The sequence below is a fragment of the Acipenser ruthenus genome, chromosome 20, assembly GCF_902713425.1.
Source record: "Acipenser ruthenus chromosome 20, fAciRut3.2 maternal haplotype, whole genome shotgun sequence".
NCBI lineage: Eukaryota > Metazoa > Chordata > Actinopteri > Acipenseriformes > Acipenseridae > Acipenser > Acipenser ruthenus.
The window spans coordinates 13,383,302-13,492,552 of NC_081208.1; the positions used below are offsets into that span (position 1 = coordinate 13,383,302).

General features: G+C 44.8%; 2 protein-coding genes and 1 non-coding gene across 4 annotated transcripts; 1 reads left to right on the plus strand and 2 right to left on the minus strand.

Moving 5' to 3' along the window:
• Nucleotides 1–8,811: 8,811 nt before the first annotated feature.
• Nucleotides 8,812–8,869, minus strand: LOC131698983 (U7 small nuclear RNA). Its single transcript, XR_009307978.1, has one exon. It is a non-coding gene; the product is annotated as a U7 small nuclear RNA (small nuclear RNA).
• A 9,723-nt stretch (nt 8,870–18,592) lies between these two features.
• On the plus strand, nt 18,593–61,271 carry ptpn6 (protein tyrosine phosphatase non-receptor type 6). Of its 2 annotated transcripts, none has more exons than XM_058993520.1 (16): nt 18,593–19,030; nt 44,603–44,725; nt 45,438–45,632; nt 51,224–51,416; nt 51,585–51,701; nt 52,839–52,958; nt 53,637–53,733; nt 54,454–54,533; nt 55,268–55,414; nt 55,532–55,663; nt 55,909–56,063; nt 56,504–56,571; nt 57,744–57,895; nt 58,044–58,117; nt 58,962–59,092; nt 60,409–61,271. In XM_058993520.1, the coding sequence occupies exons 1-15, from the start codon at nt 19,017–19,019 to the stop codon at nt 59,089–59,091; spliced, it is 1,797 nt and encodes a 598-aa protein (XP_058849503.1). In that variant the 5' UTR covers nt 18,593–19,016; the 3' UTR covers nt 59,092; nt 60,409–61,271. The 2 variants fall into 2 exon arrangements, with proteins under 2 accessions (XP_058849503.1, XP_058849504.1); XM_058993521.1 differs by lacking the exon at nt 18,593–19,030 and adding an exon at nt 33,271–33,688.
• A 2,625-nt stretch (nt 61,272–63,896) lies between these two features.
• Nucleotides 63,897–94,591, minus strand: lpcat3 (lysophosphatidylcholine acyltransferase 3). The gene is made up of 13 exons (XM_058993522.1): nt 94,421–94,591; nt 90,897–91,004; nt 88,963–89,069; nt 88,047–88,140; nt 85,181–85,218; nt 84,442–84,620; nt 84,104–84,212; nt 81,106–81,192; nt 80,656–80,822; nt 75,987–76,134; nt 72,193–72,351; nt 70,882–71,012; nt 63,897–66,051 (listed from the first exon to the last, which is right to left on the minus strand). The coding sequence occupies exons 1-12, from the start codon at nt 94,503–94,505 to the stop codon at nt 70,893–70,895; spliced, it is 1,401 nt and encodes a 466-aa protein (XP_058849505.1). The 5' UTR covers nt 94,506–94,591; the 3' UTR covers nt 63,897–66,051; nt 70,882–70,892.
• Between the last annotated feature and the right edge of the window lie 14,660 nt (nt 94,592–109,251).

The window sequence follows — 109,251 nt, forward strand, 5'->3', positions numbered from 1 at the left end:
GAGGGTCCGGATGTCCAGAATTACAAAGTCCTTGATAAGAGTTTGTGCCCTTCTGGTCGTGGTGATAGTGTCTAGCTCCTGCTTGTGATAGACACAGACGTTACGGCCTTCCCACAGGATCTGCTTGACAACATTGATGACACGCCAAACGCACTTAGCTGTGCTGGTAGTGATTCCTCCCGCAGGCCCATAGAGCACAGTCTCAGCAGTCATCTTGGCCGTGTCAGCAAACCTGTTTAGGAAGACAGAGACAGAGAGCCAGACACTGCCAGCCACATCACACTCCCAGAAGATATGGGCTGGTGTTTCTCTCTTGCGGCACTTTGCATAGGGGCATGTTTCTACTTGGGCTAGTCCCCTCCTGAACATGAACGCTCGAGTGGGGAGTGCACTGTGGACGGTGTTCCATGCTATATCCTTCTGGACATTACTGAGGCAGCTGTGAGACACATTCTCCCAGATTTTTTGGCTTTGGGTGAGGGAGAAAGTAGCTACTTTTTCAATTTCCTGGGAACCGGCAAGATATTTAGTTACAGCCTTGTATTCCCAGGAGGCCAATTTTGCTTTATCTAAGCCCAATTTATATATAGTGTCCCTTAAGGTTCTATAATACAATGGGGGGTCCCAGGAGTACGGCACGGTGTTATCAATAGTGCAGAGGCCCAAGGCCCTGAGACAGGTGGCAAAATAGAAACGATTCATGTAACATACCTTCCTGTCCAGGGCCTGGATGTTCTTGATAGTTTGCGTGAGCCCCTGCACTCGGGTGAGCTGCACAACGTCCGGGACCCCCTTACCTCCCTTCTTGTCGGCTTTACTCAGGGTGGCTCGCTTTACCCTCTCCATCTTGCTGCCCCAGATAAAGCGGTGGATAATGCGGTCCACCACTTTTTTGGTGGTCCTGTCTGGGGGAAAGATTTTTCCTACATAAGAGAGGATGGGGAACAGTATAGACTTGGTTATTAATACTCTACCCGTCATTGTTAAGGATCTTGTGCTCCATCCGCCAATCTTTTTACGGACCTGGTTAATGGCCGCCGTCCAGCTCTGGGCCCCCGAGCTATTGTTCTCGAAAATGAGGCCCAGAATCTTGATTTTGTCCTTTTTGACAGGGTACATGTCCGACAGTTCCCTATCTACCTGCCAATTTTTAGACACGTAGACTTCGCTCTTGGACTTATTAATCACTGCCCCGGTCGCCGTGCAGTACTTCTCAAGGATATTACTAATCCGAGGTACCGACGATGTGTTGGTGCAAATGAGTGACACATCGTCCATATATGCTGTTGTTTTGACCTGGACCCCGTTGGATCCAGGCAGCTGGAAACCAGTTATATTGGTATCCCTACGAATTGCCTGCAGGAGGGGTTCAATGCACACGACATATAGCAGTGGGGATAGTGGGCAACCCTGTCTGACCCCTGACTGGATAGATATTTTACCAGTCAGGTGCCTGTTCACCAAGACTCGGGTACTAATGTTTGTATATATGGTTTTAACCCACTCCCTAAGTCCAGGAGCAAATTTCATCTGGTCCATCACTTTGTACATATATTCATGGCTTACCCTATCGAACGCCTTCTCCTGGTCAAGGTTGAACAGGCAGAGGGGATGGTTCCGTTCTCTAGAATAAGCCAGAATGTCCCTTGTTAACATTAAAATATCCGTGATGGACCTCCCTGGGACGCCACAAGCCTGGTCGGGGCCAATGACCAAAGGGAGGTGTACTTGTAGCCGGAGCATCAGAGCTTTGGCTAGTATCTTGTAATCCACGCAAAGGAGGCTGATTGGGCGCCAATTCCGTAGATCTTTAACTTCCCCTTTCTTATGAAGGAGAGTAATTACACTCTCCCGCATAGAAGGGCCCAACCGCTTCTCCCTGTAGACCGCTCTGTAGACCTCCGCTAAATGGACTTTTAGCGTGTCCCAAAAAAGATGGTAATACTCACCCGGGATGCCATCTGGACCTGGCGTCTTACCGGTGTTCATGGTCTTAACCGCCTGGGTGAGCTCCTCCAGCGTGAGTTCTGGGTCCTTCTCCTCCTCCTCGTCGTCCCGCACTGAGTCAGGCTCCAACTGGCTCAGGAACCACTCTATCAGGGTGTCATCTGTAGCTTTGATGTTATACAGGTCCCTATAGAAGTTCTCTACCACTTTTTTCACTCCCTCACTATCCTCTACTATCCTCCCCCTGCTGTCGAGCATGGAGGACATCAAGTGCCGCTTCTCCCTCGTTTTCTGGAAGAAGAAGCGAGTACACTTTTCGTCTTCCTCCATTTTTTGCACTTTTGCATTGTGCATGACCTTTCGTTGTTCCTCCCTACAAAGCACTGAAAGATCTAGCTTGGTCTGGGCTATCTCGTCGCTTACAGGGAACCCCCGAAGCTGAAGCAGGCTCAGACGCTGGAGGGCAGCATTCAGGTGTTTATATTTGGCCCTCCTTTCTTTTGCTTTCCTCTTGCCTGCTGCTATGAAATAACCCTTAGTTCTCATTTTGACCATCTCCCACCACTCTATAGGGGAGTTGAATAGGTCACGCAAAGTGGTCCACTCAACAAGCCTGCTCTTATAGGCTGCAGCTATGGAGGGGTCATCGAGTAAGGAAGTGTTTAATTTCCAAACCCCTGACCCCATCTGGGAGGTCTGAGGGACCTGCAATGTTACCTGCAGGAGCCTATGGTCAGAGAAGAAGACGGCCTGGGTGTCTACTGCCGTCTTCGTAAGGGAGCTGGTATGCAGGACGAGATCTATACGGGAGAAGGAGGTCCCAGATGAGCTCACCCAGGTAAAGGGAGGCACCAGGTCCTTACCTGCATCACACAGGGAGAAATCAAATATTACGGAGGACAAAACTCTACTAGAGCGGTCGTTGCGTGGCCTGCTCCGGTCTACGTCCCTCAGAGCACAATTGAAGTCACCTGACACGATGACGGGTACGTTCCCCAGCAGGAGTGGACGCAGCTGTGGAAAAAATTGAACTCTTTCGTTTTGGTTAGTGGGTGCGTAGACATTGACCAGTCTGAGGGGAGTGTTGTTGTATGTCACATCCACGCTCAGAATTCTACCAGGTTCTACCTCCCTGCTGCTGCGGGAGGTAATAAATGGGTTTTTAAACAGGATACCTACTCCGTCGGCTCTGGCTATGTTGGAGCCCGACCAGAAGGAGTCCCCCAGGGTCCAACTCTCCTTCAGGTCCCTATAATCAGGGCTCGACGAAATACCACACTCCTGCAGAAAGATGAGATCTGCTTTCAAGTTAGCTAGATAGTTTAGTACATCAAATCTTTTTTGTGTCTCCCTGATGCTCCTGACATTAACAGACACACATATCAGGGCCATCAGGGTAGCTAACAAGAAAAGGAGTCGCTGCGTCCACCCCATAGCGACTATGATTGGGAGGTCGGGACACTCTTCCTACTCTTAGCTCTACGCTTGCTTCGAGGGGGCTTGGGCTTATTTGCAACTCCCATCACCCCTGAGAAGGTACTCACTGCTGCCTCGTCCAAGAAGGCACCGTCTTTATATGCACAGTACGTGGAGTTGTTGGGGCTATTCAACTCCCCACAAGGTAAGTCTGGTGGAACTTGCTCAGGGCCCCTCGGAACGTGTGGGTCAGCTTTGTCCTGGGGGGGGGTTATGACAGACAGCATTCTTTGGCTGTTACCGTCTGTTGAGTTGGAGCTGTTAGCAGACTTCTGGCTTACTGCGTCCAGGGGTATTCCCATGTCCTCCAGTGCTGTATCTAGGAGGACCTCTAGGGGGCCCCTGGTTTTGCCCATACAAGGGAGGGGGTCAAGGATGCTTTGAAGGGAGGCCCTTCGCTTGAAGAGGGTCATTGCTACCGAGGTACTGCTGGTCAGGGAAGGTGTTGACCCCGACCTCTCCCTCGGTGCATTAGTGAACACCTCTTCTGCGAGGTGTGCTAGGGTTTGTGCCAACGACTGGGAAGGCTGGCTGGGGATGCCCTGGCTGGCTGCTACCTGCCCACTAGGCGGCAGTGTAGCCGTCCCACTCGCCTCCGTCTCTGCCTGCGAGGGCAAGACTGGGGACTTTGTGTGGACATTAGCTGGTTTTGGATCTATGGGGGCCACCTGCAACTTGCTGTCTTTGATCCTGATCTTCTTTCTTTTCCCCCCCTCGTCTCTACCCTTTCTTTTCCCCACCCTCTGCTGGTTCTTCACTCCCTTCCCCTCCTTCTCACTCTCACTTTCACTGTCGCTTTCGCTTTCCTCCCCCACGGACTCAATCCTTATGGCGTCATAACGAGAGCCGAGGGGGAGTGCTGGCGCTGAGAGGGCCCTACTCAGGGGGGGGCCGCTGCTGGGTCCGGGCTCCCTCCCTGCCTTGTGTTCTGCATCAGAGGAGCTACTGGAGGAGCTAGTGGAGTAGCTGTTGTACTCTCTCTCTGGGCTGGGGGAAGGGGTCCTCGTAAAACGGGACATGTCTCGGGGGCGGGGGGGTGAGGGGGGTGCTGGTGATGATGGTGGTGCTGGAGTCTGGGTCTTGGATACTGTTGGTGGTGATGTGGACTGATCTTTGTTACTTGCTCCCTCTTCCTGCTCAGGCCTAGGCTTGTTCATGTTTGCCTTGCTGGCTCTGGCCATGTTGGCATAGGAAGAGGGGCAGTCCTTAAACAGGTGCCCCTTCTTTCCACACAAATTGCACTGCCTCTCTTCTCTGCAGTGGCTGGTCTCGTGGGGGGCGCCGCAGTTCCTGCACTTAACTACAGTACATGCGGCCGCCAGGTGTCCTAATTCCCCACATTTCCTGCAGAGTTTTGGCATCCCATTATAGAATACCAGCCCTCTGTTGGGCCCTAACACTATGGAGTTTGGAATGTGGCGGACGCCTCCAATGCCCGATGGATCAACATTAAGGCGTACCAGCCACTTTCTGGCTCCTGTCCAAACCCCATCTTCGTCTGTAATTTTCCTCCCTTCTGATGACACCCTCCCATAGCGGTTAAGCCATGTTGTAATATCATAGTCGCTAACAGCCTCATTGAAAAATTGGACAGTAACAACTTTCATTTCTCTGTCTGTCAGTGCATCCACACAAAATTCTTTGTATGGAGCGAGATATTTATTCTCCCCCCAAAAGAACCACATTTCTTGTAACTTTTGGGGGTTCCTAAAACTGACCTCAAACACTTCCTTAAGCCCTGGCAATTTCACCAAACAATTCAAGTCAGAAGGGGAAAAACCCATACCCCTCTGAAGAATGGTCCGGCTGAACTCCAGTCTCGTCAGTCCTGGTTCCGTTTCATCTTGCTTGTTTCTTGTGAAGCGCACCGCATTGTGCCTCCTGGTCTCCTGGGTTGGCCGGAACGCCATCCTTCAGCTGGCTCCTCCGATTGGGGTGGGAGAAGCCTCTGGACGTCCGGGTTGTCTCTCTCTGCGGAAAAGAGACAACGTAAGCAGCAAATCTTGGGCAGTTGAAGGAACTATTACTTTAGTCCCTGAGGAGATGGTCGCCTCGCAAGAGGGACCCCCTCCCCAGGTGAACGGTGTCCTTCCCTGGCGGAGTAGGGGGCGCTGCTTGGCACCGAGACCACGTAGGAAGAATCGTGGCTGTGACGCCTCCTCGGGGTCCGGGGCCGCCCTCTGCTCCTCCCAGATGGCGCCCTCTGCTGGGCGCCTGCTGCTCTCTCGTTCTGGATCTCGATTACAATCAAGGGCTGGGGATGAGGTCGTCTAGGTCATCAAAGGGTCCTCAAAGGTCGTCTGGATGGTAGGTCCTCCTTCTCTCTAACTCCAGGAACGTCTGGAAAAGCCGGAACCGCCTGAAAAAGAAAAAAACTGGAACCGCCTGAAAAAGAAAACACTGCTCTCAACAGTCAACAAAATCTTGAAAGACCCTCGGCCTGGATTGGGCAAGCCAAAACCAGACTGAGCATTAGTCTTCCAAAAAGTTGCCGAGCTGAAGAAAGCCAGTCAAAAATAAAAAAAATTCTGTTCCTCCTCACCCGAACAAACCTCTCACAGACCCTCGGAGGGAGCGGGCAATGCCACTACCCTCTAAGCCTTAGTCTTAGAAAGATTTATTCGAACTGAAGAGAAACCAGAGTGTATTGACTGACTTCATAAGAAGTACTGATCAATGCGAGGCCCTTGTCCCTTCTCCCTCAAGCATTTCATTCTCCCTTGATGAATCTTCAAACCCCTGACCGTTGTCGCCTTGCTCCAGCCGCAGACACAAACCTGGAGTTCCACGTCTTTGTTAACTGCAGATCTTGAAGTAGTCTTTTGTGAAGTACTCTCCATACTCATATCCGTTTCCGTTCCTAAGTCGTTAACCGTGTTGTCCAACGTTGAGTCATCTTCCGCCCCCGCTCTCGCAGACTCTAGGGATATTTTTCTCTTTAATTTCTTAGAAGCCTTGGGTGGGTGTCTCCAGCATCCTGTAAATACAGAGCTGGATGCTGGAAAAAGTATTTGCCCCCCGTCTGATTTTCTGCATTTTTGCACATTTTTCACATTGTATTTGGTCAGATTTTTTTGTGGGTTGTAGTAGTATATAGAGGGAGTCTGAGAGAAAAAATGACACCAAATTTTGGCGCTTCTTTCATTTGTTTGGTGTGCAAGGTAATCAAACATGCAATCTTCAGGTGTGAAAAAGTTATTGCCCCCCCCCCTTAGTTAACTCAACCCAATTAAAGGGATAATTAGGGTCAGCTGTTTGAGTACTTTGGTTAACAACCAGGCCTGATTTGGGCCAGCCCTGCCCAATATAAATCCGGCTAAATTTGGCCCTTACCATCAGAGTGAAGTTGTCAGCACAAAGGTTCTAGAGGCACATCATACCACGAACAAAAGAAATTCCTGAAGACCTCCGGAAAAAAGTTGTTGATGCCTATCAGTCTGGAAAGGGTTACAAAGCCATTTCTAAGGCTCTGGGGCTCCACCGAACCACAGTCAGAGCCATATTGTCCAAATGGAGAAAGTTTGGGACAGTAGTGAATCTTCCCAGGAGTGGCCGTCCTGCCAAAATCTCTCCAAGAGCAAGGCGTAAAATCGTCCTGGAAGTCACAAAGAACCCTAGAACAACATCCAGGGATATGCAGGCCTCTCTCGCCTCAGCTAAGGTCAGTGTTCATGACTCCACCATCAGAAAGACACTGGGCAAAAATGGGATTCATGGCAGAGTAGCAAGGTGGAAAACATTGCTCACTAAGAAGAACATGAATGTTTGTCTCAAGTTTGCCAAAAAGCACCTGGATGATCCTCAAGAGTTCTGGAACAATGTTCTATGGACAGATGAGTCAAAAGTGGAACTTTGTGGCCGACATGGGCCCCGTTATGTCTGGCGAAAACCAAACACTGCATTCCACAGTAAGAACCTCCTACCAACGGTTAAGCATGGTGGTGGTAGTGTCATGGTTTGGGGATACTTTGCTGCATCAGGACCTGGACGCCTTGCCACCATTGAAGGAACCATGAATTCTGCTCTGTATCAGAGAATTCTACAGGAGAATGTCAGGCCATCCGTCCGTGAGCTGAAGCTGAAGCTGAAGCGCAGCAAGTCTACATCAGAATGCTTGAAGAACAAGAAATTTAAAGTTTTGGAATGGCCTAGTCAAAAACCAGACATAAACCCCATTGAGATGTTGTGGCAGGACCTGAAACGAGCAGTTCATGCTCGAAAACCCACAAATGTCACTGAGTTGAAGCAGTTCTGCATGGAGGAGTGGGCCAAAATTTCTCCACGGTGCTGTGAGAGACTAATCAATACCTACAGGAAGCGTTTGGTTGCAGTTATTGCTGCTAAAGGTGGCGTAACCAGTTATTGAGTCTAAGGGGGCGATTACTTTTTCACACGGGGGCATTGGGTGTTGCATAACTTTCTTTAATAAATAAATGAAATATGTATCAATTTTTTGTGTTATTTGTTCACTCAAGGTCCCTTTTATCTAATATTAGGTTTTGGTAGAAGATCTGATAACATTCAGTGTCAAAAATATGCAAAAATGCAGAAGATCAGACAGGGGGCAAATGCTTTTTCACGACCCTATTTATATATATATATAAAGGTAGGGCGCTCACCTCTCCATTTAGATGGCATGTGCCAACAACCCCTAAGAAGAAGAAAGACAGAGATGCCTCTACAATCCCCAGACTCTGACACCCTCAATAACTTGTGCTAAAGAATGTCTGTACCAAGTTCCGGGACAGACGAGCATTTCTCCAGGTCTATGCTGACTGTGCATATGGACTCTAAGACCCCATTTCCACTGCCATACCCGACCCGTGAAAGACCCGTTTCCACTGTGCATTTTGGGGTGCAGATACTGAACCGAGCTGTAAACTACGACCCGGCAAGATATCCGAGCGTGGGCCCGGTCCGAAGCAGGCTGTGCGCGGGGCACCAGAGTCAAGCCGTGCCGTATAATCAGGCCGTGTTCAGAATGTCTACATGGAGTGTTTGAAGGATTTATTATTATTCTATTAGGTGCTGTATGGAAGGTATTTGATAAGGTTTTGTGTGCTTAGTTTTGCACGCTAAGTTTATGAATTGATATTATCTTGTATCCTGAGTTTTTCTATGTATTATCGTGATGCGTGTGCTATTTGAAATGTATTTGAGCGTGATTGATTATTTTGTTTGATTTGTTTAGCGAGATGGTGAGCTCCCATCAGCCCAGCCCTTTTCTCTCACTTGAGTTCTATCGTTTCTGTTCTACATGGAAGCGTCATTCCAATCAGCAAGATTCATGGACTGTGACTATTAACAACTAAGCATGTTATGATCTCAGTGTTTATTTGTCCAGTAAAAACCCAAAAAAAGTTTGATATCTCTTTTTCCCACAAATTAATGGGCTTCCTCCGAAGAGAAAACCTGCTGGACAAATACTAAAAGAGCTAAAAATCCATTTAGCAAAGAAGCCGAGGTCCCGTCCACCCTTCTAAACTTGAGCCATATTGAAGTTCTGGTGACCAAATAATAAATCAATACCGCGCGCACACCCGCATTCTACACACGAGAACAAACCGGTTAATGCGCGCGCTCGTGTTCTGCGAAGAGTAACTGATTAATAAAATAAGAGACCCGTTTACCATGAAGTCTGATATGCAAATTTATTACCCATTTCAGCCAATCGCGTCGCTTTGTTGTTCGTCACTAAAAATGCTCACAATTAACCATTTTTATGCGATTTAAGTTTTGATTCAGGGGCGATTTTAAAAGGAATTAATGCAATTTTCAAAATAACTTTACAATGACATAAAACTGTGGATAAATACATCAATTAAACTGTCAGTCAAAATAAAAGCGAAACTGCTGATAAGACACGAATACAGTTGTCACAAAAGTAGCCTTTTTCGTGCCTTCTTGGTATAAATATGCATACGGTGTATATATATATATATATATATATATATATATATATATATATATATATATATAAAGAAAGAAACACACGGACTAATACACTGTGGTATCGAAAAGTTAATATTAAATTAGACTGGGTCTGTAAATAAATAACTGAAACAGAGCAGCGAGTTCTTCGATACGATTTGCCTCTGCAATTCCACTTGTAAGCAGCAGGCGACGCTGCGCGGTTCTCTGTTGAAATCCCCATAGGAAACCGGGATAGCAAATGATATGAGCTTAACTAGAATGTTCCTTTCATACAGAAGTGAACACGATGGAGATACAGCTCTAGTTCTGAATACAGGAAAACCACGCGGGACAACAATGCAACATTTCACCGACAACATAGAAAAAAACATGTCATTCATTTAAGAGGCGCAGTTCTCATCTCAACCAACAGACGCGAAATACTGTTTCCCTGTTGTACTCGGTTTGATTAAATGCTGGCGTTATTTAAATACAGCACAGTTGCACAGCTGTGTTTATATCATATATTTATTGGAAGATTAAAATGAAACAATCTCTCAAGACTGGCCAGGTCCCAAACTAAATCAGAAAAGAGACACAGACAGCTCCAGACACACAGACAAGGCTCAAGCACACAGGAAAGCACAGGAACACACACACACACACACACACACACAGCCCCAGACACACACACACACACACACACACACACACACACACACACACACACACACACACACACACATCCTCAGAAACACACAGGGGACCACACACAACCCCAAACAGACACACACTCACACACACACACACTCACACACACACACACACACACACACACACGGGACCACACACAGCCCAAAACACATACACACACACACACACACACATCCTCAGAAACACACAGGGGACCACACACAACCCCAAACAGACACACACTCACACACACACACACACACACACACACAGCCCAAAACACACACACACACACACACACACACACAATCCTCAGAAACACACACGGGACCACACACAGCCCCAAATACACACACACACACAGCCCAAAACACACACACACACACACACACACACACAGCCCAAAACACATACACACACACACACACAGACACACACACACACAGCCCAAAACACTTACACACAACACACACACTCACACGCAGCCCCAGACACACACACAACCCCAGACACACAGACACACACAGCCCCAAACACAGACACAGCCCCAGACACACAGACAGACACACACAGCCCCAAACACACACACAGCCCCAGACACACACAAAGACACACAGACATACAGACAGACACACATACAGCCCCAGACACACGGACAGACACACAGACACAGCCCCAATCACACACACAGGCCAGGACACACACACAGACACACAGACAGACACACACACAGCCCCAGACACATACAGATAGGCACACACACAGCCCCAAAGACACTATTGAGGCACACACACAGCCCCAAACACTCTATTAGTGGGTATACACTATATAGGACAGACAGGCAGGACAGAAGAGGCAGAGGGGTAGCATGATACATAAGAAATAGACTTGAAGCCCAGGTGTTAAATCAGGACAAAGAAAACAATGCAGAATCAATATGGGTCAGAATAATGGACACAAATTCAAAGGGCATAATAATAGGAGCATGCTATAGACTGCCAAATTCAGACGCTGAGCAAAATAATCTGTTATACAATGACATTCGAAATGCGTGTAGAAAAGGAGAAGCCATACTAATGGGGGATTTCAACTTCCCCGTATAAAATGGGAGAACCCGGTGGGGAGCACGACGGACGAAATTGAAATGGTGGAAATGACAAATGACTGCTTCCTAACACAATTTGTTAAGGCACTGACTAGAGGGGAGGCATGCCTTGATTTAGTCTTTTCAAACAACGAAGACAGAAACTCTAAAACAGAGGTCAGAGAGCCATTGGCAAACTCAGACCACAACATAGTCTCATTTGAAGTATTTTTTAAAACCCCAAAAGTAACGACTAAAGCTAAGGTTTACAATTTTAGAAAAGCAAACTATGAAGGTATGAAACAGAGACTAACAGAAGTAGATTGGAGTAAAATAGAGAAAACATCCACAGAAAAAGGATGGCTGTTTTTAAAAATGTAGTACTAGAGACGCAAAACAATTACATCCCAAAAGTAGACAAATCTACATCTAAAACAAAATGGCCCAAATGGTTTAATAGATCAATTAAAAAAAAATTCAGCAAAAAAGGCACTTTACAGAGCGTTTAAAAGGGACCAAAAACAAAGTACACAGAAAGAGTACTTGGAACTGCAAACACAAGTCAAAAAGGAAGTTAGAAAGGCCAAGAGAGAGATAGAAATCAATATTGCTAAGGGGGCTAAAACCAATTCCAAAATGTTTTTCCAATATTATAACAGCAAGGGAACATTCAAAGAGGAGGTTAAATGTCTGAGACACAAATGGCAAAATCATAGATGAACACACACACATCCTCAGAAACACACACGGGACCACACACAGCCCCAAATACACACACACACACAGCCCAAAACACACACACACACAGACACACACACACACACACACAGCCCAAAACACACACACACACACACACACACACACACACACACACTCACACGCAGCCCCAGACACACACACAACCCCAGACACACAGACACACAGACACACACACCCCAAACACAGACACAGCCCCAGACACACAGACAGACACACACAGCCCCAAACACACACACAGCCCCAGACACACACAAAGACACACAGACATACAGACAGACACACACACAGCCCCAGACACACGGACAGACACACAGACACAGACACAGCCCCAATCACACACACATATAAAATAGCAAATATATTAAATGATTACTTTTCACAGGTTTTTACAAAGGAGGACACGGACAACATGCCCCACATGTCGACCTGTTCCTATCCAATTTTAAATAACTTTAGCATAACAGAGGCAGAAGTGTTAAAGGGACTAGGAGCTCTTAAAATAAACAGATCCCCTGGGCCGGATGAGATCCTCCCAATAGTACTCAAAGAAATGAAAGAAGTTATTTACAAACCGCTAACCAAGATCATGCAACAGTCTCATGACACAGGGGTTGTACCGACAGACTGGAAAATAGCAAACATAATACCGATCCACAAAAAGGGAGACAAAACCGAACCAGGTAACTACAGACCAGTAAGCCTGACTTCTATTATATGTAAACTTATGGAAACTATAATAAGTTCCAAAATGGAAAATTACCTATATGGTAACAATATCCTGGGAGACAGTCAGCATGGTTTTAGGAAAGGGAGATCGTGTCTAACTAACCTGCTTGACTTTTTTGAGGATGCAACATTGAAAATGGATAACTGCAAAGCATACGACATGGTTTATTTAGATTTCCGGAAAGCTTTTGAGAAAGTCCCGCATAAAAGATTAATTCTCAAACTGAACGCAGTAGGGATTCAAGGAAATGCATGCACATGGATTAGGGAGTGGTTAACATGTAGAAAACAGAAAGTACTGATTAGAGGAGAAACCTCAAAATGGAGTGAGGTAACCAGTGGTGTACCACAGGGATCAGTTTTAGGTCCTCTGCTATTCCTAATCTACATTAATGATTTAGATTCTGGTATAGTAAGCAAACTCGTTAAATTTGCAGACGACACAAAAATAGGAGGAGTGGCAAACACTGTTGCAGCAGCAAAGGTCATTCAAAATGATCTAGACAGCATTCAGAACTGGGCAGACACATGGCAAATGAAATTTAATAGAGAAAAGTGTAAAGTATTGCACGCAGGCAATAAAAATGTGCATTATAAATATCATATGGGAGATACTGAAATTGAAGAAGGGAACTATGAAAGAAACCCAGGAGTTTATGTTGACTCAGAAATGTCTTCATCTAGACAATGTGGGGAAGCTATAAAAAAGGCCAACAAGATGCTCGGATATATTGTGAGAAGTGTTGAATTTAAATCAAGGGAAGTAATGTTAAAACTTTACAATGCATGAGTAAGACCTCACCTAGAATATTGTGTTCAGTTCTGGTCACCTCGTTACAAAAAGGATATTGCTGCTCTAGAAAGAAGAGCAATCAGAATTATCCCAGGTTTAAAAGGCATGTCGTATGCAGACAGGCTAAAAGAATTGAATCTATTCAGTCTTGAACAAAGAAGACAACGCAGTGATCTGATTCAAAGATTCAAAATCCTAAAAGGTATAGACAATGTCGACCCAGGGGACTTCTTTGACCTGAAAAAAGAAACAAGGACCAGGGGTCACAAATGGAGATTAGATAAAGGGGCATTCAGAACAGAAAATAGGAGGCACTTTTTTACACAGAGAATTGTGAGGGTTTGGAACCAACTCCCCAGTAATGTTGTTGAAGCCGACACCCTGGGATCCTTCAAGAAGCTGCTTGATAAGATTCTGGGATCAATAAGCTACTAACAACCAAACGAGCAAGATGGGCTGAATGGCCTCCTCTTGTTTGTAAACTTTCTTATGTTCTTATGTTCACACAGCCCCAGACACACAGACACACAGACAGACACTGTGAAGGGTTTTAGTCCTTCGGGTTCTTTTTCAGCACTTTAAATGACCCAGCCACACACAAAACTTGATTTTTAAAAGCGCTGTTGCGCTATTTTTTTAATAGTCACAAAAACCAAAATAAACAAAACATTTAGCTCTTTACGAGCACTAACTAGACAGGCAGGTCCCTGACTCACTCGCAGGACGGCTAAACCGTTTACCTGCCAAACACCTTAACAAAAACCACACAGGTTTAATGCAGCATACTTTGTTACCTCACGACTGCCAGGAAGCAGAGCACTCCTTTCTGCCTCCTTCTCCTTAGCAGCCTAGAGCAGACTGACTGCTCTCCTTATAAACCCTGCACCTGGCTCTAATTTACAATCCTAGCCAGGTGCAGGTGATAATTAACAATAAAACAATTAACAGAAAAACAATTAAACAATAAGCAAATTAACAAAATGTGCATATGCACATGTTTTCTGCAAGGAGGAGATTAACCCCCTCCCTGCTGTGTTACAACACACACACAGCGGCACACACACAGCCCCAAATACACACACAGTCCCAAACACACACACACAGCCCCATACAAACACACATACCCAGACATACAGACAGACACACAGGCACACAGGAATAGCCACGATTGAGAGGGAAACAGTTCCTGCATCGCTGTCAAGGCCTGGGTCTGTACATAGTCAACGGCAGGACCAGGGTGGGACTCTGTCTGGGGAGATTCACCTACAGCTCAGCTCTAGATAGCAGTGCGTTAGATTATGCCATAACTGACACAGACACAAAAAATATGAATGCATTTATAGTAAACAGACTGCCTTCTCTGACCACAGTCACCTAACCTTATCCTTAAAAAGGTCAGAGCAGCCCACCACAGACCTGAACCCTCCCGAAAAACTGGTCCCCCTGCGACCCGATTGCAAATGGACCCAGTCAAGCACTGCAGACTAGCAGAGAGCACAAACCAGTGACGAGGTTGGAAGTATGCTAAACAGCTTCCAACAAAACGTTACCAAAATAACAAAAAAGAGGCACATTTAGCTGCTGAAAATGTAAATAGTATTTTTGAGAAATTGGCAAAAAAAATCTAATCTATGCAAAATATCAAAGAAAAAAAAAATATCAAAAAACCCTCCCAAAGAGAAATGGTTTGACAGTGAATGGAGCTCAGCTAGGAAACACCTGAGACGGCTGTCAAACCAAAAACACACCAGGAGTCACGCCTCAACTACTGCACTGCACTAAAGCAGTACAAACACCTCCTGAGCAAGAAAAAACAAGACAGCATGTCCAAAAAACAGACCCAAACTGAGGAACCAATTGATCAAAACTCCTTGTGGGAATTATGGAAAAAATGAACACTAAAAAACTTAAAAGATTTGGCAATCCAAAATGGCAATATATAGAAAAACTATTTTGAAAACCTTTAAACAAAAATCTAAATTCTGAACAAATTTCAACCCTAAAAAAATTAAAAGCACAAACAATAAAATACAAGCAGAACCCGTTCGACTCACCAGTAACAATGCAGGAACTAAAGGAGAAACTTCAGGCCCTCGAACCTAGGAAAGCCTGTGGCACAGATAACATCAGCAATGAGATGCTGAAACAGAGCAACCCTGCAATGCAGGAGGCCCTGCTTCAGCTTCTTAATTTAGTCCTGGGTGCTGGGTGTGTTCCTGAGATCTGGAATCAAGGACTGATTACCCCTATCTATAAAAGTGGAGACAAATTCAACCCCAGTAACTACCGAGGCATCTGTGTGAGCAGTAAGCTGGTGTAGGGGGTAAAGTATATGAAATAATAAATTCAATGTATTCAGAAAATAAATGTGGTATGAAAATTGAAAACAAAAGGACAGAATTCTTCTCACAGGGGCGTGGGGTGTGACAGGGCTGCAGCTTGAGTCCAACACTGTTCAATATTTATATCAATGAGCTAGCTACAGTGCTGGAGCAGTCTGCTGTCCCTGGCCTCACTCTCCACGATACAGAAATTAAATTCCTGCTCTACAGAGATGACCTGGTCCTGCTGTTTACCACATAGCAGGGGCTGCAGCAGAGCCTGGCACTGCTAGAGCAGTACTGTCAGAAATAGGCACGGACGGTCAATCTGGACCAGAGTTATGGTCTTCCAGAAGAAATCCAGATCTCAGGCAAACAGGTACTGCTTCACTGGGCAACACCGTATGAGATCACAGCACCAACTACAATTACCTGGGTCTGATCATCAGTGCTTCAGGGAGTTTCAGCCTGGCTAGAAATGCATTCAAAGAAAAAGCACGTCAGGCTTTCTATCTATAAAGACTCGATTTGGCAAGACCAAGATACCAATACAAATTTTGCTCAAAACTCCGTCATACAACCAATCCTGCTATACAGTAGTGAAGTGTGGGGACCCCTCATAAACCACAAAAACAAAAACTGGGACTAAAGCCCAACAGAAATCCTACAATTGGAATTTTGCAAAAATATCCTGCAGGTTCACAGAAATGCCCTCAATAACACCTGCGGGGCTGAGCTGGGACTGTTCCCCCTTCTAATCCCTATTCAGAAGAGAGAAGCCAAGTTCTGGTTCCACTTAAAACATGCAGACCAGGACTCCTATAAATATGAGGCCCTACTGAGCAACCAGCTCTCCTAGACAAGGACCCCCTGGTCCAACTGGTTTTGAGGCTCACAGAACCAAGCCACACTCAAACCAGTGAGCCTCAGATACAAGCCACTCACAAAAAAAAATCCAAGAACAATAATTCAAAAAAATTGACCTTAATTTGAAGAACAAATTCACTGAAAATGTGCTGTTCTCTTCTGCTCAGAGATGGGTCATGTTTAGTAATGTTTATTTGTTATATTATAAAAACAATGACATCGTGCAGAATACAATAAACACATTCTTTAAACAAATTGACAAATCTCTAAAAAGTAAATACATTGAATATTAGAAAAATGATATTATATCCAAAAACAAACTAGAATGTTATCGGGCCCTAAACTGAGAAATTCAATTGGCAGATTACCTAATCATAGTTAAAAACACTAAGGAAAGACAAACGTTAATTCAATACAGACTCGGCGACCACAGCCTGGCCATCGAAACCGGCTGGCACAGAGAGCACAGGCTGTGCCTCCACTGTGAATCAGGAGAGATAGAAGCAGAGATGCATTTCCTGCTGTCCTGCTCTAAATACAAAGAAACAAGGGAAAAATATCTAGTGCCAAATGTTATACTCCTTCCTGACACTGAAAGATTACCAATCCTTCTAGGAGAGGAGAAGCAGACGCCTGAACTGGTGTGTCACACCCTGAGGGACAGCAGATAGAACAGGGAGGGAGGGGTGATCATATCCATGAACAAAGAATGGAAAAAGGAGAATCGCTGTGTTTGTAAATATGAGAGGGGGGGTAATGTTGGGTTTCTGAATGTGGGAGGGGGGATTGAGTTGTTGTGTTTTTTTAATGCACTTTTTCTCCTCTTTCACTGAGGCATTCATTTTCTATATTGTAACACACTACGCTTTAGCAATTCTCATGTCATGCCAATGCTGAGAGAGAGAGAGAAAGAGCGAGAGAAAGAGAGGAGAGAGAGAGGGGGGGAGAGGAGAGAGAGAGAAAGAGAGGAGAGAGAGAGAAAGAGAGAGAAAGAGAGAGAGAAAAAGAGAGAGAAAGAGAGGAGAGAGAGAGGAGAGAGAGAGAAAGAGAGAGAGAGGAGAGAGAGAAAGAGAGAGAGAGAAAGAGAAGAGAGAACACAGAGAGAGAGAGCAGGGGGGGGTGGAGGGAGCGAGGGGGCAGTGTGATTGGTTGTCTGGTTACCTGTGGTGGGTGGCGGCTTGTTGTCTCGGAAACGGTGCTGTGTAACAGGCAGACAAAAGGGGAAGTCTGAAGTTCAAAGCCCAAATTGAGTAAGGAGAGAGAGAGGGAGTGGCTATGTTATATATTACAGATACAGGCTGTGAGAGAATGGCTATGTTATATATTACAGATACAGGCTGTGAGAGAATGGCTATGTTATATATTACAGATACAGGCTGTGAGAGAATGGCTATGTTATATATTACAGATACAGGCTGTGAGAGAGTGGCTATGTTATATATTACAGATACAGGCTGTAGGAGAGATAATCCATAAGATTTTAGTTTTGAATGGCTCTAACACAATTTAATAAATACCATGCTGAAATAAAAATATGTGAATACAATAGTAAAAGCTGGTGGACGATTTAACAAAAGTATTGTTTTAGACCTGGATACAAATTAGGGCTGAAAACTGGAAAAATCCGAGGCAGCTTCCCACAGACTTCTGTTAACCCTGATCCTAACCAAATCCACTATTCTGAATGGGCATGCCATTAAGAGCATTGAAATGAATTGAACTAAATTCAGTTAAGAGAGGGGGAGAGAGGGAGAGAGGAAGAGAGGGGGAGAGAGGGAGAGAGAGGGGTAGAATTGTACAAAGTGTCAAACCACATATCGGTCAAGTACAAATATCTGAGGAGAAATGAAGAATGAGGAGAGAGAGAGAGAGAGAGAGAGAGAGAGAGAGAGAGAGAGAGAGAGAGAGAGAGAGAGATATGAGAGAGAGAGAGAGAGAGAGAGAGAGAGAGAGAGAGAGAGGAAGTTGATTATTTTAAATTACAGGACATAGGAAAGGGAGAGATAAAACACAGGGAATAAGGCACGCACAGAGGGAGAGAGAGGGAGAGGCTGTTTAAAATTAGAAAGAGTGAAAGGAATCATTTTTAACTTTACAAAAGGGCTCGTGTCTTATAGGGGCCGGGGCAGAGAAATCCATCCAAACATATTCGCTTAGTCTGAGTGGAGTTACCTTTCCACACCTGGGAGAGACGGAGAAGGGACAGTGAGACAGTGAGACAGAAGGGAGAGAGTGAGAGTGTGAGAGAAACTTTCTGCCGCTACCGCTGGTGTAAACTGAAACAGCCCCAGGTTACGGGATTGAATGTGTTATCAGCGCGGCCGATATCAGCTAAAGATTAGTACAGTACACGCATTGTCCTGACGAGATCTGCATTGCATTGCACCGGTCACTCAGCAACTGCGCGTCTCACGCACTTCCAGTCCGGACCAACAACATGCCGTCCTGTGGGTAAGTCAGAGAAATAATTCGGTTCTCTAATTATTATTGTTTATAAAATTTAAAAATAAACACTAAGGGAGACTGCATACTGGTCACGCAACTTCGAAAACGGAAACTGGCAATTAAAAAAAAAATAAACATTTGTATCTTTAAACGGTGGGTGTGTAGTGAAATGACATTGAAAATGCAATTTAATATTACTAGACTAGACTGTACTGGAATGACATTGTAACTGCAGTTTAATATCACTAGACTAAACTGTATTAAAATGACATTGTAACTGCAGTTTAATATCACTAGACTAGACTGTATTAAGAACATAAGAAAGTTTACAAACGAGAGGTGGCGGTTCAGCCCTTCTTGCTCGTTTGGTTGTTAGTAGCTTATTGACCCCAGAATCTCATCAAGCAGCTTCTTGAAGGATCCCAGGGTGTCAGCTTCAACAACATTACTGGGGAGTTGGTTCCAGACCCTCACAATTCTCTGTGTAAAAAAGTGCCTCCTATTTTCTGTTCTGAATGCCCCTTTATCTAATCTCCATTTGTGACCCCTGGTCCTTGTTTCTTTTTTTCAGGTCAAAAAAGTCCCCTGGTTTGACATTGTCAATAACTTTTAGAATTTTGAATGCTTGAATCAGATCGCCGCGTAGTCTTCTTTGTTCAAGACTGAATAGATTCAATTCTTTTAGCCTGTCTGCATACAACATGCCTTTTAAACCCGGAATAATTCTGGTCACTCTTCTTTGCACTCTTTCTAGAGCAGCAATATCCTTTTTGTAATAAGGTGACCAGAACTGAACACAATATCCTAGATGTCTTAGTAATGCATTGTAAAGTTTTAACATTACTTCTCTTGATTTAAATTCAACACTCTTCACTATATATCCGAGCATCTTGTTGGCCTTTTTTATAGCTTCCTCACATTGTCTAGGTCTTTTTCATAGATTCCTTCTTCAATTTCAGTATCTTCCATATGATATTTATAAGTAGTGTAGCATAGTGGTTAGGGCTCTGCACTCTTGACCAGAGGGTCGTGGGTTCATTCCCAGGTGGGGGTCACTGCTGCTGTACCCTTAAGCAAGGTATTTTACCTAGATTGCTCCAGTAAAACCCCAACTGTATAAATGGGTAATTGTATGTAAAAAATAATGTGATATCTTGTAACAAATGTTAGCCTTTAGGCGTAATTCGGGGGATGCCGTAGAGGGCGCTCTCCCGCTTTGCGCTCCTTTTTCTTCTTATCCTATTTCCTTTTCTTTAGCCTGTCTTACCTTCCCTCCGTGGCATCCTGCCCGGTAGCGTCCGCGATCTCTTCCGGGTGGAAGCTGATCCCAGTTCAGCCTCATTTAGTATTTCCAGCCAATCACACAATGCAGCGCTCGCCTCGTCAATTATTAGGGCATGGCCAGCGCTGCTCCACGTATGTGTTATTGGCTGCCCCTCCTGTCTATCTCGCTCTCTTTTTCTACTTTAACCCAGCACTATTTCCGCTTCCTTGTCTGTGTTTGTTTTTTGTTGTTCGTTTCTTTCACTGCAAGCCGTTTCTCTGCTCTGCGCTCGCAAGATAGTATCAGCTATTTTCCTACCTGCTCAGTCTGCGCCGTTCAAAGCACAGTGACATTCTCAACTTGGTCTGCGTTTTCATCAGAAAGACTGTTTCAATGTCACCGCTGCACTGCAACTGTTTTACACCGGCGCCTCACAGACCATGGTTACCACGGCAACGCCTCAGCGAGTGACTACTGGGAGTGGTAAGTTGCTACCGGGACCAGGCAGCTTTAACAGGCAATGCGAGCCTGTGCCTCACGACTGCAATCTTCTGGCTCCTGCTGCTGCGCTTTTGCAACATGAGAGCTTCAACTCGCCGAATTGTGACATCTAAATACTACAGGCTCCTCTTCTAGACCTACGTTAACTTACTTATATCATCACTAACTGTTCTAAAGCAAATGCTTAATACATAGACAAGGATTGTAATCGCAATAACCAAATATATGCTACCCTGCTTCACTGAAGCCAATAGTTTCAATTCCAATCGTAACCTCTAGATGGCAGCATAACACCACAAGCTCTACATAATTTAAGATGATTTGCTATCGCTGCGAATCTGGCACTCTCCAAACTTTCTATCAATTCCTGCAGTTTGTTGTCTTTCTGAGGGATTCTCAGTACCCTCCTGCCTCAACCTCTTTTGCTACATATATTAACTTGAATTTTTCAAATCCAAACCCCTCCCCTTGAGGACCTTGTCACGAAGCCATGCTTATCAGCTTTCTGAGATGTTAAGAATCCACCGTCACATTAATTTACGGCTTCCCTGCATCAGGCCATTCCTGCAACCTTCTTGTTCCTGGATTTGCACTTCCTCATTTGCCCCCAACTTCATCAAGGCACTTAATATAACTTTCAAAGTCCATTTCATTCAATTTGAGCTACCAGTCACATTTGGAAACTATGTGCTACGATTATCAACATTTCAGTCAAGCGTCCTCCTGTCCCGCAATGGACAATACACTCTTAGACTGCTCCTGATCAAATCAATAGGTTTTGCAGCAGCCTCTGAGCAACGCATTCCCATCCTCTCAGGTTCTGCAGCGGCCTCAGATCTATGCATTCTTCATTTCTGCCCAAAGGCAGCCCCATCGCCGACATCATCTAAAAACGCCTTAACTCTCAAATACCAATTTCCACCGCATTCAGCAGCTCTCTGCTCTCTACAGCAGGCCACTGCAGACTACTGACAGCATTCCATCGTTTACCCCTAAGATCTCTGCCCGTTCAGCAGATCTTTCCTCTACTGTTAATATCTCCTCATTACAGCAAATCTCGGCTCCCTCTTCAGATCTGCTTCTATTGCAGCATACAAAAGTGGCTTTAGTTTACTGTTTAAATCTGCAACTGCTCTCCTCCAGAGCTTCCAACGCTCCAGCTTTCCTCCAATACCTGGATCTAAAATATATATATACACGGAGAGCTTGACTTCCTCAGCAATTTAGTCATATGTCCGCCCATCCTCTCAGATACTACAAGCTTTAATATATGGTACGAGACTGGAAATCTGTTTGATTTATGAATTAAGGAGTTCCACTATTTGGAGAATGATTAGAGTTGTGAAACCCAAATCTCTGATTTATGAGTTCACCTTTTCCATTCCAAACAGACAAGATGGTAGCAAACCGCTGATCAATCCCGTATTAACTAACACAGGATGGTTGGCATCTCATCTCTCTGCCTTCGTTTTTAAAAAACATCTCGGCAGTCGATTTCATATATTTGTTCAGGTCCAGCTGCCACCTTAGCCCTCATCAAACTCTGCAACACCAACATCTGCCGTTCAACTAAATACAACACTCTCCAACCTTCTGCAATCTGCTCATCACTACATGGCCACAGTCTTAGTCCCAGCGACCAAATCTTCATTTACCTCTGGATGGAAAACATTTACAACTTTCTGCACTCAAAATACATCCCATTCTGATTTAATGAGCAACGGATTCTAGCCTCCATCGCCCATGCAAGGGATTCTCTTCACTTAGCCCCCACTACCGTTAAAGCCTACATCTCCGGAATTCAGTATTTCTGCCGCCTCATCTCCGTCCCTTCTTCAACACTCCTATCCATCCCATCAGTTTGCTTGACACTCAGAGAGATCCTCAAGAGCCCCCCGCCCACCCCTGCTGCTCCCTCCTGGCTCCCTATATCAATAGACATCCTTCACTCTTTAATCTCTACCCTCAAAAAAAGCTTCTCTGTCTATGCAATGACCTTACCTTGGAAGTACTATGTCTAACTGCTCTTGTGAAGCACTTCCTTTGCAGGATTCCTGAAGGAACAGAGTGCACCCTGTGAACTTACCGTGACAACACCTGTGATTTACCGTTTAAAAAAAAAAAAAAAAAAAAAAGCAAGAGTACCAGGACATCAAGGGGAATACAAGGATAGACTCTGAGCGTTAAGCCATTTAAACCATGAGGTCTTGTGAACCATTCCGCGCACCCAGATACTGGGCTTTGGCCATCTGTAGTAATTTTACTACAGAATACTACACCTTGCAGTAAAAAAAAAAAAGGAAAGTTAACCATGCCCAGTGTTAAACATGGTGGAGGTTGTGTGATGGTCCGCAAGTTTTACAGCCCGGTCCCAGAAGCAGACCCCAACCCGCGACAAGTTCCTTCTTTCAATCAGCTGGTGTTCCACTAAACTCCACACTCTTCAGCCTCCCCAAGTCGGCCTGCAGCTTCAGGGAGAATTGCCTTTGCCCTTTCCACTCGCTCTTCTTATTCTACTGCCTGGTCTTCCTTCACCGCATTCTGTGCCCAGATTAGTATCTCTCTCACCACCTATAACCTTCAGCACCTCCTTGCCTTTATGCCAGACCTCAGGCTATCCCTTAACCTGGCCCCTTCCTCCATCAGGAATTATCTCTCAGGTATACAGCACCAGTTCCTCCTCCGTTCCCCACCCCCCCTTTCAATCCCGGAGGTCCCGGAGGTCCGCCTGAGAGTCTCGCATCCTCCTCTCCATCAAGACAACCAATCTCATCGGAATCTCCAGTTTCCCAGCCATCAGCCTGCGGCACTTTGACCTCATTCAAGTCCCCGGAAATAACTTCCTCCTATTCATCAGGACTTCAAAACAGACAGTTACATCAAGATCCAGAAGTTCTGCAACCTGGTCCCAGGAGCAGACCCCAACCCTCGTCTCGTACTACCCTTCAGCAAACAATATTCAACTGAATAACTCTCTCTCCGGCCTCCTTCAATCAGCACGTGGATTCATGGAGAACGCTCTCGCCCCATCTACCCGTTCCTCCTACTCGACTGCCTGGTCTTCATTTACTCACTTTTTTGCGAGTAAAAAAAATAAATAAAAAAAAAAAATTAATAAAAAATAAATAAATAAATAAATAATAATAATAATAATAATAAAAAAAAAACTGATCTCTCATACCTCTTTCAACCTACAGCACCTCCTCGCCTTCATCACTCACCTCAGGCTGTCTCTACGTTTAGCCCCCTCCTCTATTTAGATGCTACCTAGTGGGCATTCAGTATCAATTTCGCCTCCAATCTTCTCCTCTCGTCCGTTCTAGAGATGGCGGATCTCTAGAGAGAACGCTCAGAGGTATGGAGAAAAGCCTGCTCCCCTCCTCTCCATCAAGTTAATCAATCTCTATTGACCTTCTCCTTTGTCTCATCACTGCTCTCCGGCAAGGATGCTTCAACCTATTCAACGACATCGTCATGGAAACCCTGTGCCTGACCGCCGCCTTTGGATTTCTCCGCTGTGCAGAATTCTCAACTCCATCAACTTCCAGCTTCCCAGCTCTAGGCCTCAAGTGCTCAGATCTCTCTCAAATCCCCAGAAACCACTTTATCCTCCACATCAGATCTTCAAAAACGGTCCAATTAAGCCAAGGATTCAGTATCTTCCGTCAGATCCCCTCTTCATCGACAGCTCCAGATCTATACTTACGAGACACTGGTTCTCATCCCGTTTATGCACCCTCTTGTCACGGATCGGACTTTCTTCTAACTATTTTTCCCCCCATTCATTCTGGATTGGAGCAGCTGCCTCCGCGGCCAGGGCAGGAATCAACACTTGATTAAGTCTATGGGGCGCTGGATCTCTTCAGCTGCAAACTTTATATTAGATCATCCTCTGCAGACATCGCCACAGCTCACCAAGCACTCGTTAGCTTGCCCGGAGTGGGGGGCGCCCTCTCCGCCAGGCCCACCAGAGGTTTCCTCCCTGCAGGGGGGTTTTTCCTCTCCACAGTACGGACGGCTTATAGGCATAGGTTGTCTACTAACATCTCTTGTCTTTTCTCTTTTCTTCTAGCTTTTGTTTATGTGTGCGGCTCTGCGATCTCTTTTCTATCCCACGGTGTGGTTCTTGCGGGGAGCCGGGGGTCCTCTTTTGGGGGGAAGTGAGTCTCACTCCCCCGGCTGTCCGGGTCGGCCTCTCGTCTCAACCACTGCCGCCCGGCTGTTCCTCGCCGGCCTGAGGGGACCCCCGGCCACATCCTATTCTTCTGCTGCTTATGCGCTAAGCCTTCCAGGCCTCAACCTTGCTGTCCCATCTCCTCTCTTCTATTTCAGGTCCAGGACCATTTCAGCCCCCTCATGCAGTAGGCCGTGCCTCCACCTGCCGAGCGGGCCCCGGCCAAGGGGGGAGGGGGGGTTTCTCTGTTTTCGTCTCTCCTAAACGGACCCGAGACACTTTTTCCTAAGCTCTCCACGCCGCCCAGCTGCCAGCTTAGCTGCCTGAGGATGCTGCACTGAGTTGCGAAGGATCTGTCCTTTTGTCCTGTTCGTCTCCTTCCTGTCTCTTGCTCCACTAAACGCCCAGCAGCCAGAGGATGCTGCCTGACCCGTCGGGAGCGAGAGTCAGTTTGTTGTATGTTATATGTCTAAACTTTGCTCTCTCTCTCACTTTTATGTCACCCAGCAGTCGGAGGATGCTGTCTGACCCGGCGGAAAGTGTTTATATCTAATCCTTTGCTCTTCTCATGTCTCCCTCTCTACATCGCCCAGCAGCCAGAGGATGCTGCCTGACCCGACGAGAAGGGAAAACTCTTCGCCCCCCTATCTCGTTCTGCTATCAGTATCTAACCTCAATGTTACTAAGCACCATTCCCAAACTCCAGCCCTCAATCTCGCCATCCCTCAAACTCGTCTCACTCTTAAACTCTCAAATGTCTCACCCCTCTCAAGCCTCCTAAGCAACCGGAGAAATCCTCTCATCTTGTCTCATTCTTAATATCTCACTCCCAATTTCGCCTCCTCTCAAGCCCTCGTAGGCAACCAGTGAATTGTAAGTCGCCTTGGATAAGGGCGTCTGCAACAGTGTTTGCCACTCCTCCTATTTTTGTGTTGTCTGCAAATTTAACAAGTTGATACAGGGGTTGTACCGACAAACTGGAGAATTGTAGAATGACATTGTAACTGCAGTTTAATATCACTAGACTAAACTGTACTGGAATTACATTGTAACTGCAGTTTAATATCACTAGACTAGATTGTATTAGAATCACATTGTAACTGCAGTTTAATATCACTAAACTAGATTGTATTAGAATTACATTGTAACTGCAGTTTAATATCACTGGACTAGACTGGACTGGAATTACATTGTAACTGCAGTTTAATATCACTAGATTAGATTGTATTAGAATCACATTGTAACTGCAGTTTAATATCACTAAACTAGATTGTATTAGAATTACATTGTAACTGCAGTTTAATATCACTGGACTAGACTGGACTGGAATTACATTGTAACTGCAGTTTAATATCACTAGACTAGATTGTATTAGAATCACATTGTAACTGCAGTTTAATATCACTAGACTAGATTGTATTAGAATTACATTGTAACTGCAGTTTAATATCACTGGACTAGACTGGACTGGAATTACATTGTAACTGCAGTTTAATATCACTAGATTAGATTGTATTAGAATCACATTGTAACTGCAGTTTAATATCACTAGACTAGATTGTATTAGAATCACATTGTAACTGCAGTTTAATATCACTAGACTAGACTGGACTGGAATTACATTGTAACTGCAGTTTAATATCACTGGACTAGATTGGACTGGAATTACATTGTAACTGCAGTTTAATATCACTAGATTAGATTGCATTTGAATCACATTGTAACTGCAGTTTAATATCACTAGACTAGACTGAAGTTCATGGTGGTTGTTTAAACAAAAGCTTTTAAAGTTAACATGTGTAGCTTCACAACAGGAACAAGATATATTAAGAGATATTTTGCAATGGGATAGGATAGGACAGGATAGACATGCTCTGCTTGTACTATATAGGAGGTCTTGTTACAGCTCTGGAAGAAAAAACTAAAAACAAAAACTAGAACATGGTTGATCACCATTTTCTTTCTTTCTTTCTTTCTTTCTTTCTTTCTTTCTTTCTTTCTTTCTTTCTCTCTTCTTGAACTGGAATGTTTGTATTCTGAGTACTTCCTGCTGCCTCCCCACCATGTGATTTCTATGGGATCATGGAAGTACTCGGAAGGAGCCGGTCACTAGGATTCTACCAGCTCAGATTATAATGCAGGAACATCACAAAGATGTGCAGGGAGGGGTGGAAAATGAAGAAAATCAACTGCCCCCTAGAGGCGAGACTGTGGCTTCACAAGCAGGGGAGCGGTGCAGCTGAGGGACGTTGGACTGGAGAGAGATCCTGGAAAGGAGAATTTAAATAATAATGAGATGTAAATAATCCAGCTCCGAATTTGAATATATTTGTTTTTACAGCAGAGAAGCCCAGCTGCTGCCACACACAACTCTGAACAAAATCAATAATCAAAAAGTGTAATAATAGCAATACCTTCAGGTATCATCTCACCCCCTGCCTCACCCCTTTCCACACCCTCCCCTGCTTCACCCCCTTCCACAAGCTCCCCTGCTTCACCCCTTTCCACACGCTCACCCTGCCTCAACCCCTTCCACACCCTCCCCCTGCCTCACCCCCTTCCACACGCTCCCCCTGCCTCAACCCCTTCCACACGCTCCCCCTGCCTCACCCCCTTCCACACCCTCCCCCTGCCTCAACCCCTTCCACACGCTCCCCCTGCCTCACCCCCTTCCACACGCTCCCCCTGCCTTAACCCCTTCCACACGCTCCCCCTGCCTTAACCCCTTCCACACCCTCCCCTGCCTCACCCCCTTCCACACCCTACCCTTCCTCAACCCCTTCCACACGCTCCCCCTGCCTTAACCCCTTACACACCCTCTCCCTGCCTAACCCCCTTCCACACCCTACCCTTCCTCAACCCCTTCCACACCCTCCCCCGTCCTCACCCCCTTCCACATGCTCCCCCTGCCTTAACCCCTTCCACACCCTCCCCTGCTTCACCCCCTTCCACACGCTCCCCCTGCCTCAACCCCTTCCACACCCTCCCATGCCTCACCCCCTCAGGTCACTGTACACCAGTTTTTAAATATTCATTTTAACCACAAGGTGGGGCTGCTGCTTCTGGTAAGACCACTTTGGGTCCAGCTTGAAGATGTCATTTCTATTCCATCTCCTATACACTGCTGCAAGTCAAGCAGGAGCAAGCCCTCTGTATTCTACCCTATCCTGTTCTATTATATTCTGTGTTCTGTTCTATTTTTTTATTCTGTTATATTCTGTTCTGTTCTGTTCTGTTCTGTTCTGTTCTGTTCTGTTCTGTTCTATTCTATTCTATTCTATTCTATTCTATGCTGTTTTGTTCTGTTCTTTTCTCTTCTCTTCTATTCTGTTAGGCTCACACAGTGACTCACATGTAGTTGACAAGCAGGTGTCAAGGGGGGATGAAGGTTGTGTCTCTACAGCTGAAACTCATCCCTCTGAGGGGAAGAAACCAGACTGCCAACCAGGGTTGGAGTCAGAGAGGGGGTCCCCAGTGGTTAGAGCTGAGGAGGGAGGAGGCTGGCTTTAGTGGTTATTAATAGAGCCACATAGTTCTAGTGGAAACCAGTTGGCGTGGTGTCCAGTTTTCAGGGATTTGGGCCACGGTAGCAATCTTTTAACAATACAATGCAGTTACAATGTAATTCCAGTACAGTCTAGTGAATATTAAACTGCAGTTACAATGTAATTCCAGTCCAGTCCAGTCTAGTCTAGTGATATTAAACTGCAGTTACAATGTAGTTCCAGTCCAGTCTAGTCTAGTGATATTAAACTGCAGTTACAATGTAATTCTAGTCTAGCCTAGTGATATTAAACTGCAGTTACAATGTAATTCCAGTACAGTCTAGTCTAGTGATATTAAACTGCAGTTACAATGTAGTTCCAGTCCAGTCTAGTCTAGTGATATTAAACTGCAGTTACAATGTAATTCCAGTACAGTCTAGTGAATATTAAACTGCAGTTACAATGTAATTCCAGTACAGTCTAGTCTAGTGATATTAAACTGCAGTTACAATGTAATTCTAGTCTAGCCTAGTGATATTAAACTGCAGTTACAATGTAATTCCAGTACAGTCTAGTCTAGTGATATTAAATTGCAGTTACAATGTAATTCCATTCCAGTCTAGTCTAGTGATATTAAATTGCAGTTACAAAGTAATTATTTCAACACTGATTACAGCCTAGTATCAACACCAGAACACATATTGTCTGGCGTCCGTTTGCTAAATTTAAAGTCAACTTCCTTATTTTAATGCTGCTGACCTTTGGAAATGCAGCAGTTCCACTTATTAAGCTGTGGAATTCGGAAGCTGAACATTGCAAAAAAAAACTTATCTGTACTGAAAAACAAACAGATGTAGTTTCCAGCTTGTCATGCAAAAGCACTGTCTGCAGAGTCCTGACCAAAAGCACTGTGTGCAGAGTCCTAACCAAAAGCACTGTCTGCACAGCGCTGACCAAAAGCACTGTGTGCAGAGTCCTGACCAAAAGCACTGTCTGCAGAGTCCTGACCAAAAGCACTGTCTGCAGAGTCCTGACCAAAAGCACTGTCTGCAGAGTCCTGACCAAAAGCACTGTCTGCACAGCGCTGACCAAAAGCACTGTGTGCAGAGTCCTGACCAAAAGCACTGTCTGCACAGCGCTGACCAAAAGCACTGTCTGCAGAGTCCTGACCAAAAGCACTGTCTGCAGAGTCCTGACCAAAAGCACTGTCTGCACAGCGCTGACCAAAAGGACTGTCTGCACAGCGCTGACCAAAAGCACTGTCTGCACAGCGCTGACCAAAAGCACTGTCTGCAGAGTCCTGACCAAAAGCACTGTCTGCACAGCGCTGACCAAAAGCACTGTCTGCAGAGTCCTGACCAAAAGCACTGTCTGCAGAGTCCTGACCAAAAGCACTGTCTGCAGAGTCCTGACCAAAAGCACTGTCTGCACAGCGCTGACCAAAAGCACTGTCTGCACAGCGCTGACCAAAAGCACTGTCTGCACAGCGCTGACCAAAAGCACTGTGTGCAGAGTCCTGACCAAAAGCACTGTCTGCAGAGTCCTGACCAAAAGCACTGTCTGCAGAGTCCTGACCAAAAGCACTGTCTGCAGAGTCCTGACCAAAAGCACTGTCTGCAGAGTCCTAACCAAAAGCACTGTCTGCACAGCGCTGACCAAAAGCACTGTCTGCAGAGTCCTAACCAAAAGCACTGCATCACCTTGTAGAATGAACTCATTGTGCTTCATAAAGTCCAATGAAACCTGTTGAATAATGTTATGGTAACATATTGAATTACACACCACTTTGTAGTTTTCCATGTACATGTACTTAATGAAAAGCTGACAAAAATTGAAAAAATGTGAGTCTAACGTGAAATGCTGTGCTACTATTATGGCTTCCGGTTTGATTACATGATATTAAGTAAATGGTCAAAATGATGTTCATATAGTTTTTGTGTTAATTATGTCTCAATCCTAAAATTGTAGGTGATGCAAGACTTTTGTCCCAAGCTGTATATTTGCCTGTGTGTGATTCAGGGTCTGTGAGCTCTAGATCACTGTTATGAAATGCTGCAGGGGGCAGGCCTTGTGAAAATGATGAGACAGCAGGGTGGCTTTAAGACTTCTTAACCAGAGTCTGCACAGAGCAGGAAACACACAGTGTAGGTCTTAATGAACACACTCAACAGCATGTGAATGTGAGTGCAGCATTGCAGTGCAGTGTAGTGCTGAATACACACAGGCACACCTAGCATGCAAATACAACACAGAACCATTGCATTGTCTGTGTGTGTGTGTCTGCACTGCCATTGAAGATCATTTGAGTAGGGTACAGTTACATACTGAAGACCTGTTCTATCAATGGCAGGCTCACCGCACTGTAGCTGTCCTGTACTCATGCTACCATCGCCCCTCAGTATACAGTAATACAGAGCCACTGCATTGCTGTGCCACTGTGTGACAATGCCAGCTAGGATCATAGCCAGTCCTTTGTGAAGTTAACATTGCTGGTGATGCTGTGGCCTGCTAATAATTCTTCTAGCTCAGGTTTCTACTGGGATTAGAATGGGAGTATTGTGATGGTATTGTGCTGGTATTGTGATGGTATTGTACTGGTATTGTACTGGTATTGTGATGGTATTGTACTGATATTGTACTGGTATTGTGATGGTATTGTACTGGTATTGTACTGGTATTGTGATGATATTGTGCTGGTATTGTGATGGCATTGTGCTGGTATTGTGATGGTATTGTACTGGTATTGTGCTGGTATTGTGATGGTATTGTGATGGTATTGTGCTGGTATTGTGATGGTATTGTACTGGTGTTGTACTGGTATTGTAATGGTATTGTACTGGTATTGTGATGGTATTGTGATGGTATTGTGCTGGTATTGTGATGGTATTGTGTGGCATTGTGCTGGTATTGTGATGGTATTGTACTGGTATTGTGATGGTATTGTACTGGTATTGTAATGGTATTGTGATGGTATTGTGCTGGCATTGTGCTGGTATTGTACTGGTATTGTGATGGTATTGTGCTGGTATTGTGATGGTATTGTGATGGTATTGTGCTGGTATTGTAATGGTTTTGTACTGGTATTATGATGGTATTGTGCTGATATTGTGATGGTATTGTACTGGTATTGTACTGGTATTATGATGGTATTGTGCTGGCATTGTGCTGGTATTGTGCTGGTATTGTACTGGTATTGTGATGGTATTGTGCTGGTATTGTGATGGTATTGTGATGGTATTGTGCTGGTATTGTAATGGTTTTGTACTGGTATTGTGATGGTATTGTGCTGATATTGTGATGGTATTGTACTGGTATTATGATGGTATTGTGATGGTATTGTGATGGTATTGTACTGGTATTGTAATGGTATTGTGATGGTATTGTGCTGGCATTGTGCTGGTATTGTACTGGTATTGTGATGGTATAGTGCTGGTATTGTGATGGTATTGTGATGGTATTGTGCTGGTATTGTAATGGTTTTGTACTGGTATTGTGATGGTATTGTGCTGATATTGTGATGGTATTGTGATGGTATTGTACTGGTATTGTGATGGTATTGTGATGGTATTGTACTGGTATTGTGATGGTATTGTACTGGTATTGTGCTGATATTGTGATGGTATTGTGATGGTATTGTGATGGTATTGTACTGGTATTGCGATGGTATTGTGATGATATTGTGCTGGTATTGTGCTGGTATTGTGATGGTATTGTGCTGGTATTGTGCTGATATTGTGATGGTATTGTGATGGTATTGTGATGGTATTGTGATGGTATTGTACTGGTATTGCGATGGTATTGTGATGATATTGTGCTGGTATTGTGCTGGTATTGTGCTGGTATTGTGATGGTATTGTGCTGGTATTGTAATGGTTTTGTGCTGGTATTGTGATGGTATTGTGATGGTATTGTACTAGTATTGTGATGGTATTCTACTGGGAATACACTGGGATTAGAAGTTGTTCTTTTCTGCTCTGTACAGGGTGTAACATGTAGTGTAAATGCACAGTTTATTTACATATTGTAACTGTAGATGTTTTTCAACTGCACACTTCCTTTTTGCAATGCTTGTGGCTTGTGTACCCCCCCCCCCCCCCCCCGTCTCTCTCTGTGTCTGTGTCTCTGTCTCTGTCTCACACACACACACATACTTCCTGTCTCTCTGCTGTAGTTTCCAAGTTGAATTTGTTCACTTTTTTCAGCTTAATAATAGTAAAGAAATACGCAGAGCTGGGTGGAATCCTACACAGCTGAATTATTAGCAGTCTCTTAAGCTCCCCTATGAAGAGAGCAGCAATAGCAGGGCTGTCACACAGCACTGTGAGTACTCTACAGGAAAAGTGAACATATTACCCCTGTTTTGGCCTCTTTACACTGGCTCCCTGTGCAGTATAGAATTGATTTTAAGATTTTGCTGTTAACTTACAAGGCCCTGAATGGATTAGCACCCAGTTATTTGCAGGAGTTACTGACCCCGTTTCTTCCAAACCGCACTCTGAGATCACAGGATGTGGGGCGCATGGTAGCCTGTAGTATAACTACGTGAAAACAAAAAGTGCAAAAATACTGTGGCAGTACTGAGAGAGAGAGAGAGAGAGAGAGAGAGAGAGAGAGAGAGAGAGAGAGAGAGAGAGAGAGAGAGAGAGAGTGGGGAGAGAGAGAGAGAGAGAGGAGAGAGAGGAGAGAGAGAGAGAGAGTGGGGAGAGAGAGAGAGAGGAGAGAGAGAGAGAGTGAGGAGAGAGAGAGTGGGGAGAGAGAGAGAGAGAGAGAGAGAGTGGGGAGAGAGAGAGAGTGAGGAGAGAGAGAGAGAGAGAGAGAGAGAGAGAGAGAGAGAGAGAGAGAATAAGCAGAAGCGCAGTCTTCGTTGTGACAGAGGCAGGCGTGACTCGCTCACAGAAACCACCTTATTTTGAACCTTTTAACAGACAGGAAGGCAGAGAGTCAGTTTGCAAAGAAACACAGGGAAACTTCACTCATTTGTAAAAAAAAACAAGCCAGTGCACTGTTAAAATCTAGTTTTGAATATTTCACTGGCTTCTAAAGAAGAATTACTTCTGCAAACGACGAGAGAGCGAGAGTGAGGATTGCAACAGAAATATTTCTGTATGTAGCGGTGTTTGAACTACAGAAACGCACACACGCACACACAGACACACTCACACGCACATACACAAAATCTTGTTTCAGCTACAAAGATTCTTCAAGCTTCGTGACCACAACAATTGATTGACCATGGTTAGGTAAGTACGAAATATTATATTGTTATATTTGTGGATTCTCTTGAAAATTTGCTGTAGATGTAGTGTAGTCACTAGCGAAGGGAATGGGTCCTAAGCCCTGAGCCCTGGGGGTTCTGAGCCCTGAGGGTCCTGAGCTCTGAGCCCTGAGCCTGGGGGGTCCTGAGCCCTGAGGGTCCTGAGCTCTGAGCCCTGAGCCTGGGGGGTCCTGAGCCTAGGGAGTTCTGATTTTTGCGAAAGTGCTGTTGTTGTTTTCTAAAGAGTATTTAACCCTGAAAAGACTGTGGCGGCTCGGGCATTGAGCTCACAGTCTAATTGGGGTCCATTTCCTCCCGTTCAGTCTGAGCTCCTTCAGAACAGACCGATCCTCTTCTCATCCTGCTCATCTTTCTCACAGCTTACACACTTTCATTCTTAGGCATTCTGAGCAAACACACCAAAGAGACAAGGCACCATTTAGGGCAAAACGAGAAGTACTGGAAAGTTGTGAAATCTAGCGTTTTGATTGGCTGAAACAGGCTTCATGACTTATCATTTTTTAAATGTGTAAACATGCCATTTATGAGCGATGTCATCTTTAATACCCTAGTGTGTGTGTTCTGTTTGATTATTACTTTGGAAAATAAATGGTGAGAAAGTTAGGTGGGGAAACATAATAGTGTTGCACAGGGTTCAGGCTTTTGCTGTGGACTTCTGCAGACTGCGCAACACTAAAAAGCTTCCCCACCTCACTTCACAAATATCAGCTTGGAGGAGTTTTTTTTCAGCATTTTTTTTTTGTGTGTAAAAAGTTAGCACACCCAGTGAATAAAAATGTGAACAGAAACAGCAGTCGATAATCACACACCAGGGACACGGGCAGGGCACACCTGGTCGTGTACGTTTTAGCGTTAAGCACTATATGGATACTCATTTCAGTTTAACAGTAAATCATATACAGCTCTGCCAAAAGTTTTGCATCGCCTAGAATTTTACGATTGCGACATCATTAAAAAAAAAACCAAAAAAAAAAAAAAAAAAACCATGTGAACATAATTTAGATATTTTATTTAACATCACGTATTCAAAGAAACTACAAAATGATTTCGCAAAAGTGTCCCGGAAGCTATAATACAGAAGTACAGTACTTCATGTTACATTACGAAATGTCAGATTTTTTAATTTTTGTTAAGTATATGGGAAACTACAAAGCGGCATGTAATCCAATATGGCAACGTAACATGATTCAGCAGGTTTCGTTTGAAGCAAAATAAGGTGATGCTAAAGTTTGAAATGAAAGCTATCTTACTTTTCTAAAGGAGCGTACTGTATTTCATATGTTCATCCACTTCTTTAATGTACTCAATTATACATCTTATATAAAACTATAAAAACAACAACACTACAATTCTAGCCACAGATCATTGGCGTCCATCCTTCCATGTTAAAGCGATAAATAAATACAAAACATAAATAAATAAATAAATAAATAAATAAATAAATAAAACAAAACATAAATGCAGTACTAATAAACCCATTGCATCATTTTAAAGAAAATCATCAAACCATCGCATTTATTTATTTATTTATTTATTTATTTATTTATGTTTCAAAAGTACAAAAGCTGATCTTCTTCAGATCGCCTTCATGTAAAGTGAATTCTCTGCGTCGCGATGGGGTCACTAGTCACACAACCTCAACACGATTTCGGGGTTAAAAATGTCAATTAATGTCACAGGTGCACTCCACTGATCCGGCTGGAACTGATGGAGGAGGCTGTCCCTGGTACAACATGGGCTTTAATGGAGAATTAATCGGGTTGAATTAGGACTCGTTTATAAGGTATAAACTGTTTACTGTTCCATAGGGGTGTCTTTTGCGTTTGGTGCGTGCAGTTTAATACACACAGTACCGTTGTATTAGCTACCGTTTTCCTGTTCGTAAGGTGGATGTTTTGCGCAAATAAGGTATATCCGGTACAGTAAATGACAGTCCGGCGGTGTTTGTGACATCGGGCAGGAAAAACATCTGCTGTTTACTTTGATTCTGTTTTTGTTGGCACAGTTTAAACGTCTAACGTATACAATTTGAATTACTTATTCTTAAAATGGTACTACTTATTCCATTGCACGGCCCACAGGGGCGTGTTTTGTATAAACTCGTGTTCTTGTTAAGCTTCTTGTATTGTTTATATTTAAGGTACTTGTGTTCGCAGTTACATACAGCATTGTGAATTGTGTTACTGCGTACCTACATTTATAAAGGACTGATTTCCTGTGTCCCGCGGAGTCTATTATAAGCACCTGTGTGTGTGTGTATAATATATATATATATATATATATATATATATATATATATATATATATATATATATATATATATATATATATATATATATATATATGTGTGTGTGTGTGTGCGTATATATGTGTGTGTGTGTGTGTGTGTGTGCGTATATATATATATGTGTGTGTGTGTGTGTGTGTAAGTATATACACACGCTTGTAATAAAGTGTTGATGACTGTATTTTGATTAATAGAAACAGACTTTGGAAGAAAAGTAACAGCATTGTTTAAATGAGGTAGCGGTGAGGCCACACATTAAAATGCACTGAGGGCTCTGAGTGCATCAATACACTGATACATTAATACACTGATTAATACAATGATGCATTAATACACTGATTAATACAATGATGCATCAATACACTGATATATTAATGCAATGATTAATACACTGATACATTAATACACTGATTAATACACTGATACATTTATACACTGATTAATACAATGATGCATTAATACACTGATTAATACAATGATGCATCAATACACTGATATATTAATGCAATGATTAATACACTGATACATTAATACACTGATTAATACAATGATGCATCAATACACTGATATATTAATACACTGATTAATACACTGATATATTAATACACTGATTAATACACTGATATATTAATACACTGATTAATACACTGATATATTAATACACTGATTAATACACTGATATATTAATACACTGATATATTAATACACTGATTAATACACTGATATATTAATACACTGATTAATACACTGATATATTAATACACTGATTAATACACTGATATATTAATACACTGATTAATACACTGATATATTAATACACTGATACATTAATGCAATGATTAATACACTGATTAATACACTGATGCATCAATACACTGATTAATACACTGATTAATACACTGATGCATTAATACACTGATTAATACACCGATTAATACACTGATGCATTAATACACTGATTAATACACCGATTAATACACTGATGCATTAATACACTTACATATTTCTTTGAGTGTTTTTTTTTTTTTCTGTGCAGACTGTACTAATTTACTGTTTTACTTGTAATGGTTATTTTTATGCAAAGTTGCGTCCAAGTTTTCAGAGGGTTGGCAGTTTCCCTTACAGAAGTTTACCGTGCTATTTTTGCAGTTTTTCCCAATGCTTTTCAATGGATAAACAACGACAAGTGTTGAATCGGTAAAATAATTCACTGTGTTAGGCATGAGGTACTGCAGATTATATTCTTACCGATTGAACCCTTTAAATGGTTTAATCCACTTCAAACAGTTGTTCCTAATTGATACTTGTTCGGTACTGAGAGTGAATTGATTGTTCCTTTGGGGGATGGGGTTTAAGCTTAAATGTAATTTATCATTAATCAATGCAATTGCATCAAAAAGCAGCGTAGAAAGTTACATACACGTGAGGAGAATATTTGACCAATCAGAACCGATTAATAACGCGCTGTCATTAACCTGTTCCCGTCCAGAACCCGCTTTTTATCGCCAAAAAGATCCCGGAACAGACGGTTCTGACGGCGCAAAAGACTACGAAAATGATACATAATCCAAGTGAAAACATCATAACACTGCTGAAAACAAACACCGAACCCACCTTTAACTGCCCATCCCAGCAGTAAACACCTGTATAAATATACAGGTATAGGGAAATGCCATATACAAACAAAACAAATACACCATTTTATTACCTGGAATGGGCAACTAAAGGTGGATTCGGTGGGTTTTTTCAGCAGTGTTATGTTGTTCTCACTTAGTTGTATTGTGTGTATCGTTTTCATACTCTGTGCAGCTTCGGAACCCCGTGTCCGGAATCTTTTTGGTGACAATAAACCAGATCTTTTTGGCCCGGAACGGGTTAATGACAGCGCGTTATTAATCAGTTCTGATTGCTAAAATATTCTCCTCACGTGTGTGTAATTTTCTATGCGGCTTTTTAATGCAATTAAATTAATTAAAGTGCCGCTTTTACTCCATCCCTTAATTTGGTAATAATTTCGTTTTTGCTCTTTTGTTACAGTTAGTTCAAAAAGTTAAAATGTTTGTCTCTCACGCTGTGGGAATGTTGTCACGAGTCTGAGTTTGAAATCCTTCTTAGAGACACAAGTGTCTGTAAATGAAGATAGCAGTGAGGACTGTGTTTTAGATGTAAAACATGAAAGTGGCTTCAGAAAAATTAAAATGCAAAAAACAAAGGAATGTGAACCGGGAATGGCGATGTCAATCTGACACCCGTGTAATTGATGGAGTGGTGATGAAGTTGCTGTTGTTCCTGAAGCTGTCCAGAAGAGATGTGAAATAAATATGATTAAAGGGAGACGTTATGTGGAAATGAATGTGCAATTATGTTAATGTCAAATTGTATTACCTTTAGCAAACAATGTGAAATGCTAAACTGAAATCGCAGTCACGTCTGAAATATGTAATAATGTAATGTTGAAATGATTGTTGCATAATCAGATAATATTCATTTTCTGTTGAATTGTTCTGACTGGAACCACAAACCGTGTTAATCTATATTTATATATAGTGTGTGTGTGTGTGTGTGTGTGTGTGTGTGTGTGCTCCGCACTCCCCTTCTCTCAGAGCCACAGACACTTTAGTTAGAACAGCGGTGGCCAATACGTGGATCGCAAAAGATTTTCACTGGATCTCGGGACAAACCAGAACAAGCACTAACTAGCATATAAGCATGCAGTTTTTGTCTCGGCGACGGGCAGAGCCTTCTGTGTCGTCCAGTAGCACAGATGAAAATATCCCAACAGTTTCTGCATATGAGACGAACAAAATGCTTGTGCGCACTTATGGGACTAGAAATTCCTAAAGGTTTACTATAAACAACAAACGTGATTTATTTTTTTCAGCTGAAAAGTATAAAACAAAAGAAAAACCTGCCAGTCGGATCTAAACTCATAACTCAATCGTATTGTACTGTGGGAATGTAGTTTATTGGTGTCCACTGCCCACTGTTAATCACACATTAAAAACGATAAATCCCTTACGCCGCCAGTCTCACTGCTTTATCAGTGCGATGGCTACTAGTTTCCAGACAGTTTGTCAAACCAAGATGAGGAAAATAACAAATTCATATATGTCGGCGTCTTTACAAGAAATGAGCAGTGCAGGTGTGTCAGAAGATGAACGCGAACAGGGAGCTTCGAGTTAGTTACAGCGTGTTCACAGTAAAATACAAGTTCAACCAACAGTGGCTAAAAGATTTCCCCTGGCTTAAGTTTGAGAATGTTAAAAAAAATCCATGTATTGCACTTTTTATCAGGATACGGGGAACTGATGGCAGGCAAGACTGCATTTTTAACAGGGAGCCAGAAGTTCAAACATGAAAATATATTAAACACAGTGCTTCAAAACGGCACGCAGTGTGCAGAGAGGCAGCTCAGCCCGCTACCATAAACAGCGAGCAGCACATTGAGGAACATGCGACCAGGCAGTTAAAATAAAAAGGTCCCTTTTTAATTTAGTTGATGCAGAAGTATTGAACTGCAGAAGTGATATTTAAGAAAGGAAGGAAAAAAAGATCTATAGATATTCAACAATACATTTGAGCAAAAATTGTATTATTATTATAATTATTTTTTGTGTGCGCGTCTTTTTTTTAAAACGTCTACGCACATGCGCCATATAAAGTCAGCGTAGAGCGTTTGTCACGGTTTTGTTGTGGTGGTTGTTTTGTTTTATTATTGCTATTACGTATCGGACACCATTATATGAAATCCCGCTAATAATTGCTGGTCATAGCTTACTGGTGGATCGCTCACAGCTTACTGGTGGATCGTTCATAGCTTACTGGTGGATCGCTCACAGCTTACTGGTGGATCGCTCATAGCTTACTAGTGGATCGCTCACAGCTTACTGGTGGATCGCTCATAGCTTACTGGTGGATCGCTCACAGCTTACTGGTGGATCGCTCATAGCTTACTGGTGGATCGCTCACAGCTTACTGATGGATCGCTCACAGCTTACTGGTGGATCGCTCACAGTTTACTGGTGGATCGCTCATAGCTTACTGGTGGATCGCTCACAGCTTACTGGTGGATTGCTCATAGCTTACTGGTGGATCGCTCATAGCTTACTGGTGGATCACTCACAGCTTACTGGTGGATTGCTCATAGCTTACTGGTGGATCGCTCATAGCTTACTGGTGGATCGCGGGGCCCGCTGAGATCGCAGTGTTTGGTGTATTGGCCATCACTGAGTTAGAAGATTAGTAGAATTGTTCAAATCTCAACATCGAAGGGGGCTGATGGCACAGGGGTTTTAACCATGGTTATTCTGTGCATTTACCGTAGTTTACCCTGGCTTGCCATGTTTTTCAATATGCTTTACCATTCCTCTCCATGTTTTACAATGCTTACATGTGCTTTACCAGGCTTTCACTGTGCTTCATTACACGTTGCTGTGCTTTTACTATGAGGACTTTTATATGGGTTACATCATGTTTTTTTTTTAAAGAGATAATCTAACGGACTGATGGTTAATACTGAATACAGGGCAGTGGTCTTAATACTGAATACAGGAGTTCCTAACATTGCAGGCATCACATTGCTGCCAATAGGACTGTGAAAAGTGTTCCTAATTGTGAGGTGGCCTTTACACAGAGAAGCTGTTTCACTGTCTTACAACACAGATCAGCACTGAGGGAGCCAGGCAGTCCTCAGTGGATTGTTACTCCCTGCTCTGTGTCTCTCAGTCCTCAGTGGATTGTTACTCCCTGCTCTGTGTCTCTCAGTCCTCAGTGGATTGTTACTCCCTGCTCTGTGTCACTCAGTCCTCAGTGGATTGTTACTCGCTGCTCTGTCTCTCTCAGTCCTCAGTGGATTGTTACTCCCTGCTCTGTGTCTCTCAGTCCTCGGTGGATTGTTACTCCCTGCTCTGTGTCTCTCTCAGTCCTCAGTGGATTGTTACTCCCTGCTCTGTGTCTCTCAGTCCTCGGTGGATTGTTACTCCCTGCTCTGTGTCTCTCAGTCCTCAGTGGATTGTTACTCCCTGCTCTGTGTCTCTCAGTCCTCGGTGGATTGTTACTCCCTGCTCTGTGTCTCTCAGTCCTCAGTGGATTGTTACTCCCTGCTCTGTGTCTCTCAGTCCTCAGTGGATTGTTACTCGCTGCTCTGTGTCTCTCAGTCCTCAGTGGATTGTTACTCCCTGCTCTGTGTCTCTCAGTCCTCGTGGATTCTTACTCCCTGCTCTGTGTCTCTCAGTCCTCAGTAGATTGTTACTCGCTGCTCTGTGTCTCTCTCAGTCCTCAGTGGATTGTTACTCCCTGCTCTGTGTCTCTCAGTCCTCAGTGGATTGTTACTCGCTGCTCTGTGTCTCTCAGTCCTCAGTGGATTGTTACTCCCTGCTCTGTGTCTCTCAGTCCTCAGTGGATTGTTACTCCCTGCTCTGTGTCTCTCAGTCCTCAGTGGATTGTTACTCCCTGCTCTGTGTCTCTCAGTCCTCAGTGTCTCACTCAGTCCTCAGAGTCCAGGGCACAGCGAAGGCAGAGCTTTCATTGCAGAAACGGACATGCAAAACACACACTCGAAATGGCACTTATAACAATGTCCTGCAGTTAAAACACAGCAAAGTATAATACAGCATGGTGCAAACATAGTGAAGCATAGGCAAGCAATGGTAAAATATATGAATAAACAAACCACGGTAAACTAACCCTTATTAAAGTTTCCCACAATGCCGATCTGTTAATAAATATCGAGAGTTGAGTGAATCTCTCACCCGCCTCTGCTTATTAACATGCAGCTCCTCAGTTTTATCAGCTCACATCTCAGAAACACAGAGACAGCAAACAGAATCACCTTCAAGGGCACATAAAGAAAGACAGACAGACAGATAGACACACACACAGACAGCCAGACAGCCAGACAGACAGATAGACACACACACAGACAGCCAGCCAGACAGACAGGTACACAGACAGACAGGCAGACAGCCGGGCAGATAGACAGACAGACAGACAGACAGACAGGCACACAGACAGGGGCGCTCAGGGCCGGCCTTAGGCCTATGCAGCCTATGCGACCGCAGGGGACCCCGCGCCTCAAAGGGCCCTGCAGATTGTTTTGTATTTACAGTAGGCTACTGTCGCTTTAAATAATTCTTTCTGAAGTATTCTTGTGTGTGTATATTATAATTAGGCCTGTATTTTTTTCACAGTAACAAATGATTTATTTCACTGCATTGATGGTATAAAAATAAGCATTTCAAGATATTTCACAATAAACAATATTTATTAAAGCAGAAAAAATAGCTTTGTCATTCAAAATGGATCATTTTCTCTAGAGTTATTATACAACAAATGTTTCTAAATATTTAAATGCTGACCTGAAAAACAGCGAATACTAAATTGTAGAATATTTCTATTTTCACCATCAGTGAATTATCAAACAAAATACAAACATAAATACATGTAAAAATAACATTAGACATGTGAAATGTCCCCTTCTTGTACTGGGCAGAGCGATCTTTAGCAGAGATATTTCTGATCTTTGATGACGCTGGTGTGTTTAACAGAGATATTTCTGATCTTTGATGACGCTGGTGTGTTTAACAGAGTTATTTCTGATCTTTGATGACGCTGGTGTGTTTAACAGAGTTATTTCTGATCTTTGATGACGCTGGTGTCTTTATTAGCTGGTGTGATTTTGTTGAAGACATTTGAAAGAAATGGTGCAGCTCTGTGCAGTGTGTGTTCAATCGTTTACCGGAAGCAAACAAAACCGACTGCCAGGTTCCTAATGCAGTGTACAGGCAGTGTGTCAATAAGGCAAGAGTTTGCTGTATTTATTTTCAGTGATAAAATCTACATATTTACACTATTCTTTTGGAAATGTTAATTTTCAGGGGGATCTACATATTATTATTATTATTTATTTCTTAGCAGACGCCCTTATCCAGGGCGACTTACAATTGTTACAAGATATCACATTATACATTATTTCACATTATACAGATATCACATTATTTTTACATACAATTACCCATTTATACAGTTGGGTTTTTACTGGAGCAATCTAGGTAAAGTACCTTGCTCAAGGGTACAACAGCACCCACAACCCTCCAGTCAAGAGTCCAGAGCCCTAACCACTACTCCACACTGCTGACCTGAAACAAATACAACCTTAATTATACTTTCAAATAGGTAAGCGACGTAGCATCTGTGTTCTACAGATGTATATAATATAATGGTGTCTATTTGTGTGGTTGTGTTTATGATTGATACTGGTTCCGTTTTCTCGATTATTTGAGCAGCGCGGAGAAGTTGTTCAGAGCAGCAATCAGCATGTTTATTTTTTGCTTGTACTGCTTGGTTTCAATAAGAGTTTTTCTGCATTTACTTTATTAGTAAAGCAAGCAGGAATACATCAATCACTTTCATTTTGAACCCTTCAAAATGTCATAGTGATTGAGGAAGGCGGAGAAACCAGAGTGATGAACAGGTCGCTCACTCCAAGAGCAAATGAAATGAATACAAGTAAATAGAAAACAGCAGACAAGGGCAGAAACCACAGAGGACATGCACATCAACATGATATTGGTGGAAGATATCAGAAAAATACATTGTAACTAAAAAACAATCTACAATAACTGTGAGTTCAAGCAGTGGCAGAAAGAGGGAGAGAAGGGTGTAAATACCTCTGTGGAGCTCGAGAGAACAAGGAGAGCAGAGACAGAAAGAGACCAGAGAGGGTTCAGATCTCCAACTGCAGAAACAAAACCCATCTCTGATCATGAGGGCTGTGACTACATTCTACTGTCAGGGAGAATTATTTGCTAGACAGCAGCTTCACAACCTAGATTGTAGACTGCAGTGTGATCCTGGGACCTGGCTGGGATTGGTCTGTACACACTGGTGTCATTGTGCAGCTGGCCATGGGCTTGCTGGCACACTGAGCTGATTCTGACAGTATGACAAGCATGCGTGGAGGTAGAAGCGAACCCATTCTGACACATCGCTGGCCCCTCAGTGTGCTGAGGGAGTTCATCTTGATCATCTTGAACAGCATCTAGCTCATAAACTGTCTGAGATGCCCATATTTTCAGTAATTACAGGCAATATCTAACAGTATTGTTCTCACTCTCCTCTCACTCCTCTCTCTCTCCTATCACTCCTCTCCTCTCACTCTCCTCTCACTCCTCTCTCTCCTGTCACTCTTCTCACCCCTCTCACTCCTCTCTCTCCTGTCACTCTTCTCACTCCTCTCACTCCTCTCTCCTCTCACTCTTCTCTCCTGTCACTTCTCACTCCTCTCTCAACTCTCACTCCTCTCTCTCCTCTCTCTCCTCTCTCTCCTCTCACTTCTCACTCCTCTCCTCTCACTCCTCTCTCCTCTCACTCTCCTCTCTCTCCTCTCACTCCTCTCTCGCCTCTCACTCCTCTCACTTCTCTCTTGCCTGTCACTCCTCTCACTCCTCTCACTCCTCTCTCATCTCACTCCTCTCTCTCTCTTCTCACTCCTCTCCTCTCATTCCTCTCTCCTCACTCCTCTCTCTCTTCTCACTCCTCTATCTCCTCTCTCTCCTCTCACTCCTCTCACTCTTCTCACTCCTCCCCTGGCAGGTGGTTCCATCGTGATCTCAGTGGGGTTGATGCTGAGGCACTGCTGAAATCCCGCGGAATTCACGGCAGCTTCCTGTGCCGCCCAAGCCGCAAGAACCAGGGAGACTTCTCCCTGTCTGTCAGGTAACCCTAACCAGCCAGCTCCCTGTATGTCTGTGTGCAAGAACCACAGCCAGCTCCCTGTGTGTCTGTGTGCCAGAACCACAGCCAGCTCCTTGTGTGAGTCCGTGTGCCAGAACCACAGCCAGCTCTGTGTGTGTCCATGTGCCAGAACCACAGCCAGCTCCCTGTGTGTGTCCGTGGTGCCAGAACCACAGCCAGCTCCCTGTGTGTCTGTGTGCCAGGACCACAGCCAGCTCCCTGTGTGTCCGTGTGCCAGAACCACAGCCAGCTCCCTGTGTGTCTGTGTGCCAGAACCACAGCCAGCTCCCTGTGTGTCTGTGTGCCAGGACCACAGCCAGCTCCCTGTGTGTCTGTGTGCCAGAACCACAGCCAGCTCCCTGTGTGTGTCTGTGTGCCAGAACCACATCCAGCTCCCTGTGTGTCTGTGTGCCAGAACCACAGCCAGCTCCCTGTGTGTCTGTGTGCAAGAACCACAGCCAGCTCCCTGTGTGTCTGTGTGCCAGAACCACAGCCAGCTCCCTGTGTGTCTGTGTGACAGAACCACAGCCAGCTCCCTGTGTGTGTCTGTGTGCCAGAACCACAGCCAGCTCCCTGTGTGTGTCTGTGTGCCAGAACCACAGCCAGCTCCCTGTGTGTGTCTCTGTGCCTCTCAGTTTCATTCATAGCAGTAAGGAGCTGACCCCCCCCCCCCCCCCCCCTTCCCCTCTCTCAGGGTGGGTGAGCTGGTGACTCACATTCGGATCCAGAACACAGGGGATTTCTATGACCTGTATGGAGGGGAGAAGTTTGCCACTCTGTCGGAGCTCGTGGAGTATTACACCACGGAGCATGGGACCCTGCAGGACCGGGACGGGACCCTCATTGAGCTGCGCTACCCCTTGAACTGCTCCGAGCCCACCTCCGAGAGGTGAGACTGGGGGGGGCTGGTGCAGTACGTAGGCTTGCAAACATCTAGACAACATTTAGTGATGAAACTTTAACATAATTTACTGAGAGTATCTTTCCACTCCTCTCTCAATCTCTCTCTATCTCCCTTCCCCTCTCCCTCTCTTTCTCTCTCCACTCTCCTTCCCTCTCTCCCTCTTTCTGTCTCCCTATTTCTCTCCCCCTCTCTCTCCCTCTCGCTCTCCCTCTTTGTATCCTCTCTCTCTCTCTCTCTCTCTCTGTCTCTCTCTCTCTCTTTCAGTTTTTGACACTTCCTGTTTTATTTTTTTGTGGTTGGAAAATGCAGCTTCAATATTTCTCAACTCTCGAGTGTTCTGACCATAAGACAGCACCCCCTGCTCCCTCTCACCCCCCCTCCCTCTCCCTCTTCTCTGTCTCATTCTCTAATATACTATTAGCTGGGTGTGTCTCATTCTCTAATATACTATTAGCTGTGTGTGTCTCATTCTCTAATATACTATTAGCTGGGTGTGTCTCATTCTCTAATATACTATTAGCTGGGTGTCTCATTCTCTGTTGCTCTTTCTGCTCTGATCACTATTCACCGAGCCTCAGTGCACAGCACCACACTGACAAGCTCACTTCCCCACCGTCAGCCTCGAGGAGTCTTTTCAGAAGCTCTTCTCTTTAGAATAGTCAGTGGGTGTGGTGAATAATAATCTGAGCAGAAACAGCAATAGAGAACGAGAGAGACACACACAGACGATTAAACAGAGAGAGCCGGTACTGGGTGCATGTAAGCTGTATTAAACAGAGAGAGCAGGTACTGGGTGCATGTAAGCTGTATTAAACAGAGAGAGCAGGTACTGGGTGCATGTAAGCTGTATTATCACTGCCCTTGTTTAAAGGAGTGCTTACCAGGGCTCTTTAAAACCCATTCTCTTACACCTGCTATAATCAACAATACCAGATGCTGTGTTCTTTCTAGTTTAGTTGCCATTTTAATATATATATATATATATATATATATATATACACACACACACAGACACACATAATTAAGTTCTAGTGTAAAAAAATAAAGTTCTTTTTTCAGAGTTCGGGTTGCGATTCGCTTCCTTTTTTGCGGTTGGAAAGTTTGGTTGGTGTGTGTGCTTTGCTTTGACATGAGAGGTATTTTTAGCTTCCTTCTCCTCCCCTCTCTCACTTGCTCGTGCAGATACATTATCACTTCTCACTTTCAAACCCCCCCCCCCCCCCCCCGATTTCATTCTGACCAATATTTTCCATCATGTGACCATTTCAAAATACCACTCATTTCAAAATAAACTGCTGTTTCACCAGATTGAAACTGATGTTAGTCTACATGACTGAATATCATTCTAGACAGAAAGGGGTCGGCTGGACAGATTCACTTCTTTTAGTTTATATTAGTGAGGAGACAGACAGTAGTCTTATATAAGAGACATGGAAAGGGCAGTAGCACTATATTGAAAGCTACTGTGTGTGAATATAGAGCTGTTATATCATCACTGTTGTGTATTTATATGATTCCGGTTTCTCTTCTGGGCTAGACGCCCTGGTGCTCAGACACAGCCTGGTCCTGAGTTAACTCTTCATTCACTGAAACAACACAAACACCTCTCTCTGAACTCTGAGAAGCTGTGTCTCTGTGGCGGGTTGGTATTTAATCTGCAGGCCAATCGAGCCTCTTGCATCAACTCCAAAAACAATACCACTGAACTGCACCAGCACTGTGACTCTGCACTGCTCTGCATCCAGCACTGTGACTCTGCACTGCTCTGCATCCAGCACTGTGACTCTGCACTGCTCTGCATCCAGCACTGTGACTCTGCACTGCTCTGCATCCAGCACTGTGACTCTGCACTGCTCTGCATCCAGCACTGTGACTCTGCACTGCGCTGCATCCAGCACTGTGACTCTGCACTGCTCTGCATCCAGCACTGTGACTCTGCACTGCTCTGCATCCAGCACTGTGACTCTGCACTGCTCTGCATCCAGCACTGTGACTCTCCACTGCTCTGCATCCAGCACTGTGACTCTGCACTGCTCTGCATCCAGCACTGTGACTCTGCACTGCTCTGCATCCAGCACTGTGACTCTCCACTGCTCTGCATCCAGCACTGTGACTCTCCACTGCTCTGCATCCAGCACTGTGACTCTGCACTGCTCTGCATCCAGCACTGTGACTCTGCACTGCTCTGCATCCAGCACTGTGACTCTGCACTGCTCTGCATCCAACACTGTGACTCTGCACTGCGCTGCATCCAGCACTGTGACTCTGCACTGCTCTGCATCCAGCACTGTGACTCTGCACTGCTCTGCATCCAACACTGTGACTCTGCACTGCTCTGCATCCAGCACTGTGACTCTGCACTGCTCTGCATCCAACACTGTGACTCTGCACTGCTCTGCATCCAGCACTGTGACTCTGCACTGCTCTGCATCCAGCACTGTGACTCTGCACTGCTCTGCATCCAGCAGTGTGACTCTGCACTGCTCTGCATCCAGCAGTGTGACTCTGCACTGCTCTGCATCCAGCACTGTGACTCTGCACTGCTCTGCATCCAGCACTGTGACTTTCCATGTGTGCTCTAATTGTGCTCGAGCGTCACATTCTAGATTCTGAGTACAGGGGGGTGGGTACTGGATGCTGCAGGGCTGCCTCTCTGTGCTGTTACTGAATGATGCCTCCCCCTGCTGGTGTGTAACTGTACTGCTTGAACTGAGTTTATCACTGGGTGTGTAATGAGTTTGTCTCTCTCTGCCCCCCCCCCTGCTGGTGTGTAACTGTACTGCTTGAACTGAGTTTATGACTGGGTGTGTAATGAGTTTCTTTCTCTCTACCTCCCCCTGCTGGTGTGTAGCAGTACCCATGGCGTTTTCAGGCTGTATGAAAGTCACCTGTCCAATAGGATTGCAGTGCTGTATCACTGTGTGTACTGAGTCTCTCTGTCTGTATCACTGTGTAGAGTATTTCTGTTTGTATCACTGTGTGTGTTGAGTTTCTCTGTCTGTATCACTGTGTGTGTTGAGTCTCTCTGTCTGTATCACTGTGTACTGAGTCTCTCTGTCTGTATCACTGTGTGTGTTGAGTCTCTCTGTCTGTATCACTGGTGTGTTGAGTCTCTCTGTATCACTGTGTACTGAGTCTCTCTGTCTGTATCACTGGTGTGTTGAGTCTCTCTGTCTGTATCACTGTGTGTGTTGAGTTTCTCTGTCTGTAGCACTGTGTACTGAGTCTCTCTGTCTGTATCACTATTTACTGAGTCTCTGTCTGTATCACTGTGTACTGAGTCTCTGTATCACTCTGTATTGAGTCTCTGTCTGTATCACTGTGTGTACTGAGTCTCTCTGCCTGTAGCACTGTGTACTGAGTCTGTCTGTATCACTGTGTACTGAGTCTCTCTGTCTGTATCACTGGTGTGTTGAGTCTCTCTGTCTGTATCACTGTGTATTGAGTCTCTCTGTCTGTATCACTGTGTATTGAGTCTCTCTGTATCACTCTGTATTGAGTCTCTGTCTGTATCACTATGTATTGAGTCTCTCTGTCTGTATCACTGTGTACTGAGTCTGTCTGTATCACTGTGTACTGAGTCTCTCTGTCTGTATCACTGGTGTGTTGAGTCTCTCTGTCTGTATCACTGTGTATTGAGTCTCTCTGTCTGTATCACTGTGTATTGAGTCTCTCTGTATCACTCTGTATTGAGTCTCTGTCTGTATCACTATGTATTGAGTCTCTCTGTCTGTATCACTGTGTACTGAGTCTCTCTGTCTGTATCACTGGTGTGTTGAGTCTCTGTCTGTATCACTGTGTACTGAGTCTCTCTGTCTGTATCACTGTGTGTGTTGAGTCTCTCTGTCTGTAGCACTGTGTGTGTTGAGTCTCTGTCTGTATCACTGTGTGTGTTGAGTCTCTCTGTCTGTATCACTATGTATTGAGTCTCTCTGTATCACTCTGTATTGAGTCTCTCTGTATCACTATGTACTGAGTCTCTCTGTATCACTCTGAATTGAGTCTATGTCTGTATCACTGTGTACTGAGTCTCTGTCTGTGTCACTGTGTACTGAGTCTCTCTGTCTGTAGCACTGTGTGTGTTGAGTCTCTGTCTGTATCACTGTGTGTGTTGAGTCTCTCTGTCTTTATCACTATGTATTGAGTCTCTCTGTATCACTATGTACTGGGTCTCTCTGTATCACTGTGTACTGAGTCTCTCTGTATCACTCTGAATTGAGTCTCTGTCTGTATCACTGTGTACTGAGTCTCTGTCTGTATCACTGTGTACTGAGTCTCTCTGTATCACTCTGAATTGAGTCTCTGTCTGTATCACTGTGTACTGAGTCTCTGTCTGTATCACTGTGTACTGAGTCTCTCTGCCTGTAGCACTGTGTACTGAGTCTCTCTGCCTGTAGCACTGTGTACTGAGTCTCTGTCTGTATCACTGTGTACTGAGTCTCTCTGTATCACTCTGAATTGAGTCTCTGTCTGTATCACTGTGTACTGAGTCTCTGTCTGTATCACTGTGTACTGAGTCTCTCTGCCTGTAGCACTGTGTACTGAGTCTCTGTCTGTATCACTGTGTACTGAGTCTCTCTGTATTACTCTGAATTGAGTCTCTGTCTGTATCACTGTATACTGAGTCTCTCTGCCTGTAGCACTGTGTACTGAGTCTCTCTGCCTGTAGCACTGTGTACTGAGTCTCTCTGTATCACTCTGTATTGAGTCTCTGTCTGTATCACTGTGTACTGAGTCTCTGTCTGTATCACTGTGTGTGTTGAGTCTCTCTGTCTGTAGCACTGTGTGCTGAGTCTCTCTGTCTGTATCACTGTGTACTGAGTCTCTCTGTCTGTATCACTGTGTGTGTTGAGTTTCTCTGTCTGTATCACTGTGTACTGAGTCTCTCTGTATCACTCTGTATTGAGTCTCTGTCTGTATCACTGTGTACTGAGTCTCTCTGCCTGTAGCACTGTGTACTGAGTCTCTCTGTATCACTCTGTATTGAGCCTCTGTCTGTATCACTGTGTGTACTGAGTCTCTCTGCCTGTAGCACTGTGTACTGAGTCTCTCTGTCTGTATCACTATTTACTGAGTCTCTGTCTGTATCACTGTGTACTGAGTCTCTCTGTATCACTCTGTATTGAGTCTCTGTCTGTATCACTGTGTGTACTGAGTCTCTCTGCCTGTAGCACTGTGTACTGAGTCTCTCTGCCTGTAGCACTGTGTGCTGAGTCTCTCTGTCTGTATCACTGTGTACTGAGTCTCTCTGTCTGTATCACTGGTGTGTTGAGTCTCTCTGTCTGTATCACTGTGTACTGAGTCTCTCTGTATCACTCTGTATTGAGTCTCTGTCTGTATTACTGTGTACTGAGTCTTTCTGCCTGTAGCACTGTGTACTGAGTCATCTCTCTGTCTCCCCCTGGTGTTTTAGGTGGTATAATATTCTTTGTCAGTGGTATCACTGTGTGTACTGAGTCTCTTTTTCTGTATTGAGTCGATCTCTCTCTGTATCACTGTGTGTATGGAGAATGTGCCTGTCTGTATCACTGAGTGTGTATTGAATTCCTCTCTCTATATCCCTCTGGTGTTTTCAGGTGGTACCATGGGCACCTGTCTGGCCAGGCTGCTGAGAAGCTGCTGTGGCAGAAGGGGGAGGAGGGCACCTTCCTGGTGAGGGAGAGTCTGAGCAAGCCTGGGGACTTTGTGCTGTCAATCCTGACCGGAGAGAGCAAGGAGGTGAATGGAGAGCAGAGGAACAGAGTCTCACACGTCAAAATCATGTGCCAGGTGAGGGGGGAGGGGGGAGAGGAGTGAGGTGAGGGGGGGAGAGGAGTGAGGGGAGGGGAGGGGAGGAGGGGAGGGGAGGGGAGGAGGGGAGGGGAGGGGAGGGGAGGAGGGGAGGGAGGGGAGGGAGGGGGGATGGGCAGGCAGTATTAACCCTTTGTTTTCCCTCAGGACGGTCGCTACACTGTCGGAGGTGCTGAGCAGTTTGAGAACCTCACTGACCTGGTGGAGCACTTCAAGCAGAGTGGGATCGAGGAGGTGTCTGGAACCAGGGTCTACCTGAAACAGGTATCGCATTGCTGATCCCTGATCCCTGAACCAGAGTCTACCTGAAACAGATATCGCATTGCTGATCCCTGATCCCTGAATCAGGGTCTACCTGAAACAGGTATCGCATTGCTGATCCCTGATCCTGACCTGGGGTCTACTTGAAACAGGTATCGCATTGCTGATCCCTGAACCAGGGTCTACTTGAAACAGGTATCGCATTGCTGATCCCTGATCCTGACCTGGGGTCTACTTGAAACAGGTATCGCATTGCTGATCCCTGAACCAGGGTCTACTTGAAACAGGTATCGCATTGCTGATCCCTGATCCTGACCTGGGGTCTACCTGAAACAGGTATCGCATTGCTGATCCCTGATCCTGACCTGGGGTCTGCTTGAAACAGGTATCGCATTGCTGATCCCTGATCCCTGAACCAGAGTCTACCTGAAACAGGTATCGCATTGCTGATCCCTGATCCTGACCTGGGGTCTACTTGAAACAGGTATCGCATTGCTGATCCCTGATCCCTGAATCAGGGTCTATCTGAAACAGGTATCGCATTGCTGATCCCTGATCCCTGAACCAGAGTCTACCTGAAACAGGTATCGCATTGCTGATCCCTGATCCCTGAACCAGAGTCTACCTGAAACAGGTATCGCATTGCTGATCCCTGATCCCTGAACCAGAGTCTACTTGAAACAGGTATCGCATTGCTGATCCCTGATCCCTGAACCAGGGTCTACCTGAAACAGGTGTCGCATTGCTGATCCCTGATCCCTGAACCAGGGTCTACCTGAAACAGGTATTGCATTGCTGATCCCTGATCCCTGAACCAGGGTCTACCTGAAACAGGTATCGCATTGCTGATCCCTGATCCTGACCTGGGGTCTACTTGAAACAGGTATCGCATTGCTGATCCCTGAACCAGGGTCTACTTGAAACAGGTATCGCATTGCTGATCCCTGATCCCTGAACCAGGGTCTACCTGAAACAGGTATCGCATTGCTGATCCCTGATCCCTGAACCAGGGTCTACCTGAAACAGGTATCGCATTGCTGATTCCAGACTGATTCAGGTATTGATCGCTGGGTTTGGGTGCACCCCTGTATTGATGATTTGATTTATTGCTGTGTGGATTATTGATCTTGTGTCTCTCAGCCCTACTACTCAACTCGTATCAACGCTGCGGACATCGACAGCCGCGTTCAGGTCCTGACGAAAACGAATGATACCAATGAGGCGAGCAAGAGCAAGGCGGGATTCTGGGAGGAGTTTGACGTGAGTGACAGGAACCAGTGACACCAGTGCAATAAACTAGAGCAAGAAACCCATGCAATAAATCAGTAGAGTAAACCAGTAACGTAAACCAGAGCAACAAACCAGTGCAGTAAACCATTAGAGTAAACCAGTGCAATACACCAGTGGAATAAACCAGTGGAGTAAACCAGTGCAATAAACTAGTAGAGTAAACCAGTGCAATAAACCTGTATAGTAAACCAGTGCAATAAACCAGTAGAGTAAACCAGTGCATTAAGCCATAGAGTAAACCAGTGCAATAAACCAGTGCAGTAAACCATTAGAGTAAACCAGTGCAGTAAACCAGTGCAATAAACCAGTGCAGTAAACCAGTATAGTAAACCAGTAGAGTAAACCAGTGCAATACACCATTGCAGTAACCTTTGTCGGGTTACATTTGTTGGTCCAGTTATTTTTCCTTCGTGACCTGTCTGGTTGCATTGCACGCATGCATGAGTGATTGCAGACGTCCGGCTGAAAGTGGGGTGTTGGGTTGACTAGCCTGTTGGTGTTTGTAACTCTGTGGCTCTACTGTAGTACAACAAACCTGTACATTACCAGTGCAACACCAGTATAGAGATCTCAATGCAATCCCAGTACAATACTATTAAACTCCCAGAACCTATCCCAGTATGTCTGCTTTGTGTGTTTGACTCTCAGGCTCTTCAGAAGCAAGAAGCCAAACTGAAGAAGAGCCGCAACGAGGGGATGAGACCAGAGAATAAGAGCAAAAACCGCTACAAGAACATCCTGCCCTGTGAGAGCGTGTGTGTGTGTGTGTGTGCGTATGTGTGTGTATGTGTGTGTGCGTGTGAGAGAGGGAGCCTGCGTGTGTGCGTGTGTGTGTGTGTGTGTGTGTGTGAGAGAGAGCCTGCCTCTGTGTGTGTGTGTGTGTGTGTGAGAGAGAGAGCCTGCCTGTGTGTCTGTGTGTGTGAGAGAGAGAGAGCCTGCCTCTGTGTGTGTGTGTGTGTGTGTGTGTGTGTGTGTGTGTGTATGTATGTGTGTGTGCGTGTGAGAGAGGGAGCCTGCCTGTGTGTGTGTGTGTGTGTGTGTGTGAGAGAGAGATAGAGCCTGCCTGTGTGTGTGTGTGTGTGTGTGTGTGTGTGTGTGTGTGAGAGAGAGAGCCTGCCTGTGTGTGTGTGTGTGTGTGTGTGAGAGAGAGAGAGAGACTGCCTCTGTGTGTGTGTGTGTGTGTGAGAGTGAGAGCCTGCCTGCCTGTGTGTGTGTGCGTGTATGTGTGTGTGTGTGTGTGTGCGTGTTAGAGAGAGCCTGTCTGCCTCTGTGTGTGTGTGTCTATCTGTGTGTCTGTTTGTCTTCCTGCCTGTCTGTCTGTCGATCTATCTGCTTGTCTGTGTGTCTGTCTCTCTGTCTGTGTATTTGTGTCTCTATCTGGATCTGTCTGTCAGTGTCTCTTTCTCCTGCTCTCCTCTTCTCCCTCTCTCTCATTAATCACACTGTTCTCTTTTCGGTTCCTCAGTTGATGAGACCCGAGTTATCTTGCAGTCAGGTGATCCCAATGTCGTCGGCTCTGATTACATCAATGCAAACTACATCTCGGTAAGGAGCTGGAAAAAACAACATTTCCCAGGGGAGTTTTCACCAGAAGGACCATCTAACACCACTAAATCATGGGAGATGCAGTTCCTGTCTATGCCCTCAAACACTCAGAAAGTCTGCACAGGAAAAAGCTAAAAGAATCGGAGTCAAGCAGACCAGCGTTTGGGCTCTAGTGCCTTCATCAGTGTTATTGAAACTAGAAGAGACCGAGTCAAGCAGACCAGCGTTTGGGCTCTAGTGCCTTCATCAGTGTTACTGAAACTAGAAGAGACCGAGTCAAGCAGACCAGCATTTGGGCTCTAGTGCCTTCATCAGTGTTATTGAAACTAGAAGAGACCGAGTCAAGCAGACCAGCATTTGGGCTCTAGTGCCTTCATCAGTGTTAATGAAACTAGAAGAGACCGAGTCAAGCAGACCAGCATTTGGGCTCTAGTGCCTTCATCAGTGTTATTGAAACTAGAAGAGACCGAGTCAAGCAGACCAGCGTTTGGGCTCTAGTGCCTTCATCAGTGTTATTGAAACTAGAAGAGACCGAGTCAAGCAGACCAGCGTTTGGGCTCTAGTGCCTTCATCAGTGTTATTGAAACTAGAAGAGACCGAGTCAAGCAGGCCAGTGTTTGGGCTCCAGTGCCTTCACTTTTGTATAATACTGATTTAAGGGTTCACTGGCACAGTGCTGTCTCTATAACTAGAAATGGTTCTCATCTGGTGTCTCTGTTCTGATTGGTTCTCAGAATATGCTGATGGAGTCATGTGACAGGAAGAAGTTCATTGCCTCACAGGGCTGCCTTGCCACCACGGTCAACGACTTCTGGGAGATGGTGTGGCAGGAGAGGTCATGTGTCATCGTCATGACTACCAGAGAGGTGGAGAAGGGAAGGGTGAGTGCGGAAAAAAAAGAAAAGCAGCTGTCGTGACATGATCAGTTTTTATGATTTTAACGATTGATAGCTGACAGTAACTAATCCCCCTCCCCTCTCTCCTCCTCCACTCTCTAGAATAAGTGTGTTCGTTACTGGCCGGAGCCGGAGGAGATGAAGGAGTTCGGGTCGTACCAAGTGAGACACGTGAGCGAGCACGATGCAGTGGACTACACCCTGAGAGTGCTGGAGATCAGTCCACTGAACCAGGTGAGAACCCCCCCCCACCCCGCTCTAAACAACACCACCCTGAGAGTGCTGGAGATCAGTCCACTGAACCAGGTGAGTACCCCCCCCCCCCACCCTGCTCTGAACAACACCACCCTGAGAGTGCTGGAGATCAGTCCACTGAACCAGGTGAGTACCCCCACCCTGCGCGCTCTGAACGACGCAGCGGAGTACACCCTGAGAGTGCTGGAGATTACTCTCTAACCCCTCTCACACTCTCACTCCAGAGTGATGACCTGCGTGAGATCTGGCACTACCAGTACCTGAGCTGGCCGGATCACGGGGTCCCTGCAGAGCCCGGGGGGGTGCTCAGCTTCCTGGAGCAGGTGAACAGCAAGCAGAGTGAGCTGAGGAGTGCCGGGCCCATCGTAGTGCACTGCAGGTAAACAACAACACAACACACAGCTACACAACACACAACTACACAACACACAACAACACAACACACAGCTACACAACACACAGCTACACAACACAACAACACACAGCTACACAACACAACTACACAACACACAGCTAAACAACACATGTACATAACACACAGGTACACAACACTACAACACACAGCTAAACAACACATGTACACAACACACAGGTACACAACACAGCTACAACACACAGCTAAACAACACATGTACACAACACACAGGTACACAACACAACTACGACACACAGCACACAGCTAGCGAGGGAATAAAACAGATCTAAACAGATCTACTCAATCAGAAATAAATTAACAAACAATTATTGATGAACCAATTGATATATTGGTTAATTAACAATGACATGTATTTAACACATCTCACTTCTCTCCCCCTCCAGTGCTGGAATAGGACGAACCGGAACCATTATAGTGATTGACATGGTGATCAATACCATCAATACAAAAGGTAGGTCCCAAAAACACTGAACAAAACCAAAAATACTGCTTTATGTGTGCAATGAGTCATAGAGGTGTTGTTAACAACAGTAACAGCAAGGGCAGTAACAGCAGTATTATGGGATTGTAATGGGACACACATAGCAGTTGTAAGGTAGTGGCAGGAATAGCAGAACAGCAGATGCAGGAGTTTTAGTATTCACAATGAAATAAAATTAAACAAACCAACAAATGCAAAACAAAGCAATGCTCAAGACAAGGCCCTCCTGGTGCGCTGGCCCTCAGCAGTGCAGACTAGAGCCCTGACTGAGTGTCTTCAGCGGTGTAGACTGGAGCCCTGAGTGTCTTCAGCGGTGTAGACTGGAGCACTGACTGAGTGTCCTCAGCGGTGTAGACTGGAGCCCTGAGTGTCCTCAGCGGTGTAGACTGGAGCCCTGACTGAGTGTCCTCAGCGGTGTAGACTGGAGCCCTGAGTGTCCTCAGCGGTGTAGACTGGAGCCCTGACTGAGTGTCCTCAGCAGTGCAGACTGGGGCCCTGACTGAGTGTCCTCAGCGGTGTAGACTGGAGCCCTGACTGAGTGTCCTCAGCAGTGCAGACTGGGGCCCTGACTGAGTGTCCTCAGCAGTGCAGACTGGAGCCCAGACTGAGTGTCCTCAGCGGTGCAGACTAGAGCCCTGACTGAGTGTCCTCAGCGGTGCAGACTGGGGCCCTGAGTGTCCTCAGCGGTGTAGACTGGGGCCCTGAGTGTCCTCAGCGGTGTAGACTGGGGCCCTGAGTGTCCTCAGCGGTGTAGACTGGGGCCCTGCCTGAGTGTCCTCAGTGGTGCAGACTGGGGCCCTGACTGAGTGTCCTCAGCGGTGTAGACTGGGGCCCTGCCTGAGTGTCCTCAGCGGTGCAGACTAGAACCCTGACTGAGTGTCCTCAGCGGTGCAGACTGGGGCCCTGAGTGTCCTCAGTGGTGCAGACTGGGGCCCTGACTGAGTGTCCTCAGCGGTGTAGACTGGGGCCCTGCCTGAGTGTCCTCAGCGGTGCAGACTGGGGCCCTGACTGAGTGTCCTCAGCGGTACAGACTGGGGCCCTGACTGAGTGTCCTCAGCGCTATAGACTGGGGCCTTGACTGAGTGTCCTCAGCGGTGCAGACTGGGGCCCTGACTGAGTGTCCCATGTTTCCGTTGCTCCAGGGCTGGACTGCGACATCGATATTCAGAAGTCCATCCAGATGGTGCGTGAGCAGCGCTCGGGGCTGGTGCAGACGGAGGCGCAGTACAAGTTCATCTACATGGCCGTCTCCCAGTACATCGAGACCACCAAGAGGAAGCTGGACGAGATGAAGGTGCGACTCCAATCATAATGGCTGTTTAGAGCCAATATGACTTCTGTTTCATGGCCTTGCGATTATAAAAACAAATTCTCTGTAGAAGGATGGACAGCTGTGTGTGCGTGTGTTTCTAATGATGGCGCTGCTCTCTCTTGTTTTTCAGAAAACAGAGACGGAGTATGGAAACCTGCACTTCCCCATGGCCCAGCACAGCAAAGCCAGCCGCAAATTATCCAAGTGAGACTCACACACACTGACACAGCGTGATACACACACTGACACAGTGATAGAAACACACACTGACACACCGTGATACACACACTGACACAGCATGATACACACACTGACACAGCATGATACACACACGCTACCACATCATGATACACATACACTGACACAACCTGATACACACACTACACAGCGTGATACACGCTAACACCGCGTGGGAAACACACACTAACACAGTGTGATACAAACACTAACACAGAGTGATACACACACACACTACCACAGCGTGATACACACATAACACAGCGTGATACACATACTAACACAGCGTGATACACACACACTAACACAGCGTGATATACACAAGCTAACTCAGCGTGATACACACACACTACACAGAGTGATACACAGACTAACTCAGTGTGATACACACACACTAACACAGAGTGATAGACACTACACAGCATGATACACACTAACACAGCGTGGTAAACACACACTAACACAGTGTGGTAAACACACACTAACACGGAGTGATACACAAACACACTACACAGCGTGATACAAACAATAACACAGTGTGATACACACACTAACACAGAGTGATACACTAACACCATGACATGTGGTAGAGGTATCAGTAATAATACTTGCAGTGATAGTAATATTAGTAGTAGGAGCAGTAGCTAAGGGACTCTCCCTGTCACAAGCAGTGAAACTAATTGCAGTGATACTGGTCGGAAAAGCAGTAGTATTAATAGTAATAGTACTGGAAATAGGAATATTGTCAGCAATAATAACAGTAGTGACGAGGACTATCAGTATAATACTGGTACGTGTGTGTTTCTTGCAGGAATAAGGAGGAGGTGTATGAGAACCTGGGATCGAAGGGAGGGAAGAAGGAGGACAAGGTGAAGAAACAAAAATCTGAGGAGAAAGACAAAGCCAAGTCTGGGAAGAGTGGCTCTGTGCGCAAGAGATAAGGTCAGTGGTGCAGCTGCAGGCCAGGGAAGTCATCTTGGCTCAATCTGTGCTCAGTTAAGAACATAAGAAATTTTACAAACGAGAGGAGGCCATTCAGCCCATCTTGCTCGTTTGGTTGTTAGTAGCTTATTAATCCCAGAATCTCATCAAGCAGCTTCTTGAAGGATCCCAGGGTGTCAGCTTCATTATTATTAAAAAGCACATCCCCTGACAGAGAACTGTGTGAAATACTTTATAAACACTGCCGACTGCTAACAAATACCTAATTTTCATGAACCTGCAGCACCGTGCTGGCATTGTTCTGTCACTGTTATGAAAGCGTGACGCATTGTTTCCATGATTTTTGTAAAAACCTGTACCACGCCCTGGCATGTCAGCACCATGCCAGCATCCTTTCATACCTGATACTGGCACGGTGCTGCCCAGAGGCAGGGGGGTGTGCGGGAATGTGTAACGAAACGGAAAACATTTCGGTAAACAATCAAAGAACTCCGTGGGAGGATTTTAAAATTAAAATGTTGATAAAAACATGTTGAGAATCTAACATCCAAAAGCAACTGAATACTGCTGTTAGGAACATAAAAGTGTCACTTTATCTCATGAGCCGACCGGAATAGAAAGAAATGTTTCCGTGCCGTGAAGCATTTCGGCCCTTCACAAGGCTTATTGAAATGGAAGAGAGAGAGAGGGAAAGTTACACATTTGCAGCAGCTGAAAACCAGCTATTATTTGTAAATGTGCTTGTTTTAATAATAGCAAAAGAGTATTTTTACAATCTATAAGTGTTTTTAATATAAAAAAATGTAAAACCATCACTTAAAAACAAAACAAAACAAAAAAAACGATTCAACATATCTATCTTGATGCGTCTTCGATACCATGTGTTACCATGGTTACCACTATACGTATTGCATCATTTCTGTTATCTACACAGATTTATCTATTTCGTGGGGACAGCTTGGCATGCTACTGTGCTGTTTAAGTACCGTGCTGACACGATATGGAAATACTAATCATGGAAACGAGGTATAAGACAAAGACAGTGGGCGTCCATACAGTTCATTCCAGTATTGTCTGTTTACAAAAAAAAAAAAATGATATTCAGTAAAAAATGCCACCAGTGCCCTAGCCAGGTCCAGCAGGGAGTGCCCTAGCCAGGTCCAGCAGGGAGTGCCCTAGCCAGGTCCAGCAGGGAGTGCCCTTGCCAGGTCCAGCAGGGAGTTTTTGCTCACTGACACTGACTGCTCTTATTGCTGTTACATATCATCACAGAGCAGGCACTGGAGCTCATCACATCCTGTATTCTGTTATTTCAGGTGCTGCTGAATTGATGTGATCGCTTTGCCATCGTGAAATGGAAGAGAGGGGAGAGGGTGTACAAGCCAGATACACACAGACAAACAGGCACACACACACAGACACACCCACACACACAGGCACTCACAGACAGAGACACAGACACACACTTCCACACTCACACACACAGACACACACACACACACATACACACACACAGACACACACACTTACACACACACTCACGCACACACAGGCGCTCACGCACACACAGACACACACACACACACACTCACACACACACACACACACTAAAGCACACACAGGCACACACACACTAAAGCACACACAGGCACACACAGACACACACACACACTCACACACACACAGACACACACACACACTCACACACACACAGACTCAGAGACGCAGATGGAGCATTTACACATTGATTATGCACATTAACTTCCCACTATCCTCTCTGTTTAAAGGTGCACAGTCCCAAACCGTTTTTCTTTCTATTTCCAAGGGCTGTGTTAAATGGCTGCTTCTGTAAGATGAGTGCACAGCGAAGACTCTGAGAAAGACTTCCTGTCAAAACGCTTGCCCATGAATTTGTTACATTTCTTTTATTTTTGCTGAGTATAAAAACATCAAACATGTAAACAAAGAAAAATATCTATTTGAAAGGGGTGCAAAGATGATGTTGCGAGTGATGTGCAAGATCAGGGATGTAGAGAAGCTGGCCCTGCTTAAAAATACTGTGTGTACATTTTTCAATGGATTTTCCATACAATTCATTAAAAGCAATGTTGGAGTGTATTTCTGAAGTAATCAAAACAAATCTTTTTGTAATTTATAATTAAAACATTTTCACATCAAATGTTTTTCTTTTTGTCATTATTTTGTATGTAAATTTGGAGGTGGCGGGGTAGACACACACACACACAGACAGTGCAGTTGTAGATCTCTACATTCGTAGTATCAGTATATCACATGCTCTGCTTATCTCATCCTGCAGGGAAATTCTTGCTAATTCCTCTCCAGTACAATAGTGTCTGTGTTAAGAGGCAAATTTGACAGTGTGCTTACAGTGTGTTTTTATTTATTTTTGTAGTCTTTTCCTTCTGTTTTTGACATTCAGATTTGAGTTTCTTTTTATTTGGAGGTTCCAGAGGTTTGTCAGGTTTCATTTTTGCTGGTTTAAAATCGTATCATTCTAATAGGCGTTCAGACGTTATGATAGTGAGGCTCCATGTCTGTGTGAAAAACTAACAGGTGCTTCCATGCACTTCCTGTAAAGCTGCAGTACCTGCTAAAAAACAAAGGTCATTTTATACAGTGTGGGTGTGTGTGTTTTTGTTTGAGTTGGAATTAAGAATCATAATTTATAATACAATGGGAGTCAATGTAAAATGGTAAAGTGAAAATTTGTGTGTGTCAGCACGTTGTTTTCAGTCTGTCTGTCTCTGTCTGTGTCAAATTCAAATTCAAAATTAGCTTTATTGGCATGACAAAGTTATGCAAGTATTACCAAAGCATTTACAGAACAGAACATTTACAAAAAAAAAAACAATACATATAGGGAAATAGAACATAGATATTTTTTTAAGTTGGCCAGTCCCGTAGTTAATATAATGTAGTTTCTGGGTGTGTTTTGCCCCGGCTGGTGTGACGCTCTGTGATAGCAGTATGGCCCTGTTCAGAGTTTCAGGGCCAGCTGGATGGTGGGTCTCTCTCTGGGCACTGCTCTTGGTGTTTTAGGGATTTGTGATGTTGGGAGTCAGGTTCACTCTGCTTTAAATGCACCCAGTAGCAGAAGGCTCGTTTCTGGATTTTAAGGAATAGTAGGAATCGCCCACGCTCTGCTCAACAGCTGTTGGTTGAGGCATTTCTGTGGAGGTTCAGGATGTTTTTATAAAATTCTAGGTGGAGGTTTTCAGCTGGACCCTTTTCCCAAATTTAGAATGGGCCCCAGACTTCACTCCCATACAGCAGGATGGGAATGATAATGCTGTCAAACAGATTTGTCCAAAATTTTTACTGATGGTTTTAGGCAATATATTTTTTTCTTTCTAGAATAGTATGCTCTGCATGCTTTTTCTGCCAGTCTTTATGGCTAATTTGAAGCTCCCACATGAGCTAGCAAACAGGCCCAGATGTGTCTTGGTCTGTCTGTGTCTATCAGTGTGTCTCTGTCAGTGTGTCTGTGTCTGTCAGTGTCAGTCTGTCTATGTCTCTCTTATTCCCAGCACATCTCCACTCTGGCACGCACTTGCAGATTCTTCCTGAGCAACATCCGAAGAATCCTATGTCTCTCTTATTCCCAGCACATCTCCACTCTGGCACGCACTTGCAGATTCTTCCTGAGCAACATCCGAAGAATCCGACCCTTCCTCACCAACTATGCTACCCAGCTCCTGGTCCAGGCCCTGGTACTCTCCCGCCTAGACTACTGCAACTCCCTCCTGGCTGGCCTCCCTGCGTCCGCCACCCGTCCGCTCCAGCTCATCCAGAACTCTGCTGCTCGCCTGGTGTTCTCTCTACCTCGCTTCGCCCACGCTACTCCACTACTCCGCTCGCTCCACTGGCTCCCGATCACCGCTCGCATCCAGTTCAAGACTCTTGTACTAGCCTACAGATGCCTTGATCAGACTGCACCCAGCTACCTCCAGACCCTCATCTCTCCCTACACCCCCACTCGACCTCTCCGCTCCGCCTGCACTAGAAGACTGGCTCTACCTCCGCTACGCTCCCCTGCCTCCTGAGCCCGCTCCTTCTCCACCCTTGCTCCGCAGTGGTGGAACGACCTTCCTACAGATGTCAGGACTGCCCAGTCCCTGACCACATTCCGGCGCCTCCTTAAGACTCACCTCTTCAAACAGCACCTGTAGAACTCCTCTGTTGTATCCTGGGACACTATCACCCTTCATTTAAATATGCTTTATTTTGCTCTTATCTGCCCCCTATTTTACTGCATTTAATCCTGTACCTCTGAATATTGTAATCTGCCAATTGTTTAATCTGTAGTATTTTGTACTTAATCATATCCTGATGTAACTATCACTATTTAATCATATCCTGATGTAACTTTCACTATTATCTGCTGTATTATTGAATTGTGGTTTGTCACACTTAAGAATTATTGTATTTCTTGTTCTTATTGTATGACTTATATTGTAACACTTGAATGTATTTGTATTTGCTTGCGATTGTAAGTCGCCCTGGATAAGGGCGTCTGCTAAGAAATAAATAATAATAATAATAATAATAATAATATGTCTCTATCAGTGTGTCTGTCTGTCAGTGTGTCTGTGTCTCGGTTTAAAGTGTCCGTGGTAGTAAAGCGTGCTGCAGTCCCCCTCTGAGGGGATAAAGTGAGCCTTCTCCCCTAGTGCCTCTGAATGGAGAATATTTCAAGGTACCAACAATGCACACTGGGTATTGCCCCAGGAAGTGGAGACAGACATATCAAGATAATAGAAAATAAAACCCCCAAAACCACAAATATATTAATCAAGTAATTTATTATAAAAACACATGTTTTTATTTTCATTTTGGTACTAAGGCAAAATAGAATTAATGTTATTGTTATTAAGAATTATTCATTTTCTTCAGTTCACTTTATCTAATGATGTAAAGACAGTAGGGAATGGTGGCAATAGCGCTGGAGAGCCGGTGTTTGTGGCTGCTGAAACAGCTCCCTGACACTGCAGGCAAGTGACATGGGCAGAGACATGACGAGGGGAAGCTGCTGGCAGAGACACGACGAGGGGAAGCTGCTGGCAGAGACACGACGAGGGGAAGCTGCTGGCAGAGACACGACGAGGAGAAGCTGCTGGCAGAGACAAGACGAGGGGAAGCTGCTGGCAGAGACACGACGAGGGGAAGCTGCTGGCAGAGACACGACGAGGGGAAGCTGCTGGCAGAGACACGACGAGGGGAAGCTGCTGGCAGAGACACGACGAGGGGAAGCTGCTGGCAGAGACACGACGAGGGGAAGCTGCTGGCAGAGACACGACGAGGGGAAGCTGCTGGCAGAGACACGACGAGGGGAAGCTGCTGGCAGAGACACGACAAGGGGAAGCTGCTGGCAGGGCAGAGACACGACGAGGGGAAGCTGCTGGCAGAGACATGACAAGGGGAAGCTGCTGGCAGAGACACGACGAGGGGAAGCTGCTGGCAGGGCAGAGACACGACGAGGGGAAGCTGCTGGCAGAGACATGACGAGGGGAAGCTGCTGGCAGGGCAGAGACACGACGACGGGAAGCTGCTGGCAGGGCAGAGGCAGGTGTAAAATTACCTAGGAAGAGCAGGTATAACAGTACCTGCAGTTAGGCTACAGCCTGATTACTTTTCTTACCCTGAGGTGTGATAGCAGAGGTTTTAAAATTAAGATACAGGTTTGCTTCTTTCAAAACTGCACATAATCCTGTGAGCCCCACTAGGGAGTGGGAGGAAGTGCAGCACTGCAGAGATTCAGGGAGCTCATCTGTCAGCCACAACCATTTCAAAAAAGTATTTAAAAACAGACTATTGAAGTGATCTTTGCAGAGAGTGAGAGAGAGAGAGAGAGAGAGAGAGAGAAAGCGTTTTTTGTAACTTTAAAAATGCAAAAACCAAAATAGTTTAACATTGTCCCCCCCATCACTAAGGTCACCGTGATCTACAGCCAGCGTATAGACATGTGACAGACAGACAGATTGTGAAACGCTCACTAAGTGCTGTGTCAGCAGAACTGAACAAACGGTGATCTCTCTCATATATGTGTGTGTGTGTGTGTGCGTAGCAGAGGGGTGGTATTCTGCAGTATGTAGAGTTTGGGGGAGAGGGGCAAGTACAAATAAATAGTTTTTAATTTGTTTGCACTTTTGAAGAAGTTACAAATATAAAGAAAGACTATAGCATCTCTGTCCCTCCCTCCCTATGTTTTAAATATGTTTATCAATAAGCATCAATAGGCCTTGGTTCTTTGGCCCTGCAAAACATTACAATATTTTCCAGAAATTAATTTTTTCAAGTTTGCAAAGCAGGGCCAAGGGCAGACTTGAGTCACACTGCCCTCCTTCCCTCTCTCCCTCCATGAAAAAAAAAAAAAAAAAAAATATCGCATCTTCACTGTTAGTAACGACACACAACAAAAAACACATTAAAAAAATTAAATAAACAATTAAATAAAACATGTTTTCCCTCTAAAAACAAAACAATAACAAATTAATCTTTCTATTTTACTTTACTTTTTTTTTTTTTTAATTAAAACCAAAACAAAATGAACAAGGAAAGAAAACTGAGGAGAGAGAGAGAGAGAGGGAGGATACTGTACACCAATATTTAGTTAAACAAGCTGCTGCCTTTCCAATTGCATCTGATCTGTGGTGCTATTTTAAAAAGGCATTTTTTTTGCGTGTGAGAAACGTCCTCTTATGAAAGTCGTTGAAAACCCTCCCCAGCAGAGTCGCTGAAGCAGCTTGGAGTCGTTTCAATAAAAAAGGCAGTTATTTGATTGTTGGAGAAAAATCTGTCCGTCTTTCTCATTTTCTAGCTGCGTTTGGAAAAAACTAAAAAAAAACTAAATAAGTTTGAACTTGGAGCAGGTTTGCAGCGTCTTCAGACATTTCTTCTGCGCAGTGCCGGCACTCGAGCGGAGAAAGGGTTAAATCCGCCTGAGAAGACAGGAGATCAGGGACATATAAACTTTACAACGAAAGGGACATCCATAAACTTTACAAGCACCACAGGGTCAGCCGTAAACTTTACAAGCACCACAGGGGCAGCCGTAAACTTTACAACCACCACTGGGACAGTCGTAACCTTTACAAGCCCCACTGGGACAGCCGTAAACTTTACAACCACCACTGGGACAGCCGTAACCTTTACAACCACCACTGGGACTGCCGTAACCTTTACAACCACCACTGGGACTGCCGTAACCTTTACAACCACCACTGGGACTGCCGTAACCTTTACAACCACCACTGGGACAGCCGTAACCTTTACAAGCCCCACTGGGACAGCCGTAACCTTTACAAGCCCCACTGGGACAGCCGTAACCTTTACAAGCCCCACTGGGACAGCCGTAACCTTTACAAGCCCCACTGGGACAGCCGTAACCTTTACAAGCCCCACTGGGACAGCCGTAACCTTTACAAGCCCCACTGGGACAGCCGTAACCTTTACAACCACCACTGGGACAGCCGTAACCTTTACAACCACCACTGGGACAGCCGTAACCTTTACAACCACCACTGGGACAGCCGTAACCTTTACAACCACCACTGGGACAGCCGTAACCTTTACAACCACCACTGGGACAGCCGTAACCTTTACAACCACCACTGGGACAGCCGTAACCTTTACAACCACCACTGGGACTGCCGTAACCTTTACAATCACTGGGACATCTGTTAACTTGGGGCAAAGTAAAACCTACACAACCTATTTGGGAATATTACAGTTCTAAATATCATTTTACAATACTACAGCATTGCAAACCGTTACACCACTGTTAGATTTAGCGTGCAGCATGTGACTGAAGAGGAAAGCGAAAGCAGTTTTTGTATTTCTTCAGTATGTTAGTAATTTCCACACCTGATTAACCTGTTAATTTTGACCTGGTGTTTGAATTAAAAAACACAATAGAAGCAAAACAGCAGATGTTTGTCTCCAGTTTATCATTAGAAGGGCCATGGAATTAAGATCCAGTACAGAGTTGAGAGGGGCTGCTGTCATTTCTAAATGAGAAATACCAAAAAAATGAGTGGATATTATCGGTCGATAGTGAGATACCTGGAGAAGGCTTTGCAATGGCTTTTTGCTCTACTGTGAACTTAGCAGTGCCCGAGTTGGCTCACTCAGAGATACGTTGTGAGCAACGCCCCCAGTGTCAGTGTCACTCAGCTGTCTCCATGGGAACAGGAGGCGTGAGCTGACGTGACAGGACAGGAGGTAGCGATCAGAGGCGGCAGTGAGAATCTTTTTCTGTTCTGAATGCCCCTTTATCTAATCTCCATTTGTGACCCCTGGTCCTTGTTTCTTTTTTCAGGTAAAAAAAGTAACCTTGGTCGACATTGTCTATACCTTTTAGGATTTTGAATGCTTGAATCAGATCGCCGTATAGTCTTCTTTGTTCAAGACTGAATAGATTCAATTCTTTTAGCCTGTCTGCATACGATATGCCTTTTAAACCCGGGATAATTCTGGTTGCTCTTCTTTGCATTCTTTCTAGAGCAGCAATATCCTTTTTGTAACGAGGTGACCAGAACTGAACACAATATTCTAGGTAAGGTCTTACTAATGCATTGTAAAGTTTTAACATTACTTCCCTTGATTTAAATTCAACACTTCTCACAATATGAGCATCTTGTTGGCCTTTTTTATTGCTTCCCCACATTGTCTAGATGAAGACATTTCTGAGTCTTGCCACTCTTCCTATTTTTGTGTCGTCTGCAAATTTAACAAGCTTGCTTACTATACCAGAATCTAAAATCATTAATATAGATTAGGAATAGCAGAGGACCTAATACTGATCCCTGTGGTACACCACTGGTTACCTCGCTCCATTTTGAGGTTTCTCCTCTAATCAGTACTTTCTGTTTTCTACATGTTATCCACTCCCTAATCCATGTGCATGCATTTCCTCGAATCCCTACTGCGTTCAATTTGAGAATTAATCTTTTATGCGGGACTTTGTCAAAAGCTTTCTGGAAATCTAAATAAACCAATTTGCAATTATCCATTGTCAATGTTGCATCCTCAAAAAAGTCAAGCAGGTTAGTTAGACACGATCTCCCTTTCCGAAAACCATGCTGACTGTCTCCCAGGATATTGTTACCATATAGGTAATTTTCCATTTTGGAACTTATTATAGTTTCCATAAGTTTACATATAATAGAAGTCAGGCTTATTGGTCTGTAGTTACCTGGTTCGGTTTTGTCTCCCTTTTTGTGGATCGGTATTACGTTTGCTATTTTCCAGTCTGTCGGTACAACCCGTGTCAAGAGACTGTTGCATGATCTTGGTTAGCGGTTTGTAAATAACCTTTCATTTCTTTGAGTACTATTGGGAGGATCTCATCCGGCCCAGGGGATTGGTTTATTTTAAGAGCTCCTAGTCCCTTTAACACTTCTGCCTCTGTTATTTTATTTTATTTATTTCTTTCTTAGCAGACGCCCTTATCCAAGGCTACTTACATTTGTTACAAGACATCACATTATTTTTACATACAATTACCCATTTATACAGTTGGGTTTTAACTGGAGCAATCTAGGTAAAGTACCTTGCTCAAGGGTACAGCAGCAGTGTCCCCCACCTGGGTAGGAACAGGTCGACATGTGGGGCATGTTGTCCATGTCCTCCTTTGTAAAGACCTTTGAAAAGTAATCATTTAATATATTTGCTATTTTTTTTTTCTTCATCTATGATTTTGCCATTTGTGTCTTTTAGACATTTAACCTCCTCTTTGAATGTTCCCTTGCTGTTATAATATTGGAAAAACATTTTGGAATTGGTTTTAGCCCCCTTAGCAATATTGATTTCTATCTCTCTCTTGGCCTTTCTAACTTCCTTTTTGAGTTGTGTTTGCAGTTCCAAGTATTCTTTCTGTGTGCTTTGTTTTTGGTCCTTCTTAAATGCTCTGAAAAGTGCCTTTTTTCGCTGAATATTTTTTTTTAATTGATCTATTAAACCATTTTGGCCATTTTGTTTTAGATTTAGATTTGTCTACTTTTGGGATGTAATTGTTTTGCGCCTCTAGTACTACATTTTTAAAAAACAGCCATCCTTTTTCTGTGGATGTTTTCTCTATTTTACTCCAATCTACTTCAGTTAGTCTCTGTTTCATACCTTCATAGTTTGCTTTTCTAAAATTGTAAACCTTAGCTTTAGTCATTACTTTTGGGGTTTTAAAGAAAACTTCAAATGAAACCATGGTGTGGTCTGAGTTTGCCAATGGCTCTTTGACCTCTGTTTTAGTTATTCTGTCTTTGTTATTTGAAGAGACTAAATCAAGGCATGCCTCCCTTCTAGTCGGTGCCTTGACAAATTGCGTTAGGAAGCAGTCATTTGTCATTTCCACCATTTCAATTTCGTCCGTCGTGCTCCCCACTTGGTTCTCCCATTGTATAGTTCATATTTGCGGTGCCACGTATTCGTTAGTTCATATATGCAGTGCTATGTATTCGTTTCATGCTGTATTACCCTCAATGTTTATTAAAATGCGTCCTGCATACTTCAATAACAATACATGAGACGCTTGTTAAGATAAAAAGAAATCTGACACTTATCATATCCACACTCACTGCAGTTTCTCACACCGATACCCACATATTGTGTCAAACTTTGGATTTTTTATTTTACTGTTGCCCAGTTATTTTACCCCCGATTTTCTCCCCAATTTAGAATGTCCAATTATTTTCCTCTCACCGCAGCAATTCCCCACACAGCTGCTCAGAAGAACTGAAGGTTCAGTGGGCGTCCTCCGATCCCACGACTGAGCCAGCTTCCTCTTCTACACCCAGGAACTCGAGAGCGGTTGTCAGCGAGCTACCGGCCTCTGGAGGACAAAGGCCAGCCCTGCAGGTGTCTGCTCTGAGCTCACTTTTAGTGAGGTTCTCTGTAGCGTGATGAGGAGAAACAGTACCTGCCATTTTTGCCTCCCTAACCCACAGGAGCGGCAGAGCAAACGTGACGCTCCCTTTGGGATTCCCTACGAAGACCAGCGACTTCGCAGAGCGCAGGACGTGAAGCTGCGTCGCCCGACTCTCCCTACGCACCACAGCGACTTCGCAGAGCGCAGGACGTGAAGCTGCGCCCCACGACTCTCCCTGCACACCGCAGCGACTTCGCAGAGAGCAGGACGTGAAACTGCGCCCCCCGACTCTCCCTGCGCACCACAGCGACTTCGCACAGCGCAGGACGTGAAGCTGTGCCGCCCGACTCTCCCTGCGCACCACAGCGACTTCGCAGAGCGCAGGACGTGAAGCTGCGCCCCACGACTCTCCCTGCGCACCGCAGCGACTTCGCAGAGCGCAGGACGTGAAGCTGCGCCCCCCGACTCTCCCTGCGCACCGCAGCGACTTCGCAGAGCGCAGGACGTGAAGCTGCGCCCCCCGACTCTCCCTGCGCACCACAGCGACTTCGCAGAGCGCAGGACGTGAAGCTGCGCCCCCGACTCTCCCTGCGCACCACAGCGACTTCGCAGAGCGCAGGACGTGAAGCTGCGCCCCCGACTCTCCCTGCGCACCACATGGCTGTGCTTCTACCGGACGAGCCTCTCGGAGACCCCACTGTGGGCTCAGAGCCGGCTGAGAGAGCTGCTCACGCGCACGCGGGCTGAGAGCCGGCTGAGGGAGCTGCTCACGCGCACACAGGGGCTCCAATGAGAAGAATCGTAAATCAAGGTGTAAAAGCACTAATAGAGAGATAGACGGACAGACAGAGATATTTAGATTGGTAATAGTTGAGGGTTTGATGAGTCATCTCTATCTGTTCAGTACCTGTCCTCTCTTCACTCCTCCTTTTTCTCCTTCTCTTTCTTCCTGGGCACTAGTGCCCTGCGCAGGTAAGGCATGATCAGCATGGCAGTGAAAAAGAACACATGACCGCAGAAATACACCGAGGAGTACACCTGAGAGAGGGGGAGAGGAGGATCATTAATATGAGAGAGAGAACACGTGAGGTAACACACTGAGGAGTACACCTGAGAGAGGGGGAGAGGAGGATCATTAATATGAGAGAGAGGAGAATAAAATAGGAAATGCCCATCCACTTTTTCCAAACATGGCAGACCCAGAAAAACTGGCTGTACTCCTGAGGGAGGGACACACAGCCCCCCTGGCTGTACTCCTGGGGGAGGGACACACAGCCCCCCTGGCTGTACTCCTGGGGGAGGGACACACAGCCCCCCTGGCTGTACTCCTGGGGGAGGGACACACAGCCCCCCTGGCTGTACTCCTTGGGGGAGGGACACACAGCCCCCCTGGCTGTACTCCTTGGGGGAGGGACACACAGCCCCCCTGGCTGTACTCCTTGGGGGAGGGACACACAGCCCCCCTGGCTGTACTCCTTGGGGGAGGGACACACAGCCCCCCTGGCTGTACTCCTGGGGGAGGGACACACAGCCCCCCTGGCTGTACTCCTGGGGGAGGGACACACAGCTCCCCTGGCTGTACTCCTGGGGGAGGGACACACAGCCCCCCTGGCTGTACCCCTGGGGGAGGGACACACAGACCGCCTGGCTGTACCCCTGGGGGAGGGACACACAGACCGCCTGGCTGTACTCCTGGGGGAGGGACACACAGACCGCCTGGCTGTACTCCTGGGGGAGGGACACACAGCCCGTCTGGCTGCCCAATACGGAGTCGTCTGCCACAACCAAAGGGGCGCGCAGCGACACTCTGCATGAGGAGCACAACTTGGGAGGAGAGGAAATGTATTACTTGTAGCCACTGTATTATTTATTTTGTTATTATATTTATTATTTTATTTATATATTGCCTAACACTGCCTCTAGAATTCTGAATACAAGTTCTAGTTCAAACCTATGAGATCCAGAAACAAATACATGCTAGAACTAGGAAGAGAACTCAGAGAGCAGCTCTCACGTCAACCCTCCTCTCCCAGAGACACAGGCAGACAGACACAGGATCAGAGAGACAGACTGAGACACACACACAGACAAACAGACAGAGTCACACACACGTACACACACACACACACACGTACACACACACACAGACACACACACGTACACACACACACACAGACACACACACACACAGAGACACACACACACACCACTCTCTTACCTTGAACCACTTGTCCCAGGTGAAGAGGCAGAATGGTATGAGTGGGTATCCCATGAACAGCCAGTGAATGAGCTGCTGCAGCAGGTACAGGGGGAGCCACAGGACCGGGCTCTGGCTGATCTGGGTCAGAACCGGGCTGTCCCTGACCAGAGACATGGCCTACACAGCACAGGAAACAAAAGAGATCGTTCAGCACTGTGAGACTGTGCTCCTCCCTATACCACTCACATTCACAAGAGAGGAGATCGTTCAGCTCTGTGAGACTGTGCTCCTCCCTATACCACTCACATTCACAAGAGAGGTCGTTCAGCACTGTGAGACTGTGCTCCTCCCCGTACCACTCGCATTCACAAGAGAGATCGTTCAGCACTGTGAGACTGTGCTCCTCCCTATACCACTCACATGCACAAGAGAGATCGTTCAGCACTGTGAGACTGTGCTCCTCCTTATACCACTCACATGCACAAGAGAGGTCGTTCAGCACTGTGAGACTGTGCTCCTCCCTATACCACTCACATTCACAAGAGAGGAGATCGTTCAGCACTGTGAGACTGTGCTCCTCCCTATACCACTCACATGCACAAGAGAGATCGTTCAGCACTGTGAGACCGTGCTCCTCCCTATACCACTCACATGCACAAGAGAGATCGTTCAGCACTGTGAGACTGTGCTCCTCCCTATACCACTCACATGCACAAGAGAGGAGGTCGTTCAGCACTGTGAGACTGTGCTCCTCCCTATACCACTCACATGCACAAGAGAGGAGGTCGTTCAGCACTGTGAGACTGTGCTCCTCCCTATACCACTCACATGCACAAGAGAGATCGTTCAGCACTGTGAGACTGTGCTCCTCCCTATACCACTCACATGCACAAGAGAGGTCGTTCAGCACTGTGAGACTGTGCTCCTCCCTGTACCACTCACATGCACAAGAGAGATTGTTCAGCACTGTGAGACTGTGCTCCTCCCTATACCACTCACATGCACAAGAGAGGAGGTCGTTCAGCACTGTGAGACTGTGCTCCTCCCTATACCACTCACATGCACAAGAGAGGAGGTCGTTCAGCACTGTGAGACTGTGCTCCTCCCTATACCACTCACATGCACAAGAGAGATCGTTCAGCACTGTGAGACTGTGCTCTTCCCTATACCACTCACATGCACAAGAGAGGAGGTCGTTCAGCACTGTGAGACTGTGCTCCTCCCTATACCACTCACATTCACAAGAGAGGAGGTCGTTCAGCACTGAGACTGTGCTCCTCCCTGTACCACTCACATGCACAAGAGAGATCGTTCAGCACTGTGAGACTGTGCTCCTCCCTGTACCACTCCCATGCACAAGAGAGATCGTTCAGCACTGTGAGACTGTGCTCCTCCCTGTACCACTCACATGCACAAGAGAGGAGATCGTTCAGCACTGTGAGACTGTGCTCCTCCCTATACTACTCACATGCACAAGAGAGATCGTTCAGCACTGTGAGACTGTGCTCCTCCCTATACCACTCACATGCACAAGAGAGATCGTTCAGCACTGTGAGACTGTGCTCCTCCCTGTACCACTCACATGCACAAGAGAGATCGTTCAGCACTGTGAGACTGTGCTCCTCCCTATACCACTCACATGCACAAGAGAGATCGTTCAGCACTGTGAGACTGTGCTCCTCCCTATACCACTCACATGCACAAGAGAGATCGTTCAGCACTGTGAGACTGTGCTCCTCCCTATACCACTCACATGCACAAGAGAGATCGTTCAGCACTGTGAGACTGTGCTCCTCCCTATACCACTCACATGCACAAGAGAGATCGTTCAGCACTGTGAGACTGTGCTCCTCCCTGTACCACTCACATTCACAAGAGAGGAGGTCGTTCAGCACTGTGAGACTGTGCTCCTCCCTGTACCACTCACATTCACAAGAGAGATCATTCAGCACTGTGAGACTGTGCTCCTCCCTGTACCACTCACATGCACAAGAGAGGAGATCGTTCAGCACTGTGAGACTGTGCTCCTCCCTGTACCACTCACATGCACAAGAGAGATCGTTCAGCACTGTGAGACTGTGCTCCTCCCTGTACCACTCACATTCACAAGAGAGATCGTTCAGCACTGTGAGACTGTGCTCCTCCCTGTACCACTCACATGCACAAGAGAGGAGATCGTTCAGCACTGTGAGACTGTGCTCCTCCCTGTACCACTCACATTCACAAGAGAGGAGATCGTTCAGCACTGTGAGACTGTGCTCCTCCCTGTACCACTCACATTCACAAGAGAGGAGATCGTTCAGCACTGTGACTGTGCTCCTCCCTGTACCACTCACATGCACAAGAGAGATCGTTCAGCACTGTGAGACTGTGCTCCTCCCTATACCACTCACATTCACAAGAGAGATCTCAGCACTGTGAGACTGTGCTCCTCCCTATACCACTCACATTCACAAGAGAGATTGTTCAGCACTGTGAGACTGTGCTCCTCCCTATACCACTCACATTCACAAGAGAGATTGTTCAGCACTGTGAGACTGTGCTCCTCCCTGTACCACTCACATGCACAAGAGAGGAGATCGTTCAGCACTGTGAGACTGTGCTCCTCCCTATACCACTCACATGCACAAGAGAGATCGTTCAGCACTGTGAGACTGTGCTCCTCCCTGTACCACTCACATGCACAAGAGAGGAGATTGTTCAGCACTGTGAGACTGTGCTCCTCCCTGTACCACTCACATGCACAAGAGAGGAGGTCGTTCAGCACTGTGAGACTGTGCTCCTCCCTGTACCACTCACATTCACAAGAGAGATCGTTCAGCACTGTGAGACTGTGCTCCTCCCTGTACCACTCACATTCACAAGAGAGATCGTTCAGCACTGTGAGACTGTGCTCCTCCCTGTACCACTCACATGCACAAGAGAGGAGGTCGTTCAGCACTGTGAGACTGTGCTCCTCCCTGTACCACTCACATTCACAAGAGAGATCGTTCAGCACTGTGAGACTGTGCTCCTCCCTGTACCACTCACATGCACAAGAGAGATCGTTCAGCACTGTGAGACTGTGCTCCTCCCTGTACCACTCACATTCACAAGAGAGATCGTTCAGCACTGTGAGACTGTGCTCCTCCCTGTACCACTCACATTCACAAGAGAGATCGTTCAGCACTGTGAGACTGTGCTCCTCCCTGTACCACTCACATGCACAAGAGAGATCGTTCAGCACTGTGAGACTGTGCTCCTCCCTGTACCACTCACATGCACAGCGCAGTGTATCGATGCAGTCTCCAGGGAGCGAGACGAGAATGCGCTTCCACTCAATTGAAACCTCAGCCTGTTGTCACCTGAAAACAAAAGCCCCTCCCCAGGTCTGAATGAATGCCCAGTTTACAATGGCATAGAAACCCTTCTGCAGCATTAACCCCCCAAGCTTTGTCAGAGCAATACAATTCAGGGTTGGAAATAAGACTCCTCTTGCATAGCAGTTTCACCCACTCCAGGTTTTACTACGAGCTTGGTCAGCCACAGTGTGTATAGGTAACAAGCTCAGGTGTGTCTTATTAAACTCAGTGATACTTGGAATGGATCAAACTGCTATGCAACAGGAGTCTCATTTCCATCCCTGATATTGACTGATTTGCAAGGGATTGTGGGGGCAGTTGTGCAATCAATCCTCAGTGGTTTATGCAGGTATCTGACTCCAAGTGTGAAACTGCACCCTGCTGTCGGCCATCTTGGCTCTAAGTCCCTCTGATCCCCTGCCTCCCTGGCCCTGTGCTGGAGCCGCCATGGCATCGGTTTCTTGTGCCTACCTGTCTCTCCGCGGTCACAATGATGAACTCCATCAGGAAGCAGAGCAGGTAGCCGGAGTGCAGGCCGTGCCAGATCGCCAGGAAGAAGAGCGCCGCACTCTGAGACGCCATCTTATTACCCAGGAACTTGAGACGCTTGAATACGTGCCTTAAAAACACAAGAAAACAAAGAAAATACAAGACAGGGAGAGGAGAGGGTAGATAATTAAATAGCTTAAATTATAAATATGAGAGCGCTTAAAATTAGCTCCTGGAATATTCAGGGTTTGTGTTCTTCAGTGTTTGGGCTGAAAAGCACAGACCCTAAGTTCATCAGAAAAATAAATACTATAGATATAATTGTTCTCCACGAGACGTGGTGCCGTGCTGATATGTCCACTCACTGTCCCTCAGGCTACAGGGAGATTATAGTGCCCTCCCTGAAACACTCACACGTAAAGCGTGGCAGAGACTCAGGGGGGGTCATTTTGTGGTACAGGAGAGGAGCTCACCCACACTATTAGGCCAATAACAACAGGAGAGACCCACCTCTGTCTAAAAATTAGTAATAGCATTGTCACCTGCCAAAAATAGTAAATCAGAAAAACAACCAAAAGAATAAATTAAAAGTGGTTTGATGAAGAATGTAAAACTAGAAGGAAAAAACTAAGACAGCTAACCAATCAAAAACATAAAGATCCAGACAGCCCAGATTTACGCCTCAGATACTGTGAGGCACTGAAACAATACAAACACACTCTAAGAAATAAAAAACAAGACCATATTAATAAAGAACTCAGCAAAATTGAGGAGTCAATAAACCAAAATCATTTTTGTGAAATCTGGAACAACCTAAATTCAACAAAAAATGAAGTAATCAGCCATCCAAAATGGAAACATTTGGAAAAAACAATTTTGAAAACCTTTACAAAGAAATACAAAACAAAGAACAAAAAACTCAAAAAGCCATTTGTGAAAAACTAAAAAAAATAGAATCCTGTATTAAGGACAATCAGAACCCCCTCGACACCCCAATCACGGCAGAGGAGCTGAATGATAAACTCAAGGCCCTCAAATCAAGAAAAGCAAGTGGGCCTGACAGCATCAACGCTGAGATGCTCAAACACAGCAGCCCCAAGCTGCAGGAGGCCCTGCTCAACTCCTCAATCTCATACTGAGAGCTGGGTATTTCCCTGAGACCTGGAACCAAGGGCTTATAACACCCATATATAAAAGTGGAGACAAATTCGACCCCAATAACTACGAGGCATCTGTGTGAGCAGTAACCTGGGGAAGGTGTTCTGCAGTATCAGTAACGCCCGGATACTGGCCTTCCTTACCGAACACAATGTCCTGAGTAAGAGTCAGATTGGCTTCCTACCAAACCACCGTGCCTCTGATCATATTTACACCCTACACACCCAAGTAAACAAACACGCCCATCAAACTAATAAAGGAAAAAGATTTGCCTGCTTTATAGACTTTAAAAAGGCATTTGATTCAATTTGGCATAAAGGACTATTTCTTAAACTTCTTCAAAGTGGTGTAGGGGGTACTCAGAAATTAAGTGTGGTGTGAAAATTGGCAACAAAAGAACAGGGTTTTTCACCCAAGGTCGTGGAGTGAGACAGGGCTGCAGTCTGTGCCCATGTGACAAAGACGGCCGGAGTGGGTGGCGTCAGACCAGAAGCAGGAAATAAAACGACAGAGAGGTGTGGTTTGGTGGAGCTGAGCGAATGGTTTTGCTCAGCATTTAATAAACAGAACAGAAAATAAAAAGGTTGAACAAACAAACACAAAACAGGACACGGCACTTACGCCAAAATAAACAGACAAACAAAACGAACTAACACTTAACAAACGGTGCACGGAGACAAACAAACACGGTGAGAACAAACACTTTACGTTTTTATTTCGCTTTTCTTTCTCCTTCTCTCTCTCCCGTTCTCCACTCTCGAACACACAACAACCCCGAGTGAATGAAAAATGTGTCTATATGTACTGTTGTGCTGGGATTCAATTACTAATTAATTATTCACTTGAATCCCAGCACGTGAATGAATTACGTGCAACCCCGTGCTCACATATTACATACTTTAAATGCACGTGAAGTGATTTGTGCTCTCCTCGTGCCTAAATACAAATCTACATTTTTAAATACACGTGAAACACAGACCCGTTTATATCCCGTGTACCAATGACTATACACCAACATTTAACACACCATACACAACATACAACATATAAATGCACACAGGGGCGGAGCACATTGCCACAGTCCAACACTGTTCAACATCTACATCAACAAGCTGACTACAGTGCTGGATCAGTCTGCAGCCCCTGGCCTCACTCTACACGACAAAAAAATTAAATTCCTGCTCTATGCAGATGACCTGGTCCTGCTGTCACCCACTGAAAAGGGGCTGCAGCAGAGCCTGGCACTGCTAGAGCAGTACTGTCAGAAATGGGCACTGACAGTAAACCTGGACAAGACCAGAGTTATGGTATTCCAGAAGAAAGCCATATCTCAGGGAAACAGGTACCGCTTCACTCTGGATGACACCACACTGGAGCACAGCACCAGCTACAATTACCTGGGTCTAAAAATCAGTGCGTCTGGGAACTTCAACCTGGCTATAAATGCATTAAGAGATAAAGCGCGCAGGGCTTTTTATGCAATAAAGAATTGGCTATACAAAATTAAACCACCAATAAAAATGTGGCTAAAAATTTTCGACAGCATAATAAAGCCAATCCTTCCGTATGGTAGTGAAGTATGGGGTCCCCTTATGAACCCTGATTATAAAAAATGGGATCAAAGCCCCATAGAAATTTTCCATTTGGAATTTTGTAAACACCTTCTGCAGGTTCACAGGAGTGCAGCAAATAGCGCTTGCAGGGCTGAATTGGGCTGGTTCCCCTTTCTCCACTCCATACAGAAACAAGCGCTCAACTACTGGGTCCATCTACAGCAGGCTGATCTGCAGTCCTACCACCACACTGCACTGCGGAGCTGCACACAGCCCCCACAAGAGTATCCCCTCTGTAGAATGGTACTGAAGCTCAGCTAACTGAGCCAAATTAACACCAGTGAGCTTCAGAACACCACCAACAAAAAACTCCCAGCACAAAAAATGAAACAAATTAATCTAAATCTGGAAAAAAATTATAAACTACATTGGAATAATGAAATTGAATCACACAATAAATTACAATGTTATCTGGCCCTAAAAAAAAGAATTTACCCTGGCAGAGTATCTGGTCAGGGTCAAAAACATAAAACAGACAGATCCTGACCAAGTACAGACTCAATGACCACAGCCTGTCCAATCGAAACTGGCAATCCAGGTTTTTTTGTGCTGTCCAAAGAAAAAAGGCTGTGCTGTCACAGTGATCTGAGAGATGTAGAGACAGAAATGCATTTCCTGTTGTACTGCCCAAAATACAGAGATACAGGAGAGATATATCCCCCAATTTAAAAACCAAATGGCAGATTTTACCTCCAATTCAATTAAAATCCCTATCCTTCTGGGAGAGGAGGAGCGAACTGCAAATCTAGCAGCACAGTATGTGTCTGCCTGCCACAACCTGAGGGACAGTGTGTGACACCCTGCATACACGACCATGGGTTACTGGTGATGAGGACGGGGGGGGGGGGGGGGGGATGGAATGGAAAGAGGGAGGTAGCTATATTTTTCAAAGGGAAGGGAACAAAGGTTTTTGTGTTTTATGTTCTGTAATTTTATTTCTGTTTTATTATTTCTGTTTTGTATTTTACTTTGTCAATACCTGAGCGCTCTCATCATGCCAATAAAGCATTTTTGAATTTGAATTCGAGAGGGAGAGAGAGAGAGAGAGAGAGAAAGAGCGAGGATGAGAGGGACAGGGAGAGAGAGACACAGAGAGCAAGAGAGGGTAAGGGAGAAAGAGGGAGATAGGGAGAAGGAGAGAGAGGGGGGGGTAAGAGAGAGAGAGAGGGTCAGTGACAGAGAGCGAGAGAGAGAGGGTAAGGGGGAGAGCAAGAGAGGGAGAGCGAGAGGGTAAGGGAGAGAGAGAGGGGGACAGGGACAGCGAGAGAGAGAGGAACAGGGACAGAGAGAGAGAGGGAGAGAGGGTAAGGGGAGAGAGCGAGAGAGGGTAAGGGGGAGAGAGCGAGAGAGAGTAAGGGGGAGAGAGCGAGAGAGAGTAAGGGAGAGCGAGAGAGCGAGAGAGGGTAAGGGAGAGAGGGTAAGGGGGAGAGAGCGAGAGAGGGAGAGACAGCGAGGGACAGGGAGAGAGAAGTGAAAGAGAGATTATCTAGATAAGAGACGTTAGGACACTGAAGGACGAGGATAAGATGGTAATTATTCTGGGTGAGAACAGCGACACGGCACTCCCAGCTGCTGAATATATCAGACAGTGTCATGAGCCGAGACAGGACCAGTACAACCAGTGTTTAAACGTACTCCACTAGGGGGCGATCTGCTCCCATTACGCTTTACTGACAAACTCCCTTCCATCACACATGTATGTACAATTAAGTATCTTTATATGTGTCGGTTTTATTTAAATATTGTGCATCTTTTTAATTTGTAATCCTTTGGTATGATTTTTTTTTATTTGTATTATTGATTTTGTAATTTCTTTGGCAATACTGTTGATAGACAGACTGGGGGCGGGTCTGTGCCAGGGAGATGCAACGTATGCTTACCTGGCGACCCAGGCATTGGTGTTGATGTTGAAGGAGGCAATGGTTCCAGTGAAAAGGGGCGTGGTCTCAAACTGCCACACCTTCATGTTAGCGCAGGCATCCCATTGGACAACACCCCGAGAGTCTCGCCCATTGTAGCCCAGCCCAGACAGGATGCACACACCCTCCTGCACACAGGAAGCAGAGTAGAGAGGATCAAACAGGGCACAGAGAACACAAGGGGTAAACAAACACAGGGCACACATGGTTCTGCCTCTTCACCTGGGACAAGGGGATCAAGGTAAGAGTCTGGGAGGAGAGAGGGGGCAATTGGTTTTTCAAAATTAATATAGAATAACTTTTATAAGGAGGTAGAGACAGACAGACAGACAGACAGTGACACACACACACACACACACACACAGATACAGTTAGACACACGTACACAGAAACGCACACACACACACTCACCGTTATAACCCAGCAGCTCACGTATTTGTACAGCGTCACTTTCCCCCAGACCAGAATGTAGAAGCAGCGATACCAAAACGCCTGGACCTGACACAAAAATACATAAGAACATAAGAAAGTTTACAAACGAGAGGAGGCCATTCAGCCCATCTTGCTCGTTTGGTTGTTAGTAGCCCATTGATCCCAGAATCTCATCAAGCAGCTTCTTGAAGGATCCCAGGGTGTCAGCCTCAACAACATTACTGGGGAGTTGGTTCCATACCCTCACAATTCTGTGTGTAAAAAAGTGCCTTCTATTTTCTGTTCTGAATGCCCCTTTATCTAATCTCCATTTGTGACCCCTGGTCCTTGTTTCTTTTTTCAGGTTGAAAAAGTCTCTTGCGTCAACAGTTTTAACATGACTTCCCTTGATTTAAATTCAATGCTTCTCACAATATATCCGAGGATCTTGTTGGCCTTTTTTTATAGCTTCCCCACATTGTCTAGATGAAGACATTTCTGAGTCAACATAAACTCCTAGGTCTTTTTCATAGACGACTTCTTCAATTTCAGTATCTCCCATATGGTTTTTGTAATGCACATTTTTATTGCCTGCGTGCAGTACTTTACACTTTTCTCTATTAAATGTCATTTGCCATGTGTCTGCCCAGTTCTGAATGCTGTCTAGATCATTTTGAATGACCTTTGCTGCTGCAACAGTGTTTGCCACTCCTGCTATTTTTGTGTCGTCTGCAAATTTAACAAGTTTGCTTACTATACCAGAATCTAAATCATGAATGTAGATTAGGAATAGCAGAGGACCTAATACTGATCCCTGTGGTACACCACTGATTACCTCGTTCCATTTTGAGGTTTCTCCTCTAATCAGTACTTTCTGTTTTCTACATGTTAATCACTCCCTAAACCATGTGCATGCATTTCCTTGGATCCCTACTGTGTTCAATTTTAGAAGTAATCTTTTATGCTGGACTTATCAAAAGCTTTCTGGAAATCTAAATAAACCATGTCATTTTCTCTGGTATGCCAAAACGGACTTCTGACTAAAACCAGGAAAAGTGAACATACTACCCCTGTTTTGGCCTCGTTACACTGGCTCCCTGTGCAGTATAGAATTGATTTTAAGATTTTGCTGTTAATTTACAAGGCCCTGAATGGATTAGCACCTAGTTATTTGCAGGAGTTACTGACCCCGTATCTTCCAAACCGTACTCTAAGATCACAGGATGCGGGGCTGCTGGTTATTCCTAGGGTCAACAAAAGCAACACAGGAGGCAGGGCTTTTTCTTGTAGAGCTCCTAAATTATGGAATGCTCTGCCTTCGTTTGTCAGGGAAGCTGGGACTGTTACAGTTTAAGTCAAGACTAAAACACACTTTTATAAAATGGCTTTCTTATCTTAGGGTTTTAATGTAACTTTTATATTTCTGCATTTGTATTATTATTTTTACTATTATGTATGAATGTCTGTATATGTATTTATCTATGTATGCGCGTGTGTGTGTATATATATATATATACCACACACCTCCAAAATTATTGGCACCCTTGATAAAAATGAGCAAAAAGGACTGTATAAAATAAATAATACCAATACTGAGCTATATTGTAATTTTCCAACATGGAATATATTTGACTTTAAATGGTTCAATGGAATCAACCAAAATTACACATTTCTCAAATTATAAATTTATTTCCCAAAAAAATGAAGCATCACAATTATTGGCACCCTTGTTTTCAGTACTTTGTGCACCCTCCCCTTGCAAGGATAACGGCATTGAGTCTTTTTCTATAATGTTTAATGAGATTGGAGAACACATTTGGAGGGATCTTAGACCATTCCTCCATACAGAATCTTTCCAGATCCTTGATATCCTTCGGTCTGCGCTTATGGACTGCCCTCTTCAATTGAATCCACAGGTTTCCCATATTGGTTTCCTATATATCTGAGTATAAAATATAGCTCATTACCTGTGTTGTTTATTTTATACAGCCTTTTTTGCTCATCTTTATCAAGGGTGCCAATAATTTTGGAGGTGACTGTATATCTTTATTATAATGTTTGAATTTGTTATTTAAATGGTATGATTGTGGTAGGTGAGTAATATGTTTTACAAATGTATTGTGGTTGAATTTTTTATTTTTTTTAAACTATGTACTGTACAATGCTTTTAGATACTACTTTATAAAAAGCGCTACAAAAAAAATATTTGAGTACTATTGGGAGGCTCTCATCCGGCCCAGGGGATTTGTTTATTTTAAGAGCTCCTAGTCCTTAACACTTCTGCCTCTATTATGCTAAAGTTATTTAAAACTGGACAGGAACAGGTCGACATGTGGAGCATGTTGCCCGTATCCTCCTTTAAATAAACAAACTAGAATTCCACGAGCAAGACTTCACGATGGAGATACAAACCACAGACACTAGAAAATCCTGTATTGAACTACACCAGCTACCAAACACTGTGTCAATAGAAAGTTGTAATCTAGTGTGCTGGCATTGCCTGCTGTATTGTACACAGGGCAATGCCGGGCTGGACTCTGCACAGGGCAATGCCGGGCTGGACTCTGCACAGGGCAATGTGGAGTAGTGGTTAGGGCTCTGGACTCTTGCCCGGAGGGCCGTGGGTTCAATCCCAGTTTGTAAAAACCCAACTGTATAAATGGGGAATTGTATGTAAAAATAATGTGATAACTTGTAACAATTGTAAGTCGCCCTGGATAAGGGCGTCTGCTAAAAAATAAAAAATAATAACAATGCTGTACTGTACTCTACACAGGGCAATGCTGTACTGTACACTACACAGGGCAATGCTGTACTGTACACTACACAGGGCAATGCTGTACTGTACACTACACAGGGCAATGCTGTACTGTACACTACACAGGGCAATGCTGTACTGTACACTACACAGGGCAATGCTGTACTGTACACTACACAGGGCAATGCTGGCGGGACCACACTATAAAACCCCAGTAGATATGCAGGAAGTGTCACTGACCTCGAAGTCGTCTGACAGGAAGTAGCTGTCGGGGAAGAAGGGGCTGCCCAGGGTGTAGATTGACAGGCACAGCAGACCCAAGCAGACCCGCTTCACCGCCGGGAGTATACTGAGAAGAGAAGAAACAGGGAGACACACACTGAGAACTACATCTCCCACAATGCTCGTCAGCACCACAGCTCTCCACAAGGCAGCGTTCTGACCCTCATGGGAGATTCATTCATTTCATTGCTCTTTTTTCTTTTTTTATAGCAACTACATTTCCCAGAGTCAGCTTCCCTCACACAATGCTCTGGCCACTGCCCAGTTGCCTCATGGGAGCTGCAGTCCTCTCTCACCTGTTTGGAGTCTGGCCTGGGCAGTCTGTCAGCTCCCCAGCCACCAGCCTCTGGTAGCTGCGCATCGTGAATTGGGGTCCTACCAGAAACCCGCCATAGAAATATGAGAACCCACAGACCTCAACGAAGGAGGGGACCTGAGGGAGGATGGACTGACGCTGCTCTGCACTGAGCTGCTCCTGAGAGAGAGAGAGACGTGTCAAACTGAACAGGATTGTGTGGGACACCGTCTGTCTGCAGATACTAAACTCTGTAAGAATGAGCCAACAGCAGACATTGAGCTGGAGTAATACTGGAGTGTCAGACTAAACAGAAGTCTATCTGCCTGCCTCCGTCTCCCTGCCTGCCTCCCTGTCTGCTTCCGTCTCCCTGCCTGCCTGCCTGTCTGCCTGCCTCCGTGCCCCCGTCTCCCTGCCCCCGTCTCCCTGTCTGCCTCCCTGTCTCCCTGCCCATCTACCTGCCTGCCTCCCTCCCTGTCTCTGTCTCCCTGCCTGCCTGTCAGCCTCCCTCCGTCTGCCTCCGTCTCCCTGCCTGCCTCCGTCTCCCTGCCTGCCTCCGCCTCCGTCTCCCTGCTCGCATCCCTGTCTGCCTGCCTCTTCAATGAAACTCACTAAAACACTCTGCAGTGTTACACTGAGAAACGCTAAATGTCTTCCAGTGGAGAAAGACTTTTAGTCCAAGCATTTTTTGAAGTATTTTTAATGAAACTATTTCATACAAGTTGTTAAAATATACATACTGGATCTTTTCCTCCATCATAGTAGTCAAAGGCTAACCCTGAAAAAAAAAATTAAATACAGTGAAATACAGTAATACAATAATATACGATGCAATACAGTAATAGACCTGCTTATTCATCAACAGCATCATGACAAGTAGATCCACATCCCCAGATTCAAACACCCTGGATAAGCCCTTGTACAAGTGTCTCCCAGTAAAAGCACGACACAGTGTAAGCACAGTGAAGCACAGAGGTCTGATAAAACATATTTAAAAAAACATGACAAACCAGGGTAAACTAATGTATAGTATAACCATGGGACAACACTGCACCATTACTGTGTGAACCTTTCATAAGGGCACACTTCTCTAAATACATTTAACATACAGGCAAACACCCTCCATACTGCCCCTGATTCTGATGCTTCCAACTATGTTCTAAAGAATGTCCGTACCAAGTTCCACCAGTGAGAATTTAATGTAAATCGCACATCTACAAAAAGTCCAGATTTAGATAAATACCCATAGCTAGGCTTGCTACTACTCCATTTCTATTTTTTTGCCAAATCGACGATTAATATCAATGTTTATTTTTGAAGGAATTTACCGGTTTTTTTCAATCTTTATTTTTCAATTCAAGCAGAGCATGGGTGAAATCGACCTTTATGCTTAACCCCCCCCCCCCCCCCCCAGACTTTATGCCATTGAGAAAGGTCTCATGTAGAGAAACCCCTGTATCATATTCGACATGCAACAAAACCACACTTACCAACATTCTAACTGAAATAACGTTTGGTTCCTACACAAATTAAAAAATGGTCTCAAATAAACCGTAGAAAACGCAGCATATAAAGCAGGGCTTCTCAAACTCCTGAGGACCCCTTGTGTCTGCTGGTTTACATTCCAACCAAGATCTCAATTACTTAACTAGACTCTTAATTGAACTGATCATTTGCTTAATAAGACCTTTTTACTTGTTTTACTCAGCTCAAACAGCTGCAGTTCAAGTTACTTATCAAATGTTACAGTTAACTTGAAATATGCAACTATTTAAGAGCTGAAACAAGTAAAAAGGTCTAATTATGCAAGTGATCCGTTCAATTAAGGGTCTAGTTAAGTAATTGAGAGCTCAGTTGGAATGAAAACCAGCAGCCACAGGGGGTCCCCAGGACTGATTTTGAGAACCCCTGAAAGTGTAATACACAGGCTTGTATAGCATACATTCACAAGTAAAATAATATGCACAGACAGAACAAAACATTAGATAGTTAAACAGAACTAACTTGCACTTATTCCAAGCGCCGCCCCTCTCCTTAAGCACAGCTGGACTCACTGGAAGCAAGACAGACTGGCCCGCTTCGTCCTGCCGCGGAGACTTCAGCCGTCGATCAGGGTATTGTGCACAATACTCATTATGTGTTTTCCTCTTGCGCCCCATTTTCAAATCAAACTAGTAACTGTCACCGTATATACCTGTAATAGCAAACACTTACCTACACCTTAACACGCTAATTTCAAGGTAGGCGCTTTGAATGACAGGCGCTGTAGCTGGCAAATGAAAGTGCACAGTCGGTCTGATGATTGACAGTCATTTAAACGAATGACAGCATTCTAGCGCTGCTTCAGCCAACGAGATCTGTCAGGACAGGATGAAATGACTGACCTATTAAGGAATCACTGATTTGACTGACAGCGACCCCTAGCCATTCAGAGCGGAATGGAGGCGGGGCAGACAACAAAAACTACATAGACTGGAGTTGTTAAATGATTATTTTTGGTAAGAAAAAAAATAATAAAATAGCGAGTGGTTTTACCAACATTTATCCTATATAAATTTATTTCAGTTTAACTTATTTTTTGGGAATTCGACGTTTAACAAGGCTTACTGATTAAGATCGAAAAGCAGCGAGTCGAATTTTATGTTAACAAACACATTCTTGGAAGTTTAGAAATTTGTACTTTCAGATATAATATATAAATGTTGAAAACGCGTATCATAAATTCAACATACAAAATTAGTATGACAATTAAAGCTGGAAAGAAAAGCACTAGTCTATACTTGTATTTTTTTACACTTGGCGATTCAACACTTAGCTAACAGTTAAATCTGAAAAACATTATTGTTCCGCAATTAAATCTGAAAAAATTAATCTTTATAAAGATTTATTTTGTCAGCTAAATCTGAAGCGAACATTCAAATGAGCCCCGCCCATCGAAGCATCTGATTCGTCATTGTTTGCTTCAGAGCTGCTCTTCCACTCCGAGAGCCAATCCCTCCGCTTCCCCATACAATGACAACATTTTCTTACATATTTCAAAACTTTCAAGAATGTGTTTATTAACATTTATGTATTTAGCTAAATCTGGACTTTTTTTTTTGGTTAAATCTAGGAAAAAATACACAATTTACATTAAATTTGTGAAATATAAGAGTGCTTTTTTTTTTTTTTTTTTTTTTTTTTACACTTGGCGCCTGGTCACTGCAGTTTCGGCTCTGGTCACTGCAGTTTCGGCTCTGGTCACTGCAGTTTCACTGACACACTCGCCACTTCAAACATGATTTCTCTAGTTTTACAAGTCCTGGAGTGATTGTCAATGGCTCATTTGAAAGGTAAGAACTTGGACTGATTAGCTGTTACTTATGTATTTTTTATATTTTCTATCCTTTAAAAGAAAAAAAAAAATACATTTTTTTCAGAACTGCCCCTTTAGTGCCCCACTTTGCAGCATCTGGGATGGCAATACAGCAAGACTCCTATTCCAGGTTTTACTATGAGCTTGATTAGCCCCGGTGTACAGGTAACAAGCCCAGGTGTGTCTCATTAAACTCATCGTGGATGGAGCTGCTGTGCAGCGGGGTGTTATTCCCAGGCCAGCTCCCTTACCGATGAGCTTCAGTGTGAGGACGCAGTGCGGCATGGTCCACTTGATATCGTAGTGCTCTGTCGCTGTGTAGCAGTACCCGAGGAGAAGGTACGCCTGCAAACAAGACCACCATCAGCAATCAATCACTTAACTTTCAAAAGGTCCTGGATTTAAAATAAAAGTGTCGGACTTGAACATAAGCTGTCCCTCACAGCAGGCTGTGCTGAACGGCAGTGTTGATGACGAGAACGGCACAAAGCGATTATTCCATTACTCAGATGGAGCTCTCCACGGAAAACAGGTGCTGACAATCAGAGGTCGATCCGGCTCCTTTACCGTTCAAAGAGAAACAGCTGCTTGGGTTTGTGTGGATCGCTGTTCTCCACAGAGTCAGACCGATCAACAGCACTGACCCTCATCCGATTGTCAACACCTGATTTCTGTGGAGAGAGCCATCCGAGTAATCGAGTATCGAATGATCTGTTTGTGACGTTTGTATGTGAATCCAAACTAGAGATATTAACAGTTGAAATGCTTGTAAGTGTGATACATGGGAAGATATAGATGTCAGCTGCAGTGTTTGTTCAGGAACACGTGGCAGTGTCAGGTAATGTATTGAATATAGATTGAGTATCTTCCATGTAGGCATCAATGCCGTGTCACTCACAATATTGTTGCAGCACATCACAAGAGAGTGTCAACGCTGCAGTGGAGGGCTTCTCATGGTGGCTTTTCTGATTGGATGCAAAAGCTCCTCAAAACGGTGTGTGCGCGTGCGTGCGTGTCAGTGTGTGCATGTGTGTCAGCGTGTGTTCTTATGTGCGTGCGTGTCAGTGTGTGCGTGTGAGTCCGTATGCGTCAGTGTGCGTGTGCGTCACTCTGTGTGTGTGCGTGCATGTGTGTCAGTGTGCGCGCGTCAGCGTGTCACAGACTCACCATCTGAAAGATGAAACTGGAGCACACGGTGGTGATAGTCCTTCCCATGAGCCTCAGCGACAGGAACTGGATCACAACGCAGAGCAGTGAGTGATAGAGCTGGACCCCTGAGAGGGGGAGGGGGGAGAGAAGGAGAGAGGGTGGGGGAGGGAGAGAGAGGGTGGGGGAGGGGGAGCGAAAGTGTGAAGTATTTGTGTAACTCCATTGATTTGTAGCGCTCACAGTTTCCTATATTTTCTATGAGATGCACACATCAAGGTAAAGCTGTGCTCACACTACTGCTGCTTCCCCGAAGTCTACATCAAGAGGTCAAGCAGAGAGAGTCAGTTATGGTATTCCAGAAGAAAGCCAGATCTCAGGGAAACAGGTACCACTTCACCCTGGGAAACAACATCCTGGAGCACAGCACCAGCTACAATTACCTGGGTCTAAAAATCAGTGCGTCTGGGAACTTCAACCTGGCTATAAATGCATTAAGAGATAAAGCGCGCAGGGCTTTTTATGCAATAAAGAATTCTGTTAGGAGAGGAGCAACAGACAGCAGAGCTAGCTGCCCAGTATGTAGCTGCCTGCCACAGCCAGAGAGACAGAGCCTGGTGTAGACACCCTGGAGCATGGGGACCAGGCACTCATGCGCACCCATGTCCACTGTAAATACAGAGAGGGAGGGAAGGAAATGGGAGGGTTGTTGTTGTATTGTATTGTCTGGGTTGTTATGTGATAATGTTCGTTGAATTGCTTTGGCAAAACTCAATTCCATGTTGTCATGCCAATAAAGCATTTTTTGAATTTTGAATTTGAGTCTCAGAGAGAGGGGGAGAGAAAGAGAGAGAGAGTCAGAGTGAGGGGGAGAGAGAGAGAGAGTGAGAGTCAGAGAGAGGGGGAGAGAGAGTCAGAGAGGGGGAGAGAGAGAGTCAGAGAGAGGGGGAGAGAGAGAGTCAGAGAGAGAGGGGGAGAGAGAGAGTCAGAGAGAGAGGGGGAGAGAGAGAGTCAGAGAGAGAGGGGGAGAGAGAGTCAGAGAGAGAGGGGGAGAGAGAGAGAGTGAGAGTCAGAGAGAGGGGGAGAGAGAGTCAGAGAGGGGGAGAGAGAGAGACAGAGAGAGGGGGAGAGAGAGAGTCAGAGAGAGGGGGAGAGAGAGAGTCAGAGAGAGGGGGAGAGAGAGTCAGAGAGAGAGGGGGAGAGAGAGAGTCAGAGAGAGAGGGGGAGAGAGAGAGAGAGTCAGAGAGAGGGGGAGAGAGAGAGTCAGAGAGAGGGGGAGAGAGAGTCAGAGAGAGGGGGAGAGAGAGTCAGAGAGGGGGAGAGAGAGAGTCAGAGAGAGGGGGAGAGAGAGAGTCAGAGAGAGAGGGGGAGAGAGAGTCAGAGAGAGAGGGGGAGAGAGAGTCAGAGAGAGAGGGGGAGAGAGAGAGTCAGAGAGAGGGGGAGAGAGAGAGTCAGAGAGAGGGGGAGAGAGAGAGAGTCAGAGAGAGGGGGAGAGAGAGAGAGTCAGAGAGAGGGGGAGAGAGAGTCAGAGAGAGAGAGAGAGAGTCACAAAGAGGGGGAGAGAGAGAGTCAGAGAGAGGGGGAGAGAGAGTCAGAGAGAGGGGGAGAGAGAGAGAGAGAGTCAGAGAGAGGGGGAGAGAGAGAGAGAGTCAGAGAGAGGGGGAGAGAGAGAGAGTCACAAAGAGGGGGAGAGGTGGGGGGAGGATTTGAGGGGCGGGGGGCAGCAGCAGGGTTGATAGGTTGAAAGGTTGAAAGGTCACTACATCGTGTGGGATCAGGAAGTACTCCAAAAGAAAGAGCCGGTGACGATTCCACAGGCTCAGATTACAAAACCAGGTGCAATGTGATCTGGGGGGGCGGGGGCTATGTAGTGCAATGTAGGGGGGGGGGGGGGGCACACAGGGGTGCTGGTTCACTCTCGAGGGGGGGGGGGGGGGGTCTGTGTGTTTACTTACCGAAGTTGAAGTAGGCCATACATAGTCCTGTCACGATGTGGAACAGGTGAATCACAAAGGGGTCCTTCTGGAAAAGGCAGTACCGAAATATCAAGGCAAGGGGATAACCTGCAGATAAGAACATAAGAAAGTTTACAAACGAGAGGAGGCCATTCAGCCCATCTTGCTCGTTTGGTTGTTAGTAGCTTATTCATCCCAGAATCTCATCAAGCAGCTTCTTGAAGGATCCCAGGGTGTCAGCTTCAACAACATTACTGTGAGTGGGTGACAGAGAGGAGGTAGAGAAAATGGAACATAGGCGTAGTTACAAACAAATAGGCTGTGAACTTGTCAATCTAGCTTTGAATTTAAGCTGCATTTTTTTAGCCTGTTATGAAATGCCAAATCAGAATGACCTCAACAGCACCCCCTACTTATTGCAACACTGCATACTCCAGGCCTTGCTCCATTTCATCACTCTGTCAGCTAGATAAGCCACAGCACGTGTGGGCACAGAGCAGACGGGGCCACAGAGTTGAAAGGTCACACTGTCACATGATTCAAATGGAATGAGGAATCTGTTCAGTGCCCAGCGTTTGGATTCTCCAGGCAAGCCCAAGAACAGTACAATGATTATTAAACAGAACCCAGATGAACTCAAGCAGAACCACTACAATACCCTGAAGAAAAGGAGGAGCAGAATGTGGAACAAGTGCATGAAAGAGATGTGTGGCCAAGGAGTGGTGTTGCTATGCTGGCTGTGTTTATTGTGCTTGCTTGGCTGGCTGGTTTCAGCTCTTGTGAAATTCACACTTTTGGATTCTCTGTCTGTCACACCTGTGTGTGTGTGTGTCAGTGTAAAGGTCAACTGCACCAGTCTTAACCTTTGCTCTCCCTCTCCACCTGCGTGCGTGCGTGCGTGTCAGTGCAAAGGTCTGCACCAGTCTATCAGCTCCACGCCACAACACGCCCCCTGTCATGATCTTTAACTACAAACCAACCCCTCTCCCCTCCTTCCATTAAAGTTTATTTTTGCATATTTGCAAATGTTATGGTCCTTTATTTAATAAAAAAAGAAGTACATTATAAACAATTCTTTGACAAACTCTTCAGGAAGACATTATGAAAGACTTCTAGTCGAATCGCTCATCATAGAATTTAAACAAAAAATAGTAGCACACAGTAAAATCAGACTCGCCCTCAAATACATGACAAGTAATTCAGAACAAAATGTAGCATTGGAGTATTATTATTATTATTATTATTTGATTATTTAGCAGACGCCTTTATCCAAGGCGACTTAGAGAGACTTACAGAGTATGCAATGCCATAAATGAGAGAAAACGACATTGGAGAAAAAAGTTCATGCCACGCCAGCAGATTCAAAGTGAATTTCTCTTTTCTTCTTGATCGCTCACACTCCCTCTCTGGGGCTGCTCAGTGTCTCCAAGCTTTACAAAACTACTTGTATAAACTAAGGGACATATTTTCAAAGCCTTTCCTCCAGCCTTGAATTCACTTCTATGTTTTTAAAGCATGTGTTAATGTTATAAAATGAGATACAAAATACACTAGGAGTGCTGAAGAGGACTTGAAATAGATCACTTAGCTGTTTGGTTCTAGTTGCTGATTTTACAAAACTAGAACCAAACAATTTAATGGGCTTTGAAGCAGAAGCCAATTCAAGACTGGAGTAAACGCTCTGAAAACACCATCCAGAAGAAGACAGGCACAGTAAAACATGAACATGGGCTAACAGTGAATGAGCCACATTAATGAACTGTGGAACTGTGACAGGGAAGTGCTGGTTTGCTGAGTCGAACACATCCTGGTGTTGTCAGTGCAAACAACGAGGCACAGCATACAGACAGAATCTCTGAACACACTGTCCGAGAGAGAGAGAGAGAGAGAGAGAGAGAGAGAGGGGGGGGGGAAGAGAGAGAAAGAGGAAGAGTGAGAGAGCAAGAGAGAGAAAGAGAGGGAGGAAGAGAGAGAGAATGAAAGAGAGGGAGAGAGAGCGAGAACGAGAACACCAGTAAAACGTCCTTTTGCTGAAGGGCCACTGTATGCACATGTCCTGTTTGCTTGTTTCACTGGATAGGAGGTTCATATTCTCAATAACACAAGGCTACCCCATGTACCAGCACGGACACATCTACACAAACACCCTGGGCTTGCCATCAGTACCATGAAAAGGGTTATCAGTGTGCAGTCTTACAGACACTTCCACAGCTGAACCTATTTCTACTTGGCTTAGTGTTACCTCATAATATTTTCTTTTGTTAAATTGTACCTTATTTTCTAACCCTCACTGCTCTCAGCTCCTCCCCCACCGAGTGTATTCTGACTCAATGACTACTTACAAAAACATAAAAAACAGGTTCTACAAACTGCCATTAACCAACTGCAACCTGTTACTGCTCCTGGACCAGATTCACACTGTGTCTCACAGTGACCGTGCTCAGCGTGACACGACAGTACAGGTCCTCCCTGGTGTCTGTCTAAGTCAGTACTACATTCTCCTCGTACTTCGATTTCCATATACAGGACTATTACAAAAACACATTGAAACCAAAATAAATAAAACAAACAAAATAAATAAAAGAATGTGTTTCTTCAGCACGGCAGTATGTAACGACGAGACAGTTCAACAGTTAGGAACTGACGCAACCTTTCGACATTCAACACCTCGCTCTCTTTCTCACCTTGAAAATGTCACAAAATAAATCTCTCTTCTTTCCCATTACCGTACAAATCGTTAAACTCGCAATCGCATGATAAACACTAGTATGCAACCTGTGACGGAAAATGAACCACAAAGTTCTGTGAAAAGTCGGAGTCAGTGTCTTTCGTGATGTTATCTTAAGTTACAGAGATCATTATTCAAAGCACACAGAAGACACTTGTTGTATCGTGGAAAGTTTTCGCCGCACAGGCTTTTTTGAGAAGTTTATGTGGTCGGACTACACAGACATTGTAGGGTACTATACTTTGCTTTCTCTCCGGTCTCGATTCACAGATAGTGCTTTCGTTCACACATTCTAGTATCTACATTCAAATTAGTTTTATTGGCATGACAATAACAAGAATGATCAGCCTCTCTGTGTCAGAAACACATGCTGTACACACGCCGTGTCTATTTCACACTGTCATGAACAACATTGTTGAAGTGCCAAAAGCGAATGTGCATGCTGTTACTTGTGTAAAGCAGTACACAAACACACACAGATAAAAACACACAGACACAAACAAACACAGATACAGATACAAACAGTTCACACGACCTGTCCCTCATCACCCTTCACCCTTTCCCCGAACACGCTCCCTTTCCCTCGCTCTCTTTCACCTCCATCTCTACCTTCCTCTTTCTCGCTCCCTCTCTCTTTAGCTCCCGTTTCTGAAGACTGTAACAGTTTTGTACTAGACTCAGTCCTCTAACTCCGGTGCTGTCCGTAGCACGCCCGTGTCTGCCCGTCTGCCTCTGTTCCCCTTGCTACCTCTCCATCATCACTCTCTTCCCCACACTCTCTCCATCACAGACTCACCAATTAAAATCGAAATGATTAATCGTAGAGCAGGTTCTGAGGCTCCCAGCACTTCTGCCAAACCTTGCAACATGGGAGCCGCCATCTTGGCTACTGGCGGAAGTACACCTCACCACCGTCTTCCTTGGCAACTGCGACCCTTCCCAGCACCTTCCGGCAGGTCGAGTTTGTCTGAGAAGGGGGCGTTGTTTTTCCTATATAGTAAAACGCAACTCTGTCAAAGTTTAACATTTTATTTTTATTTTTGTTATTATTACACACAAAACTCAGATGTAAACAGAGTAATCAAAAAATGAGTCCGTTATGAAACTAACCATGGAGTCAACTTCCTGTTTAAATAAAATAGGCGGCAACACTGACAGACGTATAGTCGTGTGGAGGCTGTGAAACTAACGCCATTGTGGCTCCGTCATGGAGTCGGTTTCAAGAATAAACAAAGGGCAATTGGAGCCCATATGGAAGGCCCCTGTACTCAGTGTCCTAAACTATTCAACATGTATGCTTGTCATTGCCACCCGCCTAGAAAACAGCAGATGGGAAAATACCGTACTGTTATTTATAAGACACGCCCCGCTGATGTGAAATGGCACCCAATTGCTGTCCATTGCTACCAATTGAAAAATGACTTACTGGGGACATGTATTATAAATGTAAAATGTCTTTCTGCCATAGAGACTGCGAAGGTAGTTTTATTGAATGGTAATGTACCCATGGGGTCTGAGTATAGAAAACTGTCTCTGACTGTCCAAAATCACAGGTCATTGTTATTGAAGACCCGTTTAAAATGGGTCAGATTCGAAATCAAAAATGAAAAGAAAGAAATAATAATACAATAAACGCTTAACAACTGGGGGTTGTGTATTATGTGCGGCCCATTTTATAATTAAATTAATATTGTTATTATGAAAACCTTATAATAAATGTTTATCTGCTGATCCATTTCTTAATATGAGATTATTAGTGCTAATCGGGGATACAGTCATTCTATTCCTCTATTAAAATGTACATGACCAACGGTATGACACACCATTATCAAGTCTATATAGAACTGGACTGGCTCTCATTAACTAATGGTAGGCTTTTGTTCTGCTGGAAAGGATCAACACTGGCTATAGTTAAGGTGACCAGATTTTTAAGTCCTTTAACTGGGACAGTATGTTAATATTGTGAGTAACTTCCAACTTCCAAGCTACGGGGAAGCTCTCGGGTTGTTACTTTCACTTTGGCCATGTTTGATATGATCTAATATCACATTGAAAGTGAATGCAGAGACTCGTGGTGATATTCAGAGAGGAATATTTTACTTCAAAAACTGTTTTGTGAATAAATGATCTTATTGTCTTTGTAATTTAATTTATAGTATAGTATAGTTTTTACATTACACAGTAGCATAATATCAAATTCCCTTTCCTGCCTAAGAAACTGCATCGCCTCTCTCTCCCTCTCTCTCTCTCCCTCTCTCTCTCTCTCCCCACTCTCTCTCTCTCTCTCTCTCGCTCTCTCTCTCCCCACTGATTTATAAAGTACAGTAAAAAAAAAAAAAAAAAAAAAACATATCACTACTAACAATAAATATGTATCAGGACAATAAGCATTTACATAATACATACATGCCTACATACACAACAACATACATACTGTATATACATAAGTGTGTGTGTGTCTCTGTGCAGAGCTCTCATTGTGTGTCCCTCAGTCTGTGACACGCAGACACATACTGGGCTGCTAGTTGGGCTGTGCTTCTCTCCTCTCCCAGGAGGATTGAGACTTTTTCAGGGTTGGACATGTTTGGGAAGTTTGGGAGGGAATTTGCAAATTTTTTAAAATAAGTTTGTCTATTTTCTGAGTATTTTTTACATTGAAGAAGGAAGTGCATCTCTGTCTCGACCTCTCCTGTCTCACAGTGACCACAGAGCCTTTCTTCTTTAGGAAGCCAGGTCTGCCGGTGACGGCCTTTCTCAATGGCCAGGCTGTGGTCACTGAGCCTGTACTTGGTCAGGATCTGCCTCTGCTTTGTATCTCTGACAGTAGAGAGATACTCTGCCAGAGTGTAATCTCTTTTTAGGGCCCGATAACAATCCAGTTTATTTTGAGATTTTGTTTCTGTGTCCCAATGTTTCAGATAGCAGTTTTTGGTTAGTTTTATAATTTGGTTGACTCTGATTGGGGGCTGGTAAGCAGTGCTGACCTGAAGCTGGTTTGTTTTAGTATTATTAGTTGGGTTCAGTGCAGTGAGCTTCAGGGCCAGCTGGCTTAGAGGACTCTTTTCAGGGCTGAGCTCTTGGGTTTGCATGGCCTCATACTGGAGGGAGTCTGATTCACTTTTCTTTAGGTGCATCCAAAACTTTAGTGCTCTTTTCTTTATATTTATGAGTGTCGGGTAACGGCCTAATTCTGCCCTGCATGCATGATTTGGTGTTTTTCTCTGCACCTGTAGGATGTTTTTGTAGAGTTCAGCATGCAGGGTTTCGATTGGGTGTTTGTCCCATTTAGTGTAGTCCTGTTGACTGAGTGGACCCCATATCTCACTACCATACAGCGCAATGGGCTGGATGACACTGTCAATTAATTTTAGCCATATTTTGATAGGAATATTTATTTTATAGAATCTTCTTTTGATGGCATAGAAAGCTCTTCTGGCTTTTTCCTTTAGTGCATTCACTGCTAGGTTAAAGCTCCCTGACGCACTGATAGTCAGGCCCAGGTAAGTGTAGTCTGAGGTGTGTTCTAGTGTAGTGTTGTTTAGGGTGAAGTGGTATCTGTTTCCCTGAGTTCTGGCCTTTTTTTGAAAAATCATTATTTTGGTCTTTTTAAAGTTTACTGCCAGGGCCCAGGTCTGACAGTACTGCTCCAGCAGTGCCAGGCTCCGCTGCAGCCCCTGCTCTGTGGGCGACAGCAGGACCAGGTCATCTGCATAGAGCAGGAACTTGACTTCGGTGTTGTGTAGAGTAAGGCCGGGGTCTGCAGACTGCTCCAACATCGTAGCCAACTCGTTAATATAAATATTGAACAGTGTTGGACTCAGACTGCAGCCCTGCCTCACCCCCCGCCCCTGAGTGAAGAAATCAGTTCTTTTGTTGCCAATTTTGACTGCACATTTGTTTTCTGTGTACATTGATTTTATTATATCATAGATTTTACCCCCTACACCACTTTGAAGAATTCTGTAATATAAACCTTCATGCCAAATAGAATCAAATGCTTTTTTAAAGTCAATGAAGCAGGCGAAAATTTTGCCTTTACTTTTTTGGTGTACGTGTTTGTTTATTAGGGTGTGTAGGGTGTAAATATGATCTGTTGTGCGATGATTTGGTAGGAATCCAATTTGACTCTTACTCAGGACATTGTGTTCGGTAAGGAAGGCCAGTATCCGGGCGTTAATGATACTGCAGAATACCTTCCCCAGGTTACTGCTCACACAGATGCCCCGGTAGTTGTTGGGGTCGAATTTGTCTCCACTCTTGTGAATTGGGGATATAAGCCCTTGGTTCCAGATGTCAGGGAAGTAACCAGTACTTAGTACCATGTTGAACAATTTAAGCATTGCCTCCTGTAATTTAGGGCTGCTGTGTTTGAGCATCTCAGTGCTGATGCTGTCAGGGCCGCAGGCTTTTCTGGTTTTCAGTGCCTGCAGCTTCATAGTTAATTCTTGTAGGGTGATTGGAACATCAATTGTGTTTTGGTTATCTTTAATTGATTGTTCAAGTAATTTCAGTTTTTCTCTAGTTTCATTTTGTTTATCTGTTAGATCTTTTTGTTGAATATCTTTATAAAGGTTTTCAAAATAATTTTTCCAAACTGTTCCATTTTGTATCGTCAATTCTTGTTGTTTTGTTGGGTTTAAATTGTTCCACATTTCCCAGAACTGATTTTGGTCAACAGATTTTTCAATGTCTGTGAGGGTTTTGTTTGTGTGTTTTTGTTTTTTCTGTTTGAGGGTGTGTTTGTAGTGTTTTAGAGTCTCACAGTACCTCAGACGTAAGTCTGTGTCTTGTGGTTGATGGTGTTTTTGATTAGATAATTTTCTTAGATTTGTTCGTATTGATTTACATTCATCATCAAACCATGACTGTGTTTGTTTTTGTTTCCGATTGATCTTCTTTTTGGTCTTTTTAATATTTGCCATTATGGCTGCTTTTTCAAATATCTGATTGATGTCATTAACAGACAGATTTAGTCCTGTCATATTAGGTTGGTACAGAGTGTTGAGGAAAGTGTTAATGGTGTTAGTTATTTCAGTGGAACTGATTGCTTTGATATATTCCTCAGTGCTGTTTGGAGCCCATCTGTATGTTTGATTCAGATTGTACAGCTTACTGGGCTGTGTTTGTGTGTTGCTTGCCTGACTTCCTCTTTTCAGGAACACAGTGATTTGATTGTGGTCCGACAGGGGAGTTTGTTGCCTGACAGTGAATGCACTTAGAAAGGAGGGGTCCATGTCAGTGATGGCATAGTCGACTACACTAGTCCCAAGAGCTGAGCAATACGTGAACCTCCCTAAAGAGTCCCCTCTGATCCTGCCATTAACGATGTACAGACCTAGGGCTTGACAGAGATGCACTAATTCTCTCCCATTTTTGTTCATGGCACGGTCAGGGTTGTTTCTCTGGATTGTGGTGGGTGTGAGGTACAGAGGGGTCTGTCCAAATACATGGCTGTTTCCCTGGGTGTTAATACAGTCAGGCTCTGAGCCTGTCCTGGCATTGAAATCCCCACAGAGCAGCACATTCCCCTGGGCCTGGAAATGGCCGATCTCTGTGTGGAGGGTGTTAAAATACTCTTCGTTGTAATAGGGGGATTCAGAAGGGGGGGTGTATGCTGCACACAGGTATATGTCATTTTGACATTGGGCTATTCCCTTGTTAATTTTGAGCCATGTGTGTGTTTGGCCCTGTTTGACTGGGCTGATGTAGCTGGCCAGCTCCTCTCTGTACCACACTATAATCCCCCCTGAGTCCCTGCCGCGCCGGACTGTGCTCAGTTTAATAGAGGGCACTATCGCCTCCCTGTAGCCTGAGGGGCAGTGTGTGAGCGAGTCTGCACGGCACCATGTCTCCAACAGAACTATCACATCTACATCTTTTGTATTTTTAATAAATTCAGGGTCTGTGCTCTTCAGCCCAAAAGCAGAGGAATACAGGCCCTGAATGTTCCAACAGCTAACAGTAAATGAACTCATGTAATCCAACCAATATTATTCTTAATGAAATAAAATGTCTAACAATAACACAACCTTTTATCATTTTAAGTTCCCTTTAAACAGTAAAGTACAAATATAGTAATTATTTTAGTAGTACTAATAATTATTTATTTATTTATACTTTATTTATTTATTTATTTGTAGTTATTTACATGTAGATTTTTTTTTTTTTTTTTTTTTTTTTTTTTCTTCCCTACCCAAGTGTTGTAGGTCTCAGTTCAGCAGCCTGGAGCAGAGGATGCTGAGGAGCTGTTTGATCTCTCCCAGTTCGGTGGGGGCTGGGGGGGTGGGCTGGGACAGAGTTGCAGCATAGCTGAGTTGCTGCTGGTGGTCGCTGAGCCTGGCGGTCGTGGGACGAGTGGGGGGCCGGATGGCGGGCGGTTGTATGGTGCTGCGGGGGCGGGATGTGTGCGCTGCAGTGTGGGGGGGCTGCATGCTACGCTGGCCTCTGCTGGCACTGCTGCGAGGGGGGCTGGCTGGGCTACGGCCCATGGCTGCATCCTTCAGGGTCTTGGCAAAGACTTTGACCCCCTCCTGGTTTAGGTGCACCTTGTCGTAGAGGTGCCAGGGGCCCACTGTGGGGTGGTGTGCCAGGTGCACGTTAGGCAGCGCAGCGCAGCCTCTGGTGATCTCTGCGTTCACAGCGTTGATGGTGTGTGGGTGGATGTCGGCTCGGGGCAGCAGCGTGGAGATGACCACTCTGGAGTCGGGGAACTCCTGCGTGGCTCTCTCAGCCACCCTCCTCACGGCCTTGGTGGTGTTGTGGCGCAGGGAGCCCAGGTCGTTGGTGCCGGTGTGGATGACGATGCAGCTTGGGCTCCCCAGTGTGTCCCGGTTCAGCAGCTGCAGGGCTCGCTCCGTGTTTGTGCAGCGGATGTTGTTGACACGCCGGCTGGGAAACAGTCTCCTCATGTCCAGGTATTTCCCGTTGCTGTCAATGAGGAGGGCCACTTCTGCGTTTGTCTTCTTTTTGGCCAGCATGCTGTGGGTGTGGGTGGGGATGGGGGTGGGAGCGGGGTGGGGGGGGAACGGGGTGGGAGGGGGAGCGGGGGGGAAGCGGGGGTGGGGGATGGGAGCGGGGTGGGAGGGGGACCGGGGGGGGAGCGGGGGTGGGGATGGGACCGGTGTGGGAGTGCGGGGGGCAGCGGGGGTGGGAATAGGGGGGGAGCGGGGGGGGAGCGGGGGTGGGAGTGTAGCGGGGGTGGTAGCACGGGGAGCAGGGGTGGGGGGGGCTGTGTATCTGTGGAGCTGCTCCCTCAATCCCTGCAGCTCCTTGTTGGTGGTTTTCTCTCTGCGCTGCATCTCCTCCTTGACGCTGGTCAGCTGGGTCCTTAGGTTCGCGTTCTCCTGCTGCAGGTCCTTCATCTCGCTGGTCAGCTCGGTGATGGCCACCCTGTTCTCTCTCTTGAGCTGGCTCACCTCATCTCTGAGCTGCTGGGTGATGCTGGTTTCCGTGAGCCTGGCCAGTGTAAGCTCTCTGAACTCCACAAACTCCAGCTCCAGCAGGGCCAGGCACTCCCGCATGTGCTGGGTGTCGCTGGGGGTCGTGGGGGTGGGCAGGCTGGTGTCGGGTGTTGTGCTGTTTGAGGTAGGATCTTCAGGGTCTTCAGGGTCGGTGTTCTCGGGGTCGTTGGCTGTAGTGTTTGTTTTTTCAATCTCTGCTGCCTCTTTTAGTTGTTTATATTTTTTTTCAAAGGAGGTCAGGCTAGCCTCACTGCCCTGGATCAACACAGTTCCGCTGTGGTAGACATTAATACTCAGGACTGTGCTGTCCGGGTCAGAGTCTTCTCTTAAGAGTGTGCCAGGCATTGAGGTGCTGAGTGTAGAAGATGAGGTTGCTTCTCATCTTCTTGTCTCCTGTCCCAGAGTAGTCTGTGTACAGACACTCCGGGTTCTCTCTCAGCACGCTCAGTTTATGATGCTTCCTCCTGTGCGCTGCGCAGTTCAGCCGGGTACTGGAACTCCCTGCTCTCTGCACTCTGACTCGTCTCCATGGCAACCGGGAGAATCTACTACACTTTGTTGCAATTTCCAACTGTCACTGCCAACGGCTGCTTTTTTGAAAGTAAACTGAACTTTTTTTTTTTTTTTTTTTTTTTTTTTTTCTCTCTCTCTCTCTCTCTTATCTGTATGCTACCTTCCGATGTCCAATCTGCAAACCAGGCCCTTCCTGTATGAAAATGTTACATATCTCACGATTTCTATTTATTAAATGGTTACTTCATTTTTCAAACTATTTAATTTCTTGCCATTTAATATCCCTGATATTTGTTCACTATATGTATTTTTTAATATCCCTGGTGTTTGTACTGTATATATATATATATATATATATATATATATATATATATTTTAATATCCCTGGTGTTTGTACTGTATATATATATATATATATATATATATATATATATATATATATATATATATATTTTAATATCCCTGGTGTTTGTACTGTATATATATATATATATTTTAATATCCCTGGTGTTTGTTCTGTATGTATTTTTTAATATCCCTGGTATTTGTTCTGTATATTTTTTCCTATTTCAGTTACTGCTTGGATGAATAGATACCAGGATATATTTTTTTTCAGCCACTTCCTACTATTAAACACGACTCATATTGTATGGGGTGGAAAGTCTAAAGGTGAAGCAATGTGTTCAATATCCTATCTTCTGACTGTACAATAGATAAAGCCCACTGCATCACCCATAAGCTTCTCCACCTTTTCACAGATAATCAGCTTTTTGTTTAGAAGCTGCCGTGATTACAGAAACAGGAATGTCTTTCTGAAGTACTGTAGTTATTAAGTCTGGTAAATAGTAAAGCAGGTAGGCAAACCCTTTAAGTTTCTCTGAATAGCTGTATTTCCAAATTCCCCCTTTAATATACTGTAAGGTATCACTTAAAACGGAAAAACTGAAAAACTGCAGAGACAAGGCAGGACATGTCATGATATACTGTTAACACGTTTTTACAGATTTTACGTGACACCTGTCAGCTTAAAACATGTTAAAAAGGAAATTTCGAAATAAAACTATTTGGACAAACTTAAAGGGATCGACCCACCCCCAGCCCCCTAGTAATTTGAGCCCTGACCTTTGCCACTTTTGCTGAAGGAAAAACATGTTTTTATCAATGTGCTGTTTTCTTCTATTAAACTAATAGCAGTGATAAACTAAGATACCTTATATAGCTATCACACTTATGAGGGCTAAAATATACTACTTCTATATTACATTTAACACAGAAATAAAAATAAGTGGTTACCAAATAAAAAAGAGATTTATCCTGCCTCTAGCAGTTTCTTTAGATATTGTTAAAGAAGGTCAGATGAAATGAGGATGTGATTATTAGGGGCCCAAACAACAGAGTTGCTGGATCCCTACTGTAATTGTTAGGATTATTAGGCTTCCCAGCCAGAGTGGCTGGGAAGCCTATTGTTATTGCTAGGATTATTATTTATTTATTTATTTATTTCCTTCCTCCGAGAAAACTTAGAAGTTGCATAAAATCAACACCATTGCACGAAAAGTCACGAAACTTAGTACGGTGGTAGAGGCCTATCGGAAGTGTCAGAGCGAAGGTCGTAGGTCACATGGTTTGGCAGCCATATTGGATTTTTTGAGAATTTCAGACAATTTAAAAAAATCTTCTTCTCCGAAACCGCTTATCGCAGAGATGTGAAACTTGGTGGAGTAGACTACCGTCATGGCTAGATTTACGATTGTTCAAGAGAAGTCGATTGGTCACATGGTCTGGCGGCCATATTGGATTTGTCAAAAATATTCAAACGTCTTTTTCTCTGAAACCGTTATGCCGATTGACGCGAATGGTCAAATTGCACATATTTGCACATATTACCTTGCTAACGCTCAAATGCAAAACTTGTTTAGAAATCCTTTGATAGTTTAGACAGTGTCATAGTTACTATAGACTACACAAATGAACTCATATTGCTCTATTCAAAAATTGCCTTGACTATGACCTTTGACCTCTCCTTAAAGTTAAAGTCAAATGCAAAAATAGCTCATAACTCCTTACAGAGTGCAGATAGGGTCATGGTTACTATAGAACACATATATGAACCCATATATGCTCTATCAAAAAATGTCCTTGACCATGACCTTTGACCTCTCCTAAAGGTCAAATCAAAAACTAGCTTATAACTCCTTAGAAAATGCAGATAGAGTCATGGTTACTATGGAATACAGATAGGAACAAGAATGCCTTGGAAGCTGTCAAGTTGCTTGCAACTTCTAGATATTATTTTTTTTCAAAAAATCTCTAAAATCAACACGGTTGCACGGAAATTCACGGAACTTCGTAGGGTGGTACGCACCTAAGGGAAGTTGTGTCAGAGTGAAAATGAAGGTCATAGGTCACATGGTGTGGTGGCCATATTGGATTTTTCGAGAATTTTTGGACAATTTTAAAAAATCTTCTCCAAACCGGTTTACAGCACAGATCCAAAACTTGGTGCACATACTCCCCTCATGGCCCAGATTTACAGTAGTTCAAGAGAAGTCAATCGGTCACATCGGATTTGTCGAAAATAAAAAAAAAGGTCTTCTTCTCTGAAACGGTTATGCCGATTAAGAACATAAGAACATAAGAAAGTTTACAAATAAGAGGAGGCCATTCGGCCCATCTTGCTCGTTTGGTTGTTATTATTATTATTATTATTTATTTCTTAGCAGACGCCCTTATCCAGGGCGACTTACAATCGTAAGCAAAAACATTTCAAGCGTTACAATACAAGTAATACAATAAGAGCAAGAAATACAATAACTTTTGTTCAAGTAAAGTATAAGTTTGACAAACCACAATTCACTAATACAGCAGGTAATAGTGATAGTTACATCAGGATATGATTAAATAGTGATAGTTACATCAGGATGTGATTAAATACAAAGTACTACAGGTTAAAAACTTGGCAGATTACAGTATTCTGAAGTACAGGATTAAATGCAGTAAAATAGGGGCTGATAAGAGCAAAATAAAGCACATTTACATGAAGGTAAGTAGCATAGTAGCATATTGATCCCAGAATCTCATCAAGCAGCTTCTTGAAGGATCCCAGGGTGTCAGCTTCAACAACATTACTGGGGAGTTGGTTCCAGACCCTCACAATTCTCTGTGTAAAAAAGTGCCTCCTATTTTCTGTTCTGAATGCCCCTTTATCTAATCTCCATTTGTGACCCCTGGTCCTTGTTTCTTTTTTCAGGTTGAAAAAGTCCCCTGGGTCGACATTGTCAATACCTTTTAGAATTTGAATGCTTGAATCAGATCGCCGCGTAGTCTTCTTTGTTCAAGACTGAATAGATTCAATTATTTTAGCCTGTCTGCATTCGACATGCCTTTTAAACCCAGAATAATTCCGGTCGCTCTTCTTTGCACTCTTTCTAGAGCAGCAATATCCTTTTTGTAGTGAGGTGACCAGAACTGAACACAATATTCTAGATGAGCATTGTAAAGTTTTAACATTACTTACCTTGATTTAAATTCAACACTTCTCACAATATATCTGAGCATCTTGTTGGCCTTTTTTATAGCTTCCCCACATTGTCTAGATGAAGACATTTCTGAGTCAACATAAACTCCTAGGTCTTTTTTCATAGACCTAGGAGCTACCATCCTGTCTCCCTCCTACCCTTCCTCTCCAAAACCCTTGAGCTGGCTGTACACCGTCAGCTCTCTGCTTTCCTGTCCAACCACTCTCTGTTCGACCCTCTCCAATCTGGCTTCTGCTCTGCTCACTCCACTGAAACCGCCCTCCTGTCTGTCACTAACTCACTAAACTCTGCCCGAGCTGCCTCTCTCTCCTCTGTCCTAATTCTCCTCGACCTCTCTGCTGCTTTTGACACTGTCGATCACTCTATTCTACTATCCTCTCTTGCTGACCTGGGAATCTCTGGCACTGCTCTGGCCTGATTCTCCTCCTACCTCTCCAATTGCACTTACCAGGTAACCTGGCGTGGAGCAACCTCCTCTCTCGCATCTCGCCCTCTCTCAACAGGAGTCCCCCAAGGGTCAGTCTTGGGTCCTCTCCTGTCCTCTCTCTACACCTGCTCCCTGGGCCCCCTCATCGCATCCTTTGGTTTCTCATACCATTTCTATGCTGATGATGCTCTGATTTTCCTCTTTTTCCCCACCTCTGACTCCACCATCCCCTCCCGTATCTCTCCCTGTCTGTCTGCTATCTCCTCCTCGCAATCACCTCAAACTCAACCTCTCTAAATCCTCCATCTCCACTCTGGCATGCACTTGCCGATTCTTCCTTAGCAACATATATGAAGAATCCGACCCTTCCTCACCAACTACGCCACACAGCTCCTGGTCCAGGCCTTGGTACTCTCCCGCCTAGACTACTGCAACTCCCTCCTCGCTGGCCTCCCTTTGTCCGCCACCCGTCCGCTCCAGCTCATCCAGAACTCAGCTGCTCGCCTGGTGTTCTCTCTGCCTCGCTTCTCCCACGCAACTCCACTGCTCCGCTCACTCCACTGGCTCCCGATCACTGCTCGCATCCAGTTCAAGACTAGCCTACAGATGCCTTGACCAGACTGCACCCAGCTACCTCCAGACCCTCATCTCTCCCTACACCCCCACTCAACCTCTCCGCTCCGCCTGCACTAGAAGACTAGCTCTACCTCCGCTACGCTCCCCTGCCTCCAGAGCCCGCTCCTTCTCCACTCTCGCCCCGCAGTGGTGGAATAACCTTCCTACGGATGTCAGGACTGCCCAGTCCCTGACCACATTCTGGCGCCTCCTCAAGACTCACCTCTTCAGACAGCACCTGTAGAACTCCTCTTTTCCCTCTGGACACTTATCACTCTTCCTTAATGTGCTTTACTTGCTCTTATCTGCCCCCTATTTTACTGCATTTAATCCTGTACTTTAGAGAACTGTAATCTGTCAAGTGTTATTTAATCTGTAGTATTTTGTATTTAATTATATCCTGATGTAACTGTCACTGACACTGTTATCTGCTCCGTTATTGAGGTGTTAGAAATTTCAATATGATAATGCAGAACCTAAGTCTAGAGAAAAGTCTAGAGAATGCTGGATTGTAGGTGAACATTCTTAGAGAGTATAAAAGGGGTAGGCATAGGATGATTGATGTCATTACCAATAAGTCAATATGGGGAAAAAGTAAAGCGCTATCTGAAGACCTTAGGCAGAAAATTATTTATTGTCAGTAGAAAAAATATTTCGAAGCATTTGAGCATCCCAATGTCCGCTATTGTTTCTATTATCAAGAAGTACAAGACTCATGGTACTGTCACAACGCTCCCTCGGTCTGGAAGAAAGAAGGTTCTTTCACCAAGAACAAGTAAAAGAATTGTGAGGAAGGTTAATAACAATCCGAGATTGACTGCCAAAGATATTCAAAGTGAATTGGCTGCAAGTGGGACTGGGGTTTCCATTTCAACCATAGGTTGAGTATTGCATGGTAAAGGTCTCAATGGTCGCAGGCCAAGCAAAAAGCCACTCTTAAGACAACGTCACAAGGACAATCGCTTAAAAGTTTGCGAAACGGCATTTGAATGATGGATATGAATTTTGGTCAAAGGTTTTGTGGAGTGATGAAATAAAAATTGAGGTATTTGGTCATGCTGATAGTCGTTACGTTTGGAGAAAGTCTGGTGAGGCGTACAAAGAAAAGAACACCATACCTACTGTCAAGCATGGAGGTGGTAATATCTGGGGCTGTTTTTCCTCTAATGGCACAGGAAGTTTAGTTCCAATACATGATCAAATGCATTCCATAGCATACCAAAAGATATTGGCCAATCATCTGAAACCCTCCGCTACAAAGCTTGGTTTAAAGCGCAACTGGACGTTCCAACACAACAATGATCCAAATCACACATAAAAATCTACTTCAGAATGGTTAAAGAAGAATGAAATCAAGGTTCTGGAATGGCCTCGTCAAAGTCCCGATCTAAATCCGATTGAGAATCTTTGGTATGAGTTGAAGAAGGCTGTGCACAAGAGAAGTCCTTGGAATCTGAATGAACTGGAACAATTTTGCATTGAAGAATGGTCAAAAATCACTAAAGAATCATGCCATAAGCTCATTGACAAATATCCTAATTGTTTAAACGAGGTTATTATTGCTAAAGGTGCTTCAACTAGATATTCATTTAATTTTCCTTGTCATGGTATGAATACTTTTGAATGAGCATTTTTGGAGTTTTGCAAAAATATCACTGAAATAAATAATTGTATACTATTTGCTACAAACTTTTGCTACAAAAGATTTTTCCTAAAATTATTTGTTTTTGAGAAATTTCTAGAAATTATACATTTCCATTGGGGTATGTAAACTTTTGACTACAACTGTATATACACAACTGTGCAAAATAGTGTGATATGAAAAACATAAAACACAGGATGGATAGAAAGAGAGAAGACAGGTGAGTGAGACAGAATATGTATAACTTATATCTACCAATATACAGCCATATATATATATGTATATACAGACGTGCTCAAATTTGTTGGTACCCCTCCACAAAAAACGAAGAATGCACAATTTTCTCTGAAATAACTTGAAACTGACAAAAGTAATTGGCATCCACCATTGTTTATTCCATATTTAATAGAAATCAGACTTTGCTTTTGATTTTTTATTCAACATAATATTGTAAATAATAAAACAAATGAAAATGGCATGGACAAAAATGATGGGACCGCTGACCTAATATTTTGTTGCACGACCTTTAGAGGCAATCACTGCAATCAAACGTTTTCTGTAGCTCTCAATGAGACTTCTGCACCTGTTAACAGGTAGTTTGGCCCACTCTTCTTGAGCAAACTGCTCCAGCTGTCTCAGGTTTGATGGGTGCCTTCTCCAGACTGCAAGTTTCAGCTCTTTCCATAGATGTTCGATAGGATTCAGATCAGGACTCATAGAAGGCCACTTCAGAATAGTCCAATGTTTTGTTCTTATCCATTCTTGGGTGCTTTTAGCTGTGTGTTTTGGGTCATTATCCTGTTGGAGGACCCATGACCTGTGACTGAGACAGAGCTTTCTGACACTGGGCAGTACGTTTCGCTCCAGAATGCCTTGATAGTCTTGAGATTTCATTGTGCCCTGCACAGATTCAAGGCACCCTGTGCCAGGCGCAGCAAAGCAGCCCCAAAACATAACCGAGCCTCCTCCATGTTTCACTGTAGGTATGGTGTTCTTTTCTTTGAAAGCTTCATTTTTTTGTCTGTGAACATAGAGCTGATGTGACTTGCCAAAAAGCTCCAGTTTTGACTCATCTGTCCAAAGGACATTCTCCCAGAAGGATTGTGGCTTGTCAATATAGTGTTCTTGTGTGTTGAGAAGAACAATCCCAAGGCAGTATGATGAGTATTCATAACCTGTATTCATTTAATTGTTAAACCTAAAACAAACAACTTTTTGCTTCCAGCTTGCAACTGCAACTTCCCGCTATATCCCAAAACCCGGACTGGAGTGACGTAACAATCAGCTACGTTACTTCACTCAAAACATGGACTGGACTCAAACAGCGCCACAGTATTATAACAACATTACAGTCAATATGCATTTTAGCAAATTCCAGTCTGGCTTTTTTATGTTTTTCTTTCAAAAGTGGAGTCCTACTTGGTCTTCTTC

What these genes read in the sequence shown, in the direction of transcription:
- ptpn6 (XM_058993520.1), top strand. An exon ending in TCCGAGCCCACCTCCGAGAG is followed by an intron (nt 45,633 to 51,223) that starts GTGAGACTGGGG and finishes TGGTGTTTTCAG; the next exon opens with GTGGTACCATGGGCACCTGT. An exon ending in CTACAAGAACATCCTGCCCT is followed by an intron (nt 53,734 to 54,453) that starts GTGAGAGCGTGT and finishes TCGGTTCCTCAG; the next exon opens with TTGATGAGACCCGAGTTATC.
- lpcat3 (XM_058993522.1), bottom strand. Translation starts at nt 94,505, where the DNA reads ATGGCGGCTCCCATGTTGCAAGGTTTGGCAGAAGTGCTGGGAGCCTCA. An exon ending in AATCATTTCGATTTTAATTG is followed by an intron (nt 91,005 to 94,420) that starts GTGAGTCTGTGA and finishes TCTTATCTGCAG; the next exon opens with GTTATCCCCTTGCCTTGATA. An exon ending in CCAGGCCAGACTCCAAACAG is followed by an intron (nt 84,213 to 84,441) that starts GTGAGAGAGGAC and finishes TTCTCTTCTCAG; the next exon opens with TATACTCCCGGCGGTGAAGC.